The sequence below is a fragment of the Cajanus cajan genome, chromosome 2 (assembly GCF_000230855.2).
Source record: "Cajanus cajan strain Asha chromosome 2, NIPB_CcT2T_4, whole genome shotgun sequence".
Taxonomy (NCBI): Eukaryota; Viridiplantae; Streptophyta; class Magnoliopsida; order Fabales; family Fabaceae; genus Cajanus; species Cajanus cajan.
The window spans coordinates 5,730,308-5,874,486 of NC_138518.1; the positions used below are offsets into that span (position 1 = coordinate 5,730,308).

At 31.9% G+C, this 144,179-nt stretch overlaps 8 protein-coding genes and 2 non-coding genes across 15 annotated transcripts; 7 read left to right on the forward strand and 3 right to left on the reverse strand.

Annotated features, from left to right (window-relative positions):
- The first annotated feature begins 2,346 nt into the window (after positions 1 to 2,346).
- LOC145954653 (uncharacterized) lies at positions 2,347 to 4,616 on the forward strand. The gene is made up of 3 exons (XM_083069339.1): positions 2,347 to 3,896; positions 4,001 to 4,086; positions 4,195 to 4,616. The coding sequence occupies exons 1-3, from the start codon at positions 2,347 to 2,349 to the stop codon at positions 4,614 to 4,616; spliced, it is 2,058 nt and encodes a 685-aa protein (XP_082925465.1).
- A 16,427-nt stretch (positions 4,617 to 21,043) lies between these two features.
- LOC109812334 (thyroid adenoma-associated-like protein) lies at positions 21,044 to 32,158 on the forward strand. Its single transcript, XM_020376276.3, has 4 exons — positions 21,044 to 24,442; positions 25,476 to 25,735; positions 27,390 to 27,980; positions 29,580 to 32,158. Exons 1-4 carry the CDS (start codon positions 21,158 to 21,160, stop codon positions 32,002 to 32,004), a joined length of 6,561 nt encoding a protein of 2,186 aa, XP_020231865.2. The 5' UTR covers positions 21,044 to 21,157; the 3' UTR covers positions 32,005 to 32,158.
- An 883-nt stretch (positions 32,159 to 33,041) lies between these two features.
- Positions 33,042 to 33,389, forward strand: LOC145954654 (uncharacterized). The gene has a single exon (XM_083069340.1). It carries the CDS (start codon positions 33,042 to 33,044, stop codon positions 33,387 to 33,389), a length of 348 nt encoding a protein of 115 aa, XP_082925466.1.
- A 488-nt stretch (positions 33,390 to 33,877) lies between these two features.
- Positions 33,878 to 39,298, reverse strand: LOC109812337 (ATP-dependent RNA helicase). 4 transcript variants are annotated; one of them, XR_003805369.2, is made up of 3 exons: positions 36,600 to 39,298; positions 35,314 to 35,384; positions 33,878 to 34,423 (listed from the first exon to the last, which is right to left on the reverse strand). XR_003805369.2 is itself a non-coding variant. In XM_020376281.3 (3 exons), the coding sequence occupies exons 1-2, from the start codon at positions 39,022 to 39,024 to the stop codon at positions 35,330 to 35,332; spliced, it is 2,466 nt and encodes an 821-aa protein (XP_020231870.2). In that variant the 5' UTR covers positions 39,025 to 39,298; the 3' UTR covers positions 33,878 to 34,423; positions 35,314 to 35,329. The 4 variants fall into 4 exon arrangements, 2 of the variants coding, with proteins under 2 accessions (XP_020231870.2, XP_020231869.2); XR_002240916.3 differs by having other exon boundaries at positions 33,878 to 34,431; XM_020376281.3 differs by having other exon boundaries at positions 36,614 to 39,298.
- Positions 39,299 to 44,271: 4,973 nt separating this feature from the next.
- LOC145954656 (uncharacterized) lies at positions 44,272 to 46,103 on the reverse strand. The gene is made up of 2 exons (XM_083069341.1): positions 45,956 to 46,103; positions 44,272 to 44,819 (listed from the first exon to the last, which is right to left on the reverse strand). Exons 1-2 carry the CDS (start codon positions 46,101 to 46,103, stop codon positions 44,272 to 44,274), a joined length of 696 nt encoding a protein of 231 aa, XP_082925467.1.
- Positions 46,104 to 52,078: 5,975 nt separating this feature from the next.
- On the forward strand, positions 52,079 to 58,231 carry DEG8 (Trypsin family protein with PDZ domain-containing protein). Its single transcript, XM_020346332.3, has 13 exons — positions 52,079 to 52,358; positions 52,579 to 52,715; positions 53,510 to 53,592; positions 53,698 to 53,796; positions 53,975 to 54,041; positions 54,481 to 54,556; positions 54,649 to 54,715; positions 55,280 to 55,497; positions 56,045 to 56,112; positions 56,365 to 56,444; positions 56,822 to 56,908; positions 56,995 to 57,102; positions 57,933 to 58,231. Exons 1-13 carry the CDS (start codon positions 52,186 to 52,188, stop codon positions 58,059 to 58,061), a joined length of 1,392 nt encoding a protein of 463 aa, XP_020201921.2. The 5' UTR covers positions 52,079 to 52,185; the 3' UTR covers positions 58,062 to 58,231.
- A 5,288-nt stretch (positions 58,232 to 63,519) lies between these two features.
- Positions 63,520 to 63,591, forward strand: TRNAQ-UUG (transfer RNA glutamine (anticodon UUG)). The gene has a single exon. It is a non-coding gene; the product is annotated as a tRNA-Gln (tRNA).
- Positions 63,592 to 70,957: 7,366 nt separating this feature from the next.
- NAC094 (NAC domain containing protein 94) lies at positions 70,958 to 74,145 on the forward strand. 2 transcript variants are annotated; one of them, XM_020346339.3, is made up of 4 exons: positions 70,958 to 71,321; positions 71,450 to 71,792; positions 72,305 to 72,603; positions 73,375 to 74,145. In XM_020346339.3, the coding sequence occupies exons 2-4, from the start codon at positions 71,615 to 71,617 to the stop codon at positions 74,014 to 74,016; spliced, it is 1,119 nt and encodes a 372-aa protein (XP_020201928.2). In that variant the 5' UTR covers positions 70,958 to 71,321; positions 71,450 to 71,614; the 3' UTR covers positions 74,017 to 74,145. The 2 variants fall into 2 exon arrangements, with proteins under 2 accessions (XP_020201928.2, XP_020201927.2); XM_020346338.3 differs by having other exon boundaries at positions 71,509 to 71,792.
- Positions 74,146 to 77,108: 2,963 nt separating this feature from the next.
- On the reverse strand, positions 77,109 to 81,451 carry LOC109787764 (uncharacterized). 2 transcript variants are annotated; one of them, XM_020346333.3, is made up of 5 exons: positions 80,854 to 81,441; positions 79,507 to 80,768; positions 78,662 to 79,075; positions 77,635 to 77,870; positions 77,109 to 77,533 (listed from the first exon to the last, which is right to left on the reverse strand). In XM_020346333.3, the coding sequence occupies exons 1-5, from the start codon at positions 80,937 to 80,939 to the stop codon at positions 77,276 to 77,278; spliced, it is 2,256 nt and encodes a 751-aa protein (XP_020201922.2). In that variant the 5' UTR covers positions 80,940 to 81,441; the 3' UTR covers positions 77,109 to 77,275. The 2 variants fall into 2 exon arrangements, with proteins under 2 accessions (XP_020201922.2, XP_082923973.1); XM_083067847.1 differs by lacking the exon at positions 78,662 to 79,075 and having other exon boundaries at positions 80,854 to 81,451.
- Positions 81,452 to 83,328: 1,877 nt separating this feature from the next.
- Positions 83,329 to 83,401, forward strand: TRNAA-UGC (transfer RNA alanine (anticodon UGC)). The gene has a single exon. It is a non-coding gene; the product is annotated as a tRNA-Ala (tRNA).
- The last annotated feature ends 60,778 nt before the right edge of the window (positions 83,402 to 144,179 follow it).

The window sequence follows — 144,179 nt, forward strand, 5'->3', positions numbered from 1 at the left end:
TCTTTGGAGAGCCGAATTCCTTCCTGTGTGTGTGTGTAAAATATATTTATAATAACATAATTGAATAAATAGTATTTTTAGTATGATAATAAAAAACATGTATAATAAAAAAAATAGTTATGTATTTTCTTTATATTGTTTGTATAAGTTAAATATTAGAAGATGAAAAATAATATTTTAATAAGATAAATATAAATAAACAATAATATTATTATGTTTATAAATTTATATTTTTATGTAAATTTATATAAGTTAGAAGATGAAAATTTATGTTTTTTTATGTAAATTTTTATAAGTTAGAAGATGAAAATTTATATTTTTATGTAAATTTTTATAAGTTAGAAGATGAAAAATGTTATTTTTATAAGTTGAATAAAAATGAAAATAATTTTATGTTTATATAATTGATTTTATTAATAGAATTGATAAAATTTAATAAGTTAGTTAGTATTAAATATATTTATTTATTAAAAATTAAAATTATTTTTAATTTAAAATGTATACCTAATGAAAATAATTGAGGAATAGAAAATTTTTTAGAAGTTGCAATGACATTTATAAAATTAAATAATTACGTTTATCAAACTTAAAATCCATTACAACAAAAATCAATGGTGGCAGGAACTAAATGCATTACTAATATTTGGACATGTCTTCCTAATATAACGAGGGGTGTGATAATAAGAATAATTTTTTACACGATTATGTTGTTCTCTAATGTCTATCTCTGTTCTAATCCTGTTGGACATGGACCGACCCTTGGAAGTTCTCTTGAGTTCCAGATTTGGCCACAAGGTTGAGCCAATGTAAATAGGTCAATAATCTTCGTGTTAGAGCTCTCCAAACTGTCTTTCGCATACCTTTGAAACTTATTGTAAGGTATAGATGGGAGATATGTAGCTTTCAAAGTTATAGCGTGCATGTAAGCATGAAGCAAGTACATGCAAGCAAGATATATGAACTTTCTAGAACTTGCCACAATCACACCACATCTCATCTAGCCTTATTGTAAATCTCCCAACGGGTCGAACTTCTCTTGAATGTTGCGCTTCTTCCACTAAAAATCTAGTTCTTGATCTGTCAAAGGTGATGACCTCTGAAGCACGGATACGTGATATTTGATCCTGTATCCGTATCGGATACGTATCTGATACGGATACGTTTTGATACGTGAAAGATACGTATCTCATCCGTATCCAAAGTGATTTTATTAAAAAAAGAAAAAAGAAGAAATATTTTCCAGATTTGTTCCAGGATGAAAATATTATTCGAAAATCATGCATAAAATAGTAAGAAAAACACAAATTTGAGAGGGAGATACTTTGCATTCCGATAGGATTTTGTTACTGCGTTTAGGCACCAGATCGGACTTAGAAGACAACCGCATAACCGCACACCAGTGACCCAGGTAATCTCCTTTTCTCTATTATTCTTCCGGTCATGCACAGAGGATGCTGGTCTCGACTTCTGTTTTGGGGGGGTGTGTGTTTCGGGAAGAAGGGGGGGTGTTGGGTGAAACCGAAGACTACGCTTTTCCTTTTCTACTTTTCAGATTTCTCCTTTCTCCTATTTTGACTTTTTGACTCTATGCATTGCTTTTTAAGTTGCGTGTAAATTCCTTTTCGTGCGATCAGTGACATGCTTTTTATAAAATTATAATATTAAAATAAGTTAAATATTTAAATATTAATTAAAAGGTGCATATAATATTAAAAAATGAAAATGTAAGTAAAATATTTTTGAGTCTCTTGCCATTTCACTTTTTTTTCTTTTTTATATTTTACTGTGCTGTTTGTACCTTTATTTAATTTTATAATTTATTTAAAAATATAAAAGGTGTTAACATAAAATTATTAATTTTATAAATATTAAAAAATGGATAATTATTTTAGTAATTATACACGTTTAGGACAATTATTCATCATTTTTTTATATTTAATTTTATAATTTATTTAAAAAGTTTTTAATTTTATATAAAACTGTAAATTATTAATAATTAGAATTTTTTAAATTCTTTTTTAGCATCTTTAAAATGTATAAAAAGTTGTAACAAATTTTTAATTTCTAGTTTTTAAACTAACAAAATTTCAATTTCACATACATGTTTTTTTTAATTATCTTTCTTAATTTTAATTTTAATTATCTTTCTTAATATTTATTTTATTATTTTAATATTTTCAAGTTATAGTGTCTTTTGTGAAATTACTTAATATTTTATAATTTATATTTTTATGATTCATATTTTAGAGTGATTAAAATTTTTAAGTTGTGTAATTTATTTAACAATTAACAATTTAACATAGATATACTTTTTTTTTGCAGAAGCATAAAAATTATTTATTTATGATGTCAACAGCAAATGCTTCTGGTTTTGATTCTAATAACAATTCTAAAATTCCAAGTAAGTTCGTTTCTGCCGATGTTGTACAAGATGATCATGCTCCTCTTTGGTGTTATGTTAGCATATTAGATAAAAGTTCAGAAGGGGGAGGAAATAAGAGTTGGTCTTGTAATTTTTGTCAAAAGGTTTTTAAAAGTTCTTATTCAAGAGTTAAAACTCATTTGTTGAGGATTTATGGAACTGGAATTTCTGTGTGTGCAAGTGTAAATGATCAATATTTGGTTGAATTGAAATCAATTATTGAATTGGCTGAAAATAATGTGAAACCTAAGCATATCCCATTACCTACAGAGAAAATGCATCAGGATTCTTTATTGAAAAAGAGAAAAGTTGGTCCTTTGGAGAAAGCATTTAATTTAGAAAATAGAGATAATCTCAAAGCTCTCATTGCTAGAATGTTTTATTCTTCTGGATTGCCCTTCAACCTTGCCAGAAATCCCTATTATGTGAATTCTTATTCATTTGCTGCAAATCACATGCTTAATGGTTTTCTCCCTCCTGGATACAATGCCTTGAGGACAACTCTCTTACAACAAGAGAAGGCACATGTTGAGAGGTTACTTAAACCTATTAAATCGACTTGGAATGCAAAAGGTGTTAGCATAGTATCTGATGGATGGACAGATGTCCAAAGAAGACCTTTAATTAATTTTATGGCTATAAGTGAAGGGGGTCCAATATTTTTAAAAGCTATTAATGCTTCTGATGAGATTAAAAACAAACATTATATGGCTGATAGGATGATAGAAGTTATAAAAGAAGTAGGAGAACAAAATGTTGTTCAAATTATAACAGATAATGCTCCTGTATGCAAAGGTGCTGGAATGATTGTTGAAATTTCTTTTCCTAAAATTTTTTGGACTCCTTGTGTTGTTCACACATTGAACCTTGCATTGAAGAATATATGTGCTGCCAAAAACACTGAAAGGAATGAGGTAGCTTATGCTGAATGTAATTGGATTACTCAAGTTGTTGATGATGTTTCTTTTGTTAGGAACTTTATCATGAATCACTCAATGAGATTGGCAATTTTTAATCACTTTTCACCTCTAAAATTGCTTGCTATAGCTGAAACAAGCTTTGCATCTATTCTAGTGATGTTAAAGAGATTTAAACTTTTGAAAGGTTCTTTGCAATCGATGGTTATTAGTGAAGAATGGAACTCTTATAGAGAAGATGATGTGGGTAAGGCCCAAGCTGCAAAAGAATTTATTTTGAATGATGTGTGGTGGGACAAAATTACATATATTCTTAATTTCACCGAGCCTATTTATAGTATGCTTAGAGCTTGTGACACAGATAGTCCCACGCTTCATTTGGTCTATGAGATGTGGGATAGTATGATAGAAAAAGTAAAGACGTCTATATATAGATATGAAGGAAAAGAGTTAAATGATACATCAACATTTTATGAAGTTGTTTATTCTATACTAATTGATAGGTGGGCTAAGAGTTGCACCCCTCTCCACTGCATGGCTCACTCTTTGAATCCTAGGTAAAATTAGCCTATTAAATATTTATTTGTTTTTAGTATTTATTTATAAATAATTTGATAGTTACTAATTTTTTTTATTTATTAATTTTTTTATTTATTCACAGATACTATAGTGATGAATGGCTTCAAGAGGCTCCAAATAGAATTTCCCCACATGAGGATGAAGAAATTTCTATGGAAAGAAATAAATGTTTAAAAAAGCTTTTCACAACAGCTGAAGAAAGAAGAAAGGTTTCTCTTGAATATGCTGATTTTTCATCAAAAGCTCATAATTTTGCTTCTTTTGACTCAATTGAAGATAGATGGACATTAGATGCTAAATCTTGGTGGGTAATGCATGGTTCTTCTGCCCCTCTCCTTCAAAAGCTTTCTTTAAAGCTTCTTGTACAACCTAGTTCTTCATCTTGTTGCGAAAGGAATTGGAGTACTTATTCCTTCATTCACTCCCTGAAAAGAAATAAGTTGAATCCTAAAAGAGCAGAAGACTTGGTTTATGTACATACTAATTTCCGACTCTTGTCTAGGAAAAGTGAAGAATATATGCAAGGGAGTACTAGAATGTGGGACATTGGTGGAGATGCATGGGGTAGCTTTGATGGTGTTGAAAATCTTGAAGTGGCGTCATTATCTCTTGATGAACCAGAAATGGAAGCTGTCTTATTTACAGATGATGGTCAAGGAAGGGATGAAATTGATACTATTCCTATTTCTCGACAATAAAAAAATGATTTATAATTTTTTTAGTAATGTTTACAAATTAAAAAACAAGATATGTATTCTTAATTTTGATTTTTGAATGATATTTATTTGCAATTACTATTTTATATATATTAATTTATTTATTTTTAATACGTATCCTAAACGTATCGTATCCTATATTTTCAAAATTTGACGTATCGTCGTATCGGATACGTATCGTATCTGATACGCGTATCGCATCCGTGCATCATAGGTGATGACTCTATGAGTGTTTGCCTTTGATTGTGCATCTTGAATAGTTTTAACTGCAATCTTCGAGTAAACATGTCCAACATTAATCATTGTATCCACCTCCTTTCCTCTCTCAATGAAGAACTTGTTGCAACAGGTATATATGTTGTCATTATCATGGAACAAATTGGCAGGTTTCTTGTCCCCAACATCGTTCATTATCCCTTGTCAACATCTATTTTTTCCTTGGGACGTTGTCCAACTATTGTGTTGTTTCTACATTATTATCTCTTATTATGTTGTAATAGTAAAAGCATCTAGGTTCAGTCATCCCATATGCTGCAAAAATAATTATAAATTAAATAATGAAAATTAAGTAAGAAAGTTTAAAAAATATTAATGATAATATAGAGTACAAAAAAAAATTACCCATGTTGACGACATACTTCTTTAATGCCGCATTTTTGAATTTTCGCATGAAGTTCTGTGCAATGTGTCTTACGTAATAAACATGGACAAAATTGTTTTTTGTCCAACCACTTCCATTTCTGGAGTATGCACTTCTAATAGCCTCATGAGTATCCGAAATGAGGCACAACCCGTCTTGTGGTGTTACGTACTGTCTTAACTTTTTTAGGAAATAGAATCATGCATCGCTTGTTTCACCTTCAACAATAGCAAATGCAATGAGAATTATGTTGTTGTGTCCGTCTTGCGCAATTGCCACCAATAGCGTCCCTTTATATTTTTCGTATAAAAATGTTTCATCCACTTGAACAATTAGTTTGTAGAAGGCAAAATCTGTGTAACACCCTAGTTTTCAAAAAAGTTATTATTAATATTATTATCATTATTATATGGTATTTGGTCATAATTATTTTAATAATTATAGAGGAATATTATTTTGTACGTTTTAAATAATTATTGTTTTGGACAATTATTTTGTACATATTAAATAAGTATTTTTATTAGTATTTTTAAATAAATATTTATATGTTTTAAGAGAAGGTTGATTTTATATGATATTTTGTTATTGAAATTATATTATTATATTTTGGGTCAGAAATATATTATTATTATAGAGGAAAAATATTTTATAATATACATGTATTTAGTTTATTTAATTGTTTTGAGGAAAAAAAAGTAGTGGGTTAGAAGAGAAGGAAAATGGGTTGGGTTGACCGAGTCCAATGGATTAATTTTAAGAAAGGAGTCAGGTAGCGTTAACCCTATCTGCCTCATTTTGCGTTTTGAGGGTTAGGAAAAAAAAGAGGAGAAACAAAGAGCTCTAAGAGAAGAGTACTCAGGAACGATCTGAGATCACACCAAGACCATTCGTCTTCTGCTCATCCAGGTAAGGGGGGAGTCAGAAACCTTACTTTGGGTGTGGGAATGTATGTTGGGTAGTGGGATTGGCCTCCAATCTTGTGTTTGTTGTATGCTCATGTATGAGGGGTTTTCCCCAATTGTATTTGTTTCATCTATTGTTCCTCTTGTATGTAATTAATTGTATAAATTGCTTGAATGAATGATTAGTTTCAGTTTTAAAATTGTAATTGTATGATTTGAGATTTCTGTGGGTTCCTATAGGAAACCTTATGAGAAAACGGGCAAAATATGAATGTTTTCTATTTTGCCTCCTGATTGCTTTGTTGTGTTCCTTGTTGAATGTGATGCATGAGTATGTGTTTAATTTTGAAAATGAATATGTTTTTATATGAATTAGAGTGCTCTGTGGGTTCCTATGGGAAACCCTATGAGAAAACGGGTAAAATAGGAATGTTTTATGTTTTGCTTTCTGATTCTTTCATTGTGTTCCTTATTGAGTGTGATGTATGAATATGTATTTGATTTCAAAATTAGATAAGTTTTAATATGAATTAGAGTGCTATGTGGGTTCTTGAGAGAACCCTGTGAGAAGCAAGCAAAATATGAACATTTTCTATTTTGATTCCTGATTCTTCTGTTGTATTCCTTGTTGAATAATATGTATAAATATGTGATTAATTTTGAAAACAGATAAGTTTTGATATAAATTAGAGTGCTCTGTAGGTTCTTTTGGGAAACCCTATGAGGTAAAATTAGGAATATGATCTATGGATGATTTGAGAGATTATATGTAATGATGATGATAGCTTCATGTTTTAGATAAGTTGTTGGTATGATTTATGTATTATTTTGATGTATATGATGATGAGAAGTTTCTTCATGAGACTATGGGAATATGATGTGAGAATGTGAAAGGTGAACATGTGATCTGTGATATGACATTATGACATAATGTGACATGAGATATGATGAGATGTGAAATGTGAAGTGTTGAGTCAATGTAATTGTGAATGTGAGACATGCATCATATGCATATATGACTTATGCTAGGTGTGCTGCTTAGGCCGCATATCAGTGATGTAACAGGCAATGTGATGAAATGACTTATGTCAGGTGTGCTGCTTAGGCGGCATACCAGTGATGTAATACGCAATGTGATGAAATGACTTATGTCAGGTGTGCTACTTAGGCCGCATACCAGTGATGTAATAGGCAATGTGATGAAATGACTTATGCCAGGTATGCTGCTTAGGTCGCATACCAGTGATGTAACAGGCAATGTGATGAAATGACTTATGTCAGGTGTGCTGCTTAGGCCGCATACCAGTGATGTAATAGGCAATGTGATGAAATGACTTATGCCAGGTGTGCTGCTTAGGTCGCATACCAGTGATGTAACAGGCAATGTGATGAAATGACTTATGCCAGGTGTGCTGCTTTGGCCGCATACCAGTGATGTAATAGGCAATGTGATGAAATGACTTATGCCAGGTGTGCTGTTTAGGCCGCATACCAGTGATGTAACAAGCAATGTGATGAAATGACTTATGTCAGGTGTGCTGCTTAGGCCGCATACCAGTGATGAAACAGGAAATGTAATGAAATGACTTATTCTAGGTGTTCCGCTTAGGCCGCATACCAGTGATGTAACAGGCAATGTGATGAAATGACTTATTCTAGGTGTTCTGCTTAGGCCGTATACCAGTGATGTAACAAGCTATTCTAGGTGTACCTTGGGTCACCAGTGATGAAAAATGTGAAACTTCCGTATGGCGCCACATGCATGCATTTTTGAGTCGAGTCCATGACATCATTACATGATAAATGAGTGTGTAAGTGATGTTGATTGTGTATGTGTATTGTTTACATGTGAGTTGTACTTGTGACTTATGTTTGTTGTGTGTGTGTGTGCTATCTAACCTTTATTTCTGCACTTGAACCTAAGTGAGATGTTTCTCACTCCCTTGTTGTTCTTTGTATGTGTTTAAATTGTGTTGTAGGTGATCATCAGCATGAGGATGTTGGTGATGAGGCTTAGGCTTCAGTTGGGCATGCTCTGATAAGATATGTGACATCGCGGCTTAGCTCGGTTTAACATAGGAGTTTCATTACTGTTATTGTGTTTTGGAAAGATTGATGTTTTTATTTCCGCATTGGACTACGATTTGCGAAATATGAATGTGAACTCTCTATTTATGTGTTTTGAAACCTTATTTTTTAAGAAAGTTTTATTTACTCAGGAATGTACTTTATATTTATTTATTGTGTATTATGTATGTGGGTAGAGGGTGTCACAATCTGCATGGTTTAAAGGTCCAAAATAACCTTTTGAAGAAAACACTCCCCTCTTCCAATAAGCCACCTTGGTATGCTGATTACGTATTTAATTTCCAGATGAAGCTTAGAACATACATTTGCATTACTTACAACATACCTAGTAACTTGTGGTATGACTCCTCACAATTTCCAAAGATGTTTTCAATGGCATGTTACTTCCCTAGCCATCCCTTTCCGTAGTTGATTGTGTAACCTATCGTGGACTTGATGTGGGCTATGATGGTTGAGATAAGTGTGGATGGATCAGTAGCTACGAACTATCACATCATTTGATATCGATACATCTTTCATACGATCATATCACGAGACTGCATCATTTCCTCCACCAAACATCACGCCTGAAGCAAACATAATTGATAGAAGGCATTTGTTTGCAACTACTTCGGAGGACTTTTTTACAAACTTATTTGGAGTTGATTTTACAACTCCATCTTTAGCACAAAGTTACATACAGACTCTTTATCAACCGGATTTTGCAAATGAACCTGATAGTTCCTCAAATGTTTTCCAATAAATGGCCCTTCAAAATGACACAAATCCTCCACAACTTGACCTTGGATTACAAGAACAAGAACCACAACGAAGAAATCCACCACGTAACAGACCTTACCCTCGTTATGGAATTGGCCACCATTATGGAGATAGTTAATAATTATATGTAAAACATTGTGAAGCTTCCTTGCAAGTTATAATTTAATCAATTCAAAATTTTCAAATAGCAAGTATCCACCTCATTCAAAAATGTTCATATTCGGAACATGTCTATATATACCTTAGCGCAGTTCACTAAAACATCAACTTAGACTTAATTAAATAAATATCTAGATATAATATTACCACCTATTTAAATAAATATCTAAACATAATATTACATATTATAATAATTATAATATATTTAAAATTCATTTCAAATTTACTGTTTTCATTTTTAAAATTTTCAAAAACCTTTAAAAATAAATTACATTTTCTAAAATTATAACTTATTAAAATTATAACTTATTATAAATTATAACTAATTCTAACTTATTAAATTTATAACTTATTAAAATTATAACTTATTTTAAATTATAACTTATTATAAATATAACTTTTTCAAATTATAACTTATTTAAATTTTACTTTATTAAAAAATCAACTTATTCAAATTCTGACTTATTAAAATTTTAAATTATTCAAATTATAACTTATTAAAATTTTAACTTCTTCAAATTATAACTTATTAAAAATATAAACTTTCTAAAACTATAACTTATTAACATTAATATATTTACAAATTATTATATTTATTTAAATTATAAATTATTAAGGTTATTAAAATATAAAAGACATATATATTTTTATAATATATTTTTACACATTTTTAATATTTAATATATATATATAACAAAAAAAATTAAAACGAAAAAAAGGTAAAATCTTGCACGAAATTCAGATCTTGAGGGACTGAATACCGACAGGAAAAATTGAGTTGAGGGGGCACTGTACTCATGCACAGTGAAAGGGTCTAAACTGGTAAACATTTTGGGGGCGATTCTACTTTTGTAATTTTTTTTTAAAAAATTCTACAACAGTAAAAAATTTACATTTTGAAATGAAACTTCATATGAAAATTATTATTATTAAACCAAATTTAAAATAAATATAAAAAATAATATTATAAAAGTTAATTTACCTTTTGGAACTCCAAATAGAAGACCATGAAATGGAAAAATCGTTGCAGATTTGAGTCCTATAATAGAAAAATCACCATATCTTTCATTATAATCAACTAAAAACTCAATTAATTGGTTCGTACATGATCTAGACAACATACACTCAATTTGGACACTACAAAGATGAAATAGTTTTTGCGAGTAATATATATAATTTTAAAACCAACAAATTAACATACATATTTCAAAATCATATCATACCTAGGTTTAGTTAGCTCGATGAAGATAAGAGTTTTAACTCTATCCTCTACTTTGAAAGTTATAAAACCGTATCTTTTTCTTAATAAGCTAACAATATCTATATCAAAATGTACAAATAATGTTAGATAAGTAATGTTACATGAAATACGATTGTATTAAAATGGATGAAAGAGTTTTAATTTTATATGGTACCTAAACATGGTTAATATCATAGATGCATTTAAGTTAAACATGTTAAGTTTAACATACATAGAAGTTGATGAATACAAAAACTTCTAATGTTCATTCTAACTTAATAAACATAATTAACCTAAAAATAAAAATACTTATTAAGTCATCTAGATTAGCATTTAGAGAATAAGAACAAGGTTTATCATACTTAACTCCATTTTGCTTTCTTTGATTTCACTTACATGAGATATAAACATGTTTATTGGTATGATTTTTTTTTTCCAGAAAGACAATGGTAAGTGCATATTATTTACTTCTGCTAGTATCAATCTTGTCAAGCATATTGAATAGTAGACTTGAAGGAACGAAATTTGTGTGTGTATATATTGGATCTGGAATGTTTGAATTGTGTATCTATTAGTTTAATTGATAAATAATAGGGAGTATATGACTTTTTATGGTAGTATCAATATTTTTTGTTTTTTTTTGCTTGTCCTCTACAATCTGTTATAACTTTTTAGAATATCGAAGCTAATTCTGGTAAACATTATTGTTTGTAGTTGTTGATTTTTCCAATCAATCAATTTCTTCTTAGTCATGAAAATCATTACAAAAAAATATTAAATTATAACCAAACTCAATGTAAACTTAAATCAATTATAATTTTGCTAAAAAAAATCATGTAGTGTTTATCAGTTTATACTGCATAAACTATTGTTTTTGCAAAAAAAAGTTAAAATTGGTTTCGATGCATCTTGAATGCCCAATATGAACGTATAGTATATTACATAAACTTGTAGGAAATTTTAGTGAAATGAATTAAAATGTTGGTTGATGTTAACACCACAAGTGCTTTTACATAGATAAATTCAACAAAGTGGTTGTATAGAACCACTAAATGAAGAAAAAACATTTTTTGGTAGTCTTTGGATGTTCCATTTACTCTGTACCAAAACAATTTGGGTACTGCTATAGTTGACTCCATAACGTACTTGTTTTGAGGAATAGTAGCAATTGGTTTGGAAGGTATCATGAATAAACAATATTATAATATAGATTGCATAAAATTCTAACCAATTTTATAGAAATACATCAGAATCTTACAACATGTATACAAAATATTATTATAAGGAACTTCATGAACAACATTAATTTAATCTTAAACACAATGGTGGTATATAAACCATTTAAGACTAGTTTGATGGTAGAAAATTAAAAATAAAAAATGTACCTAGATTAGTGAAATAATTGATTGTATGTAGACCACTTAAATTAAGCCAAAAAATACATTGGGTAGTCTTTGTATTTTCCATGACCTCTGCACGAAGACATTAGAAGTTATATAACTTTAAACATATATGCAACAACTTAAAATAAAGTCATTTTTAGTCAAAATTAAGTTGATATGTTAGAATATACTATAAATTTTCAAATACTTCTTTGTACATCACATTTTTGGTTGATGTGCACACCCTTCCATCATCATCCAAAATTAATATTTTCAAACCTTTTTTTGATTTTACTCGTGATATTGTCACATAAAATTGACCATGAGTAAAAATTGGCCTTGAAAGATATAGTCTCACTTTCGAAAGTAACTATCCTTGACTTTTGTTTATGGTCATGGCAAAATAGAGAGAAATAGGAAATTGTATACATTGGAATTTAAATAGAAACCCTAGCTTAAAAGGGACCAAATTCATCCCAGCAATTACAATTGTATCACTAATATTTTTTCCAGTTATAATTGTAACTATTATAACATTTGTCCCCAAATACTTGACTTATAATCTTGTTCCATTACACAAACCATTTGACTGATCTAAAATTCTTAAAAAAGTGTACCAACCTTCAATCTCAAATGATGATTTGGATTATTAGAATATTTAATATCATTTAAAAACTCAGTTGTAAACCAATGACATTCAATATCATAATTTTCATCTAATTTACAAGGTGTGTCTAAACTAAGATATTTCTTTTCATCTCTGAGAAGCAAAGATAACATGAAATTATTAACCTCTTCAAAAGATTTTATGCTTGGAGCTGAGATTGCTTGCTATTTAAAAAAGTTATAAAGTTTGATATTTTTCAAGATATTAGGATAAATAAATTCTAACAATGAAAGAAGAGGCTTCTTAATGTCTAAAATCAAAAGATCTTTTGGTATATTAATCTTAACTTCACCACTTTCATCTAAATCCATGTTACCATCTCTTATTTATAGTAGCTAGTTAGCATACTCTTCAATCTCATAACATGTTTCATCTGATATAATAGTACTCAACCTCATGTTTTGAGTCAATTTTAACACTTTGCAACATTTTCATAATTTAGATGAATTAATAGTTGTTTTAACAATTTCTTATTGTCTTAATCATTTTCTAACAACTAACAAAATTTGCCTAAAATAACTACAAAAAATAACAATCTTTCCACCAAAAGGTTTGTCTTTGTTGCTTTCATCCTTGATTCTTATGAGATCTCTCATTGGATGATCAAAAGTCTCAAAGAAATATTTATTCATCATTAAAGATTCATCCCATATAATTAATTTTGTTTCAATAAAAAGCTTAGCACATAAACTCCCTTGAGCTATGTTACAAGTAGAATCCTCATTGATTACTAAAGGAATGCAAAGGGTTGAATGTGCAATCTTGCCTCTAGGAAGTAACAACAAAACAATTTCACTTGAAGCCACATTTAGGACAATCAACCCCTTTGACCTAAGACCAACTGACAGTGTTTTCCAAATAAATGTTTTTCCAATTCCACCATAACCATATAAAAAGTAAAACCTTTCTTTTGAAGAAAAAATAACTTCCATGATGACATTATACACAAGTAGTTGTTCATCAATCAAAATTTTCAAAAGATAAGCATGTAATTAAGTTAACTCATCTTTATCAAAGTTAAGCTGATCAATAATGAATTTGTTTTGAAACATATGCAAATTAGAAAATTCTAGAACTTGTAAACCATCAAAATTTTAAAGAGATTTTCCATTAACATTTAACGATTTCTCCAATTCTATGAGACACATATTTTTCAATTTATTTTCTCCAATTTTAAGAACTGTATAAAGAAAATATAGTCAAAACTAAATGAAAGTCATTTGTACAAGTACAATATAATAAATGAACTTTTTTTACTTGGAACATTTAATTACTTCCTTAATTTTTTGGTACAAAATCCCATCAAATAGAAGTTTCAATGTTGCATTCCAATCAACATTTAGTTTGGACATGGTTCTTAAGAATAATAAGGTAGCAAACAAACTTCTCAATTAATTTTCAAAAGAAATTTCACTTGCTTTTTTTTTTTTTTTGCATCAATGTACTCTTTATTATTTGCCAACAAACCTAAAGCATAACATACATTTTCAAAAGTATCATAGGTTTTATCATTCATTATTTTGATATTATCATAATCAACACAAACCCTTTGGATTGTCAACAATATTCTTAGGTAGTACAACTCACTTGTACTAGCTGGAATATAGCTAAGTTTCCTAATTGAATATCCTTGTTTTCTTGGTTGCCACTTTTTCTCTTTAGCCAAAAAAACAAAATTGCTTGGAAATTCAGCATAAGTCAGATGTCTTCCTTCAGAAAATGTTTTATTAGCCTCAAATCAGGCCAAATACATTGTTTGAAGATGCTTGTTGTTGTCAATAACTTTATCAATTATATCATTCTCTTTAAAAAAAATAAATTGTTCATTGATGAAAACTTAAACTTTGAACTATTGGTCATTCATAAATATCAAAAGAAAAAAATTCTCCAAACTACTTCACATGATGATAAATATTTGCAATCATAATATTTTTTTTATCTCATCAATGATCAATTATTTCTTTTGAATCATAAGAAGTTTTTCTTACTTCAATAGTAGCTCTATTAGGACCTTTGTTTACATATTTAAAAAGATATTTTATGGAATTTGATTCTCAATATTGATATGTCCTCGATACCTCATTAAAAGAAGTGAATTATAAGGAATTACACTTTTATTATGGCAAAAATACTAATTTTGTCCCTTATAATATTTTAAAATTTCAATTTAGTCCCACCTTAATTTTTTGTTTCAATCCGGTCCCCAATAAGTTAAATCACTGCAATGTTGGACCTTTTGTCTAAATTTTTTAAACGGAGTTAACTGTTGATCACGTAGATGCCACGTAGATGCATAGGTGGCAAGGTCTCGTGTCCTCCTCCTCCTCCTTCTTTAATGCATCTGGAACGGCCCGTTCTAAAACCAGAACGGCCCGTTCTGCTTGCACTCGTCATGTGTTAATTCTTCATCTGGAATTGGTTGTTTCAGATGCAGTATTTAACACACATTGAGTGCAAGCAGAACAACCCATTCTGAAACCAAAACGGGCCATTCTGGTTCTAGAACGGGCCATTCTGGATTTAGAAAGGGCCGTTCTAGAAAGCCAATGTATGTTCAACAAAATGCAGCAATGTGGTTTAGAAATTGAAAACAAAAATTTATAATATAACATAAATTCAAAGACTAAAATATGATTCTGAGACTAAAAACAAAAATTCATAACATAACATATACTAAGAAAGTTCAAATAAATTAATGAGGAGGGAAATAAAACCATGTCGTTTCATCCTTGACTGTATAGTGTCGATTTAGTAGTAAGTGATTCACTCCAGTTTGACTAACAATGAAATAAAACCTGCCACTATTGTCCTTAGTGAGCCACTGCATTGCATAACAAGTATTATGATTAATACTTCTAGGAGTTCCTATATCCTGCAATTGGTCCAGAAATGGTGTATAACCCAAATGTTTAGCAATTGAAGTTATCAATCCCCCATTGACAATATTACCAAATCCAGTGTTTGAAATGTTTTGTACCTTAGGTTTTTTTCCTTGAACAATTCACAATCGTGATTTAGAATCACGGGCGTGAACTATAATCATTGACCGTTTGTGGTTGACTTTCTGGTTGCACTAGTTGTGTCTTAATTTTGCATCTGGAACAGCCCGTTCCAGATGCAAAATTAACACACAATGAGTGCAATCAGAACGACCCGTTCTAGTTTCAGAACGGGCCGTTCCAGATGCATTAAAGAAGGAGGAGGAGGAAGACATGGGACCTTGCCACCTATGCATCTACGTGGCATCTACATGGCCAATAGTTAACTCCGTTTAAGAAATTTGGATGAAAGGTCCCACATTGCAGTGATTTAACTTATTGGGGACCAAATTGAAACATAACATATTAAGGTGGGACTAAATTGAAATTTTAAAATATTATAAGGGATCAAATTAGTATTTTTTGCCCTTTTATTATCTAGCTTAACACCATTTTTCATAACAAATAAATTTGAATCTCGATGTCAATAACATAGATAAATATCTTCATCAATTGTAGTTGAGTCTTTAAACTTTTTTTGGTAATACTTTAATGCAAGGTGAATTGCAATTTGCAGCCCCACATGGACCATGAATCATGTATGCAACAACTGCATCTGACAATTTAGGATATAAAATAGGATTAAGTAACTCAAGATATGGGCATGTGGAAGTCCTTTTTTTAACTCTATAGTATATATACCTATTTGATGAAATAAAAACCGGTTAATATAACTTTAAAGGTAGGAGATGGTATAATAAATGGTTTAAATTTAAAATTGACATGCATTGACCTTTCCAAAAATTTGATTTTTCTTAAGTCATTCGTTAATTCATCAAGCTTCAACTTAAAAACTTTGCACATAATATTTGGTCTATTAGATGTTGTTAAACCCCTTTCATACACAAAGCTTCTTATCTCACTCCAACTTGTGTTACATGTAATGGTGATAAATAGATTTGAATATCCATATTTCTTACATATTGTCATTGCATCTTGGAAATTTTTAAACATATATATCATCCCACCAATAAAAGATGTTGGTAAAATAACACGTTTGTCAATTAAAGAAGAATTTGTTTCTCCCTTTACATCAACTTCTTGTAAACCACTAAAAACATCAGACCTTATTGATTTTTTATTATGTATTATAAAAGACAATCTTTGTGACTCAACAATAGTATATGAATCAACAAAAAACTATTGAAACAATGTTCATTGACTATGTTACCAATTTCAGTTTGTCTTTTTTGAATTCTCAATGCAATCCATTCCTTTAAAGTAATGTATAATCTATAACAATTTTTAGAAGCATTACCCAATTCTTGATATGGAATATATTCTTTGAATTCATCTTCTCCAAAAGGGAAAATCAATGGATATTGACGTGAATAAAGTATTTATTTCATGAAGCCTTTGTAGTTCACCCGACCTTTTTAACAATGTTCTTCCTAACATCTATCATTTCCAGGTCACCTATGATCAATGTTGCAACCTCATTTGCATTATGTTGTACACCTTTGATCTTTACTTCGAAGTCCAAATAATCTTAAACAAAATTAGTTGTAAAATTTTTTGCTACAAAATCTCTAACCATTTTGAATCTTTTTGCTAGATAGTTGAACTCATCAATCATTTTTGTAAGATCTTCAATAAAAGATATATCAAACATATAATCATTTTTCTTCTTCGTGTAAAAAATAAGTATATGTAACAAAATTAATTGCTAATGAAATCTCAAGAAGAGTGAAAAGCTGAAAAAGGTTGAATACATACCCAAAATGAGTCATTTTATTATGTGCTTCATTTTGTGTATCATATATATATAAGTGCAAATTTTGGTTTACATCCAATTTAAGGCAATAAAGTTTCAATTAAATGGTAATATTGACTATTTAATATATTTGGGGCAAACATTTTCCATCATTTACTATAAGATGCTACCTTTCCACCAATTGAAGTAAATGAAAATATGTTATTGTATGCTCTAATATTTTCCTTAAAATGAGTGTTTCTTATATCTTTGTCCTATAAAATGTGTTAAATACATAAAATTATGTATTTTTTAATCATTATAAATAAATATGATAAGTATATATTTTATACATAATTTTTTATGATCTAATCTTCATTTTCAGGTTTTGCATATAGTTGACCTACTAAATTGCATGCTTTTTTAATTTTATTTTGTGAAGTAGTTCTTGAAACACAACGTTGTCTTTGTTTTGAATATAATCTCCAATATATCAACATGTATTTTGTGTGATAAACAATTGTGTAGCAACATATTATGAATTGAAAGTATTTATAAATTAGTAAAAAAAAATCACCTAAAGGACAACAATTATTCTAATTATGTTGATCTGCAAGTTGAATTTCAAAATCCAACTATTGTTTGCCAACAAATTCCAACATATGTTCAGATTGTGTAATATATTTGTCATGAAAAATGCCAAATGATAAAATCATAGTTTCTAAATTTGGAGCAAATCAACCTGCATTGGAAAGAAAAAATATAAGGTCACATATTTTGTTTTGGACGGAAAAAAAAATCTTTTTATTAGTTAAGTGAGTTACTAACTTGAAATAGATGATGAACATGAGTTGAAGTTCTTGGTTTGGCCACCATTTGTCCCTATATCATTAAGAAATAATGATACTAGAGATGGAACATTTACATTGTAGACTTTTTTTTTCTTTTTAAAATGTTGCAACTTGAAACACTATAGCTGTAATTCAAAGAACCTAATATTTTGGTAAAATATCATAACCTAAAAAAATTAATAGATTGTGAAATCAATTGAAATAAATATGTTTTAATGATGTTGGTGACAGAAAAACCTTTACTAAAAGACAGTGTTGGCAATGGTGTCTTGTTTGCATGTTTCATTCTAAAGAGATGGAAACATTTCTTTTGGAATGATATTTTCATCTATAGGTAAAATAAAACCAACACAAAACTATATTATGAAAAAAAAAAAACATTGTAAAAGAAAAAAAGTGCTCAACATTGTGGTCATACCTATTATCACAAAAACTTGTTGTTAAGTTAAAAGACAATTTTGGATCCCTCAAGCTCTCAAGTTTTAATGATAATAAAAAAAATATTTTCTTTCATAAAAAATGTTTTTATGAAATACTTATTAGACAAAATATAAGAGGCAATCCATTAGTGAGATGATGTGTAATCAGACGAAGCATACAATTTGTCTTTATAAAGTCTTTTTATAATGACTAACGACTAGGTTTTGCATGTCCGAGTGATGCTTTAATAGAACAAACTAAGAAAACTTTTTAGAATTCACAAATCTTTTAAAGAGAATGAAGTTATTCTTTGCACTAGAACCAAGGAAAACATATTCTTAAAATCACAAAGAAAGTCAACAAAAGTTGATATAGAACTTGTTCTTGACTAACACACATTATAGAGAGTCCTTTTGGTATCCTAAAGATGATAAGTAACTTTCTTGATCAAATAAGAAGTGACCATTTGGTGAAACGCATTTAATGTATCAACGAACATTTCTCACCTCTAGAAACTTGTAATGAAGATAAATGCCGAAGCCTAAAGAGGTTTTATGTGAAAATAATAGATTGTAAAGAGAAAGTATTTAGCACTGTTAATTATTAGCATTACTACTTTTGAAAAGTGAGTTTTTGATTGACACTATTCTATTCCCTTCTAATGTGTATCTTTTTTCCACACTTGTTTTGCATGTTTGTTTTTCATGATCATTTTCCTCTTCATTCTAGCTTCCTAGGATGAGCTAAAATCCATTTGGGTCTTGTTAGTGATATGGTGTTTGTTTCATTGCCACAATGTTACTATTATAGGAGAGGAATAACATCCATCTTTTCATAAAAAGTGAAACTTTTCTTTTTGATATTTTGGGTTGATAAAGCTTAGGTTGAAACCATGATGTAATTATATGTATCTTTTATTTATTTTAATTTATACATTATGTAATATAAATGTCCTACGAGTAAAAACACTTTTTTTATTATTTGGTAATATAAAGACACTTACCTTTTATGTTTGTAATAGGTTGAATTTTCCTTCTTTTTTTTTTTTTTTTTTTTCTATTTTAGTAGTTCTTGATTTTAGGAGTAAAAAAAGTTAAATTGACTATTTATTTTTGTTTGGGATTCAAATCTTTTAATATTGTTTCAATATTATAACAAAATTTGGCAAATTTTTTGGGACATTTTTTTTATAACAACATTCTTTTTGGGTTGAAATTTTGCTAACCATTTTATTCAATTTTTATTTACTATTTATAATTTTATTTTATGTTAAAATTAAAGTCCCAAAAAAAGATGAAAGGGAAAAAATAATTTTTTTACAAACATTTTTTTTATAAATATTTTGTTGTATATGTAGACATTTTCATGTGCCGAAAAATTACATACTTATATCTCATGATTACAAAAGAAATTTAAAAAAGTTTAATTTTACTTGTAAGATTCACATAAAAGAAAAAAATAATGACTAATTCAATTGACCATTATTATAATTGTTTATTATATTTAAAATAACAATGATATGATAAAATAATATATATTTTAAAAATTTTAATGATCCCTTCAAAAAAAAAATTTAATGATAAACTTTATTATTAATAATGATAATTTTTTAATATTGTGTAATTATTTTTTATCTTTACTTTTTAGCGAATCAATATAATCATTAAATGTAAAGAGAAAAATTTCGCGCATTCTATCTAAATAACAGCCTACAACCTTCTATTTTATCATTTTATATTTTATCTTTAACTTTTAAAAAGTTAAGAGGTCTCTTTTTCCTATATGTATAATAATAACAATTGAACATAAAAATATATAAAAAAATTACAAACAAATAAAGATACTCATTACATGAAATCAAGTTTAGACTTGTTACATTACCATTAGTAGTCAAAAACAAATGGGGCAATGTTGTACATCCATTTTCAATACAAAGTCAAAAATGAATTGTAAACAAGGGAACAAACAAAGTCCATGTTTCAATACAAAATACTCACGTTTCCATACAAATTCTGGTATTTTATTCCAACCCAAAAAACTTAATTTAACAAAACTAACTTGAACAACCTATTTCTTGTTAATAATACCACATATTTTACGAATCTCAACCAAATTGATTTGTTCATTGGCAAAATCAAAAATCAAAAATAAATTTTTAAAAAAAATAAATAACCAAAAATATAATTTAACGTTTTTTAACTAACACACCATGTTTACTTAAATTTATCAATTATCATCTAATTAATTTTGTTAAATAGTAAATAAAACTAAATAAAAAAACCTGATTGTAAATCAGAAAAAAAAAAAAAAAAAAAACCTTCACTAGCTAAGAAGACTATCCCAGAATGAAAAAGTTGCGGAGTAAAAACACAATTAAAAAAAAATAAATTAATCACTTATATATAGTTAATGTAAAAAAATTTTATACCAATAACCAATCATATCTTTTAATAATATCATGATAATTACTTATTTAATAAAATAAAAATAAAATAAAATAATTTAAAAAATTTGATTGATTATATAAAAAATTAACTCATATAAAAAACCATCATTAAAAGTTAAAACCAAATAAACCCTTTCCCTCCTTCTCCTCCGTACCCTACTGCGGCGCCTCCTTCATTCCTCTTTCTTCAAACGCTCACTCACACACACACAGTGTTGAGTGAGGCATTTCATCAAACATGTCGTCGGCGAAGTGGCGCGCCCTCCAGCACCGCCACCGCTACACCTACACCGCCGTGGCCTTCCCGCCGGCGTTCCTCTCCTCCCTCCCTCTCCTCCTCTCCGAGCCCGCCCTCGCCGCCTTCCACTCCTCCCTCCTCCACTTCACCTCCCTCTCCTCCACCCTCTCCCAGCTCTCCCACGCCAAGCCCCTCGCCGCCACCTTCCTCCGCCTCCTCCAATCCGAACCAAACTCCGAACCTCCTCTTCTCCTACCCTCCGAACTCTACCTCCACCTCCTCTTCCTCGAAAACTCCCACCCTCTCCACAAAACCCTCCTCTCCCCCCTCGCCAAGACCACGCCCTTCCACTCCACCCTCGCCGCCGCCTTCCGCTCCCTCCACCGCCGCCGCGCCGCCTTCCCGCGCTTCGCCCTCTCCCGCGCCGCGCTCTCCGTCCTCGGCATGCCCAAGCTCGGCTACCTCGCCGCCGTGGTCGAGGACTGCGCTCTCCTCGTCGCCGCCGACGCCGTCCACGGCCTCCACGACGTCGTTTCGGAGACCAGAGCCTCGCGCCCTTCGCCCGTCGTCATGGAGCAGTGCCAGGAGGCGCTGTCTTGCTTGTATTACTTGCTGCAGAAGTTTCCTTCCAAGTTTAGGGAAAATGAAGGTTCCAATGTTGATGATGTTGTTGGAGGGACTGTGAGTGCTGTGTTGAGTGTGCTGAGTTCCCAATCGTTTTCCAGGGATTGTTTTGTAGCGGCTGGTGTGGCTCTCTGTGCCGCTTTTCAAGTTTGTGTTAGTAAACAGGAGCTTGGTTTGGTGTTGATTCGAGGCGTGTTTAATAATTTAAACGGTTTGGATTTGAGTGGTGATAGGGAATTTAGGGATGCGATTGGGAAGATTCCTTGTAAGGGGGATTTGTATTCAGGGATTTGTGGTCTTTCTGTGTTGAGTAGGCTTTGTCTAATAAGAGGGGTTCTCACTGCGGTTTCTAGGGACTTGCTTAATGCTCATTTTGGTGATTTGGGTGGTGTTAAGACTGTCTTGTATGATGGGGTTTTGCCTGAGCTGTGTAGGTACTGTGAGAATCCTGTTGATAGTCACTTCAACTTTCATGCGCTGACCGTGATGCAGATTTGTTTGCAGCAGATAAAGGCGTCGTTGTTGGCGAATTTGACTGACTTGTCTGGGGAGTATGTGCCGATTCCGGAGGAAATGGGAATGCGGGTGCTTAGGATTATTTGGAATAACTTGGAGGATCCTTTGAGTCAGACGGTGAAGCAGGTGCATCTCATTTTTGACCTTTTCTTGGACATTCAGTCTTCCCTCTGTGAGGGTGGGGAGAGGATAAAGGAGTTTTTGATGAAGATTGGGTCGGATCTTCTTTCACTGGGGTCGCGGTGTAAGGGGAGGTATGTTCCCTTGGCGCTGCTGACGAAGAGATTGGGTGCAAGGAAGATGTTGGATATGTGTCCGGACCTGCTGTTTGAGACAATGCAGGCATATGTTGATGATGATGTCTGCTGTGCTGCCACTTCGTTTCTGAAGTGTTTCCTTGAGTGTTTGCGTGATGAGTTATGGGAAACTGAGGGGATTGAAGGGGGGTATGTTCTCTATAGAGGGCATTGTCTTCCGCCAATTCTTTATGGGCTAGGTTCTGGATTCTCTAAGCTTCGCACCAATTTAAATACTTATGCCCTGCCGGTTTTACTAGAAGTGGATGTGGATGGTATATTTCCCATGCTTGGTTTCATCTCGGTTGGGCCGAATCGTGATGAGAACAGACTGCAATATCCAGAGCTTGGTTGTGCGAACAAGGAAGTGAATCTTGAACAGAGAATTGCAATTCTAGTTTCATTGCTCAAGGTATCTCGGTCACTTGCATTGGTTGAAGGGGACATTGATTGGGCTGAAAATCCTTCAGCAAACGAAAAGGAGCCTGGGCTGGGAACAGAAAGCCATGCTATTGTTTGCATAAAGGGAGTAAATGTTAAGGTCCATGTTCAGTGGCTAGTAAATGCATTGACTCATGTGGACGAGTCACTCCGTGTAGATGCTGCTGAGACTCTTTTCTTAAACCCCAAGACATCTAGTCTGCCTTCTCACTTAGAGCTTACTCTAATGAAGGTAGCTGTGCCTTTAAATATGAGGTGTTGCTTCTCAGCTTTTCAGATGAAGTGGAGCAGCTTGTTTCGTAAGTTCTTTGCTAGGGTTCGAACAGCCCTCGAGAGGCAATTCAAGCAAGGAGGCTGGAACCCTCTTGAGCATGATAAAGGTAATGAAGTCTATCCTTCAAAAGGGAATAATGAATCAACAATTAAAAGAGCAGATGATCTTTTTCACTTTATGAGGTGGTTGAGTGGCTTCTTATTTTTCTCATGCTATCCTTCTGCTCCTTACAAGAGAAAAATAATGGCAATGGATCTCATCTTGATTATGATAAATGTTTGGTCAATTAAGTCTTCAAGTAGTGAGGACGTTAATAGTTCTTTGTCAGGAAGTCACATCTATCCTTACAGCAAGGGAATGATTTCATCCGACTCAACTCTATTGTTAGTTGGCTCAATTGTTGATAGTTGGGACAGGTTGAGAGAGAATTCATTTCACATATTACTCCATTTTCCTAGCCCACTACCTGGAATTTCTAATGAAGATATGCTGAAGAAGCTAATTGCTTCATCTATGAAATTAGTTTGCAGCCCACGTGTAAGGGAAAGTGATGCTGGAGCTCTAACTTTACGGCTTATATTTAAGAAATATGTGTTGGGGCTAGGCTGGTTGATTGAAGATTCATTGAATGCTGTCCATTTAAGCTCAAAGTCTGAATTGGTAAACGAAATTAACCAGTCCGGTAAATTCAGGAATCCTGTAATACTGTATTTGAAATCAATGATTGATTGGCTGGATGCTGCTGTAAGAGATGGAGAACAAGATCTTTCTAAAGCATGTAAGAACAGCTTTGTCCATGGTGTATTGCTTGCTTTACGTTATACTTTTGAGGAATTGGACTGGAATTCTGATGTCGTAACATCTGGCATCTCGGAGCTGAGACATTTGTTGGAAAGGCTTCTAGCTCTTGTAGTGAGGATAACTTCACTGGCACTATGGGTGGTTTCTGCAGATGCTTGGTATCTGCCTGAAGACATGGATGAGATGCTTGATGAGGATAATCTTTTGATGGAGATACCATATCACGAGGATATGCCTTCATCTGAAAATGAGAATAATAATTCAAAGCCTTCTCATGATGGCCGAACATCGGAACAGATAGTCATGGTTGGTTGCTGGCTGGCTATGAAAGAGGTACTTAATTTGAACAGTGTCTAAGAACTTTTAAACATCAGAATATAATAGGGTATTATCTCTTCAAAAGGGTAGATTAGATAGAATAAAATTTTCAATTTATCATCAATTTTTTCTTGACCGTAGATTTGCATGTTTATAATTGTAGAAATTATGCCAAAAAAACATTTACAAATTATAGCATATTGTTTCAATCATGGATTGAGTGAAAGTTGTTCGGCATTTGAAGTATGTTGGATGGTCTGACACACTTGCCTCAATTCTTGGGATGTGGCTTGTATATACTATATTTGTTGGGTAACTTCACATAATGTCAATTTATTCTAAGATGAAATTTAACATGATATGAGAGTCTATTCCCCATCTTGGTAAATCACTAAATCACTAATTCTGGCATACATCTGTGGAGGGGAGGGTGTTGGAAGGATCCACATCATTTGTCTCAATTCTTGAGGTGCAACTTATATATCTGTTATGCAACTTCACTTAATGCCAATTATTTGTTTTAAGGTGAAATCTAACATGTATTAATATGGCTACATATTTTTTGGCTTAAATTTTTTTTAATCTTTATATTTTTTAATCCTTCCAAAATTTGAATCGTTATCTTTGGTCCTTATAAAATGCACAAATTTTGGTCTTAGTCGTTGTACATTATTTTTCTATTATTTTCATCCTTCCAGAACATAAAATCATAATTTTGACCTCTATTGTTCATTTTAAGGTAAATAAACAATACTATTTATTTTAAGGATGTAGAATTTTTTTTTTTTGAAGCTGCACTTCTTGACATGGTATCACAAACACTAGTAGATGTTACTAAGATGGTGACTTGACCTTTCAATAAACACAAGCAACATACAACTGTCACATAACAGCGATTAAAAACAATGATTTTGAATTTTTGTGGGATGAAAATTAAAGGAGATATACAAGGATTAAAATTAAAATCCGCCCATTTCATAGAGACTAAAAGTACAGTTTAAGTATTTTTTTTCTGGTTCCTAATATTTCACTGTGTTTTCTACTTCAGGTCAGCCTTCTTTTGGGGACTATTATAAGAAAGGTGCCATTGCCGAGTAATACTTTTTCAGATATATCCGAGTTAAAGGGGCCATCTGTTGACACTGCTGGCTTTTCATCTGATTCTGTGCTTGACTTGGAACAACTTAAAACAATTGGGAATCACTTTTTAGAAGTCCTCTTGAAGATGAAGCATAATGGTGCAATTGATAAGACAAGGGCTGGGTTCACAGCTCTTTGCAATCGATTACTTTGCTCAAATGACCCGAGGTATGGATTTTGTACTCTATTTTTCTGTTCTATGAAATACATAACTGATTTTGCATATTAAGAAAGTTCTTTTATTGTTAAAAATTATTGGGTTTAAATAGAGAAGGATTAAGAGAGAAGAAATGAATACTCAATAAGAAGACTACGTTTATGTAGTGTGTAACTTGTGTGATACAGTTAGTCAATTACAAAATGCACTGATGCCTATTTATACCAGCATTGCAGTTATTCGTCCTTGATAGGGTGATTAGTAATTGATCCCGAAAATGATATAATGGGATGATAACTATATAGCAGGACAACAAGAATCCCAAAAACAGATTATAGATACAGGATAAATAATTTATACTCTACAGTATTACATCTAAATGCTTAAGAATAACAAGAATTACCCAAATTAAGACATTTTCATATATCAGAAACTATGGTGTAAGGAACACACTACAGAGGGCAATTAGATTCAGAATACAGGAAGGGAAATTATGTTTTGATAAAAGCTTTTATTTATTTTACATTTTGATGGAAAAAGAAATTTTATTAAGGTGTAAAGAACAAACTACATAGGGCAATTGGATTCAGAACACAGGAAGATAAATTATGTGTTGATGAAAGCTGTTATTTATTTTACATTATGATGGAAAATAAATTTTATTGGAGAAAAATTGGAATAGTTCAATTAGGTGGAGGATAAGATATCCTTTGATAGAAAATATTTGACTAAGGATCATGATTAACTAAAGAATGCAACTCTGAAATGAATCCTTAAACATAAACCTTATCTTATGACAAGTTTAGAGGCAATGTGATGCTCTTAATGAAAGCTTTTACATGTCATTATTTCCTTCGCAATTGAGTTATTCCAAAATTATGCAAGGTACTGAGCTTGGAATTGAATCCTGGAAGTGGACCCTGCAACTTTACATATCATGTTTGGTACACTACACTTTCTAGAATTAGAATTCTAATTCCCAATGGCAATTGTAAGCAATTGAAAAATAATTGAATAAAGAATTCTCAAATCTTCATCTAGACGATTATAATTCTTAATAAAATAAATCTCTGCAAATCTAAATATTATGTTTGGCATTCTTTTTAAATTAGAATTAGAATTTCCAATAAGTAATGGAAATTGCAAGAAACCATTAAATAATCAAATAAAGTATTCTCAATTTTTAATCCAGACCCTTATAATTCTAACTCCAATAACTAACAATTAATATGGTGCTCTGTATATTTTTGTGGTCATGTTCTATCTATATGCTATATACTTTGGTGCATTTGGTTGGAGTATAACTCTTGTAGAGAGAAGATTTCATTGGATCCACTCTTGACTGTTCACTTGGTCTAAGTGAATGGATTTTTTTGTTATCATGCTTTGATTGCTTTCAAATAATGAATGCATCAGGTTCAAATGATATTAACACTGATGAAAATGTGTGATAAATAAGATGTAAATTTTTTATCTATTATCTTGTCATGAACAAAGCTCTTAAGATGAAATGAAGATTCTTAGGCTATGTCATGTACCCTCATATATAAAGAGAATTATGTTTGTCTGGTTTAAATAAGGAAGCCTTCGTCATTATGACCTAATCAGTACATCAGAAATATAATTTTTTTTTTCCATTTCTTTGATTTGTATCTTCCTTTCCAGACTTCATACATTGACAGAGTCTTGGATGGAACAACTTATGCAAAGAACTGTGGCCAAAGGACAAGTAGTGGATGACTTGCTGAGAAGAAGCGCTGGAATACCTGCTGCATTTATTGCTCTGTTTCTCTCGGAGCCAGAAGGCACCCCAAAGAAGCTCCTTCCACGGGCGCTACGGTGGCTTATAGATGTAGGTAATGGGTCTATGCTGAATCAGATTGAAAGCAATAACTTGAATGGTGATCCATGCAAGTCAAATGATTCAGCAAAAGGAAATAATTCTACACAGCCAACTGAAAGAAATGTGGGACAGATGTCATCAAAGGTCAGAGATGAAGGTGTCATTCCTACAGTACATGCATTTAATGTTCTAAGAGCTGCATTCAATGACTCTAACTTGGCCACTGATACGTCCGGTTTCTCTGCTGAGGCTTTGATTTTGTCTATTCGCTCTTTCTCATCGCCATACTGGGAGATCAGGAACAGTGCTTGTCTGGCTTATACTGCTTTGGTTCGTCGCATGATTGGATTCCTCAATGTTCATAAGCGGGAATCAGCACGACGAGCACTAACTGGGCTTGAATTTTTTCATAGGTATGTTATGACTATCAGATCTGATTACCTTAGCTATTTGAAGCATTATATATGTAAAGAATGTGTTCATCTTTTTAATCCAAGAAATTTATCTGTAAAAAATGGTTTATTGTTCCACATATCTATACCTGAGGCTTTTATGGTCTTCTAATGTTGGTGCTACTTGCAGTACCCATGAGTAATGTTTCGAGGTAGGTGCCTTCCAATGATAGATTTTAATAGTGTGCTATTGCAGAGTAGTGGTGTGGCCTTTGGTTGCTATTCTGCACTTTGTAGCAGTGTTTCTCTTGCGTTTGGTTGGAGAATTTTTTTGCAATGTTTGTACAAAATTTTGAAAATAGGAAACAAAGTGAAAATAAGATGACATTTAACTCTAAAAGTGAATACAAGAAATGTTTTATCAAATTAAACAGCCCCTTAGCCTAGTGGCTATCATGTGGCTAAATAGTGAATCCCGTGTGTTGGATTTTCTTGAGTTATTGTTTAGGAAGTTGAAATACATTGGCTGCAAATAATGACACTAAAGAGTGTTCTGTTTATTCTCCAATTTTTAACATTTAACACAAAGGTGAACTTGTTTAGACTTCAACACCTAAAATGGTGCTTAAAATTTCTTATTTAGACAAGTCTTTTAAGCTCCAGTTATTGAAGTGGCTTTCATACATACTTGGTTAGATTATCCTCATGATAAGGTCTTTTAAATCAAACATATGTACTTGTTTGGTCTACAGTGATGTTGCCATAGGTGAAACATATGCAGTTTTGTGCTTTACACGTTATTTTACATCAGTGAGTAAACTGACTTTGTTACTTTGTTAAATGCATATAAAAGTTTGAATATTGATCTTACATACTTGGGATTGAAATGAAACGACCAATGGAATAGAATGAAAGGTAGATAAGTATATGGAATGGAATCAGGTTTTATTACTTCAAAATCATAGGATCATAAAGAATTTCTATAGAAAGATGCTTACCATTTAATCTTAGAAACCTGATCCTAATCATTTTATGATAAGTGCTAGAGGTATAAAACCATTCCTGGGCTTTCACCTAGTATTCCATGATTTTGAGAGAGTTGATATTTGGCAATAATCAACGCATTGAAATGGTATGCTTACTGGTAACTGGATATAGGCTTAATGATCAGAACATTTCCGTACTGTAGAGATGATATGACTGGCATAATCGCAAATTTAGTACTATATCACCTTTTTTCCTGAAGATGTCAAGTAACTTCACTGGTTTCTGACTGTGCTAGAATCTGCATATTGCCTGTTGTTAAGTGTAGATATGGTCGGATCAGATCATTTTTAGAAATAGTTCACTTGGCATTTTTTTCCATCATTTTTTTATATTGCGGAGAGAAGTAAAATGTATCTACATAACATCCTGCAATTGGAAATTTGGAATGTTGTAGCATGGTCTTCCTTCTTAGTGTCCAGTCCACTAAAGATGTTTGCTCCATTTCAAAGTTGAGGCTGGTTTTGGTAATATTTTCATGAAATCATGAGTTGTCTGTCTGTTATGAGTTTGTAAGGTCAGAGATAGTGTGAAAAGTTAACAACTATTGCCTTTTAAATTTTTTTTTGAACCCAGGTATCCATCACTGCATTCATTTCTATTCAATGAACTTGAAGTTGCAACAGAATTTCTCGGTTGTGCATCCTCAGGAGATTCAGAATCCATCCGTGGAAATAATCTGCATCCGAGCTTGTGCCCAATTCTGATTCTTTTATCTAGGCTCAAGCCTTCATCAATAGCTGGTGAAACAGGAGATGAACTAGACCCTTTCCTTTTCATGCCTTGGATTAGAAGGTGCTCAACCCAAAGTAATTTACGAGTTCGTGTTCTTGCATCTAGAGCTCTAACAAGTATAGTATCAAATGAGAAATTGTCATCAGTCCTTCTTAATATTGCATCCCAGTTGCCCTGTGTCGATAAACTGGTTAAATCAACTACTTTTCCAATTGTTGCATGTACAACTAATGGTTCCTACAGTATTTCCTTCAACTTCATTCATGGAATTCTCTTGCAGTTGAGTTCTTTGCTAGATATAAATTGTAGAAATCTTGCTGATAATTCAAAGAAAGATCATACAATCGGTGAGTTGATCCAAATTCTTCTACTTCGGTCATGGATTGCAAGGCCGTCTCATTGCCCATGCCCCATCCTCAATGAAACATTCTTAAGAGTTCTGGATCAAATGCTAAATATTGCAAGAACATGCCGGATCACCAAACATTTCTATTCCATTTCCAAGCTACTTTTGGAGTTGTCAACAGAATGCTTAGATTTAGAATCATATGTGTTGTCATATTATGATCCAACCATTGCTGAACTTCGTGAGCAAGCAGCCAGATCCTATTTTGGCTGTTTCTTCCAAGCATCTATAGATGAGGGAGAGATAATCCATTTGCCACTGAGACATTCTCTTCCCACTTCAGAATTGTTGCCTGAACATCGAATGGAGAGTACATCTTTTGGTCTTTTGAATAGGTTAATTCACTGCTTGTCAGATTCATCATATGAAGTTAGACATGCAACACTGAAGTGGTTGTTGAAATTCCTGAAAGCAGCTGAACCTTGTGATAAGGTCTATGATCTTTTCCTTAATGACATCAGGGTTGTTGAACTCTGGGCAAAAACTAACCTTCATGGAACCTTGGTGAAGATTTTGGCATCAGAGACGAACCACAAATGTAAATATTACATTCTGAGGGTCCTTGTAGCTTGGAATTTGCTGCAGTTTGAAAAGGCTAGCCATGACAAGTGCATTGGTACAAGTTATGTAGGTGAAATGGGCTTCGACTCTCTGTCGCAATTTTGGAATGAATTAGTTTCCTTGTACAAGCAAACAAAACATGCAAAAACCCAAGAGACCCTTGTTCACTGTCTTGGGGTATGCACCAAGAGAATTACAATGTTGTTTGCAAGTTCTATTCTGTCAAATGAAAGAGAAGAGTTTTCAGTATGTGGTGAAATTAATCAGGAGGAAATGTTAGGTTCGTTGTTTGACTGCATTGTTTTTTTCTGTGACACAATTAAACAATGTAGTTCATCATCTGAACCGGCAAGTATGCGCCTGGCAGCAGCTGAATCTCTAATAGCATCTGGTTTGCTTGAGCAGGCTAGGCCACTTGGCTCCTTTGTTTTGAATAACCGGATTCCCTTGGGCACTTCATCTTCTTTTGTGAAAAATGAAGCTGTGAATTCGTATGCTCATCAGGTACTTGATGTGTGGTTTGCATGCATCAAACTTTTGGAAGATGAAGATGACCTAGTTCGATTGAGGCTTTCCTCAGATGTTCAGAAGTGTTTTACTATAGAAAAAACTAGAAGCGATCTAACTTCTGGATCGGCTCCAATCCAAGTAGATAGAGTGATAAGACTCAGTTTTAACCATCTCTCTTCCATTTTTGGTCACTGGATTGATTACTTCGATTATCTTTGTCAGTGGGTATTACGTGCTGAAAGCTGTGTAGCACCTCAAGGAGATCTTGTGAGACGGGTTTTTGACAAGGAGATTGACAATCATTATGAAGAGAAGTTGTTGATCAGCCAAATTTGTTGCTCAAATATGGAAAAGCTACCTATTTTGAAGTCCTGGGCTGATAAAGAACTCAGGAGCTATTTACATGGATGGAGAGCTAGATTTTCGCATCAATTGGTATCATTTGCTGAAGACCATATTAGGAAACAGGAAGGGAATGATTGGATAGGAGGCGTGGGTAACCACAAAGATGCATTTTTACCCTTATATGCGAATTTACTTGGTTTTTATGCTCTTTCGAACTGCATTTTCGATGTATCTGGAAATAATGATGCCAAACTACTATCTGATGTAGTTGTTCTTGGAAGAACCATCAATCCATTCCTTAGAAACCCTTTAATTTCTAACCTATTTAAGTTAGTCCTAAGATCACATGAGAAAATGGCCGATGATGTTGCTAACGGCTTGTTCCCCGAGATGGGAAATTGCAGTATCTGGGATAGTTTTAATCCTTATTTTCTTCTTGGCTAGGATTTGTATACTAGTTGTAGTTTCACATGAAAGTTGTTTATGGGAGGTTTAAGCAAATTTTGAAATTGCTTTAAATTTTTCCCAAAGTGATGTTTATGCAAAGCAGTTGTAGCTAAAAGGAAATTTTGTAATGGATATTTTTTTGCGAAGCTCATTCCCCGGCTATTTAACTTTTTTTTTTAATAACTTACTGTCTTGCTACTTGCTATTTATCCTGTTGCCTAAATTATAAAAAAAAAAAAAAAAAACGTCACAAATAATTTTGGATAAAAATTGACAACCTCACTAAATTTTGTAGAATAATGCGTCATCTATCAACTACATACCAACAATAATAGGTTAAATAAAACTCTTTTACTCACTTTAAAATACGCCTCACGGTAGCAGGTAGCACCCCCATTTCTTCTCAACCTCTTATAATGAGATCTACAATGCAGTCATATATCATATGGTTCATGGGTGGATCAATAAAACAGTATGTTTTTCATGTTGTTTATTGGTGGTGAAGTTAAAAAGACCATTAGATATATAAATAATTAAATTAAGCGATTTAAATTTATTTGATGATATATTTTTTTATTAATGTATTAATTTTATTTTTTGACGGTAAATGACCATTTTGTCTAAAAAAAATCCTTTATCTCCCCTACCATTAACTCTAATCTTCTTCTTCGACACCTCCACCATCGTCTTTGTCAACCCCAACTTCCTTCAACTCCATCAACTCCAATTTCCTTCAACTATGTCAACCTTAACAACGAACCCCTCAAGACTGATGACAAGACCATCTTCGCCTACGAGGAACTCTACGACCATGCTTATAATAGTGTCTTCATCCTTGACAACAACGTATTCGTGATAGATGCCAAGGAGAAGGAAATGGAGTTTGGATTTTAGGCAAAGAAGGAGAAGGTGCATGACAAAGAGGGAGAAAGGGCAAGCTACAAACCCCGCAAGCCCCAAACCCCTAACATTTCTTCCCATTAAGCACTTACTCCAACAATAATAGTTGACCTTGACTCCAACGAGGAAGTTGAATGAGCAAGATCCCTTTGACTTCCTCTTTCTTTGTTGAAACCCTACCAAACTTCGCCATTGAAATTGTCCATGCCTATCACGAGAACCTCGTGCCGTCGCCCTCCCCTACAATTTGGCTCCTTGTATCGCCTATGCCAAGCCCACCATTGTCAGCAACCACCACCACCTTATGCGATGCTTGTGCCAGACTTGCTATCGTTTGCAACCACCACCACCTTGTCATCTACAATGCCTATGAGTACAACTTCCACCTCACCTATGTTCACCATGACAACCAACAAGTAGTTGTCCTCAACGAGTGGGTTCATGACGAGTGCATTGCCACCAGAGTGAAGAACAAGCAATAGTCACTGAAATTAAGTCTAAGCAGCTTATAAAAAAAGATTTTTTAGTAATTTTAAATTATTTAAATAAAAATAAAAATAATTATTATTCATTTGTCTACCGATGAACAATATGATAAACTTGTCCACCGTAATTTTTACCCTATTTTATATCTTACAAAAATTTTCTTGAAACACATTTGGTAAAACTTACATGCGATGAAAGCATAACTACAGGCATAAAGAGATTAGTTAACGGATCATAAGCTTTTCCATATCAACCCCTTCACTGAAATGGTGATTGACCTATTTGCTCATTGTTAAGCTGCACAAATCAGAACTTCACTCCACTTTTACACCTCGTTATCACAAAATCTACAAATCTATATCATGTATAATCTCTTCGTTTTCAAATCCATCTCAAACAATACTCACTGGCACCTTCATTATTTCTAATAGCAGTAAAATAAATCGTTACAGGGAACAAGTGTGACACAATTTAATATCTAAAATTGTAAAACATGATTTTAATAATTTAAAAAAAAAATGCTAAGGTCAGTGCAACAGCCTTAACTATTCCTTGACATAAGCTTGTTCAAACAAGTGCATTCGGCACAAAAGAGGATATTCAAGGAGTTAAACTAAATTACATCCTAGGTCCTAGTCATGCCCCTTTCACACCCTCAACCAAAGCATAATAAGAATGATGGCCTAAAACATTCAACCCTCTATTCAGATGTATCAGTATATAAAGAATTCAACTAAAATTCTAGGCTACATTGGATTTGAGTATAAAACAGAACACTTACAGCATCACACCAACACCCAAATTTGTTTTATCTACATAAACAAACAGGATACACAACGCTGGCCCCTGGTTGATTCTCAGATGTCACTATCCTTCATTCCTAACGAGGTCTTTTATTTTTTTTCTTTCTTTTTGGGTCTGATGCAGCTTCGCGCCAACAAGGTCTAACCACAGCTTTGGCTAATAAAATTGAATTAATTTATTCAAATGCGTATGAGTTGTTATGTTGCAGTGATCGTTGATAAATTACCTGCACACCTAAGATGAAACCCCAAAAACGTTATGGTTCTTAGAGGGAACTAATTTACAGATTACAGGAACTACAGCAGAAAACATTTATTGAATCAAGTGGAACTTCATATGCAACAATGGAAAAAAATATTTAAATATATCTTTAGTCCCTAAAGTAAATTTGTTTTTGGCCTCTTAAATTTAAATTTGATGATTTTATCCCCCGTAATTTGAAAAAACTTGTTTTAACCTTCCAGGACCACAAGTAGATAGATTTAATAACAAATTTAATATGATATTTTTAATAACAAAGACTTTAGTAGATAGATTTTGAGAGACAAATTTAGTAATAAGTTTTTCTTTTATAGTTTCACTAACATTTGGGCTAAGGGGCTAAAATAAACTTTTTTTCAAATTTCAGGACAAAGAATCAATATTTAATTTGAGTGACCAAAAACAAATTTACTTTATATTTGAGGGATATAACATATTTAAGCCAAAAAAAGAGACTAAACCATCACATGGAATTCATTTATTATCCGATTTTTCTACAAAACTCAATAAGGTAGTGCACAGAACCTTCCTGATGAGGCATCTATTCATGCATCATGGGAAATGATAAAAATAAAAACAAAATCCTTAGTTGTCTTCATGTTCCTACTGGTTTTACTATTAGTTGTCCTCGTGGCTTTGGTTAATACTGTTGAAAATCCCAATCATATAAAATTATTTAAAAATGGGAAGAAGGTGCCATTGAAGTAAAAAGTAAGTGCTACTATTGATATTCATTTCAGGAAATTCCTATATGATCAAACTTAGGTCTATATTGATTTGGCAGGGTAATTATCACACCGAAAATAAATTCCAAGTCTATGTCCCTATCATAAGAGAGAGTATTAGCAGAACTACCTCCAAAGTCATCACATCATGTAGCTACTTTTTTTGAATGATCAAGCTGTAAGGATTTTTCATGCCGTTTCCTGAATAACAAAAAATAAAATAGTCAGGTAACAAAGATCTAGGGATAGAATAGATAAACAGAATACAGAAAAAAGGAATATTAGGCCACATAAAAAACTATGAATCTTGAACACATGTACAATTCAAAAAAGTAGAGGTCAAGTGACGAAACAAAGAGCCAGTTGGTTTTATTTATTTTTCTGTATAGCACTTGCAAGTACTAGTGACTGATTAATCTTATAATTATGAATGATGGTCCTAGCTGTCCCAACTACAAGCATTGTAAATAATTACATTGGTACATGAATTTATAATTATGTGTTAAATATTAAAATACTTCATCATTGTTATAATTATGATTTATCAGTTAAATAATAGTAGAATAATATAGAGGTACCTAAAACCATTGAACATTAAAACAGGCACCTACTTTATTTATCTTGAAGTCAATCGCAAATCACAATGTTAGAGCACAATTCGTATGCAGAACGTTGATTCTATTCCACCTCTATTATGTAGGAATAGAGATTTCTTAGTTTTTTTTTTTATATAAGTAGGAATTACAATGACAACAACAAAACTCGAATCTAAGATCTTGTACATATTACTCCAATCCCCACCCTTAAGCCTACTCTATTGGTTGATTTCTTAGTTTGATATGTAAAGAAGATAGAGAATGATGATTAAATTTCAGCCCTTGAATCCATAGAGCAAGAGCCACCGAGCATTGAAAACATCTAACTTAATTGTAGATTTCTGAATCATTCTTCACTAATATCAGATAAATCAGAAACTTTCTGACTTCCAAAGTAATTATTTCTTTATCCATGGGCCATTCTTATTTCCTATTTCAGAAATAAAGGTTCAACCTCCAATTGTATCACTTGTATAACAACCTCGCATTAACAACAGTGTTCTCACCAACTCCATAATTAGACAAATGCTAGCAATATACTCTTTGATACATTTTCATTATTGGTCCATTCCTTAAAAAGTTATTACTTGCTTAAAAAAGTGATCCATTGACAATATATGTAACTAATTTGACTTTTAGAAAATAAACCAATGAGAATGTGTTGAACTGTTGCTAATATTTCTCCCTGCAAGATATTGAACCTCTCCACCAAACAACCACCCAACCCCAGCCGAAAATCCAAAAGCTAGAAAAGGAGAGATGTTTGCATTCAACATTTAGAGAAATTAAAGAAACACTTAGATAAAGAAGGTAGATATACCAAGGAATTCTTACTTCTCGTATAATTTTAAAAGTGACTGGGGCCTTGAATAGCCCATTTCCCTTTTCTCAGTCTGTAATTCAACTGCACTCCTTGTTTCTGGTTGCACTTCACTTTTTTCAGCTTTGGGTTTCCCTTTATTCCTTGATTCAGGTTTCCAATTAGCTTTGACAAGTGATTGCCCCAGTAAGTCAGCAATACATGACGCCATTGCCTCAACTTTCTTCACATATGGAAACGTCTCCTCATCAAAGTGGTTTGATAACCACAAATACATAGATAATACCTGATGCCTAGTCTCAAGGTCTAGAAGTTCTGCATCATTCCGCGCAGAACTTTTTGGCATGCCCATAGCAACATTTACAGGGAGCTTCTGACCAAATGATGTGGCATATCTAAGTAAATGGTACATAGCTTTTGGGTCTCTGACATTAACAGGAGCAAAACAAAAGTTAAAACGATCCTCCAGTGATAATCCCTGGACCTTCTCTAACATATTAGCAATTTTCTTGATATGATCATGTTGACACAAAAAGTATGACCCATCCAAACGGCAATTTTCACCAAATTTATCTAAAATCTGCTTGAATGACAAATCAGGAAGTTGCCCAGCAAACAATTCAACCTGCTCATAAAATGGAAAAAGGCCTACCCTTTTTACATTATCAAAAGGTTGTTTCAAACACTCAATCATGTATTCCAAATCATCTAAATGCAAGGTTGTGGCAAGTCCATCAGGATAAAGGCATCCTCTCCGACCAGCTCTTCCCGCAATTTGCTTAACCTGTGATGCTGGAACTGGAACCATTTTGTCACCATTGTACTTTGAAAGGCCATTAAAAATCACCCTTCTAATGTTAAGGTTCAGGCCCATTCCCACTGCATCACTAGCCACCAAAACGTCATATTCATTACTTTGATTGTTGAACAAACTAGCCTGCAGTCTACGAGTTTCAGGTGGCAGAGCACCATATATCACACAACAACGGTGTTTAGTCTGTTTCTCAATGGCCAATTTAACCTCAAATATCTCTCTCCTTGAGAACGCAACTACACAATCCCCAGACCGAATATTTTCAAGATTTCCAAGCAGGGTCTTTGCTTCGACCACCAACGGTTTGAACCTCTCATAGTGCTGCTCACACAACTCATCTCCCGTGTCTTGACAAATCCTTTTGACAATATCCAAAACACTAGGATCACCGCACAAATGTATCTCATCAGCCTTCAATCCAAGGAGAGCCCTTGTCCATGCATACCCCCTGTGCGGATCTGCCATCATCTGAATCTCATCAATAACAGCCACTTCATACAATTCCTGAGTCGATGCCATTTCCACAGTACACGCAACATGATTTGAGAACGGCACACGCTTCTTTTCTTGTCCAGTTAGCAGGCTGCAATAAATCCCCTTGGCATTAACCTTGTCAAAAACTTCCATAGCCAACAACCTAAGCGGACTACAATAAACACCACTCTTCGCCTCCATAAACCGCTGCAAAGCATTATACGTCTTGCCACTATTTGTCGGCCCACAATGATAAATTATCTTCCGTTTCATTGCCCTCGCAAATGGAAACCAAGTGTGAGGCTTCGTGAGGTCGGCCGACTCAACCATATCCCTGAACCTCTTGATTTCATCAGGAAAATTCTCCAAACAAAACTCCACAAATATTGGAAACAAAAACCTCACAGCCTCGTCGCTGGGCCCAAGTGACACCAAGTACTTGGCAACATCAGAAGGGCACTTCCTTTTCAGAAAGTTCTGGAACTTGTGAGCTGCAGTGGGGAAAAATGACAAACCAATGTAAATGGCAAGGGCCTGATTGGATGCCCAACCTGATTTGGCAAACCAATGGCACACTTCTTGCAACACTTCCACCTCTGACCTATCCAACCATGCAGCTCTTTCCACACTCCGAATTTCGTGGTACAATTCGACAGGGTCACGTGATGCCACGTGCAAAAATTCCTCACTCTTCTTCCCTAACTCATTGATATCGTTACCACTACCATTACTACTAGTACTACATTCCACAGAATCAACAATCTCTAAATTGCATTCATTACTACCATCATTTTCAACAACCCCATGTTCAGAAAAACCACGGACACTATCAAAAACCTCATTTCCAAGCTCAAAATCAATGCCCTTACCAGAATCTGCGTCGAGCTCGCCTTCCGGCGTCTCAGCGGCGCCGCCCCCGTCGCCGGCGGCAGAAAACGGTCTGATGGGGCGGAATCTTTCATCGGAAAGCCTCGAACTTTGGGAGAATCTGTGGTGGAACAGCGGGCTCGGGAAACGGGTCGAAATAGGGGAAACCCGGTTTTGAAAAGTGTGGAATTGGGAGTGGTTGAAGAGAAGAGCTTGAAGCTTTGAGAGGGTTCTCTTGCGTGTGCACAAGTGGAAGAGGCCTCTAGCCATTGGAATGGGTGATGAGGAAAAAAGAAAGGGTTCAATTGGGAGAAGGAAAGAGGACACAAAAGGGGAGCATTTGTATTAGGGTTTTTGGTTTTGTTTAGTACGAGGAATTATATAAATTAGTGGGAGAAATGAAAATGGGTTTGGTGAATTTCTGAATTGAATTTGTTGATAATTTGGGTGACTGTTTTTTCGAGAGAAGGAGAGTAAATGGAGGGAAAGGTCTGGTTAGGGATTTAGATGGTTGAAGACAAACTTAGCCAGGGGTTTGCAATCCATAGGGTTGATGGTTAAAATTTTTGTTAATAGTAACATGTTGCTTATTTAATTAAATAAAAATAAAATAAAATAATTTAAAAAATATAATTAATTATTAGTATAAAAAATTTTATATTGATAATATATAAATAATTAATTCTTTATTTATTTTTTTCTTCATAATTTCATATAAAGTAATACTAACGCCCTTTTTTTAAGATAATTGTTTAAGGTTATTTTATATAAATTAAAAAATATAATATTGTTTTATAAAATAATTTTAATATTTTTTATTTTTGTTTCATAATAAATCTATATTAGTTATCATGTATAAATTAATTAAAAATTATGTGAGATATAAATATATTATTGATAATATAAGAATGAATGTTGTCTTAAAATTTAAAATAATAAGTTAATAGAAACAAAACTTTACTAAAAATTCAATAAATAAATTTTTTTTTGAAAGGAGTAACAAATAAATGACTATTATTGAAATTATATCTAATAAAAATCAACATTAGGTTTCAATTTTGGGTAAAATACATTTGCAACACGACTCTTTATTTCAAGTTAAAAATCAAAAAGGATTTTCAACTTGGAATGCTATTCTTAGAGCTTTTCTTGTGTTGGAAGATGGTTTACGCATTAAGCCGAGGGATGGAGAGTTGAGTGTTTGGTTTAATCTGTGGGTGGTGAAAGTTAAGGATATTTGGGATGGTCATGAAAGAAATAATATTCTAAAGATCTAAACATGGCAAAATCAAAAGCAAACACATTCAGATCATTCTCATAATTGCGGAAATTAAAGGACCAACCTCCAGCTATTGTTGTTCGTTTGCTCCTTCAGGTTTCTGAACCCTTGCTCTCTATACGCGATGGTGTAGTATACTGAAGAGGAGAGTAGGCTCAGGGACCCAAACATAGATACGCGTTCAATTTTTATAGAACTCTAATCCATCGTAGAGCGTCTTTGAACGTTGGAGAAAATGTGCGGGAATCACGGTACCATATCCGCAAGTTATTTGATAATGGTTGAAAAATGGACCACATTCATGATATGTTAACCGCAACAAGTAGAAGAATCAGGAAAGCAACGTGAAAATCGGAAGCACGTTGTTTCCTTTTACGTGGCTGTTGCAAACGTGTTACTGTTGCAAAAACGGTTTTTCAAAATGACGTATATGCCAACATTCTCCCACTTGGTCCATTTATCCAATTATCAATCAAATAGGAAACCAAATATATGAATCATGGTGATAGGTCCTCTTGATAATGAGTATTATCTCCCATGTATCACAATATATTAAGTCTCTCATTCTAATCTCTTAGCTCTAATGAATAAACCATACGTTTATTCCAGGTCGCAATTAATGAGTTTTCTCAAAGTAAATAGGTATGTGCACAAGATAAATGAGAAAACATCAAACTAAATAAATAAGAGTTTTAACAAGTAATTACAATGATTGTCACATCATGGAACCAAGTCCCATTCGAGTTACATGATCCTTAAAATTCTTTGGTGGCATGCCTTTAGTTAAAGGATCAGCAATCATTAACTCAGTGCTAACGTGCTCAATGACAACTTTCTTTTCCTTAACACGTTCTCTTATGGCTAGATATTTAATGTCGATATGCTTACTTCGACTTCCACTTTTATTATTCTTAGCCATGAAAACAGCAACGGAGTTATCACAATACAACTTCAATGGCTTAGCAATTGAGTCCACAACTCTAAGCCCAGATATAAAACTCTTCAATCATACAACATGTGAGGTAGCCTCAAAACAAGAAACGAACTCAGCCTCCATAGTAGAAGTAGCAGTCAAGGTCTGCTTTCTGCTGCTCCAAGATACAGCTCCACAAGCCAGCATAAAAACATAGCCAGATGTAGATTTTCTGGTATCAATGCAACCAGCGAAGTCTGAATCAGAGTAGCCTATCACCTCCAAACTATCAGTCCGTCTATATATGAACATGAAATCTTTTGTTCCTTGAAGGTATCTCATTACCTTCTTTGCAGTTTTCCAATGGTCAACACCAGGATTACTTTGATATCTTCCTAAAACTCCAACTGCAAATGCAATGTCAGGTCTAGTACAAACCTGAGCATACATAAGACTTCCAACAGCTGAAGCATATGGAATATTTTTCATGTGTTCCCGCTCAAGATTATTTTTCGGACACTGACTCAACTCAAGTTTGTCACCCTTCACAATGGGAGCTACACTTGGTGAACAATCTTTCATGTTAAACCTCTCTAAAACCTTGTTGATATAGGTTTCTTGAGATAAACCCAAAATACCTCGAGATCTTTCTCTATGGATCTTAATGCCTATAACATAAGATGCCTCACCCATATCCTTCATATCAAAGTTCTTTGAGAGAAATTGTTTCACCTCGTACAACATACCCTTGTCATTAGTTGCAAGCAAAATGTCATCCACATATAAAACAAGAAAGCAAATCTTGCTCCCACTAACCTTCTGGTATACACATTGATCCATGATGTTTTCTTCAAAACCAAATGAAGATACAACTTCATGAAATTTTAAATACCATTGGCATGAGGCTTGTTTTAATCCATAGATGGATTTGTTAAGCTTACATACTAAGTGCTCACCATCACTAGAGAAAAATTCTTCAGGTTGTTTCATGTAAACCTCTTCCTCTAGATTACCATTAAGGAATGATGTTTTCACATCCATTTGATGTAGTTCGAAATCAAAATGAGCTACTAATGCCATGATTATTCGTAGAGAATCCTTCTTAGATACAGGAGAAAATGCCTCACTATAATCAATTCCTTCTCTCTGAGTGAATCCTTTGGCAACAAGTCTTGCTTTATGTCTTTCAATGTTACCTTGTGAGTCCTTTTTAGTTTTAAAGACCCATCTACATCCAATGGATTTTACACCATGAGGCAACTCAACAAGATCCCAAACTTGATTAGACGTCATAGAATTCATCTCTTCTTTCATAGCATTATACCACAAATTTGATTCCTTAGAATTCATGGCTTGTGAAAACGTTTCAGGATCATTTTCGGCTCCAATGTTATATCTGATTCTTGTAAATACACTACATAATCACTAGAAATTGCTGATCTTTTGATTCTAGTAGATTTTCTTAATGTTGTCTCATCACCTTGGTCAGGAACTTGTTGTTCAACCGATTGCTCAATAGGTTGTTCAACATTTACTTGTTGCTCCTAGTCAACAACTTGATCTACATTATAATCTTCAGCAACTTGTGGAACTTGAATCACTGGTTGTCTAACACACTTTTGAACTGAAGGAGCGTGATTGACTAACAGTCTGTCATTTGATTGAGAGGGTTGAACTTCATAGTGATCCTTTTCAAAATTAATATCTTGAATTAAATTATTCCCACTAATCAAGTCATTTTCAAGAAACTTTGCATTTCTTGATTCCAAAATTCTAGTGTTATGAGATGGGCAATAGAATCTATACCCTTTGGACTTTTCAGCATATCCAATGAAATACCCACTAATAGTCCTCGGGTCTAGTTTCTTCTCTTGTGGGTTATAAATCCTTACTTCAGACGGACATCCCCAAACGCGTACATGTCGTAAATTGGGTTTCCAACCTTTGAATAACTCAAAAGGTGTCTTTGAAACAGCCTTGGTTGGAACTCGGTTTACTATATACACAGCCGTTTTAAGTGCTTCAGCCCACAAGAATTGAGGAAGTTTTGCATTACTCCTCATACTTCTCACCATATCCATTAATGTTCGATTTCTTCTTTCTGCCACACCATTTTGATCTGGAGAACCAGGTATAGTGTATTGGGCAACAATCCCATGTTCTTGAAGAAATCTCGCAAATGGACCAGGTGCTTATCCATTCTCTGTGTATTTACCATAGTACTCTCCACCTCTATCTAATCTCACAATCTTAATTTGCTTTCCGCATTGTAGCTCTACTTCAGCCTTAAAAACTTTAAAGGCATCCAAGGCTTCATCCTTAGAACGAAGTAAGTAAAGGTACATATATCGTGAGTAATCATCAATAAAGGTGATGAAGTATCTTGGACTATTTGCATCCATATCCGGACAACAAATATCTGTACGAATGATTTCTAGTATGTTTGAACTCCTCTTGGCACCCTTCTTGGACTTGTTAGTTTTCTTACCCTTGATGCAATCCACACAAGTCTCAAAATCAGCAAAATCTAAAGTACTAAGTACTCCATCATTTACTAATCGTTTTATTCTATCAATGGAGATATATCCTAATCTCCGTTGCCACAACATAGAAGAATCCTCATTCATAACACAACGTTTTAACCCAGAAGAAACATGCATAGAATTATAAGCAGCGTCATTATTTTGCAAATTAATAGAGTAAAGACCATCACGTAATTCACCAAAACCAATAACTTTGGATTTATTCAACAAAGTAAAACCAGAATCCATAAATTTAAAAGAAAAACCCAAAGGTGCAAGTTGCGAAATTGAAATAAAGTTTTTACTAAAACTAGGAACATAAAAAGTCTTTCTAAATTTAAAATAAAACCACTGCTCAAAACTAAATTGCATGTCCCAACGGCCTCCACATGTGAACTCATCTTGCTTCCTAAATAGATGCATTGCTCACTTCCCATCGGTTTCCTTAGGTTTTGCATACCCTGTAAGGTATTAGAAACATGGATTGTAGATCCAGAATCAATCTACCATGTGTTATGATCAGTACTAGTCATATTAGATTCATAACAAACAAAAGCAAATAAATTACCTTTCTTTTCCAGCCAATTCTTAAACTTCAAACAATCCTTCTTCATCTGTCCTTTCTTTTTACAAAAGAAGCACTTGGATTCTTTCTTAATAATTGGTTGAGCTGGAATCTTTCCCTTCTTATTATCTTGATTCTTCTTTTTCTTAAAAGAACCAGTTAAGAGCACCTGCTCTCCTTCTTCCATCATTAACCTTTCCTCTTCTTGAACACACATGGTCAACAATTCATTAATAGATCACTTATCCTTATGTGTGTTGTAAGAGATTTTAAAGGGGGCATAATGGTGAGGCAAGGTGCACAAAATATAGTGCACTAGGAAAGAATCAGACATGGTAACCTCTAAAGCTTTCAGTTGAGCCACAATATCCCTTATGCGCATGATATGATCACGCACTCCTTTAATCCCAGTGAGCTTTAAGGATGAAAACTGCATTATAAGGGTGCTGGCAAGAGATTTATCAGATGTGGTAAATTGTTCATCAATAGCCTTTAGTAAATCCTTGACATTGTCATGATAGTCAACAGAACCCCGAATTCCAGCAGAAATGTTGGTCTTTATGAACGTCACAGAGAGACGATTTGACCTCTCCCATTTTTCATAAAGATCAACTGCATCTGGAGTGTTGGTCTCAGTAATACCCGGTGGTGCTGGTTTCCTAATAGCATAGTTAATGTCCATCCAGCCTAAATGAAGAAGAACTCTCTCCTTCCAAACCTTATAATTGTCACCCTTTAATTCGGGAATGCCACACTTGATATCAGAAATATTCATAGATTGAGAAACTGCAAATGTCAAAAACATGTTCATCATCATAACTTGAGACTAAAATAAATGTCATGTTTTACTAATGCAAACATGTCTCTTTTAACGAATCTAGTGACATAAAACTTGCTTGTGGGCTAAAGTCATACTCAATTAGACTCATGTAACCTTATGATAAAACTATCAAATTATGTTCTCTTTCTTAATTCCTGTGGGTAAATTAAGAAATATAATATAATATTTTATCCTAATCAATCATACAAATGTAAGAAATTTCCTGTGGGTATATTTCATCACATCACATATAATTAATTACAATTAATGTTTTTCTTAATGTGATCTTTAAAAATATATAATTTTAATTAATTAAAGATGTTGTGGCTATTCTCTAACTTATTAAAATTTTATGTATCACTAAACATTAATATAAAATAAATAAATCTTATTTTTATTTTAATATCAAATAAAATAAATATAAGAAAACATTACGTATTGCAGTCAAGAATAACACCTATTAAATTTACTATGTAGGTGACGTGTCTCTTTACGTAATTTGTGATATTATGTAGGTAACGTGTGTCAGTATGCAAGAAATCATATGACTATAATTACGAAACATTCCAGCATGCAAGAAATCAGAAATCATTTGATCACGTACGAAGCATGCAACCACGTAATTACGAAAATTAATTACGTAACTTGTGATATGACGTGTCTCCAGCATCATTTGACCGTGGGTGACTTCAACATATAGAGACATGTGCATGACTCATCATATAAAAAGGGAAATCAAAACATGCAAGACACCAACAGGATTCGAACCCATGCCATGACAGCTATATCACAAGTGAACATACCACTGCACCAAGCGCTTTATCTCAGAAGTATGATATTTAAAAATAAAACATATGCATGTCAATAGCAAACAAATAAACAAAACGCGAAAACACATTGCGTTTCACTCGTCTTCAACCTTGAGACGGGTCAGTTCAACCCATTTATGACCCGCGGACCCGAAACGAAAACCCGACCATTTCTCCACGTTTTGAACATCGAAAAACACCATTTTAATTACAGAAACGGTAGAAAAATCATCCTCTACTCCCTCTCCAGTTTTAGAAACAATTATGGGGTTGAAAAGAGATACCCAAAATACCCGATACAAAACAAGGCAGAGGATTAACATGCTCTAATACCAAATGAAAGAAATAATATTCTAAAGATCTAAACATGGCAAAATCAAAAGCAAACACGTTCAGATCATTCTCATAATTGCGGAAATTAAAGGACCAACCTCCAGCCATTGTTGTTCGCTTGCTCCTTCAGATTTCTGAACCCTTGCTCTCTATACGCGATGGTGTAGTATACTGAAGAGGAGAGTAGGCTCAGGGACCCAAACAGAGATACGCGTTCAATTTTTATAGAACTCTAATCCATCGTAGAGCGTCTTTGAACGTTGGAGAAAACATGTAGGAATCACGGTACCATATCCGCAAGTTATTTGATAATGGGTTGAAAAATGGACCACATTCATGATGTGTTAACCGCAGCAAGTAGAAGAATCAAGAAAGCAACGTGAAAATCGGAAGCATGTTGTTTCCTTTTACGTGGCTGTTGCAAACGTGTTACTGTTGCAAAAACGGTTTTTCAAAATGACGTATATGCCAACAGGTCAAGCTTGGAGATTGGATAAGTTGTACATGTTTCCTTTGGAGGAAGTGATTCAACTAGTGCTTTGTTTGCATCCTTGCATGGCAGAAGGAGTTGTGGATTTATGGGTCTAGCATCATGATTTATCAGGGAGGTACACAATAAAGTCGATATATAAGTGGTTGATTAGTACATCGAAGGATTCGAATGGAAATCAGTGGAGATGGATCTAGCGACTTCCCTTACCAATTCATATTTGTTTTTTTTTATCTGGTAGGTCTGTCATATTCTCATAGGGGAATAACATTGCTTGGCTGGATCAAGCTCATTATTATAGGGGCATGTTTACCATTATCATATGGCTCATTTAGTATGGTCGAAACAAACTTGTCTTTGAACACATTGATATGCAAGCGTAGGTAGTGCAAGCTCATGCATAGTCCTTATCAAACTTTGCTACTTCGACTTTTCAAATGGTAAGGTGTGCTTTTAATGCTCCTCCTTGTCAAGTGAAGAGGTTGTATCCCCCTTCTTAACACTATGACTTAGAATGTGGCCGGTAGCATGATGGACAACATGAGTAGGGCTGGGTTTGGCAAATTGTGTAAGGATCATGCAAGAGAGTTTTTGTTTGGTTATAATGGACACATTGAGACAACCTCTATTCTATTAATAGAGCTACTCACAATTTTGCATGGACTTCAAGCATGTTGGGAGAAAGGTTTCCAACATGTAATCTGTTATTATGACTTTAAGCTGGTTGTGGATTTGTTGCATGGTATTATTCCTTTGTTTCATAAGTTTGGAAATGAACTCATAGGGATTCATTTGCTTCCAAAAAGAGATTGGTCGTGGAGTTGATTCATACATTTTGCGAAGGGAATAAGTGCACAAATGCTTTTGCATGAATAGGAGCCCAATGGGAAGGAAGATTGGTTTGGTTTCAACAGTTTCCTATGGAGTTTCAGGGGCTTTTGTTAGTTGATGCACTAGATGTGGTGTATCAAAGGGATTAGTGTTTTAGTTTTGGGTGTTTCTGTTTATTTTTTTTGTTTGTTTCTTTTCTCTAATGTACAAAAAGAAACTCTTATCAACCATTACACATATCAATAACTTTTAATTCGATGATGTAACGTAGTAAGTATTTTAGAAGGCCATGAGTGATTTAGTAGCCCAGAACGGGCCATTCCCAAACTGGAACGGGCCGTTTCAAACTACTAAATAGGCTTATGAATCTTGGACTGGAACGGGCCGTTCCAAAATGGTCATTGTGAATTAAATTCAACTCCAGAACAGGCCATTCTGATTTTAGAACGGGTCGTTCTAGACGTGCCAGAACGGGCCGTTCTGGTTTCAGAACAAGGCGTTCTGCATGTGAATTTTACACATGATGAAGGAGCCCAGAACGGGCTGTTCCAGATTTGAAACTGGCCATTCTGGTCACTTCAGACTTCTATAAATAGAGGTTGTGCAGTTGAGGAGAAAGAGAGGTTTTTAGAGATAAGTTTTAGAGATAAGGACTCTGGACTAGGAAGCTTGCTTTGGGTGGATTGAAGTTCCGGGTTGAGCTTCGAAAAGGAAATTCTACTTCTTCTCAGTTCTTGGATATTTTAAGCCAATCTATCTTCAGGTAAGGGAAGCTAGATTGTATATTGTTTGGTCATATGTGAGTTTAGGAACTCATATGGAGTAAGAATATTGTGAATCATTGATTGATTCGAGGACTTTCTCATTTTTTTGGGATTTTGGGAAAAATGAGGTTTTTGGATGATTTTGATGCATGGTTGATTTCATGTTGAATTTGAGGTTATTTTTTAGTTGTATGGAATTGTAAAATTACATTGAGATGATATAGTTGAAAGTTGTGAAGTGCATGTTGATAATATTGTGAGTTGTGAGAAGCATGATGTGAAGTGTGTAGATGTGTGTGATTTATATAGATGTTATTAGTAGACTGTGTTATTAAGTCGTTAGAGAAGAGTTGTATATTGCTATAAAGTTGTATGTTGTGCCATGTGTTGAAAAGATATTATTTTATGATTATTGAGTTGTAAATTATGAGTTGAGCTAATAAGCTGTTGAGTTGATTGTGTTGTTTAAAGTTGAAATGAGATGCTGTGTTGTTAAAATGTGTTGTTAAACAACGTTGATGAGTTGTTGTGCTGATATACCATGTTTAAGTTGAAAGTTGATTGAAATGATGAGTTGAAAAGTTGTACGTTGTTTAAGTTGTTAAGTTGAGCTGTGTTGTTGAGTTGTAAGCTAATTAAGCTGTGATGATGAGTTATTGATCACTAGGACTAGGGGAGATGTTTTCTAAGTTTCTCATCCCATTGTGTGGATTGAGATAGTTGTGGTGCTCTAAGAGCCCAATTTGTTGAAAACCCCCCTTGGGAAGTTGTCCCTTGGAATGGACGTTGTGTTGTTCTCCTCTAGGACTTAGTTGATCCCGTATGTGGGCAAGGTCGAGGCACACGTGTACAAAGCAACCACGGTATAGGGGCAAGGTCGAGCTCCGATTACAAAGCGACCACGGTATAGGGGCAAGGTCGAGCTCCGATTACAAAGCGACCACGGTATAGGGGCAAGGTCGAGCTATATCGATTACAAAGCCACCACGGTATAGGGGCTAGGTCGAGCTATACCGATTACAAACGGCCAATTTGAGTAAAGTACGAAGTCAGGAACTTAATTCCTAACTGAGTACTATACTTCCTTGTTTAAGTGACAAAGTCTGAGAAACCGTTATCGTGTTGTGGATTGATATCCAAATTTTCTGTTTACCTAGCAAGCCCAAAAAGGTTCTGTGTTGTCGGTTCGGTAGGACCTAGCCACTTAGACTACTCACCACGTTGTAAGAGATCTCCGAGTTGAAATGCGTGACGACGCATAAGTTGTTGATGAGTTGATTTGTTGGTTGAGGATGATAATAGTGCTGTTATGTTGTAAGTTGCTTAATTGTATACAAGTTGATGATGATGCTAGTGTCGCTAGATACCTGTGTTGTAAGTTGTTTTAAACATGTGTTGTTGAGAGATGTGTAATACATGTGTTGGTTGTTGTTATGATGAATATGATAACTATTCTAATGGTTTGTACAGTAGTTGCGTTGAAGTGTTGATACAACGTTGTTATGTGGAATCAAGTTGAAATGATGTTAAGATGTATAATATATATGTTGTTTGTCTTATGTGTTGGATGCGAAGATGATTATATAGTTGTTGTATTGCATATTAAATTATTATGAGTTATTTATTGTCTCTAGCTTACCCTTGCATGTTTCCATGTGGTTTGGACTACGATGATCATACGTTGTATGAGAGCAGAGCAGGGATATGCTGAGAGATAGCTACTAGAGGCCACAGGAGGTGCTTGGAGATGTATATTTTTTTGTAGGCTACCTTATAGTAGCATATTTTGTTATACATAACTAGTTGATGTTGGTTGCTTGATTAGCAACTTGTGTTGTAAATATTTTATTATACTATTCTAGTATATATATTCTAGTAGTATGTAGTGTTGTTTCGTAGTATGACGGTCACAGCGAGTCGTTACAGATGATGTTTTCTCAAAACTCATTAGATTGAAATCTTGTATTACTTTAAACATGTATGTCAAATTTTGTTAAAATTGAACAATAATAAAAAAAATAATCAAATTATTTATATTTTAATATATTTTCAAAAGACATATGTTAATTTTGATTTATATGGATAAGGTATCTAATAATTTTTTATTAATACGAAATTTTGTGTATGTATGATCTAAATGGAAAGAAGCTTCAATCTAATGATAAATATTAAAAAGCATTATTGAATTGAAAGCTATTGAACTATCACACACATAAATATACATATATATATATATATATATATATTTAGTTAATTTGTATAATTATATTATTTGTATGATATACTCGAATTTAATCTTATTTATAAGAAACAATCATTATTTTTATGTTTCTGTTTTTAATCATGTTTTCCTTGTCAACAAAACTTAAACTCATGACTTTGTTTAGAAGAATCAATTTTATTTTCACTTGACTAACAATTTGTTGGTATTTTTATTACTTTTAGAAAATTAAAATATGTTATATGATAAAACTAATATTCATATTCGATGAAGTTGACATGAACACTATCATGTTACACATGTTAAAAGTATGTTACAAGGAGAACCCTTTCAAAAGTGGGGAAAACAAAATTATATCACTATGATAATAAAATTAGTAAACCAAATGATTTAGCAAGCAAACATACATATTAAATAAAATTTATAAACAACATGGTTGAAGTTAATAATTTTTCTTGAATGTCCTCCAACCATGAGAGATTGTCAATGTTGTTTTCAAGGTTTAGGGTGATAATTGAAATTTTTATTTTTAATGAATCAGAGTAATAATTCTACTCCAAAAATTTTAATTTATTGTTATTTATTTTGTTAACCGATTTCATTGTGTACCTTAAACATCATATAACAAAATAATTATTGTTAAAAACATCATAATTATAATATAATATCATGTATATACTATTTCAATATTTACTATTAGGCCAATTTCAATAATTTAGCTTGTAAATTATGCTAATCAACCTTTTTTTCAAATTTCTAGCATTTATTTTGCTTTTTTATTATTATTTATAAATATTTAAAAATAAATATTAAAGAAAAAAAATATTAATTTCAAATTTTGGATAAATCAATTCTAATATAACAAATGTGAAATTATTTTGCACATAAGTGTTTTTAAGGTTATTCTTCAATTGAAATATTTTCAAGGGTTTTTATAACTTTTTTATTTAATTCAATTTACTTATGAATTAAATTTAATATTTAAAATAAATTATTAAAAATTAAAAATAATTTTATGCCACAAAATATATTATTTATCTTAAATTTAAAATATAATATATATTTTTAAAAAAATTATTTATATAAATTTAAATGTAATTTATATATTAAAATATAATATTTATTTATATAAAATTTATTTTAAAATTTAATTATACATATTAAATATTTATCTTGTAAAATGTACAAATTAAAATGCTGATAAAAATAAAAAATATTTTATAAGAGCTAATTTTTTTTTTCATTTAATTTATAAGATAAAAACAATTATTTCAAAGTTTAGAAAAATAAAAAAATAAATATTTTTATACTAAAATCAAAATTTATTTATTTTATAGGATTAAAAATATATTTAAATTATTTTTTATACATATTTATCTATATGAAATTATTCTTTATTCGCAACATAGTTTATCTTGAAGCTAAGAAAAAATTATTATTGCAAAGCTTGGTAAAATATTTTGATAGAGTTAATACTTTGTTACAGTATTCAATCAATAATAAAATTATTTTTAAAGTTATATTTTAGATAATTTTTTAGTTTGTTATCAAAATTAAAATCTAATTTCAAAAGACAATAATGTAAAAAACTTTTACAAGCTATTATGACTAATTTTATAAAAATAAAAAATGAATTAAATTATTTAATGAAAATTACTGATATCACGCTCATAATTTTTTAAACCTTTATAAATTTTATTTTATAAAGTACTTCAGAAAAAAGAAAAAAATTAAACTCTAATTTTATTTTATTAACTCGAACTTGAACTGATTCCATTTGGTTGACATGATAATATCTGAAACTCAAAGATGATGGCACCCTTAACCCCTTATCTCTCTCATCACTCTTTGTCCCCAAATTAACACTTTCCAACTCCACCCACCATGCAAGTAATATCTTCAGCATGCAATTTGTGGTCATTGGGAGTGCCAACCCACACAACAACAACAACAACAACAACTTCTCTCCTCAGCCGCCGTGAGATCTGCTTTGATGGAATGTCCTCTGTCTGCTCTCACTCCCCAAACCACGTCCTTCCACCCATCTCCATTTCAAGGTGCCCCCATTCTTCTTCCAAACTTATGTGCTTGCATTTTCAGTAACAAAGTTTTAGTCTTTGTGCATTTTCATTTTGTGGGTGTGTGTCTTTTGTGGTTGCATCTTTAAAGTTTGAGTCTTTGTGCACGTAAGAGTGCGTTTTCATTGTTGGGGTTGCTTGTTTTTATGCGGGGTTGTGACTTTTGTTGTTGTGTGTGTGTTTGATTGATTACACACAGATGTAGCAGCACTGTTCAAGATGAAACATTGGATTTTGGTGCAATGCTGAGGAAGGCTGTTCTGTCCCCAACACGACGTGCGTTAATGGCGAGTTTGACTATGTACCCTTGTTTCTGTTCTTCAAGGTACTTGTCAGGTTCGCACGGTTCAGCTTTTGTGTTCAACCTGTTTGATTGGTTGTATGTTGGGAAGTTTGTTATTTTTTGATCCGTAGTTTAATTGCCAATGTTATCTTTTTTTTTTTTTTTTTTGGGGGGGGGGGGGGTTAAGATGTTTTAGTCTCTAAATTACAATTTTTTTTTTGGTTTTAGTGCTCCAAAATTTATTTTTGATGGATTTAGTTTTTATAAATTTCAGATGATTTGAAAATGGTTCATGTTGCATTTACTATTGGCTTGATATGTATCTAGATATGCCAATTCACGTCATCTCAGAAGAATGATCCCTGATACAGAATGTAGAGTCAGGCTGCATCATCACTAAATGGTGATAGAGATCAAATAAAAATTTAAATTAATGAGAGTTAAAGCCAACGAAAAAAATTTAGCCTAAAACTAACAAATCAAGATTTTACATGGACTAAATATATTTAGCTGCTTGAATCATTTGCGGGTATAGGTAAAAAATGTGTTTTTTGTTTTGTAAATACTGACGAGGTGGATTACCTTAAGTTTGGTGTATTTGACCCTGATTATTAGTGTTTGTTATATGGAGCCATGAGTAGCCAATGGTGAGTTTGAGTTCTTAGTTTTAACTTGTAATATGACACCAATTGTAAATATGAAATTGGTGGAGTGCAGTAATAGAATTCTAGCAGTAGTGTTCTAATTTTCTATGTTCTTTGATGATAAACATGTATTCTTTTATTCTAGTGTGTATTAGTATTTGCTAGCAAAGTTTATCATCTTGCAATAAATTATAAATGTACAGCCCTAGCATTGGGAGATCCATCAGTGACACTTGAAGAAGTAACCCCTCCTGTGTTTTCTCCTGGGCCACTGTTTCCCATAGAGGTCAACTTTCAACTATAGCCCCTCTTTTGTCTGTTGTGATTGTATGGCACATTTTTTTAAACCCTTATCTAGCAGTATTTAATTCTAATTTGTTGTTATTGGCAGGATCGAATTGTCCAACTATTTGAAAGGAACACATACTCTGTTGTTAACATATTCGATGTGACATTACGTCCTCAGCTTAATGTAACTGGTGTGGTTGAGGTAACTTGGTACTTAAACTATAATATCTGATGTTAAATCATTTTAAGGTGTATCAAGGACTACTTATTTTTTAATTATTATATTGTGTCTAGCTTATTAGTATGACGAATTTTTTATTGTCCTATATGTGAGTAAAATATCAAACAATGTAATTTACTTTTTGTATCTATGCTTGCAGATTCCTGAAGGAAATGGTTCTGGAGTAGTTTGGGATGAGGATGGCCACATTGTGACAAATTATCACGGTGAGCATAAATGGAGAAAATAGAGTGTTTCTGTTATGTCTGAATCCAATCTCCAAAACAATACACAATCATCACACACATTTAGCTTTGGTTCTCTTGAGTAAAATTTTATTGAGCTATGAGTTAATGTGCATAAGTATTCTTGAGTTAATGTGCATAATGCATAAGTAAAATTTTATCCTTTATTGATCAAACTTAGTTGGACTTTCTTGACTTGGGCATGTATTCTCAAAGTAATAATAAGTATTTGTTAATTTATTTTGTGCTTTTAAATATCTTTTGGTTTTTCTCCCCTTTGTCTCCATTCTTTGAAAATTTTGGCCTCATTTTGCTGCTTGCCTAATGTACTTGCTGTGCTCTGCTTTATGCACTTGTTAATTTGTATACGTATTTTCCAAATCTTGCTGACTTCTGATTGTTATATTCTTGTATTATTCAGTAATTGGCAATGCCCTTTCAAGAAATCCAAATGCTGGTGAGATTGTTGCTCGAGTTAATATTCTAGCATCAGAAGGGTGAGACTCATGGAGAATTTATTTCTTTGCATATGTTGCTGTTGCAAACTTAATAATTAATATATGTAATTTTGACACTTTCTATTTTAAAGGCTACAAAAGAATTTTGAAGGTAGACTCGTTGGAGCTGACCGGTTAAAGGATCTTGCTGTCTTGAAGGCATGGTTTCTTTTTTACTTTCAGAATTTATTTCTTTAGATCAACTATTGGCTTTACATAAGCAGTCTACTTAACATCTATGTTTCACATTACAACATTTTTGCTTCCAAGTTGGATTTCGTTTTTCTGTTGTGGTTCCTAGTTGCATATCAGGCTTTCTATTTATTTGTTTTTTCTTTACTTGTATAATCTTTTCCACTTAATGATTTATTCATTATTCAAAATCTACATGTCTTTTTTTTTGTTTTTTGTCTTTTTAGAGTTCATTCATGTTACTTGTGCATTAAAATAATGATGGTTAAAAGTTGCTTGCTTTGTTAATTAAATACTCATGATGAGTTTGTCCATATGCATTTTTTTCAATCTTAATCAAATGGAGCATTTAGTATTAGGACAAATCAAACAATGTCATATGCAATTTACCTCCTCATATTCACATTGAAGCAATTAAGCCTCGAAACTAATGATCCTGTAAATAACATTTTATTATTATCTTGTTTAGATAGTTAATAAATGAGCATGTTTCAGACACATGATTAGATATTAATAACTTTACAAATACAGGTAGAAGCCCCTAAAGATATTTTAAGGCCTATGAAGGTGGGGCAATCATCTTCTCTAAAAGTTGGGCAGCAATGTTTGGCGATTGGAAATCCATTTGGCTTTGATCACACCCTCACGGTTGGGGTTATTAGCGGACTTAACCGAGACATCTCTAGTCAAACTGGGGTAACAATTGGTGGTGGTATTCAAACAGATGCAGCCATAAATCCCGGGAACAGGTTATATTAGGCTCCCTTCCATATATGAACTAAGGATAGTCCCCTTCCATTTTTCTTTATCCAATTTATCCTTTTAGTTTGTTGCAATTCTCTTTCTTAAAAAAGAGTTCTTTTCATTATTGGTATTAAGTTATTAACTACGCCCCCTCCCATCTTTATTATAAGACACTTGTAATAGAATCATATATACCAATATAAATAGTTATTTTTATTGTTTTTCTTAAAAAATTTTGAGATATACCAATTTTACCTTTATTATTTATCATTAAATTCTTATAGGAGAAGTGAAGATATTACTTATGCATCAGTACCAATAATAATTGACTTATAGATATTCTCTTCTCGTTATTCAATAACAAGAAGCACAAATATTCACAATCTTTAGTAGGGGTAAATAATGAAAACAAAAAGTAATGCTTTTATAGAAATTGTAAATATCTGCAAAAGGTAAACTGTGCCTCATAATAATAAAGACTAAAGGAAGTATTAAGTGTTAACTGGCTGTCATATCTCATGCTGCATTTCTTACTTTTCCTGTGACTCATAGCGGAGGACCCCTTCTGGATTCAAAAGGAGGCTTAATTGGGATCAATACTGCAATATTTACTCAGACAGGCAAGTTATGTTACCTTCACAATTAGAAGGAATTGAACTATGTTACCGAACATCGATGTATATCTGAATATGATAGCTGAGGAAACTTTTTCGGTCCACCTGTCTTAGTGTTTTAACCACTTCACTTCATTACATTGTTGATCTATTCACTTTCCTTTGCATGAGGAAATGACTGTTTAAGCTTGCAAGTTCTAGTTGCTCTTGTTACTTTTGTATGCTTCACGTTTGTTGCCTTTTTTCTTGCTATTGCAGGAACATCAGCTGGTGTAGGATTTGCCATCCCATCTTCAACTGTCTTGCGAATTGTTCCACAGCTGATACGATTTGGAAAAGTAAGTGCTTCATGGAATCACACATACAAAGAAACAATCTAGGCAAATATTTAGCTCTGTGTGAAAATTGTATTGTGCAATATGTGTTTCTTGCTTCTTTATTTTAGATATCAACTCTATGTACATCTTGACAAAGTTTTCTGGTTGATTGTTCTTTTTATGTTTTATAAAATCGAAGTACATTAATTTTCTAGATTTTAAAGAGAAAAAAGGCTTAATTGTTGGTCTCTGAAGGAAACACGAAAAAAATAACTGTTTTTGTGCTTATCTTTATTTATGTTTCTATATAATATATATAATCTTTGCTTTCAGCAGCATGCTTTTTAAGATTTATGTACCCTATGGCTATATTTGATTACATGATTTGGCAATTTAAGGTTGTTAGAGCTGGTTTAAACGTGGAAATTGCGCCGGACTTAATTGCAAACCAACTTAATGTTCGAAATGGAGCACTTGTTCTTCTGGTAAATCCACAAGATCCTCTTTTTATACTGTAATTAAACTTTGCTTCCAAACCATTCTTTAACTCCCTAGAACTTATGTTCCTTAGGTTCCTGCAAATAGTGTTGCTGCCAAAGCTGGCCTAAATCCCACCACAAGGGGCTTTGCTGGAAATATAGTCCTTGGAGACATCATTGTTGCAGTTGACAATAAGCCTGTGAGCATTATTTTGTATAAATTGTTTAAATCATGCACTTTTAAAAGCCAAAATATTCATTCTATATTGTTAACCTTTATTTTCACTTTTTCTTGTGCCTTTTATATGTTTGATCTATAAAATACAAATACTACTCCTACACAACCGCCACACTACTTGTTTAAGGTCATGTTTAGATGAATTTCTTCATAAATACTTGTTGGTGAAGAAAATAAGAAGTTAAGATGCATTGAACTTCTTCATAAGCTAAATTCAACATATGCACCTTATCTCAAAAGAAATTAAATGAAAAGAGCTTTTTTATAAAAGTTAAGTACATGAGTTGATTTTAGCTTACATGGGAAGTTCAATTTATTTTACTTCCGTATTTTCTTCACTTGTGAGGGAGTATTTGGTATGCAAAATATTTTAATTTTTTCATGAATCTAAAGTTGAGAATGTTAGTTTTTCATATTTGTTTTATTATTTAAAAAAAATATTCTTAAGAAACATTATTTCTCGAGAATATTTTTTATATAGGTTTCTTACAAAATTGTTCCCATGAGCAGAGGTGAGAATCTAATATTCTCGAGATAAAAGGAAAATTTTATTACAATAAAAATATCATGTTAACTTTATTTGTTTATTTAATGTAATAAAAAATTTAATTTCCGAATCATATATAAATATTCTCAGAGATATTTATGACCAACTAATATTTAATCATTCTTAAAAATTATGATTCTCGAGATTTATGATGCTTATGAATCTTAATTTTTGATCATGAAAATTTTTTCCTCCTACATGTTTATGGCAAACTTTATCCAAATACTTTGGTGCATCCTTGCCAGGTCAAGAGCAAGGCTGAGTTGTTGAAAGCATTGGATGAGTATAACGTAGGAGATAAAGTAGTATTGATGGTTCAGAGGGGCAGTGAAAAGTTGGAGCTGCCTGTGGTGCTTGAGGAACAGAGTTCTTGAGATGGTTTATATGCATTCATGTGTTGTAACCCACTAATTTATTATATTGGCAGACATGTATTATTATTTTGTTCAATAAACCAAAAAGACAAGTAGAAAGAATTTTGTTTATGTAATCAGGGTGTCGTGTAGAGTTCAAATATGATATTTCAAAATACTTTACTCTTGAATTTGATCACTTGCATAAGTTTCACAAACATGTTATGTGTTTGAACTAGTTGGAAGTCCAGGTAACAAAGCCAATAATATGCTGTACACTTACAAGTCATCTTTTTTAATATTATTATTATTTTTTATCAAAAATGATTTATAAATTAGGTTTCTTGTGAAATTCAATACTTGTAAGTTTTACAATATATATAAAAGTAAATTACTAATGCTTAAGAATGAGTTGAGACTGCTAGCTTTGATTGAACTTTAGTAACTTGATAAAAGTGCACTTTATATGAACTGAAGTCCTCAAGGAGTTATAATAGACACTTTAACACTCAAATTGATACTAGAATTTTTCTTATTACATGTGATTTTTTATGCAAATTTGTATTAAAATTCGTAACAAACATTTTTCTTAAGAATTTTTCTATGAATTTTTATTTACAGGTAATATTTTCATGAATAATATATTTTTGCGAATTTTAATATAAAAGTAAATTACTAATGCTTAAGAATGAGTTGAGACTCCTAGCTTTGATTGAATTTTAGTAACTTGATAAAAGTGCACTTTATGTGAACTGATGTCCTCAAGGAGTTATAATAGACACTTTAACACTCAAATTGATACTACTAGAATTTTTCTTATTACATGTGATTTTTCATGCGAATTTGTATTAAAATTCGTTGCAAACATTTTTCTTAAGAATTTTTCTGCGAAATTTTATTTACAAGTAATATTTTTGTGGATAATATGTTTTTGCGAATTTTAAAATTCGCAAGAAATTTTGCAAGAAACTTTCTTGCGGAAAAAATTCGCAAGAAAGTTTCCAGCGAAAAAAATATGTAGGAAAGTTTCTTGTGATTTTTTTTGCAAGAAATTTTGCAAGAATATTTTTTACAAAAAAATTAAAGAAATTATTACAAATTCTATCAATAATTCTTCAACTTTCAAATGCTCGCAATGAATTCATCCGAAACATTTGTTTTCACGCCTCCTACATGTGATACATAATCTTTTAAATTTTAAGATTGTAGATTATAAGTCTAACACTCAACCATACAAATCAACTTATAAGGTAAGTATTGTCTCAACTTATATACTTTTTAATTATTTTATTTTCAATCGACGTGGGACTTGAAGGATTTTTAAAATATTAAACTTATAAATTTAAATATTTTTTTTCATTTTTCTTGCGGATTAAAATTGGCAAGAAAAGTTACCTGCAAAATTTTTCTATCATTTAGTAAACATTACTTGCGAATTTATTTTTGCAAGAAAATCTGCAAGAAACAAAATAAAATTCTTACAATAATACTTTTTGCAAATTTTTACTATGGAAAAAAATTGTAGCAAAATTTGCAAAAATTTCTTGCAGATTATTTTTCATAAAAATTTTTGTAAGAAATATTTGTAAATTATTTTTCGCAAATAAATTCGTAATTTTTTTTGTGAAATTATTATTGCAAGAAAATTCGTAAAAAAATTATACGAATATTTTTTTGTAAAAAAATTCGCAAAAAAATGACATTTTTCTAGTAACGTGAGTTTTAGTGTGTAATAAATACTTATTACAATGACAATGTATTTATAGAAGCACAAATATGCTGAGTTCGTGAGCATGAAGAAAAATATAAGTAACAAATTAGTTTTTTTTTTTTTGGTTTTAAGTAATAATTACTACTTTCGATTTAATATATTGCAAATTATTAAGATTAAAAAAATTAATTAATATAATTATTTTTAATTAATTTTATAATAGTTTCAAGTTTTATTTCACATGTATTTTTTATTTAAGTAATTATTATATTTAATGTTAGTTATAAGTGAATGTATTAGTATAACAAAAATTTAAACATGAAATAACTTTAAAATTTAATGATTGTTACTTATATTTAAGATAAATAAAAAATTCAATTTGTTATTTATAATTAGAATTAGGGGTAATATTAATTTTTAAAGTTACTCATGGTTAGATTTTTTTTAATTCCTTTAGTTTATTGTTAATTCTATTTTCTTATATATTCTCTTATAACAAGTATTAAATATAATAATTACTTAAACGTAAATAATATATTTGAATATAATTTGAATTTATGAAACAATTAATTATATGTAACCAAATTAATTACTTTTCTTGATGATTTGTCTTATGTTATTTATAATTAAGATTGTGAGCATTCTATTTTTTATTAAAAAAAATATTTTTTTATAAATATAAAAAAATCTTAACTACTTTTAGTTCATTTAATGATACTCTTCCTTAAATATATATATTTTTTTTAATGTATGATCTTTTAGTTATATTACTTTTTTTTTGACATTTATAATAAGGATAATTTTAAAAAATATTATGAGATTAGTAAAATTTAATATAAATAACTAATTTTCTTATAATATGCATAAAATCACTTTTTTTTATGTAACAAAGAAATAATTTAAGAATAAAACTTAAATACAAATTTTTAAGTATGGTTTATACTGTTTTTTTTTATTAAAATTTAGTTTTACTCCAAAAATTTATGTAAATATATATTATTAAGGTTTACATTAAATATAAATACATATTATATTAAATATAAATGAATATTATTAAAATAAAACTTCAATTCTAATATATTAGTAAACTTACCTAAGAAACTACATATAAATTTTGTCCTTAGTTCTTGATAAAGGTAGTTCATTGTTCATCGACATATTTCAGAGCATATGCATTTTGGGTTTGAGTTGATTTGAGTTAGGTTGATGCAGCATTTTGGACTGAGATAACCTACTACATGATTGGGCCTCAAGTCTAGTGTAGGATAACTTTCTTTACTCTTAATAAAAAAAAGTAGAATTTAAACAATGAAGTTCGAAACAAAGAATGCATGAGCAAGTTAAAAAAAGACTAAATTATGAAGTGAAAAAAAAGAAGTTAAAAGACTAAATTCAATCGTTTGAACTTTCAAGTCTTGTTTCATATATTGCTGCGCAAGCAATAATGGAAACTACACAAGAAAGTGATGTAATTTGCATTTTTCAACTAGTTCACATACACATGAAATAAAACTACATAAGAAATAGATGATAATGCATACGTGCATGGTTTAACATAATATTCTAAGATATATTCTTGGCATTTAATTCATTCTTTTCCTCGTTTGTGTGTGATTGTTTAAAAAAAAAGAAAGATATACGGTAGCAATGGCTGAATTGCCAATGGTATCAAAATGGAATAACATAACATGAGTCATGTTTTGTATTTGATATACATTATATAAATAAAGCAGAATAGAATATAAGATTAAAAAAACAGAAATATGTCTGACTCTACTAGAAAAGGTAAACAAGGAACTAAATTAAGAATTGGGTTTTATTCTTACTTGGATTTGTCATTATAATTGGTGTAAAACCCATTTTAAATTCTTAAAAAGTTACATCATTAGAGTAAACATTTTGTTAAAGTTACATGGCAAGATTCATAGGATAAAAAAATCAAAAACCTCCACAATGTTGACTATTGAAAATGAAAAGATAGAATAGAGTATTTTTTTTTTCTATCTTGTCATGGACATTTTTCAATCTATTAGGTTAAAGATTAATTTTACTTCCAGTATTGAGAATGTTGTTGATTCGATGAATTATTGCACACGATTAAGAATAATTATGTCATGGATTCTCTAATGACTAAATTGTTTCCACAATATGTGAGCATATATTATCTAACTACACCAACACATTGAATTATAGTCCATAATCACATGTACAAAGGAAGTAAATAGAATTTGATATGTTTTATTTATCGTACCATATTATATTAAAAAAAATGTATAAAGAAGTCTTCGTCACTAATTAATCGGATAATTTTATTGGACAGCAAATTTTTCATTTAAATGAGTCAATGTGAAATGTGAACATGGAATTTAGGGACAAATATTATGCTTAAGTTCATGGCTTTACGTAATTTTCCTTATTATAATATACTCCTTAATATATATATATATATATATATATATATGTGTGTTTCTTCAGTGTTTTTGCCTATTATTGACAAAATGTAATCATAAAATATACATAAAAAATAGTGTTTAAATTTAAATATATTTTAAGCATTTTTTTTATTAATAAGGAGGCTTAAAAGCCCAACTATAAACTAGAATTTACAAGGAAAAAAAAATAGTAAACCTATTAGTTAGTAATAAAAAATGCGTCTAACTTGACGGAGAGTTAAAATAATGCATTTCCTCGGGAAGAATTAATCTTAACTTAACAAAACTATCAACTACTTGATTTGTTTCTCAGAAGACATGAACACAATCTAATTCAAAAGAATCTCCTGACATCTTGACAATCTGGTTGAGAAGAGAGTAACATGGATGTATTTGGGAACACCCATCATTCAAGAATTGAACAACAATAGAGGAGTTATATTCTATTATAATGTGAGAATATCATTGATAATCCATAATCTATGAAAAATACCTCAAAGCTCAGCTTGTACAACAGAACAACTCTCAATCATTCCAGAAAATGCTAGTATGAAGATTTCATTATTGTCTCTCAATACACCACCATAAGAAGTCAAAGAGTTATTAAAAACTGCTCCATCACAATTAAGTTCCAATATATCGGAAGGAAGTGAGACCCATCTGATTACTGCCTTGTATGAGTTGTTCTGAGATGAAATATTAGGCTGTTTATATAATATTTTTCTTAAAACTTGTATGTGACCATTAATCTCGCAAGCTACTCAAGTAGGATTAACATGTCTGACAAAATGTTAAATTATTAAGCATGTTATTTAGTTCCGTGTGAAATTACTAAATTAATAGTGCATCACATATACTTTTGAGAGCTACTAATTTCGTGTGAATGGATATAGTGGTTGAAACCATGAATATTCCACATTCCAATACACATTATCCTAACACTGATAATTACACACAGTAACTGTTTCTTCTCACTATATTTCAATAAAAAATAATTAATTAATTTTCAGGACAATAAAATTAATAAGAAAAACTATTTTCCAAGATTCTGTACATATCATTTGCGACTTTAATAGGTTAACTATCTTCGAACTAATAAAGACGGGTTAACCAATTAAATTCCTAAACTTATGTATACGATTTGTACATTAAAATATTGACCAACCAATCAGTCAGCCTCATCAGTGGGGCCACAAGTAAACCACATCATCAAGATTCTTCAAATTGATTGATGAAAATCAATAATAGTTCATGCAATTTTCAAATTTCTTTTCATTAAAATTTATATGATCTTTTATTTGAAAAAAGTAGTATAATAAGAAGGTCCTGTTCGTAGGGTTCTATGGTGTAGTGGTTAGCACTCTGGACTTTGAATCCAGCGACCTGGGTTCGACTCCCGGTAGGACCTTTATTATTAGCATGTTTTTAGGTTAAATCAATCCTAAATTTTATTGTATTTATAAACAATTTTATTCGATTACAATTTAAAGGGGATCAACATATTTTTTACACCATACAAGGGGATCAACTAGAATGTTGTTTTCCACCAAGTATAAATTTTTAGCACCCGACATAAATATTACATGTAATAAGTGTTTTATACATAAAGATAAATATTTGTAGATGTAATTATTTAAACAATTAATTAGAAACATATATATTATTATCACTCATCAATTTGTTTGAAAGTCAAATCATTTATTTTAAATGAGGTGATTTTGTATAAGAATAAAATTATTTAGTGAGAAATTTCATGTTCAATCATCATCATATGTTAGAATAATTTGAACAAGCGACAATTATTACAAATGAGTGACAAAGATCCAAGTTGGATGGGTTGACTTTTAAGTTACAACAGAGCAAAATGAGGTTCTCCCGCAAGGTTTGAGGTGTTGGAGATCAAAGATGCTATATGGAAATGTGATGGTGCAAATAGCCTTGATCTGGATGGCTACAATTTCAAGTTCATAAAAACCTTTTGAGATTTAATGAAAAATGATATAATTAGGTTCTTGGAAGAATTTTAAAGAAATGGAAAACTACCAAGAGGCAACAACTCCTCCTTTATTTTATTAATCCCAAAAGTGAATTGACCTACAACTTTTGGAAGAATATAGACCAATCTCACTGGTTGGTTACTTATGTAAGATATTAGCAAAAATACTATCAACGAAAATGAAGAGGGTCTTACCAAGGTTAATTGACTAGTGATAGAGTGCCTTTTTGGAAGACAAAAATCTGATGCATAGTATGATGATAATAAACAAAATAATAGAAGAGACAAATAGGAAAAAAGGAGGTGCATCCTTTTTAAAGTAAATTATGAAAAGGTCTATGACTCAGTTAGCTGAGATTTTTTGATATATATTGCTACAAAGATTGAGTTTTTGAAAAAAGTAGGTTGAGTGGATTAAGGAGTGTCTTGATATAGGACATGTGTCAATATTGTGGTAGAAGGTCTTAGTGGAATGATGAGGGAAATAATGATAAAGAATTTGTATGCAAGTTATTTGGTTGGGAAAAAAGATACAATTTAATTTGTTGCAATATGTCAATGACACGATGTTTATGGGATAAGAAAAGCTCAACAATATCATCACAATTATAAGTATCTTATGGTGCTTTGAGTTGATCTCAGGATTCAAGGTAAATTTCTCTAAGAGCAAGTTTGGTGCAATAGGGATGAAGTCAATAGATTTAGAGAGGTTTGTAATTCTCCTGAATTGCACCTTTCACATATTTAGGTCTCTCGATTAGAGTTAACCTAAGGAAAGAAGTAACTTGGAGGCCTATTATTGACAAATTCAAGAAAAAGCTCTTTTCTTGAAAAAATAAATTTTTATTTATGGTTGGAAGAATTTGTTTTATAAATTCTGTATTTATTGCTCTTCCTCTATATTTCTTGTCTTCTTGCAAGATGCCCAAAGGTGTGGTGAGGAAATTAGTGAGCATCTAAAGGAGTTTTCTGTAGGGAGCAAAGGAAGGAAGGAAAAATAATTACATGGATCAAGTGGGGAAGGATCTGTAGGCCAAAAAGTCAAAGAGATTAGGAATTAAAGAATTAGAAATTTTTAATGACTCACTAATGACCAAATAGAGATGGAATCTATATCATGAAAGGGACAAACTGTGGGGCGAAATCTTGGAATCTAAATATGGAGGATGGAAAAATTTGTTTGGGGGAGATGTGTGTAAATTAGCATCAATATGGTGGAGAGACCTTTGTAAAGTGTGTGAGTGTTAAAACTAACTGAAATGGTTTGACAAAATGATAGAATTGAGAGTAAAGGAGGAGAGCACACAAGATTCTAGTTGGACAATTGGTTGGGGGGAGGATTGTTTGGCAAAGACCCTTACAAGATTATTCTTGAACTTCGAATAACAACAAGAAAAAACCATGAACATGGGTCAATGGGAGGGAGATGTCTAGGTGTGGGATCTCAAATGGAGGAGAGATCGGTTCAAATGGAAAATAGGGCAAATGGAGAATTTTCAACATTTATTGTAGAATGCCAAAATGCAAAAAAAGAAAATAGGACAGATGGCTCTGACATGATGACATTACAAGGACATTTTTAGTTAGCACAACATATACTTCATTACACAAATTAATAATTGAGAGTTAGGTGGATAACACAATGTCTCGGATATGGAATTTGGAAGTTCCCCCAAAGGTATTTATTTTGTTTTTAAGGTTGTTTAACAATGGATTACCAACAATAAATAACCTCCTTAAAAGAAATATTCCATTGGAACTTGAACATTGTTACTGCCTTTTTCTACCACACATATGAAGAAATTGTACATGTTTTTTTTTCTTATGTAGGAAAATAGATACATTGTAGAAGGAGTGCTATAGGTGAGCATCAATATCAACTGTGCTACCACAAGATCCAACACAACATTTTAACCAATTGTCATATAGTTTCTCAAAAGCATCAAGGATAAATGACAGGTTATGTGGTGTGTTATCATCTGGAGCATTTGGGGCTTAAACAATTGTATTTTCAAGGAAACTACTTTTGATAGACAAAAATTGAAGCAAGACATCAAATTATTTTCATAATTGTGGCTTAATTTAAACAAAGGCTTTTTTAATTATTCATTTGAGCAGTGGAGTGCCAAGTGCGTATTTATCTGTGTAGCCAAGATAAGGTGTAAACAATTGTTATACAATAAGGGTATAGAAGAAATCAACATGCAAAGACACCTAAAACATATATAGATTTATTTTGTTATTTACATTAATAGTCGAGGGTTATTTTTATTGGAATGTTCTGTTTCACTTGAAATAGTGTTGCAATGGTTTATTTTATATGAAGGTTGGGAAGGGTCATGTATGGTAATTAGCATAGTTTATGTTCCGGTTCATGTAAGGGATGGACACCCCTTGTATCCTTTATCTTCTTTCTTAATGAATTTTTCTTTATTGGCAAGATTAATTTCTGACTTAAATAACAATAAATTTCAATGATAAAATTAATTTCTTTATTAATTAGGATTATTTTATCACAATATTAACTATTCCTAATTACTTATTTTATTATTGATTTTTAATATCTATTTTTCTTAAAAAAATCATTTGATTGATTATGTATATTTTCACTTGATTTCTTGCATAGTTATATGATGATAATAATTATTATGTTAAATAGTATTTTTAATTTATTTTAATATTCTACGATTTTAATTCTCTAATTTTTAATCTTTTAACATCATAAAATTCACAATTTTATTCAACTGTTTGATGTTAATCTTTTAATTAATAAATTAAAATATTAATTATGACCTAACATTAAATAATATAACAATAAAATATTAATTTATGATGATATTAGTGTTTAAAAGACTAATTTATTTTGAATAATTATATTATTGATACAAAATATTTATTAACTTTATTGATGGCTAATATTATTATTTACAAATTATGCTGCAGCTTCAATATCACTTTCAAATATGAAAATCCATGAAAATTTCTCTAAATAAATTTAATCAACTAAATATCTAAGTGCGAAAAGCTATACAGAAGCTAAAATCAAGTTTTTTTTTTAAGTGGTTGTAAGGTGTATTCTAAAATATAAAGAGTAAATTTGACATTTTTAGATTTGATTTTTGTACGTGTTAAAATAATAATGTTTACTTAACAAAAATCATGTCTTATAAGAGCAGATTAATTTTTAATTATTAATTTTAAAATATTACATGAATTATATAAAAAAATATTGAAGCTCAAAAGCCTCATTTTAATTTTTTTTTATAAATTTTTTATGTTACATTATTTGGGGAAGGCCCACGTACCCCTTTATTTCTTATTTAGAACAAAAAATAATTTTTTATGCATGACGTGTTACTTTTAGCATCACGATAGAAGTTTAATTTAATTATAAAGTTAAATTACATTTTTAGTTTTCTATTTTATTTTTTAGATTTTGTTTGATCTTTTATTTTTTTTAAAAATTTAATAGAGTCCCTTATATTTATAAAGTGACTTAAAATGATTCTTTTTTTTTCTCTAATAATCAATGTTAAATTTTTTAGCATAGTTGTTGATATAACGAAAATTTAAATTGAACCTATTTAAAAATATAAAAGATCAAATCAAACACTTTTGAAAAGATAAAAGACGAAGATATAATTGTATATTAATACAATTTTATAAAGTGATACTAAAATTAAAATAACTTAATAATAATTTATAATGTATTTCAACATAATAATATAACTTTGAACTTTGAATCAATTATGAGTATGAAAATAAGTGTATTTACATGATAAATTTATAAAATTGAAATCTTACATGGCAACAAACATTACAAACATGAAGTTTCATTTGTTTAAAATCACTAAAAAAACAACTAGCTCAAATTAGTCCCAAAAAATCACATATCCTAATGAGTAATTAAAATATGTGTATACAAAAATTGGACAAAGACTTTTACATTTTAATAACTAACTAAAAGTTGTCCAAAAAAATAAAAGATTGAAATTTCCACTTCTTTGTTAGTTTGACTTCCTTCTTGGTTGTTCTTGTAAGCGGTTGTATTTGGTTTGGTGTATGGATTGAATTTGAGTTAATACATATGATCGTATTTAAGTTTAATAATTTGGTTCTTTATATTTTTAAATAAATTCAATTAAGTGCTTTATATTTTTAATAAAATAAAAGATTAAAAATATGATTTATTATTAATTATAATAATACTTTTTATTTTGAATTCCATAATTTATCTAATAAAAAATAGTAGGTGACAGACATCGTTAATGAAACCAAACAAGACACAATCCAACGTTGGCTTTGAATCTTTAATTTGAGTCATAATAATTTAGGGAGTGATGATATGAGACAAAGAGATTTAGGTTGGTGGGGTTTGACCAGTTTTGGAACATGGGTTGTAAACCCTAAGGCACACGAAACAGACAACAAGGGCTTCAAACGAGGCTGGTAAATTCACAATGTTTGGATTTTGTAGTCTCACTCACTGATTTTTTCGAACTTAGTAGAGTCTCCTTCCCATAATGGACATGGTTAGCAAGTTTATGCCATGTGATTTGAGCATGTCGTTAACTTCTCTGTACAATTCATTTGGAATTATCAGAAATAACAACAACAAGAATCTTGCTAAAAGATAAAAAAAAAAAAAAGAGAGAACTAAATAACGTTTAACATACACAATTTTTTTTAGAATATACACAATTATTGTTAGAGTAGTTGCCTAATTTTAGAGGATTAATTAATTAGGAAATATTAATTCTATCTAGCTTGAACAAAGTAAAAGATATTTAAGGTTAGTTAAGAATGACAATTGAATTAAGAACAAATGAATACCTATAAAAGTTACCCATAATACCCATAATAAGTCTTAGTCTAGGAATAAGTAATGGCTTGTAAGTTGTAACTTTATATATATAAACTACAGGTTTGACTACTGATATATTACATCCTTTTTATGTTATGTTCTAATATTAGCATTTTGATAAATTGAGAAGATATCGAAAAATCACAAAGTTAAGAGGATAATTGGTTGCTAATATACTATATTACTTAACTTGTCTCACACCCATACTTATATAATAAATAAAATTATATAATAGAATATTTATCATGTTTTATAGTTTGAATTTAAAAGATGTTTAGACTTTTTTAATTGAGTTTGGTGTTATAATTTTATTTAGTGATTAATGGTATGATAGTTTAAAATAATTTTACATTATCAATTAAATAAATATCACTGTTAGTATGATTTATTTATTGTAAAATTCAACAATAATTAATGATATGTGATTGAATAAAAGTGTAAAATTACTTTATATTATCAGTGGATCACTCATTTTCTTTTTTATTTAATATTTTGTTATCGTTAATTTTTATATTTCATTATAATATTTAAATAATATTTTTATTAATTTATAAAAAAGTAGACATTCAAATATTTCATTTAATTAAATTCTACATAATATAGATCCAAGTTTTTTTTTTTAATAAAAAAAACTCTTATCATTTCATTAATAAAAAAAGTTTCAATACACATAAGAATCAAATGAAAAATATGGTGACTAGCACATAAACTAAATAATTTTGCAATATAAATATTATGAAAAACACGATTAACTTATCTCTCAATGAAGATTAACTTATCTCTTGATGAAATCAATTACACAATTTTGTAAATGGCTTAAGTGTTTTTATTTTTATTTTACGTGGACTAACTACAAATCCAAATTATTTACAATTTTGATGAGATGATTTGAGACTATTAATAACTTATTTATAATCAAGTTAAGTTGCCAAAGTCAATTCGTAGCCTCCATCAAACCCATTCTTCTGCCTTTTAAACCAGTGATAATCCTCGGTAATGAATTGCTTTTGTTGATACTTAGATATATGATAGGATTGAGCATAGATACTAAAATTTATTTTTCACAGGTAAAAGTGTTGGTGGACTACACACCGATATTAATTCCTTCTTCAAAGACACATTCTAGAGTAAGATTTATGATTAAGATTAATTTGGCCTCCAATAAAGTTTAGCAATTTAAAATAAAATCCATCCAATTTTACAACAAACAATTTAAAATAAATCCTATCTAATTTTAAGACAAATAATGATAAGAATATTACCATCACTAAATTAAGACAGACTCATTAAATAAAGTGTAAGATTTATTAAATTTTTATATTTTTAATAAATTTTTGGCTAAAAATTAAGAAGTGCAAGAAAAGTATACAAGAGAATATCGTTATCACTCCAATATCTTTGAATGCCATAGTAAATAAGATTGCTCTAGCACTAAAATTTCATCCATTACCATTCCAAGGTCAACTAGTTGTTTACTCAAACTGTGTTTCCAAGCAGGTTAAATGGGAACGCCCTCTCTATCAAGAGTGTACAAGTGTATCCAATTGGATGAATTATTTTCAAGAGTAATGTTTTTTAAATTACCTAGATTGATGACAGGTCACTTGTTCATATTTATGACGGAACAAGATGAAAAGTTTGGTATATAGAAAAGGGAATGTTGCAATCCAAGAATTAGCACAAAAATGACAAAATTTGTCCCTAAGAAGAATTAGGCAGAGAATTGAAAGCAACATCAATAGTATTATTATATTTTCACACAAGAACAATTCCAAATAGAATTACTTATCTGTAGAAATGAAAAGAATAATCACGTTAGAAGCTTGCCTTGTCATATTGTGCTTGTCTTTGATTTGTTGAAGATAAAAGGAAATGTTTGTGAGCATCATCGATGAAAGTGAAACAATCACACATTCACAATATAAAAACACCCCATAATGCATCTAATTCTGCAGTCTCTTCTGATCCTTAATCTTTGGCCATTCACACAAGTATATTAGGCCAAGTGAGAAGTAAGAAAGATCCATTGCAAACTTGAAAGGGGTTTTACTTTTCTTGACTTTGTGACATCTTTCCTTGGCATGTGTTTCATCATAAGGAGCTTAAATATCTCACAAAGACAACCACTTCTCAACACCAAACTCATCTTGATTTTCATCCAAGTTTTACACTCTCTCTCATTAGAGACATCCTAAAACGGAGGCAGAAGCTTTGGGAACAGAAACCTTCTTGAGAGAGCACACAACATGGCCTTGGACTAAGCAAATTTGCACACACTGTGAGTTAGCATAACTTGAAACTTTTTATTACTCATATTTGAGAACAGCACATTAATAATGGATTTTGTTTTGTTTTCCAAAATTTGCAAACTACAACATCAACATGATTGTGTTTCCATGTGTGCAGATATGATAGCCATGATGGGTATTATAATAGTATCTTATATTGTAATTGTCACTTACTAGGTTGAAGCTTCTTAGAGATATTGGAACAAGTGTTGACATCTTGAGAAGCCTCTCTCTATATATTTGCATTTGGTTCTTGGACAAGAAATTCAGAGAGAGAGAGAACATGGAGGAGAGGAATGAGATGGAAAAGATTGAGGATGTGATGCCAGGCTTTCGTTTTCACCCAACTGATGAAGAGCTTGTTGATTTTTATCTCAAGAGAAAAATTCAGCAGAAGTCTCTTCCTATTGAACTGATCAAGCAAGTGGATATTTACAAATATGATCCATGGGACCTTCCAAGTAAGAACTCTTCTGATTCATACTCATTTTTTTTTCTACCTTTCTCTTCTTTTGCTGTTTTGCTTTATGCCACATAGTCAAATCTTACATATAGGGTCAGACTAATTTTGCAACCAGGTTTCCACTTTTATTTTAGTTCCTACATTTTAAAAAGGGCAGTGTTAATCCTTGTATTTCTGAGATGTGTTAGATTTTGTCTCAGGCCAAGTCAAAATTGAAGTATAGGATCAGAGACAAAACCTATCAGAATTTTTTTTTTATAACTCACACTATTCAACTGAGTTAGACCCTGATAAAATCTATCACAATTTAAGAATACAAGGATCAAAACCTTCATTTTTTAAATAGAGAAACTAAAACTAATTTTGACAAAAGTTAGTGAGAACTTAACAATTTACCATTTTCTTTTACTAGAGTGAGCAATAGCATCAAAGGTTCAAACTGTACAAAACTTGACAATTCTTTTTTCTGATTCTAACTTGGTTTCAAATTTTGTTTTTATGAACGAGAAGAGCTGGCAGGTACTGGGGAAAAAGAGTGGTATTTCTACTGTCCAAGGGACAGAAAGTACAGGAACAGTGCACGTCCAAATAGAGTGACAAGAGCAGGGTTTTGGAAGGCCACTGGAACTGACAGGCCTATATATTCCTCTGAAGGAAAGTGCATTGGTCTGAAGAAGTCTCTTGTGTTTTACAGAGGCAGAGCTGCCAAAGGAATGAAAACTGACTGGATGATGCATGAGTTTAGGCTTCCTTGCATCTCAGACTCAGCCCCTCCCAAAAACCTTTCTGACAAAAGCCTCCCTCCAAGTGTATGTATTGCACCAATTCCTTCTACATACATATGTGTTTACTGTAGGACATTTCAAGTGATAACATGAGAGGTTAGAGGGACTAGTCTTGGCCATTTATTACATGCATGGTCAAAATCACTCTTTTCAACACTATTATTGATCAAAATTTATCCAAAATTACAAAATTTGTTAAGTCTGACATTGCATTTAAAGAGTCTTTCCTTATTTAATAGTAGAATTTATTAAAAGTCTTTCCTTATTTAATAGTAGAATTTATTAAAATTTGTGATTTTCAATTGATAGTAAAAAATGTATTAATAAGAAATATCTTAGTGCATGTTGATAACATTCATCCAAGTTAAGACTAAATACTAAATAGTGCATGTATTGATATTTTTATCCAATCACAGATCACATATTACTATATTAGCAAGTTACTTACTTTATAATAATTACTTTAAAAGTTATATTGACGATGAATTTTGATTAAAAATAATATATTTTTTTACATTGACAGTGTATAAAAATTAAACTCTCAAATTAAACTAATCTTTACGATGAATGAACTATTGAGATAATTTTTCTTATCCTTTCACATTCTCTCACCTAATTGTATATAGGAGAGAGTGTGAGAATATGAAAAGAGTTAATTAATAAACATAATAGATAAATAGAAAAGTAGATAGATAGAAAATTAGACAAACATAGCTTTACCTTAGATATATATAGATAAATAGGTTATATGTATTCCAATTTTGATTATTCATGTAGTGCTTTGTGGATTTTCAGGACTCATGGGCAATCTGTAGGATATTCAAGAAAACCAACTCCCTCTCCATGGCACAGAAAGCCTTATCTCACCCTTGGATCTCTCAGTTACCTGGAAGCATGGTACCTGACATGTTCTCACATGGTGCAAACTTTCCCCAGCTAGGATCACCAGCCATTCAATTTTGTGGTGACAAGCAAGAGTTACACCAAGTCTCCAATGGCACCAACACCAACTTCTCAGCCTCAGACATTAGTCCCACTTACAAACCCATCAACAGCACAGTTTCCAAGCCATCACAAGTTCCTGTTCCAGATGGAGACCTTTCTGACAACTTCATATTCTGCACAGGACCCACCAAGTGCACACTTGATAATGCTACTTCTTCCATGCTTTCTCCCAACAACCCTGACTACATAGCATTTGAAGAGCCAAACCAACACTATAGTGGCTTCTCAATCAGTCTACTACCCCAAGATATGCAACAAAACTTGAGCACAGAAACTAAAGAACAAGAGTGGGAAACTGTTGTAAGAAACACTGGATTTCCCTTCAGTTTGCCTCCATATGATGCTTGGAAGGCTTCTTCTGTGCCATGGGATTCACCTCCTTGCCCCAGTGACATGTCCACTACCTTTTCCACTAATAAATGCTACACATAGTGAGACAAAATAGTTACATTTATTACAAAAATTAGTATATTTACCAATAAAATCAATACCATTAGGTACTGATTTTACTTGTAAATGTACAAGTATTATATTATCATTGTTTCCCTGTTTCCCTGTTCATATTCATATGTACCTGAATGTAACTACCTCCTGGAAGCATAGACACAAGTTTTATAAACCATGTGCTGGGAAATTAAATAGATCTTCTCATGATAGTTTTTGATGTGACAGGGTCATGCGAGGAAAAAAAAAACTAGATACAAAAGATTTTAAGGAGTCCACGTGTCTATCTTTTTTTGTTCATGTGATTTTGTCATTTGAAAAAATCTTAGGAATGATCCATTTTGAAGTGGGGAGTTAAGTTGTAGTTTTGATGAGGTTTGTTTAGTTATTTGCCTATATGTTTCATGTAAATATAGTTTCATATATCCACGTATAGTTTTTTATTTTAATTTTTTTTTATATATTTTTAATCTTTTGGTTTAATGGTTTATTTATCTATTTTTTTCCTTCTTTATTTTGCTTCGTTCTTCCTTAATGGTGTTGATGAGGTCTAAATCTAAAACTCAATGTAAACTACTAGATTCTCTAAGTACCAAGTCCTTAGTGGTTTTGGTTTTGGTTTTGGTTTTTTTTTTTTTACCTTGTTCCAACTTTAGTATCAAACATAAATATTTAAATAGAAAGATTGAGAGGAGAAAAGAAAAGACAAGAAAAGCATAAATTAAGTATCTAAAAATCGGAAAAAAGAGGTTCTTGGAATCTTCTTCCTAATTTGGAGTATAGGTGAAAAGGCTCAAAGTTAAAACAAAGCATAATAAGAAGATTTATGTTAAGAGAATATAGACTTTAACTTTGGCTTATATAATAAAACATTTGGAGTATGTTTGCTAATCGGTTGAACTTAACTGGAATTAAAAAAAAGTTACTCATAATTTTTTTCCTTTTATACATTGGAACGTGTAATTAGGACCGACTCAACATATTAATTATTAACCTTAAAATAAATCTTAAATTTTTTTAAAACTAATATTAATATATTTTGATAAAAATATAAAAATATTTTAGAGATGGATCTTGAAAAAAGTAATTATATTTGTATATATTTTAAAAATAAACATTTTGAAGTGAATTTTTAAAAATGTAAAAAATGATTTTTAAGTTATAAAATCTTGAAAAAATATATAATTTTAATTTTAATTTTTTGAAGGAGACTTAAAGTGAATACTTTGTTTGCTTAATGTTTAGCCTTTGAACTAGTCCTATTTGTATATATATTTTTTTGTTGAATACGATTTTAAATTGGTATTCAAACATATACCTAAATCACTGTATAATAGTAATAAAGAGAAATAGAATACTATAAAAGAAGTCAATAACCATATAAATTCAAAACCTTAATGTGATAAGTGTAAACTTAAAGAAAATAGAATACTTAATGATAAAAATAAAATAGAATTTATTTTTCACTATTTTGGATAAGGAGTACTATTAGCACATGAATTCACATCACCATGAGAGGATATTAGTGGAGGAATGTGGTGTGCAAGAATGAATTTGAGAAGTGAAATGTGACATTTTGTTTGTTAACTTTCTGTGCAAACAAATTCACGTATTACGTAACAGGGCCTAATCATGAATTCAGTGATGATCTTGTGCATGAGGGGACGTGAAAAATTAAAATTAAAACAGTGTTTGATCATTCGAAGAGCCATTGATAAAGCAGATATAACACGTATAGAAAATATATAATATGGTAAATATGTGGATAATTAGATATACTACACACGCTAAACTCTTAATTAACCTTATGAGATATAAATATTGTTATTAAGCAAAGAAGCCAATTTTCTAGTCACCGCGTAGAGTTAATAGAGTTACAAGTTTCTTTACTTTTAACAATGTCAGGATGATGGAGTGTTTGCATGTATATGGATTAAGTGGTGATAATTTTTTTATCACAATTTTTGAGAAGCGGATTAAATTTGGTTGTAGTAATTTAGTGTCATCTTTTGAAATTTGTGATATTAATAATTTCTATTATAGTGATTTATATAAGAATATTGATATAATGGAAAGTTGATTTAACATAGAGTAAATTAGAGCAATAATATAAATACTACTAGAAAAGTTTCATTTTCCTGCAAAAAAGTATTCGTAGAAATATTTTGCGAATTTTCTTGCAATAATAATTTCACAAAAAATTTTACGAATTTATTTGCAAAAAATAATTTACAGATACTTCTTACAAATTTTTTTATGAAAAATAATTTACAAGAAACTGTTGCAAATTTTGCTACAATTTTAATGATCATAGAAATTTTTTCCATGGTAAAAATTTGCAAAAAATATTGTAAGAATCTTATTTTGTTTCTTGCAGATTTTCTTGCAAAAATAAATTTGCAAATAATGTTTACTAAATGGTTGAAAAATTTTGCAGGTAACTAAGGTGTCCTAAGGTGATTTTTATTTTCAATATATATTTTTATTTGTATTCTTTTCCCCTGCTATACTAGAGCCTTAGTTATTTATATTCCCACATTTCCAGTAGTGAAAAATTCAACAAAATGGGCTCACTGTATCAGACTATTTAATGGACTCAATGAATTTAAGTTGAAACCCAAATAAACTTTGTTCAACATTTATATTTAGACTCGGTTATTGAATTTGAGTCTTATACTTTAATGCGCGGCTCATTAGACTACCAAGGTTCCATTAATCACAACATATTTTTCATTTTTATATTTTACATGCATTTTTTATTTTAAAAAATGTTATTATTTTAATTCCCTATTTCTTTTCCCTTAAACAATTACTCCCTTACATTAAAATTTGACGACCTACTATTTCAAAATTTTCCAACTCTTTTCCTTTCTTAATTTATACAAGTTTAATTTAATCAGTAATTTTAATTCATTAAAGTATATTTCTCATGACAAAAATATCCAAACACTGGATCACCAAAATTAGCTTAATAGATAAAATATATTTCTTATGACAAAAATAATAAACTCACAGACCCAAGGATTTGACTTAATAAGCTGCTTATAAACAAAACTCTACACGCATTTTATTAGACTGTCTCAAAACATGAAGATGGTTTCTTTATTTACATAAGAATCATACCTTATTCTGATTCTAATTCATCATAAATTATGCTTAAATAAAACTTTGTCTGCATGCACAATGGCCTTCTATATGTGAAGCAACATATATACAAAAAGAAAAAGAAAAAAAAACTAGCAAATAATTATTGACAAGGAAAAAGTAAGAAAGATGGTTCTATATGTATCCTTCTGTTTACAAAGTTGATATTATTTAGTTTATTACGACACCATGCTAGTTGATCCCTTGTTATTTTCGACATGTTCAACACTCTCCAAATCAATTTCATGTCTCCTCGAGGGAAAAGGTAAAGAAAATGATCTCTACCACCTTCCTCATGCTTTTGGAACTTCTTCAGTATGCTACTTCTGCTCTTCAAGAATTCATTAAGTCTCTTTTCCTTCTGCATATCCAAACATGAAAATAAAATTGTTTAAGAAAAGAAGAAACATTATGAAACCTTTTTCAGATAAGCAATTGTTTTTGAAGCCTTAATTAAATTACCTTTCGAAGTTCTGCTTGAATCTCCATAAGGAATTCTGAATCTGCAGGATCTTGGAGCTTTACTTGAGTTTCTCTAGGACCTTTATGGATCAAGCTAGATGCATCTTTATCAGCTCTAATGAAACGACAAATCATCCTGATTGATTCTTCCAAAATGTCTACTAGCATGTCACTTGTGATATCATCTTTTTCTCCATCTCTTGTTTTGAATTTCTCTTCATCACTGGTGCTGTCCTCTGTAGCCAATTGAGGTTCTATTGTCATGAGATACTGTATGATTTATAGTATATAAATCGATTTTTATATGGTCCTACTCTAGATAGCTCAAAGGGACACTATAAAAGTGAGGCTAATCAAAGTAACCACTAAATTGCATTCAAAAGTAGATGTACCCAAATTTGCAGTATATTGAATAGTACAAAACTTAGGCTTGTTTCTTAAGGTGTTTTTGATGTTTTTCAATTAAAATTTTGTCAACTTTAAACGTCAACCAATATTGTACGGATTATTGAGAAGAAACTCTAATTTTGTTAGAAAACAATATTAAAAACATAGAAGGAACAGTATCTATGTATTGACTACATAAGAAGGTTTAGTACAGCACTCCTAACATATTGTATATTATTGACTAAAATTAATTCAAAACTACAAAATTATGATCGAGATTATTAAATAAAAAGTGAGATGTTGTGCATAACTTATATTTTATGGGTAGACAGATGCTGGAGCAAGGCAATTACACAGTGATATTGTGATCTTGCATTGTTATCTATATATATATATGACATGATATGGTGTAACCTTATTCACAATTCAATAATAGAAACGGTCCACTTTGCTCATGAGAATGTAAGCACATTGCTGAATTTGTTAAATTGTTGTTTGGGTTTGGGTCCAGTTATTGCTAACATGAAACCAACAGAATTGTGATTTCAAATAAGATTTACTCAATAAAAGAAAGTATGATCAAAAGAGTAATAAAGAATACGTTGCTAATATTTCTCTTGTTGATATCGAAAGTTTTAACCTCTTATGACTGGAATTTGAAGAAGATTTTGCACAGCACAACGATTCCTGGCATAGTATTCAACTCGTGGACCTTGGAAAGGTTCATTCTCTATAAATCTTAGCAGAAGCACCTGAAATTGTTGGAACTCTTCTGCTACTTCATTGTAACTTTTCATTCTGTATTGGTCAGATTCCCATAACTCCAAGGCCTTCTCATACTCCCATTGAAGGAATTCCCAAGAGAGGCACAACTGTCCCACATAAGCCATTTCCAAGTCATTGTAGAATTCTCTCATGAACTTCTTCAATGGGTCAGATTCAGATTTTTTACGTCTACTATGGTGAAAGATGTGTGGAAGAAAGGATGTGACAGTTGGAAAAGAGTTCTCACGACTTGAAAATGATAGCATAAGGTCCTTGGTCTTGAGGGAACCTATAAATATAATATTGTCATGAAACTTAGAAAACGAAATTGTGATAGGATTCTTAACCACTAAACTAAGCACAATGTAAGTGTTTTGAAATAATCCACCATATTGTGCCAACAAAGTAAAAATGAAAGCCTATATATTTTTAACCCATAGGAATCAAACTCTGTACGGAAAGAGGTTACAACTTACAACAACTCACGCACCTTGCTCAATCAATTGAGCTAAGATTTCTTTGATATGAAAGTGAAAGCCTCTACATATGATACCATATATTATGGTTTTTGAAAACAAAAAGAAAATTGTATCATAATGCACTCTTCTAGAAAACTGAATGAAACTGTTCATCAATTAACCATAATATCCTTTATCAAAGGAAAGAAAAAAGAAAGAAAAAAATTTGAGTGAAAACAGCAAAAAGGTTAGAACTACTAACCTATGGCATACAGCTTTTGGTAATTCAAGATATCAAATTTTCGCATTCGTTCTAGGTAACTCTTGTGGAATTTTGGAAGCTCATTTATGGTACTACCATACTGAAACTTTTCATCAATTTCCCATGGCTTCAATTCTTTCATTATTCTTTGTGACTCAGAATTCTCTAAGGTGGTAGGCAGACCAGTGGCTCTGATCTTGTTCAGCTCCATCTTGAGCTGTTCTATCAAATCTTGATGTTCCCATTGTGCATCAAACCGGTAGGAATCCTCAATATCGGAACCTGTTGAACTATGCAAATTCATGCCGTGCCTATATTGAAAACAATGATCTTTCAACTTCATGTTCACAATATCTGAATTCTGAATTCTAGTAGTGTCTTCTAATTTTCGTCTTCCACCCATTATATCTCTATCTCCAACATCAAAACTCTCAGATTTTTTCTCACACTCAGAGTCCAAATCTTCTTTTGTTAACACTATATTTTCTTCATCATGGTTTCTTGAAGTGTCAAACTCCATAGAGGTTCCAAAGTCTTTGTCTGACAAAAATCCATCTCCAGTAGAACTGATGGAATCGAATTCAAAGCTAACACATATGGAGTCATCTTCAGAAAGGAAATTGTCATCAGCTGAAGTTTCTTCAACAAACACATTGGTATTCAGATTCTCCACTAGATGTTCATCAGATTGTTCTATGGAAGGCACAGTCTTGAGCCTCACTTCTGCATCAACACACCCTCTTTCACAACTTTCTGGTTCAATGTTTCTTTCAGATTCATTTTCCAAAGGGAAGTATTTTGAAGGAACACATGGTTCATCCGAGAAGGTGCTGAAACTCTTACCTGAGATGAACTCATACTTGTTGGTGCTTCCAGAAGCCTTATCATAACAAGTGTTCAAAAAATGAAAAGTTTCACTACAGTTCCAAGTTTGGTATTGGAATTTAAAAACCAACCTCATTGTCTCCTCTTCTTCAAGGCCAAAATTTCCAGCATAGTTTGTAACTGTTTCTGAACAATCCTCATTGGCCTTTGCTTCTGGTTCCAAACCATTTGAATCATTTTGATGACAAAACTCTCGTTTAAATTGAATAGAATCAGTAGCTTCGTCAAATCTTTCACTTTTCAACTCTGCATCTTTAGAATAATTAGAATTATTTTTAGCCTCAGTTTTTGTCTCAGAATTGTTTTGGCCACTATGATAGTTTTGTTGGCAAAGATTTGAAGAACAAGCTGAATGGATTGCTTCATGACTGAAGTATCTGCAATAAACATGAAAACAAAAGTTGAAGAGATGACGTAAGTGACTAATATCTAAACTAGTGATGAAAAATTCAATTTAAATACCTCTTGAAGATTCTGGTGAAAACCCAGAACAGAGTTTGCACAAGCTGAGAGAGAAAAATCCAAATATACCCAGAAAAAAGATCCATCCTTTGATCCAAAAACTATTTATATATGATCTATTGTCATAGAAAAATAAGAGTTTTTTCAAGGAAATACCATTTATTCATTAATTCTAACAAACAAGCCATGAATCAATTCATTCCTTTTAAGGAAAAACAGAGGAAGTAAAACAGGGGAGGTCATGCAAACTCATGATTTTGTACCTTCAATATTTCATGACCTTGCAACTATAAAGACTAAGATATGTTCATAAAAAAAATTAAAATCTCAAGATTTTATCATGTTAGAATAAATGGAATTTAGACCATATAGGAAGCATGAATTAAAGGAAGATAAGAACATGTCAGCTACTTGACTTTTGATTTTTGAGCATATCTTGGGTTGCTTTAGAGCCATGAGTTGAGGGGGTTCAATCGACCATTATTCTCTTTTGTATACTCCATTGGTACGAGACACACAAAAAGGGGAATTGTGTTAAATCGAAAGTTTTGTCAATTTTTGTTTTGTTCTTGCCCCCAATTTTCCACAGATAGAGACAAATGTTGCAGGTTTCATGCATTTGTAAGGAATGGAAAATTCATACTCTGTGACGGTGAAAACTCAACCATGCATCGATTAAGAAAGGACAAAATAAATGACTTGAATTGTAGTCATGCTACTTGCACTGTGAGTGTGACAATTACGTATAGTACACACATTTATGTAAATTTAGTTTGCATGTATTTTTAATCAACAAAAATTTACACCATTATTCAACAATGTGTTGCGACTTCATCATTTTTTTCTTCTTCTAATTTATTAACGCATGTATTGTTAGATTCATTAAATTATGTGAAACTTTATGGTAGTGCAACTTTTCTAGTAATGGAACTGCATCAAAATTAAACTCGTTTAATATGAAAGTGAACATACAATTTTTTTTTCTAGTACATTTTATCAATTTTAGTATTTGATAGAAATATAATTCTACTTTATGTTTCGTGTGAGATAACGACAACACGCATTGACTAGTGTGGATTCTCTTTATTATGTGAGAGTGGGGTTGGAATATATGCATTTGGTTTTACCTTAGGCCTGCATGCTACAACCATGGGAAGTTTCCAAGGCTTAAAGAAAAAAGAGAATACCTTATTAAAGTTAAAAGGGATACTTGAGTTATTTTTTTTTTCTTTTGATACGAAGTGAATAATATTTTCTAAAATAATTAAGAAAGATTATAACACTTTTTTAAAATTAGAGAAAAAAGTGACTTATCTCAATGACTTCTGGGTTAGGTTAGGATGAGTTGTTTATTTTGAGGTTAAAAAGAATGAAGCCAATTTAGTCTAACTTAATGGATCAAATAAGTTAAGTCGAATAGTAAAAAAGTTGGTAAAAAAGTTATCAAATCTTTTAACTCATTTTTTTTCTTATATAATATATAAATTTATGCAAAATAAAAAATGAATTAATTTAGCCTAACCTATCAAGCTAATTTTTTTTTGTAAACTACATAAAAATTAGTTCGATTTGCTTTTTAAACTTCAGTTTGTCAGACCGTTTTAAGCTAAATATCTCATTTTAACAATACTACTAAAAGATAGTTTCATACTTCAAGGTGTGTTATTTTTTCTTATATTTGAAGGTGTTTTGTTTTTCTTCTTATATATAAGATTTATTTGTTTAAACTTCTTTTCTTATAAAAATGTCTACTTTTAATAAAATAAATACCTTTTTATTTTATTTTATTTTATGTGTTTGTTTAATTTTTTTTTTATTTTTATAAATAAGCAGACTTCTACTTTTTTTTTTTTTATAAAAGAAGTATCTCATGCCTACTTTTTAAATTAATAATTGTTTTATTTAAAACATTTGTTTAGAAACACTTTATTAAGTTTAAACAAATGACTCCATTTCAGAAGAAAAAAAATGGCTCCATAATTTTTCATATACATCATGTGTTATTCTATATGGTGACCCAATAATTTTGTTAAGTTTTAGCATAAAGAGAAACAGGAGCATATTTATAAATGCAGAAATTATAAGAGTTAATCATCCATACACTGCTAGTATAAAGTTTTTTACATTGATTATTGATCATATCTTTTAAATTATTTTATTTTATTTTTATTTCATTAAATAAGTAACTGACATAATACTATTAAAAGATATGATTGGTTGTTAATGTAAAAAAATTTTACATTGACAGTGTTTAAATGATTAACTCAAATTATAATATATGTTTTCTATTACTAGAGATAATATATCATAAGTTGATGAACATTTTGATTTTTTTTTATTATAAAAGATGGACCCTAAATTATAAAAAAAAATTTAATTGAGTCTTTCATCTTTTTCATTTTTTTTAATCAAGTCTTCGAGATATAAAAATGAAATAAAACATTATTAAGGTTAATAGTTAATAATGATTGAAATGGGGATGTAGCTCAAATGGTAGAGCGCTCGCTTTGCATGCGAGAGGCACGGGGTTCGATCCCCCGTATCTCCAGTTTTACAAACAATATTTTTTAAGAAATATTTGTTTTCAAAAATACATTACATTCAGAAATCATTGATGCTTTAGTTAGTAAAGACTTTTCTGGTATGAATACTTCCATATGATTGCTGTGCTTGCTTAATTATGTGCACTACAAAAAATTCTATCTAGAAATGATGTTAAGATTTTAATTTGAAGTTTTTTTTTCTTCTTTTTTTTTCTTTTGTGCATGAGGCGAAATATGTAGGCCATTAATTGTTCAGATAAATCAAATGGGGGGAAAAGATTCAGCTATGATGAGTAAAATTATTCCAATCACTGGTAGTAACTTTAATGATGACTTCTTCTTTCACCTTTTCCCTTTAATTAAAACAAGAATATCTTTTACAGATATATTATTAGAGTGCATAGAGTTGACAAATCAATTATTTTGTGGCAAAAAGTGGGTTCATTACACATCAAGTACAATCCCTTCAAATGATAACAAAAGGAAAGTGCAATCAAGATAAGTGATACATGAACCTCACATCCAACAGGATTCTCTCTAACTAAATTACTGATCTTCTGCACCTTTTCTATAACATCTTAAGCATTTTGTTAGTGCTATGGTAGTTAAAAGAGAGAATGTAATCACTGGCCAATTTTCTGCTTTAAGAAGATCTTGATGAAGAGGTAGCATAGGAGTGAAATTGTATAATGAAATTGCAAGCTGTAGAGGTTATAATATTAAAAATCCATCATCTTTTTTATAAGATTTAAATTCGAAATTTTATTTGATGAGATTTTTCCAGTTTTATTCGAACAAAAATTTGTTGGTAATTTATTATAAAAAAAATATGATATATATATATATATATATATATATATATATATATACATTACTATCTTAAAATAAAATAAAATGTTAATTACTTTATGTTTACATAAGATAACTTTTTATGAGATATAAAAAGAGAAAAAAAAGTTATAAGATCTATTCAATAAATTTTGTAAGATATAATTAGTAGATAAAAATGTCACGTCGACATACTACAATAATATACATATAAATATTTTTACTGCTATTTAAATGAGTAACTTTTATTATTTTAATTGAATTCATGTTACTTAATTTTCACTCCAATATAATTCAAGTGAAAAAAACCAATTATTTTATATGGTCGATTTAATTCGAAATCTATTAGAGATCTTATGTCAACTATTCTAAGACTTCCAATCATCATTCAATGGCTCTAATTGTGTGATTGCTTGATTTGTCGACTGCACCAAATATGAAATATATATGAAAAGAATTGAGAGATATGGGATCATGGCTATACGTACTTCATGAAATTTGAATACACAGAAAATCCAAATTCATCATATATATATATATATATATATATATATATATATATATATGATAGATCTCATTATATATAACTATTAAATAAAGAAATAAACAACTTTGATGAGTATCATAGTTTGAAATGCTCTTAAAAATCACTTTTCTCCTTTGTATAAATGTATTTGTACTTAGTTTCATGATTTCCCATTTTTTCGACGTATTCAAAACGTAAGTTTAAATTTAATTTTATAAAATTGACTTATAAATTAAAATTATCTTAATTTATATATTTTATTTTGATTTTATTATTTAATTATGTGAGACTTAATTTTATTTTAATAAATTTGATCTCACTCAATATTATTAGACATAGTACTTAGATAAATGATAAATAATTACTTTTTAATAAATCTAAAATAAATGTTGATATCATCTTAATATATGAAACCAAATCTATTTAATGTTACAAAATCAAAAACCAAATCTATTTAATGTTACAAAATCAATTTATTTGATGTGAATTACTTTATTTATATATTTTATTTTCACATTATTTTTAATTAATGTGAAATTTAAGTTTTTCAATATCTTTCGTATGGGTGTGAAGAGTATATGCAAGTCAATTATCTATAGATCAACGTAGAAAAACTACTATTGAGTGAAGATATAACCATTATCTTAAAATTATGTGTAAATGATAGTAAGGTTTTGTGTGTAATTTGACTGACAATCTTATGATTTATTTGGTTAGCAAGGAAGGCGACTGTATTCAAAGGAAGACCATTACAAGTGAAGTCAGTGTAACAAGATGTCTTGCAAAAATCTTGGTCATGAGTTCGAGGTCTCTGCAAAAATTTAACTTTCTCTTTCTATGAGTAAATTACGCAATCAAATTATTATATCAAAAGTCTGTCATGGATAAAGGAATTTCAATCTCTAGTGGTTTATCTATTTGCAATGTTTGGGGTGGGGTTCTTTTTCTGTATTACTCATTATACTTTACTTTGTATTATAAGTGCTCTAATCTGTACCGATAATATTGTAAACTCTTTTGATCATTTTTTGTGATTAAAAGAATATTTACTTGTTGAATGAAAATTTTCCTTTTAAAAAAAAAATCTTAAAATCATGTGAAAACATAAACAAGGAGTCACGTGACTATTTGGTGGGATTATTATTCAAATTTTCTGCTTATTAATAAGATTGGTGACAGCTTATTATTCACATCTTCAGTTGACTTATGGAAATTTTTAATGACATTCTATTGAAATTAATTTTATTTAACTTCATAAAAAAAAATGGGTTCTTAGCTTCTGTACTTTATCTCACAGCATGGAAATTATTTTCAATGAATTTGCTATGATTTGAAAAGCTTGATTTTGCACGGGTCAATAGAAAATGGGGAAAACTTAGTGACCACCGGAGGTTTAAACCTACCCGTGAGAGGATGCAACTTGAGCTCACTGTGGCTTAATATTTTAAGGCTAATCATAGCCATAATGATGACACCATGATATTTAACTCAAAAAGGAGGTTCTGTCCGGAAAATTTTATTATCAGCAAGACAACAACTAACAATATAATTCAAAACATTTGTAACTATATATATATATATATATATATATATATATTTTTTTTGAAGAATCTGTTTACTCTAAGAGTAAGTCTACTTAGATTTAATTCGTTCAATAATTTATGTTCTACATTAAATTTCAACGATCCAACCGTTCAATTTAAAGTTCTTAATGCATAAATCAAATTTGCAAATTTTTAGAAAATTTGAAAATCATTTGATACTTCATTTCATTAATTCGAATCAATGTATAAAATGATTTTATGATTATCCGTCAATTTGAATTAATGAAACGAAGTATCAAATGATTTTTAAATTTTCTAAAAATTTACAGATTTGATCTATACATTAAGAACTTTAAATTGAACGGTTGGATCGTTGAAATTTGATATAGAAAATGAGTTATTGAACGGAGTAAGTCTATTTAAACTTACTCGTGTAGTAAACGGATCCCTTTTATATATATATATATATATATATATATATATATATATATATATAATTACACTGAGAAACTAGTGATTTTATGAATGGATAAAGAAAGGCTTAGATCAAGATAAGGTGATTGATGCCTTCTTTGAATTTATAAATAGAAATCACACTTTTAGAGATAAGATTTCTTCAAAGACTTAAAGTTTTGTCTTCAACATTAGCTATCCAACAAGTCTTGATAAAATTAATTTTTTTAATTTTTTTTATAGACTTGTCTTTATTTTTTATGGCAGATAAGTTACTATTTTTGTTCTTTGTATTGACAATTTTAATTGACTTAAGGATGAATTTTTATTGTTGATCTCATTGATTTTTATGTCGACAAAGCAATAGGTGATCAAATACTGAAAATTAATTATTTTCTTTTTATTCTTTGATTTTTTTTGGTTCCTTTATTATTATTAAAGTTTACCTTTTAACTAAATTTTTGACATGTAAAATGAACTTATGATGCAAAGAACAAAACCATACAGCAACATTACTGATAGGACAAAGAACCAATAGCTGCCAATAATTTCTACATTGAGCCAAATTCTACATATGCAATCACTTGGTCAAAATGCAGTGTGCCAAATTCTACATTTTAAAAACTGGTTTTAAAACTTATTTTTAACCCAAAATCTGATTGTATGCATAGTTAATCTTTAATATCATTGCTGCTAAATAATAACTTAACTATGACAAATAATAACTTAACTATGCTAAAATATCATAAAGGATTCCAAAACTATAAAAAAAAATTACTTGCCTATAAGCTTGGTAGGGACTAATTTTGCTAATGAACTCAACTTTTTCACTAGTCTATTCAAAAGCAAATGTGACAGTCAAATACCAAAATATAAGAACCACATATAATAATTATTGATCAATTATCCTACTTCCTCAGTTCTTCTAACTTTAACAAATTAAAACCAGTGGCTTAATTGAAAATTCATAGTTAAATTACAGAGTTGAACTGAGGAACAAAGAGTTTTTAGAAATTTAATAGTATCAGTACTTAATACGCAATGCAACTTATATAGCTCCCTAAAATTAGCTTTTATACCTCTGTCATATAGCCTGTTTCAGCTACTGAAATCTTTCTTGTTGCTATCCAATTTGCTCCAACAAACACAACAACAATAGTAAACAAAATTAAACAATAAAGTTCAAGCGCATCAAAATTCAACCAATAACAACTTATTTTGCCACCAGAAAAATAATAAGTTCACAACATATATAAGGTTTCGGCAATCTGGTTCAACAACTTCAGTGCTTACCTCAATGCTTATCTTAATTCCTTGGGAAGCAACTTCACACATGGTGCAAACTTTGCAATAGAAGGATCAACAATTAGAACCTCAAATAATACTCGACCTTTGAGTTCATTTACTCCTTTCTATTTGGATGTTCAGTACACTCAGTTCAGAGATTTCAAATCGAGAACTCAAATAAAAAGACTTTAAGATGAATAAATTATTTATGTTCATTAGTATCTTAGGAGATTGAATTTTCAATAAAGACACAATTTTCCTTGTCTATTATATTTTATTGGCAGGAGGCACACTTGCAACATTGATGCTTGAAAAAGGATATTTTTCTAAAGCCTTATACCCATTTGACATTGGTTAAAATGACCTTGGTGTTGGCATTTTTACCATGACTATGCAGGAGCTCAAATCTTCTATACCTAATATTATCAACAATTTCTCAAAATATGTCAAGGTTGTTCTATACCCTTGTTAATTAGATATTTCATAACTTGGTCAATTTATTAATATACCATTCTAAATCGATGCACTTGGTGATTAAGAAAATACACAATTTGGTAGCAAGATCATTTTGGATACACAACACAGGATCCATTGGTTATCTCTCATACATTTTGACCAATTTTCTATCAATTGAAAGGGATGGTTATGGTTATGCAAAGCCATTTAATGAAGTAGCTAAATATTTCAACCTAAAGTTAAAGGAAGTTGTGGTTCAACTTCGAAAAGACCAACCTCATGTTGCAATTACATGTGCTGCACCTTTTTTCAATAATCTGGTTCCACAATTTGTTCCATCATGACCACCTTAGCCGGGTTAATGGACTTGGTAGCCGATTCTATTCCTAATATCAAACCACCACCTGCAATTTATGAAGGGAAAGAATATAAGAATAGATGAACTCAAGCCGTGATTGATGAATATTAGAGCTTACGTGACTGATGAAACTTTCTTTGCTTTTTAGTGAGAAGGTTGAGAGATTAGGGGAAGAAATGAACGCAACTTTAGTGAGAACGTTCAGAGCACAACCTAGGTGGTGACACTTCACAAGGACCGTCACTGAGGGCTGTCGATGGGAGAGTGAAGGGCGCACGCATGTGTCGCAACCCGAAAATTTTTTATCTCGCGACCTATGGTTTAAACATCTTTTTAAAGATCTCATCAATTAAGGAATGCCCGGACACCAGACTAATCCTTAATTAATGGTTTTGAAAAATGAGTTCATGGAGTCGCCACCAATGTTTTACTCAAAACATTGAAAAAAGAAAAGGTTTTTAAAAATTCAATAATGGCCTTGATAACCAGAATTAGGTTCAGGGGTCGGTTACATGTAGGGAAGGTATTAAGCACCCGTACAACGCCCTCAATGGGTACTCTATGATAAAGTTAACGTGATAAGAATTAATAAATTAAATATTAAATCCCCTTTATTAAAATTTATTTACATGCTTGAAATTTAAATTATACAATTAACTCTAAAATGTCTACATGATTGCTTTTATTATAATAATAATTATTAAAGATGAGAGATAAAAGTTAGAGAAGAAGATAAAGATGAGAAATAAAAGATAGAGAAGAAGATTGATTGAAATACCTCGTAGCAAGCTTTGTTAGATCTTCAAATATGGAAAATCTAGGTCCTTTGTGGCAATTCACATTACAATTGCCTCACAAAACTCAAGAAATACAATAGGAGGGAGAGAGAAAGAAATTTCGAGCCCTAAGGAGTCTTGGACGAATTGTCACCGCATCTTATTCTACATTGTTTTTTAGAAATCAACTTAGATTGAGTGACTTAGATGGATAAATTTGTAGCAATGCTAATTTTAGCCATTATCCAAAATTTCATTAGAGATACCAATATCTTTAATGAAAGAACCTCAATACTATTGCATAATTTGTGATGCCCTACCCTAGGAGATTTCAAACAGTACATACATAATTTTATGGCCATGGTTCTTACTAGAGAGGACCGTCATGATTATTTTTGAAAATAAAAGTTTATAGCTAGATTACCTCTATTCTTTGCAGAAAGGTTAGAGAAAAACTCTCACAAGAATATCCTAATACCCCATTTTTAGAATTAACCTATGGTAGAGTTATATCAATAGATAAAAACACAAAAATTTCAATTTGTAATAATATGAAAATTGAAAATAGGATTAAGAAAAATCAAGCACAAAGGAATTCGAGAATTAGGAAACTTTTGTGCCTAGTATGAGTGTGAAAAGTCTAATCTTCCCTCAGTTGGTAAAATAAGAAGTATTAAATAAACAAAATTTAAATAAAAAATCTTCAAAATACTATAAAAAATGATACAAAAGACTAATAAAAGCTTATGAAAACCCTAAAAATACCTATAAAAAAACCTTATGAGAAAATAAATAAAACGTTGAACTTAGTTTGTTTTAATTGTTGTCATTTTGGTCACATGAAAAAAGTATATAGAGTTAAAGAAAAGATTAATAAGTTAGATATGAGTGAAGAATTAAAAGAACAAATAACTAAGCTAATGATTGAAGAATCTTCATACTCAGAAAGTGAATTTGAAAAGGATATCAATATTGTGCATCGGGAGTTTGCTCACTTCTTCACATTAGTAAAAATATTGTTCATCATTTTGTTTTGACAATGTGAAAATTTGATTCTATCCCAACAATATCCTCTTCTCAAACAAAAGATTATGGTTTAACCCTTCTTACAATAGAAACTAATCCATTAGTATATCTAATGGAGACCTATAGAGCTCAGTCATGTTTTAAGTACTTGTACCACCGCTCTATCATTAACTTACGATTGCGGGATACACCTCCTAACCTTTCATGTTATTAGGAAGACTCTTTGTCATTCATGAACCTATTGTCAAGAAGACTTTTGATATAAGAGATCTTATGTTTGGATCCACCTGGCAATTCCATCATATATTTCGAGTTGGTCACTTGGTTGACCATTGGCTTTGATACCACTAATTGTATACTAGAGGGTTTACACACATACATGTCTCCATATTGATAAGATATTGTCAGATACAATCAAAGTCCCACATTATTAGAACAAGACGATGAACATGAGTTTAAACACACCGTCTCTATTTATAATAAGTTTTTCAGATGATGACCAAAAGTAAAATCATGAAAGTTTAGGCTTAAATGGACAATATCTTACCAATGTGGAGCACGTGTAAGTGGGGGGAAACCTGTGGTACTTAACACTATCTCTTAGTAATTTTGTTTTTGAAATTGTTAGTGGGATTTTTTTTTCTAGGTTTATGTAGAAGGAGCAACTCACAATACAAATTGAATTTTTTTTCTTTTTTTAAATCTTTGACATGAATTTACATATATTTACCTTCGAGTAAGGATGACAAGTAAATCCGTACCCGTGGGTAATACTCAAGCTTATCTCGACTTTGACAAGGAATATCTGATTTGACTAAGTATAGGTACGAGTAATGCTCGATTTGTTAAATCGGATGCGGGGACAAAGATACATATACACATACTTGTCTTGTACTCATACCTATACTTGTACCCACTTTAAATTTATAGAAACTTTATTTTTTAAAAAAAAAAAAATCACTTGACATTTATGTAATTCTTACTCTAATTTAAATTTATATCAAATGAAACTTAAGTAATGTAATTTTGTAATGGTTACTTTATGTTGAAATTCTTTATTTTTTAAAAAAAGTCTAGTTATAATAATCCAAGTACAAAGCTATCAAAATTGGTAGTTAAGAAGCTAATTAGCAAGATTAAATAACCATATTTTACATTGAATTTGAAATTGTTTATGAGCAATGACGATATTTACTACGTACACATTGAAAGTAGTATATTTGTCTTCACCTGAATGTCACCTTCAACTTCAAGTTTAAATATTTATTGAATATATTATATATAAAACCAAATCAACATCTTGTACGGCCATAAAAATAAGAAAACTATTGAAGCTGGCCCAACTTTCTGTGACTGGGCTGGCTTTACATTTTGATGATCCAACGGAAAAAACATCAGGTCACTTCAAAACCTATTATATAACCCAAGAAGATAATTTGATAAAGTTATATAGCTTTCATAGTTCTATCTATTATCTATTCTAATAAATAAATTATTCGTGGATATATATATATATATATATATATATACACCATTCGGCTCATAAATTAGCCGACATATGATTGTTCAAGTTTTCTCGATGATTTCGAGCATAATTTTAAAAATTCATAGCTGATCGACTCAATTAAAGTATTATTCAGTGAATTACTAATTCAATTAGTTGGTTATTAATTGAATAACATAAATTAATATAATTCAATATAAAAATAAAATTAAATATATACTTAAAATTAGTTATGCCAAAATTCCAATTGTTAGAAATGTTGGTTTAGTGGTAACATTAGTTTTAATTTCACAAGTTCACTCGTGTTCTAGTTCTATCAAAAAAAAAATTTAATATTTTTCTGAAATCTTATATTATTGAATTATATTTGATGATACATGCAGCATCAAACATTACATTGAAAAGATGCAAATTATAGAGCAGCACACATTACATTGGAAGATGTGACATAGTGTAGGAAATTTTAGAAGATCAAGGTGTAGAGTAGTAGAAATAGGACATATGAGAAACTCCAAGGAGGTGTAAGGATGCATGCCTAGTAGAAAAAAGAGATTTTTTTAAAAATAAAAAATGAGGAACCAATCATAGTAGCAACTTATCGATGCATTGGTTAAATCGAAAAAATGGATACTTCATTTTGAGTTGATGCCATGTCTGATCGAATTAGTAGTTCGAATTGGCTAGATCATTGGGTCTTGATTCGACCAGTCAGATTGAATTGATTTTTAAAACTATATTTTTGAAATTTAATTTTGAATATTTAATTATATTAAATATTAAAAATCATTGTTCATAATGATTTTATGATCGACTGAATTATTGTTCTTAACCAAAGAACGTATGTTGATTATCCATTAAGATAAGTATGATAAATCCGACATTAGTTAAAATTGAATTATCTAATATATATGTGATACGACACAGAATAAAAAATATATTCATGATACATCAGTTAAAATTTAATTTAATAATCAATTTTTTTTTTCTTTTTATAACCATCTCTCGAACTTTAGTTTGTTAAATTTTATTATGTAATTCAAATAATTGTTGATGACTTAGTGTTTTTATTTGTTAATTTTTATTATGTAATTCAAATAATTGTTGATGAATTAGTGTTTTTATTTGAGAGAATGTTGTATTTTTCTTGTTAGTGTTGTTTTGGAACATGTATTAAAACATGAACTACTTATATGTATTTTTTGAAAACCCTTTAAAGTATATTAATATTTTAATCGATCAACTTGCTTACCTAACTTAGGATCGCTCATACAATAAATGAGATTTAAAGCAAATTTTGAAATGAAACTTGTTTTTTTTTGTTTTTTTTTTTTTTAATATAGGAATTATAACGGATGGCAACCGACCAAGCCGAACACACAACTCGGCCGATTCGACCGACCATACCGAACACGGTCGAGCTGGTCGACTAGGTTCGGATCGGCTAGCAGGGTCCGTGCACACGAGATTACGGAGTTAAGTCAAGTTAATTAAGGAGAGATTAGTTTACTTAATATACCAGTTTAACCTCCTAATTTCCTAGGGCCCAGTCCGTAATCGCGGCCCAACAACAACCACTATAAATAGGCCCCCAATGAGGTACGTAACTAACTTTCAACTACCGCATTTAATATGCCGATCACTTACTTGAGCATTGGAGTGTCTTTTACAGGCACCTCCCCCCTACCTCGGACTATCTAGAGCGGAATGAGAAGACTTAGACCAAGGACCACGTTCGCGACAGCTCGGATAACCAAAGTGTGTGATGGAACTACTTGGAGAAGATTGATGTTTCTTCAAGTTGAACCATGCTAAGTCCCTTCTTCTCTTGAGGTTCTTCACGTCAATGGGAGATTTGGATGAGTTCAAGCTTCAAAGCTTGAAGATGCTTCCCAAGGTGGTTCGGTTTCTCTTGAAGGAGAGAAACTTGAGGAACCAAACACAAAGGAGAAGTTCCTTTGTGAAGCTTTTAGGAGAAGGAGATTCTCCACGAAATTGGACTCTTGAAAATGAGAGAGAATTCTAAATTATAAATATCATAAATGTCAAAAGTGATTATAAGAGTAGAAATTACAAATATATAGAGGTAGGTAGCTTAAGGAGCAAGCTAACCTTAACCATGGTTCACTAGTAACCATGGTAAGGTTAGTTGACCTTCTAGGTGAGTTTAGAAACTTGTGGAGCAAGCTTCTCACTTAGCTTGCTTGGGAAGCAAGCTAAGGAAAAACTTGTAGCACAAGCTTCTCAACTCCTTGAGAAGTAGAGAAGCAATTTCGGCCAAAGGAGGAGCTAGGCAAGGTGGGGGGCCATGTGTCATTTTGCTCACTTTGATTATTTAAAAAATGTTTGATTTGGCTTAGTTAGGTTCATCCAATGATGATGAAACCTAGCTAAATCAAATCTATGAAAAATTAGGAGCAAAATGAGTCCAATATGTAAAATTTTGCCTAGGCCCAATTACTAGTCACACCCTCAAACATTGCTAAATGCCACCCCTCTTTTCCTACTGGAAAAAATATAAAATGAGTGTATCAACAAAGGAGGTTAAATGGAGTCAAACTCTCCAAGTAACCCACCCTAGAATCAATATACAATGACTAATAAAAGAAACTAAAGTGCCTCACAAATACAAAGGCAAAAATAAGCCTATACAAGAGAACTATGTACAAGATATTTACAACTAGAACTATGCCTTCTCTTCATGATAGAGTGGTCCAAATTGAAGAGTACCTTGGGCTTGGAAAGCCCACTGGTCTTCAAGGTGTCCACTGGTCTTCAAGGTGGCCATAGCTCTAGTGATTGGGCCCTTGGCCCATGGTCCATCATCCCATTCCTCTTGGTTCCTTCAATGTATCACCTTTTGGATTCCTTGGCCTTGGCCATAGTCTATCAATGTGTATCCTAATACAGGAACATTTGGCGCCCACCGGGGGGTCGAAGAGACTTTTTCAGCCCCTTTAGACTTTACTGACTGAGACGAAGACATGGTAGTTACGTGCAAAGGACCGTCGACATCGACCCAACCGCCTCCTAACCCGAACACAATCCTGGTATGACCGAGCAAGAACGATACCCTTACGGGATGCCTCAAATGCAATTGGAGCCTACAACACAAGAGGGCCGACCGAACGTCGAAACCCAGCCTGACCTCCACGATGACTTGCGTTTATTGCACGAGGAGATGGTCGCTATACATAGGCATAGAGAAGCCGATGCCAGGGAGTTGGCTGAGCTTTGTCGGGAGAACACCGAACTCCGAAGTTTGAACAAAACCTATGTACCGTCTACTCCCACGCTTCTGGAAGAGTCCGCCTATCATGCTCCAACTGACTAGGTTGCCCGAACACCAGCTACCTCCTTGATAAGCGGCAAGGTCGACACCGTTGCCAATTTCCTGAGACACCCATTCTCCTGGAGGATAATGGAAGCCACCCTTTTGGACCACTGGAAGAACATGCCAATCAAGAAGTATGACGGGTTGACCGACCCCGAGGAGCATCTGAATGTTTTTCTGACGCAAGTCACCCTCTCAAATCAGGATGACTCCGCGCTATGCCGAATATTCCCCACATCGTTGAAAGGAAGGGCTTTGAGCTGGTTCACGCGATTACTGAGCTCCTCCATCGACTCATTCAGTGAGTTGACATCTCAATTCACCCTGCAATTTGTGACAAGCAAGTCGTACAAGATGACCTCCCTAGCCCTAGCGGGGGTTCGAAAAGAGAAGAAGGAAAGTTTGAGAAGCTTCATGGACCGATTCAACAAAATCGCCATGGAGATTGGCGATCTCAACCCAGCCATGGCGATGGATCGACTAAGCACTGCCCTGAGGGCGGGGCCATTTGTTAACAGCCTGTGCAAGAAACTTCTTGGAGACATGAACGATCTCCAACGCCGAGCAGAAAACTACATGCAAATGGAGGAGTTGGCCAAGACTAGAAATCAGGCTAGGGCTGATGAAGGCTATAACCAAAGGGACCACGACCGAGAGGTAGTGAAAAAGGTGAATACCGAGCAACTGAATACTCGTCCCCCAAGAGAACCACGTTACGCAACATATACGCCCCTCAATGCGAGTAGGGCCAAAGTATTGGAGTAGGCTCTTGTTTCTGAGATCCTCACTATGCCGAAACGAGCGAACACTCCTCCTAGAGCAGACAAAGCCAAGACATGTCGATACCACCGTAATAGGGGGCACTCAACCGAGGAATGCTCAGCCCTCAAAGACAAGTTGGAGGAACTCATCAAGCAAGGTCACCTGAGGAGAGGTCCTACCACCATCGAGAAGCACGACATACAAGGGACTGTCAGGGTCGATCCCATTCAGCCGAGAGGAGGGATCATTCAAGGCACTCTCAGGAAGATAACGACCAATTGAGAAAGGTGATAAACAAAATAGCTGGAGGCTTCGCTGGAGGAGGATCCACCTCCTCGGCACGAAAAAGGCACCTTCGGGCCGTGCGGTCGGTAAACATTCTGGATCAGCCGAAGACACCCTGGATGCCACCGATAAAATTTTTTGATCTAGATTTCTGCAGCGTCGACCCCATCCAGGACGATCCCATGGTGATTTCTATTGAAGTGCACAATTATATTATAAAGAAAACTTTGGTCGATCAAAGAAGCTCGGCAGATATTCTATATTGGAACACCTTCGTGCAAATGGGAATTTTGGAGGAAAGCCTAGAACCGTATCATGAACCCCTGGTAGGGTTTTCGGGAGAAAGAGTAATGACGAGAGGATGTATTGACTTATACACTCTTTTTGGCTTTGATCAAAAGACTTTCCAAGAAGTCAAAATCCGTTACATTGTGGTGCACGCCAACACATCCTACAACATCTTGTTTGGGCGACCTCCATTAATGCCCTTGGAGCCATTGTTTCAACCCCTCACCTATGCATGAAGTTCTTGTTGAGGGATGGGCAAGTGATAACTGTCCACGCCGACTAAAAGACAGTTAGGGAATGCTACCTTTCTAGTATGAAGGTGCGACCCATTGCTGACCCCCCTGCAACAAAAGGTGTCAATGTAGTAAGGCAAGAGATGATGGACGACGTCGACCTCGACCCTCGGGTCGGTGAAGAGGAGAGAGTCGAGCCGGCGGAGGACCTCATTCCCTTCCAGCTCGGACGAGCGCCCGAACAGGTTACACACATGGGATCCCAACTAAGTGAAGCCGAATCAAACTGGGTGAAACACGTTGTTCGCGATAACAAAGACTTGTTTGTGTGGACGGTGTCGGACATGCCCAGAATAGACCCTAAGTTTCTTTTTCATCGATTTGTCGTATGCCGAGACGCATGATCGGCCGCTCAAAAGAAAAGAAAAATGGGCGATGAGAAGAGAAAAGCGGCGAATGCCGAGGTGTAAAAGCTATTGCAAGCCAACTTCATAAGGGAGGTCACCTACACCACATGGTTGGCTAATGTAGTTCTGGTCAAAAAGGCAAATGAGAAGTGGAGGACGTGTACGGATTACACCAACCTCAACAAAGCCTGCCCCAAAGATGCCTACCCACTCCCTTGCATCGACTGACTCGTCGATGGCGCATCCAGACACTCAATCTTCAGCTTCCTAGATGCCTATTCTGGTTACAACCAGATAAAGATGCACCCAAGCGATGAAGAGAAAATGACGTTTATCACTGAGACCGCCAACTTTTGTTACAAAGTCATGCCATTTAGACTGAAGAATGTCCGGGCGACCTACTAGAGACTAATGGACAAGGTGTTTCATAAGCAAATAGGAAGAAACATTAAAATCTATATAGATGACATGGTGGTCAAATCCAATTTAGTGATCGAGCACATAGCCTATCTAGGCAAAATTTTTGGTGAGCTGCGCAAGCATAACATGAGGCTCAACTTTGAGAAGTGCACTTTCGGGGTCAAGGGTGGTAAATTTGTGGGATTCATGCTGTCAGCCTGAGGAATCGAGGCCAACCGAGACAAGTGCAGGGCTATCCTAGACATAAGGAGTCCAAGCAACCTTAAAGTGCAGGGCTCTTTCAGGAGGTTGGTGGCCCTATCCCGATTCCTACCCTGCTTGGCAGACAAGATCAGCTCCATGACGAAACTCTTGCTGAAGAGCTCTACTTTTTTGTGGAGCAAACCATGTGAAGATGCATTTGTAGCGCTGAAAGCGACCTTAGCGTCACCTCAGATCCTTACGAGACCCAAACCCTCGAGCCCGCTTGAATTGTACTTAGCTGTATCCGAGGAGGCGATCAGTTCGGTCTTAGTACAAGAAAGAGAGGGCATCCAAATGCCTATATACTTTGTCAGCCGACTACTACAAGACCCCGAGACCTGATACCAGTTGATAGAAAAGGTTGTGCTCGGCTTGGTAAATACATCTTTGGCACCATTTTCAGAGCCACCGAATCATTGTACATACTGATTGCCCAATTTCTAAAGTCTTGGGAAAGCCCGAACTGGCCGGAAGAATGATGGCTTGGTCAGTTGAATTATCTCAATTCGACATCATCTTTAAGCCGAGTAGGCCGATCAAAGCCCAATGCCTTGTTGACTTTGTGAATGAGCTCCATCCGCACGGCAAGTTTGAAGAACATTGGTGGACCCTCCATGTGGACGGCTCCTCGAACTGTCAAGGGAGTGGAGTAGGAGTAATTTTAGAAGGGATGAGGGGGATAATCTTGGAAAAATCCTTGCAATTTTGGTTCAAGGCTTCGAACAACCAAGCTAAGTATGAAGCCTTGCTGGCAGGATTGATATTAGCCGAGGATATGGGAGCTACGAAGGTTAAATGCTTGACCGACTCCAAAGTAGTGGCCGAACAAGTGGGTGGGTACCTTCCAGGTCAAGGATCACAACATGATGAAATATTACCACGCCTACCAAAGGATGAAAGCGAGCTTCCAAGAGGTATCAGTAGAGCACATCCCGCGTGAGGATAATGCCCGAGCAGATTAATTGGCCAGATTGGCCGCAAGCAAGAAACTGGGCCAACTACGAACTATCATTCAGCAAGACATTGACCACCCCAATGTCGAAGCGGAGATAGTCAGAAACATCGAGGCCGACCACACCGGCCTCACCGACTCCCCAGATTGGCGAACCAAAATTAAGTTGTTTATCACCCACGGGGTCACGTCGGACAACCCGACAGAGGTGAAACGATTGAGAACACAAGCTAGTAGATACGTCATCATCGCCAATCAGCTATACAAACGAGGATTCTCTACCCCACTCCTCAAATGCTTAGACACTACAGAGGCCGATTACTTAATGCGTGAAGTGCACGAGGGTATTTGTGAAATGCACGGATGACCGTCTCCAGACTCTTACACGCCGGGTACTATTGGCCGACCATGAATACCGATTGCTCAACTTTTGTAAGGAAATGTCAGTCGTGTCAGAAGTATGGCAACCTGATTCACCAACCTGCTGAGCAACTGCATTGCATTTCCCCAGCATGGCCTTTTGCCACCTAGGGGGTAGATATACTTGGACCTTTCCCGGTTGCCAAAGGCTAGTGTAAATTTCTCATCGTGGTCGTGGACTTGTTCACTAAATGGATTGAAGCCGAGCCCCTGACGAACATTTCGACCCATCAAGTTCAAAAATTTCTGTAGAAGAATATCATCACCCGATTCGGCATCCCATCAACCTTGGTGACCGACAATGGCCATCGATTCACTAACTGAAAGCTGAATGAGTTCTTAGCTGGCCTAGGAATACAACACAAGGTCACTTCAGTCGAGCACCCACAGACTAACGGTCAAGCCGAGTCGGCCAACAAATTCATTCTAATCGAGTTGAAGAAACGGCTAGGAGAAGCAAAAGGAGCCTGGGCCGAGCAGCTGCCCGAAGTCTCTGGGCCTACAGATGTACACCCTAATCGACCATGCAAGAAACCCCTTTCCGTTTAGTATATGGATCTGATGCAATGCTCCTGGTGGAAATCGAGGAGTCGTCCTTTCGCCGAGCCCACTTCGTCGAGTCCAACAATGAATACGAGCTTCGGGCAAACCTAGATGTCGTGGAAGAGATCCAAGATCGAGCACTCGTGGTAGCCGAGGCATGCAAGCAACGCTACAAGAGGAAGTTCGATACCAAGGTGAGGCCAAGAGAATTTCAGGAAGGCGATCTCGTTTAGAGAGTCACAGGCGAAGCAAGGAAAGACCCGAGACATGGAAAGCTCGCCCGAAACTGGGACGGACCCTTTCGCATACGACACAACTTGAACAACGGAGCGTACAAGTTAGAACACCTATCAGGAGAGCCCATTCCTAGAACTTGGAACTCTACTCACTTAAAGTTGTATTACAGTTGATGTATAAAAGTGCACTCTTTTCCTTGACCAACTCACTTTTCCTTAAGGAAGGTTTTGGATCAGCAAGGTTTTTAACGAGACACTTAATTAATACATAAAGACATCAATTTTAATTTGTGTTGGTGATACCATTAGTAACTCTATCGTACACACACACACACACTCACACACACACACACACACACACACACACACACACACACACACACATATATATATATATATATATATATATATCGCGCTCACGTAGGTCCAATCTCGGACTAAGCATGCACCTACGCCGAGCACTATTCTCGGCCGAGCACTCCGTCACCGAGGACGTATGCCGAGCACTCTCCTCGGTTGCGCACTCGAGCCTATCAGGTTTCCCTCTTGAGTAACCTCCTCAGCTAAGGATGTACCTGGGCTGAGCACTCCAACAGGTTTCCCTCCCAAGTACCCTCCTCGGCTAAGGATGTACCTAAATCACACTCCTCGGCCGAGCACTCCGTCGCCAAGGGCGTATGCCGAGCACTCTCCTCGGTCGCGCACTCGAGCCTAATAGGTTTCCGTCCCGAGTACCCTCCTCGGCTAAGGATGTACCTGGGCTAAGCACTCCAACAGGTTTCCTTCCTGAGTACCCTCCTTGGCTAAGGATGTACCTAAATCGCACTTCTCGGTCGAGCACTCCATAGCTGAGGACGTATGCCGAGCACTCTTCTCGGTCGTGCACTCGAGCCTAACGGGTTTCCCTCCCGAGTACCCTCCTCGGCTAAAGATGTACCAGGGCCAAGCACTCCAACTGGTTTCCCTCTCGAGTACCCTCCTCGGCTAAGGATGTCCCTGGACCGAGCACTAATCCCGATCACGCATCTATCACGACCGAACACTCGCTCATAGCGCATGACGAGCACTCTCCTCGGTCATGAACTCAAGACCATAACAGGGCTTCATCAACCTTCCTCGACCAAAAAACGTACCTGGATCGAACACCCAATCGTGACGACCACTTGCCCAACCGAGAAACAGACCAGGTCGAACACGCAACTCGGCCGACCACTTATGCAAAAAGGGGATCAGCCTTCCTCTGAAATCAAAAGACAACCAATTAAGTTTAAACTATCGAATATTATCAGATCAGTTATACCACCGAGGCTTTCCGACCGAGAAAGAAGCCCGACCATACAACACGGTCACACAATCACACAGTTTAAGCATGGTCAAATATCGCAAGGAAGATTAAAGAAGCAAACATTTAATTCAAATATGGCCGACCACATATGGCTAATTACAAATAAAAAATTAGGTCTTACTGGAACCAATAGCCGAGACAAATTACAAAAGGCACTGATGGCCCGGTTACGATTCCTAAAAATCCTAAGACCTACCCCCACCCCAAGCCACCCATTACACAATGGCCGAGTCATCATCATTCCCATTGCTGGCCACGTCGACATTAGCATCGTCCTCTCCGGTCACTGGGTCCTCGGCGCGGGTCGAGATCCCTCAGGGAGGAGCATTTTCGTCAGGCTTTGCCCCACGAGGGAACTCGGCATAGCTTATGAATTTCCCCCCAAAAAAATCCTGGCCGACGTCGAACTCGAAGTCCGCCGGAACCTCACAGAAATACAGTACCTTTCAGACAGCATGTTGAAAGCCGGCGTCGTGTTGCACAAGAATCTTCTCGGTGGCGTCGACCTTCAACTTAGTAGCAACCTCGTTTAACCAGGCAATCTCACTAGTCGCCGTGGTGGCCTTGGCCTGAAGCTTTTGCACGGTCAGCTTCAGATCGTTTGCTTCCCGTCTATGCGCATCGGTAACCCTTTTAAGCTCTTTAGTCGATGCAGTGATCTTAGCATTGACAGTCAGCGCCTCCTGCAAATTGTTCTCGGCCTCCCTCAGCCAACCCTGAAGCCGACCCTCCTCAATGGTTGATCGCATCATGATATGCTTCGCGACCAAGGAAGTCCGAGCATCGAGCTCACAGAAGAGCTTGTATTCGGCCTTGGAAAACATTCCCTCCAAATATTGAAGTCCGCCACTTGAAGTTAAATCCAGGCCGACCAGGTTCTCGGTCTAGGTGGCAGGCACTAGAAAGTTAGACCCCGCCACGACCGCTGGCACAGGAAAGGCGCCACAACCTGGCTGCTCCAAGGTCTATTGCTTCATGTGCTTCGAGGACGAACTAGGACGGTCTGTCTCTGTATTTTGCTCGGCCAACCTCACTCGACCCGAGCTGGGTTTCTTCTTCTTCAGGTTGGCCAATGGCACGAACGCATCGGTCAGTTTATCCCGTTGTATCTTCAAGGCAGACCGGGGAGGTGGGACTTTCCCACTCGCCTTAGCAGCTTTGTCTTGGTCGGCGAGCATCGCGGTTACATCCATGTCATCCCCGGCACCAGCCATTAATCCTACAACAAAACAAATTTTAACATCAAGTTAAAACACTGCAATATAACCGAGACACGAAAACATACCTAGCAGTGTTAACTCAAAATTGGAAGTTTCAAAAAATATCCAAAAGGCCCCGGACTGGTAATCCCTTCGGCAACTTGTCAAGAAGAGCCACTATCTCTTGATCCTCGGCTGTGAGCTTAGTCATAGACATCGCCTCAAAGCGCGTTGGGTTCTTCATCCAATAGAAGGGGAACAGCTTTGACCCTTCTCGATCGAAGAAGCAACTGGCGATATCTGAGCCCCAACGGATCCTAAAAAAGCCACTTTTAAAGCCTTTGTATGAGGACGTGAATGCCCTTAAAAAACCTAGTTTTAGCACGCGAGCTAGTGAAACCCATTTCGTCGGCCTAGTCGGACAACAAATGTAGTAATACAGGAAAGATAGCGGTCGGGGAACGATGCCTAGACAAAGGCATAGGTTTCGAAAGGCTTGCATTGCCGCCCAAGCATTCGGATGCAGCTTGGTCGGCGCAACGTTTAGGACTCGGAGCACCCCCATCTGGAAATCATCGAAGGGAAACTTTATACCTAGGTCTTGGAACCAGCACATGTACGCGTAGAAGAAGTCATCCTCCTTGGATCTCTGGTCTAGGAATACGAAATCGGTATCCGGGCCATCATCGTTGCACGCCTCGGCGATCAACGGCAACTCTCCTTCCCCACTCCCGAAACACTTCTCCAACTCCACAAACTTGTTTAGTAAACCCTGATCCGAGAAATAGGAGAAATAAATGCCGACTTCTCCATCTACCCTTTCGTACCCGGGCATCTCCACTGTCCCGTAGTCGATCTTGGCCTGAGTACTCACACGACCTATGTCCTCGTCGTGTGCCTCGTCATCCCGACCTGCATCTCCCTCGCTCGCCTCGGCCCGAACGGTTACGTCATCTCCCCGTTTCGAGGTTGCGCCGAGCTCGTCGTGTTGGCTAATCACAACGGCCACAGGCAGAGGCAACACCTCAACTACCTCGTCCCCACTGTCCTCTTGATCGGCGAAGTCCGACGGGAAGACAACGTCGCATTGCAAGGAAGGTAACCTTGACACCTCGCTCGAACCCGATCCCCCTTTTCTCGGTGAATACCCCGATGCCTCAGACGATGTCCAACTCCTAGCTAAGGAATATCCAATCTCCATCTAAGCATTAGAACTCAAATAGTTCAACTTCTCACCTTACTCGGTCATCTCGAACGTTTTTGATGGTTGATGGCTTTCAAAAATTTTACTGCGAGTAAAATCCCAAACACCCACCACCTATTTATAGGCAAGTTAAAAAGGGAAGGTGAAAAGAAGCCTCGAATCTCCAGCCGTTGGATCATAACCATGGAACAACCCAGATCTCACGACCGTTGGGCTTTCAATTGTCATTTCAGGGTCGGTGACACCTCCCACGACCAACGTGGCACCACCAAGTTCATGTTGGCTCGAGGGGTCGGCAACATACCTCCCACAACCAACATGGCACCAACAAGTTCACGTCGGCTCGAGGGGTCAGCAACACCTCCCATGACCAACATGGCACCAAGTTTGCGTCAGCTCGAGGGGTCGACAACACCTCCCATGACCGTGGCACAACCGACATCATTCTAGGCTCGTGGGACCAGTTAGGTCGTCCACAGCGCCCCGCCATCGTGGTCGGCGAGGTCGTCCTCGACCAAAATGACACTATCAAGGTCATGAGTAGTCTACTCCACATCCGTGGTACAACCGACATCAAACCCGGTTCGCGGGGTCAGTGAGGTCGTCCACATTCAGCGTGCCACCATCGTTTATGCCGACCACTCTATGCTTAACATCCCGGCTATGAGTGATCGGCGAGGTTGTAGGTCGTCCACATTCAGCGTGCCACCATTTATGGCTGGTCACTCTACGCCGAGCACATGCGTCAACGATTAGTTAATATAATTCCAGGTTAGAGAGCTTCGGCATGGACAATCAAAGGTGGTCTTTATCGCCTTCGTCCTTCCAATCCTTGACGCTGCGGGGGTTGTATACCGGATGGCAACTGACCAGGCCGAACACACAACTCGGCCGATTTGACCGACCATACTGAACACAGTCGAGCCGGTTGGCTAGGTTAAACTATGGTCCGTCGGATCGACCAGCAGGGTCCGCGCACACGAGATTACGGAGTTAAGTCAAGTCAATTAAGGAGAGATTAATTTACTTAATATACCGGTTTAACCCCCTATACTTTCCCGGGGCCCAGTCCGTAATCGCGGCCCAACAATAACCACTATAAATAGGCCCCAACGAGGTACGTAACTAACTTTCAACTACCTCATTTAATACGTCGATCACTTACTTGAGCGTCAGAGTGTCTTTTGCAGGCACCTCCCCCCTACCTCGGACTATCTAGAGCGGAACGAGAAAACTTAGACCAAAGACCACGTTCGTGACAGCTCGGATAACCAAAGTGTGTATCCTAATAAAGGATCAGGAGTGATATATGTTAGATTTTTTTTTCAACATATGTGAGATCTTTTTGTTAATATATGTGGTTATTTATAAAAATTAATAATTTTTTTTTGTTAGTAGGCCTAAAATTTAACCTTTGGTATGCGTTTGTTTTAATTGAATATCAAATTTTGATATTTGGTTGAACATAAAAGATGTCTCACAAAGTTTTTACATTCAAAGAAAATCAACAATGACATGCTTTTAGTAATCTTCTTCTTGACTCAACTCTTACCTAATCTAATTCAAATCCATTACAATTGAGTTGATTTGATTACTTAAAAAAGTATTAAACCGAGCCACTCAAGTTAATTATCTTTAATTAAATTATGTTCTAAAATAGATCAAATTTGACCAACTTAAATCTAAACATGCTTACACACATAAAAATAAAAATAATTATTAACATATATTTTTTGACCTAAAAGTATGTTTAGAGGATTTAAATGATAACAAAAACATAAGTTTTATTCAGCCGAGTATGATTGCATTTTTTTTCTTATAGAGGATACCTTAATTAATTCTCATGTCAAAATGTCTTATAGCTTTATAGGTCATCCTTTCTCTCCTCAAGCTTAATTTGACTTTGCTATTTACACAAATCTCATATCCATATATATAAACACGAGTTTGTACAACTACTTGACGACTGAAGTTTCAATTCTCTCTCTCTCTTTCTCTCTTTTTCTCCTGTTTTTAGGGCAACTATATATATATATTGCACCAATTAATGCGTAACACCACCATGCATCTCCACCAACTTTGATGGAATTCAAAAGTATATTTCCTAATAGTATGGTTTATCTACATTGCATTTTTGAAGTCAATTGATTAATAATAGTGAGGCATATCAAAATTCACAAGTCTCAGGCTGAAAATAATCTAACAATAACTTTGGTCTTTCAAGTCCAACGTATGAAAGCAAAAGGTGGATATCCTTCACAAGTCATTTAACAAAAGAGAAAAACAAAATCTGATAAATCCTATTCCCATTCTCAGAAGGCAAAAGACTATAAAGTATTCATTATTCACTTGGAAAGTATAGTATTATTCAAGCTATGGATAAGTATAACAATTGTTACTTTAGTGAGTACATACATACTCTACATAACTATATTATGGGTTTAATGGTTATGTACTTAATTACAATGTAAATTTTACACAATTAATTAATCATAAATTAATGTTTATTTAACTTTTAAAATAGTTATCGTAAAAGTTAATGACTTATTATTTATGGTAAATTATGATTAGATAATAGTGTATTATCATTAAATTCTGTGAAGAATATTAAATATTTTGGGTTATATTATTTTACTTATATTTTAAACGTGCAATGCAAAATATTTTGTAATTTTCCATCCTTTTGATATAATGACACATTAACTAATTGCACAATTGGTTTACTTTATATGTTATTTGGGTATGAAAGTTTGAACGTGCACTATATTACTGATATTATTATGTGAAAGTTAAAATAATTTTGGGCAAATATTTTCATGGACTTAGTTTACTTGTAGAAATGGGTTGTAGATGGAAATCTGGAGCCCTCTGAAGTTTGTCAAAGCTATTATGGACAGGGACGGAGCCAGGATTTCAATACTGGGGGGCCGAGAATTGGAATGATCAAATGAGGCGCTACATTTTTTTAAAAAAAAAAAATTCCAAAGTGATACCACATAGCAGGCCGTACCAGAAGTCCAAAAGTTGAATAAAAAAATAAATTTGGGTTATTCATTTAATTATACATATGAGTTTATATTAAAAATAGGGGGTGCCATATAGTAATATATATGTATATAAAAAAAAATTAAAATTGTTGGGGGGGCCGTGGCACCCGTAGGTCCCCCCTTGGCTCCGTCCTTGATTATGGACCTATTTGGCAGCTAATTAGCTCAGTCTAATTTATCATCCAATTAATGTAACTAAAAAAAAGAATTTTTAACCAAACAAACAATTACATGAAAAAATATTCTTTTTAATTATGTGATATCTTTCAATTAAAAAACATGGAAGGGGAAAATGATTTCGTTTTTGGATATCTATCATTAAGAGTTTTAAGCCTATTGTATATGTACAATTTAGGCCTGAAATGAATTATAAATATTATATATTATAAAAATTAAATATTGTTATTTTATTTATTATAAATATCGAATTTTTTAAAATATTTATATTTAAAATAAAAATTATTTAACTTGATTTAAATTTGAAAATGTAATTATAAAAATAATATAATAAATATAACATACTTTTAGAATTTAAAAATTGAAATAATAATTTAATTAAATTAAAGATGATAATATACGCATACTAATAATAATCAATACAATTTAATTTATACCTTAAAATAATAGTAATTGTTATAATTGAAAATACAACATTACTTAAATTAAATTTGAAATATAATATAAAAGTTGATTTATTTTAAATTTATCTTTCCATTTTTTAGGAAATGAAGTTGAGTTTAATTCTTATTCATTATTATAGTACAAAATATTTTCAAATAAAAATCATTGTCAATGTATATATTTTTCCAATAATTATTGTAAAAGACCGTAGGAGAACGCAAACTAAATGGAAGACAACATAAAAATTAAGAATCACTGGAGTTTGTGAGAAAGTTGGAATACTATATATAAAATCCTAATTTTGAACAATATTGTTGTTGTGCCAATCTTTATATTTATAATCTTTTCTAATGATAAAATCTCAATTCTTGTAACTAATAAATAAGAGATTTTTTTTTTTACTTAAGTTCAAAATACTAAAAATATAACATTACTTATTTTTATTTCTTATTTAATAAATATGTTTTCAATTCACATCAACACTTTCAATTATTATCGTTGTCAAAATCCCTATAATTATTATTTTTATTATTGTCAAGACTATCACACTATCATAATTAATGATCATCGTTAATACTAGCTTCACTACTATATATGTGAGTATCAACTATTGATGTTGTCATGCATCTATGTCATAGTTTTCACTATCGCAATTTCCATTGTCTCATAATTATTACTACCTAAGCAACCATTACTGACAATATTGCTACCAACCCAACATATTGTAGTTATCATGAGCATCGTTAATGTCATAGTATCCACACCATCATCTTTATGATCATTATTATTCTCACCACTATTACTAATGTTATAAACATTGTTACTATTATATTATGATTATCACTATTATCATGTTATTATTATTATCATCATTGTCAACATTATCATTATCGTATTATTAGTATTTTTATTATTATTTTCATTGTATTAAAATAATTAATATTTTTAAAAAATTGTATTGTAATTAATAAATTTTACACTATATTCACCACTAAATACACCTGGTAAGTATAAGTAGGGATGACAATACTTGTACCCGCAGGTAATACTCGAACCCGTCTCAAATTTGATGAGGAATACCCGGTTTGACCGGGTACGGGTAAAACCCGATATATTAAATCAGGTATGGGTACGGGTATGTACTTACCCGTTCCGTACCCGTACCCGTCCCCATTTCTATTTTCAATATAATACAAACTTTCAATTTAATTATATTAAAGAATTTTAATATTTTTTTATGTGTGATTATTTATTATAATATGAGATAGAAAAATAACCTAATTATAATTATAATATAATAAAAAACTAATTTAAAAATATCATATTTTTTTTACAAAAAATAAGAAATTAAAAAATTGACGGGTATGGGTACGGGTACGAGTATACCCAATATCCGACAGGGACGGGGATGAGGATAAAAATCACATACCCGACGGGTACGAGTATAGGAACAAAGATGTGTTTGATTCGCGGGAACGGGGACGAGTATCATGAAACCCGTACCCAACCCGCCCCGTGCTATCCCTAAGTGATAAGAAGTTATCTTATACTTTAATTCTTCGTCCTTTGTTGTTTTGACATGGGTTAGTGCATATTTAATGGAACTTTAGTAAGAGGTAATTTTAGTTTAAAACAATCAAATATCATTATTCGCCTGACCACAAAATCTCATGTTTTCTTACCTCAAACGTGAATTTTATAAGTTGTTCAAACATTTTTTTTTTCGAAACAAGTTTGTCCTCTTGTCTTATATATCTCTTTAAGTGTTTTGTATGATTCAAAATATTTGTCGCTCAGGAAAAACTAAAAATGAAAAACCAATAAGTATTTTGTTCTAATTATATATAATCTCAATTATTAGTATTACCCACTCAGAAAAAAAAAACTACATGTTAAAAAAAATAATGCGACTCATATAATTTATGTTAAGTTTAATTATCCTACTAATCAAATTAATTGCTTGACTATAAGAAATTGACAAAATAATAATCAATTATTAAAAGTTATAATTTGCATGTTTTATTGGTTCTTAATGGAGAAACTAGTGAAAATAAAGCAAATAATTTCTAGTCTTATCTATAAAAATGTTTGTGGTATTCTATTGTTTAATAAGCTTAAGGAATAACAAAGACTAGAAAAACTCTCTCTATTTCTCTAAGTATTTAAATATTGTTACATATTTAATAGTTTGATAACAATGACAAGAGATACGTTTCTATATTATAAATTATAATTAAGATTTTAATTTTTCTTACATTTGGTATTAGAGCCTACTTTGTAGTCTTGTTATTCAACTTAATTTTGTTTGCCTATTAATTTTAATTTCAACTATTGAATATAATATGTTTCTTTCCATGAAATCTTTGTTATTCATCAATTGTTATTGATGTAATTGTTGAGTATAATATGATTTTGATCGTAATATGACAACATGACCCAAATGGTTTTAGAGATTTGAGTAAATGATCAAATTCTCTTATTTTATGTTGGTAGTGTTACCTTATTCTGCAATTGGAAAATATTAGTGATGATTAATATTAGCCATTAAAATAATATTTGTGAAACCCTCTACTCTACATACATAATATACAATAAATATAAAGTACATGTCTGAGTAAGCAAAAATTTCTTAATTGAAACAAGGTTTCAAAACACATAGATAGAGAGTTCACATTCATATTTCACAAATCATAGTCTAATGCAAAAATGATGACAAAATAAAACATTAATATTTCCAAAACACAATAACAGTAATGAAACTCCTATGCTAATCCTAACTAAGACCCGATGTCACATGTCTTATCAAAGCATACCCCACAATGAGACTTAAACCTCATCACGAATATGCTCATGTTGATGATCAACTGCAACACAATAAATATACACATAGAACAACATGGAAGTGAGAAACATCTCACTTTGGTTCAGATGTAGAAATAAATGTTAGGCAACACACACAATAATAACAAATACCATACAAATTACATATAACCAAGCTCAACTCTCAAGTTACAAATACATTAGAACACATGCACATTCACTTATCATGCAATGATGTCATGGACTTGACTCATAAATGCATGTATGTGGTGCCATACGGAAGTTGCACATTTCTCATCACTGGTATGTTGCTACAACAACATACCTGGGGCACGTTCATTCATAAATACATCACTGGTGACCCAAGGTACACCTAGAATAACTCAATACATCTCTGGAATGCGGCCTAAGCGGCACACCTGGAATAACTCAATACATCACTAGTGACCCAAGGTACACCTGGAGTAACTCAATACATCACTAGCATGCAACCTAAGCGGCACACCTAGAATAACTCAATACATCACTGGTGACCCAAGGTACACCTGAAATAGCTCAATACATCATTGGTATGCAACCTAAGCGACACACCTGGGGTTAGATATGCACATGATGCATATCACACATTCACTGTTTATTGACTCAACATTTTACTTATCACAGATTCTTATATCTCATATCACGTTATCTCATACTATCATGTCACATGTCACACATTCACTTTTCACATTTTCACATCATATTTACATAGTCTCATACAAGGAACTTCTCATAGCTATATACATCATAATAGCACATAAACCATACCAAGAAATTATCCAACATCATACACATTCAACTTGCAATTCATAACATACGAAGTATAAATGTCCTAGACTCAACTTCATGATTTCACGTATTTTCTACAACCAACCAGTTAATATAATATTTCAATCGGTCAAAACGCTTCAAATATTACCCAAAACACGAATCCATCATCAATTTTACATATAATGCCTCAAAATTTATCCAAAGATCATATCCCTAATTTCACTTCATAGGGTTTCCCACAAGAACCCACAAAAACTCTAATTCATATCAAAACTTGTCTATTTTCAAAATTAATCGCATATTCACATTCAGCAACCATCAAGGAACACAATAGAAAACTCAAACACGAAAATAGAAAACATTCGAAAAGTTTCTGTTTTTAAGAGCATGTATCAGGCAAAGAATTGGGGGCCAATTATGCTATCAAACATATCCAATATCATAATGAAACACACATTCATGCTCAATATTCATCAAGGAATACAACAAAAAACTCAAAAGTCAAAACATAAAGTGTTTCTCGTAAGAACCCACAGAGTACTCAAATTTATATAAAAACTTATCTATTCTTGAAATTAAACACATATTCACACTTAGAATCACACAAGGAACACAATAGAACAATCAGAAAACAAAACAAAAAACTTTTATAAAGTGTCTGTTTGTATACGCATACATGATTGGGGGTCAATCCGACTATTCAATAATTATTCCCACACCTCCAAGTGAGGTTGCTCACTCCCCCCTTACCTTGATGAGTAGAGGATGAGGCACGAGCGGAATCTAGCTAACCTTCTTCTCCGAGGTCTCTTTGTTCTTCAATATGTAAGAGAGAAAAATAAGAGTAAGAAGTGAATACATGAAAAAATGACTTCTAACTTTTGATAACTTCCTTAACCCCTTTTTCTTAATTAATAAAATAAATATTAATAATAATTAATCATTTACCAACACATCCTTCCTTCCCTTTTTTATAAAATAATTAATATAATAGATATAGAATTAAACATATTCCTTTCTTTAATCAAATAACATGAACATAATAACAAAATACACTTTATAAAATAACTCCTACTTCACTAATTAAAATAATAATTATAAATCAAGGTTTATAATAAAATATAGCTCATGTAGATATTTAAATAATATCAAATTCTTGAATAAACACATTTAAAATATTAAAATAATTACTACCATATTATTTACAAAATTTTATAAAAATTGGGGTGTTACAATATTATTTAATTATATGCAGAGTTTGTAGTAATTGTTTTTAACCATATATTTTGAATTTTTATTTTCTAATTGATTCTTACTATTTTATTGGTTATTATATTCAATTAAGAGAGAATCATAGATGTACCACAGATCGTGCAACAATCTTAATTGTATAGTTAATTGTTATTATTAGTAGTAATTTATCCATCATAGGTTAAATTGTTAATTGCATTATGCTACTAGTAATTAACTCTACATAGTTTGCAACTTGAATGAATGCATATTTGTTACCAAATGATGTGCCTCAAATCTTGATGATTGTGAAAATGATGAAGTTTAAAAATTATAGAAGTATCTATTTTTGGGAACTTTAAAACATATTTTGTCTAGTGATGCATATAATTTAAATTAATTATTGATTAGTCATAGCATCTTTAATTAATTGAAATTATATACTTTGTTGCTTAAATCACATAAAGAATTATACATAATATTGTAATTATCGAATTGATTATACTTGAATATAAAAAATCTTATTTTGCATGAATTATTATTATGTGTATAACCAATTAGAATAAAATATTAAATTATAATTCTTAATTTACCCTAGGAATTAAGAAAAGGAACATAATTTGATAGTTTTGTGATAAGATTGTGTGATGAATCAAACTGAGTAACGTTTTACCCTATAGGCAAGTTTTATGTCCTTAGATTCATATATTTATACATAATTTTCATTGATCTCATATTATATAATGAGTGATCATATTTAAACTTTGCAATTATGTAATTCACAATTGTTTCTATTGTAAATTATGATAAAAGATTAATTCATGAATTAATTAATATATATGAATTACATGATTAAGAGTAGCCATAACATCTAGACAATGTAACAAAAGAGTTATTTCATAAGAAAGAAATAATTAATTAAGGTTATGGCCTAAATGTCATGATAAAATATTTCTATATCCATAGGCATGATCTATTTTATTGTGATATTTATTGTCCATATATAAAGTTTGTAAATTATATACATGTTTTGAATCAAAAGGTTTGAATATACTAATTTAAGAAATATCATAACATTAATATTATATTGCAAAAATGATATATATTTTATCACCATATACAGACATTCCAAAAATTTAGTGGGAGTCAAAATTTCCAATAAGTAAAAGTGAATTATCAAAAAGTGAAATTTGAGAAAATAAGTGGGAGCATGTGATACTCTTGAAAATCACTTCAAAGAAAATATTTGTGGGATATTATGAGATTATATCAAACATAATGTTTTTTTTATCTTAAATTTAATTTTATTGAAGATTAATTAAAGACTCTCGACTAAGTATTCTTTTTGAAGAATACTAAAGGTGGAGGCTAAAGCAAGCAAATTGACATAAAGTCGACATAAAAAGAAAGTTTATTTCTATTAAGTATATAGTTGTAGAATCAATGATCCAATAAAAGATTGTTAATTACAGTATTTTAGGATCATATACTTAAGAGCTTGCATTAAAGTTTGTCTTTTTGATTTTATGACTTTGGGCACACTAATATAAGTTTGTCATATAAAGATATGAATCAATATAGTGTGGACCTATTTCAGTTATTAGGAAGTGTTATGCATTGTAATACATAGAAGAAAGTGTTTATCTTAAAACATAACTGTCATGATTCATATATGATAATTTATATTTAGTTTAGAAAAATTTCAAACTTTAAGTTAAATGGTCATATTAGTTGTTGATGATTGGGGTAATTTCTAAAGAATATATGAACTAGGTGGGAAAATGTTGGAAAAAATTAATCATATAATTTATGTTTGATTTAATTACCTTATTAATCTAATTAATTGCTTGATTATAAGGAAGTACTGTTACAAAAAGAGTTATAATTTGCATGTTTTATTGGTTCTTAATGAAGGGATTAATTGAACACTATTATGATAATAAAGTAGAGGATCTATAATCGTGCCTATAAAAGCACCTGTGGGATTCAATTGTCTAATAAACTTAGGGAGGTGTATTGGATTAGGATTTTAAAAGACTTTTTTAGTTAAAAAAAATCCTGCGGATTTTAAAAGACTTTGCAGGATTTTCATGACTTTTAAGATTTTGCAGGATTCTACAAGACTTAAAATCAGGATTTTAATGGATTCTGCAAGACTTTTAAATCAGGATTTTAATGGATTCTGTGGGATTTTGTAAAATTTTCGTGGATTTTTGACATTTGATAAGATTTCAAAAAAAAAATTCATACATTCAAATTTAAAAAGAGTCAAAGACAAAAATAATAAAAATTAATAATGTCTAGATAAATAATAATAATAATAATTTTCCATAATATCTTATCCTCTTAAATAACATTCACCCACATATCCATAACTATACTAGTCCTTCAAGTATTAGCGTCTTTTCACTCTTGCTCCTGGGTTTGAATAATAGGTTCCAAAGTATGATCTTCATTAATTGGTAACGTTGAAGATGAAGGTTCATCCACCGTTTCAATTGAAAATTCATCAGAACGACATTCTTTACATAAAAAGTTATGTAGTGTTGCACATACTAACACAAGTTCTACTTGTGTTTTAAATAAAAATAATACCAAATATTTTCTCGATTACATTTCTTAAAGACACATGACGAAGATTGAACAATTCTTTCTCATTTTCAAGGTCATTATCCTGACCTGCAAAATCTTGTAGATGATATCTTACACCTTGAAATGGAGCTAAAAATTGGCGTCGATTAGGAAATCCACAATCCACCAAAAAAATATTTACCTAATTACATATGCAATATATATAATATTAGTATAATAATAATAATAATAATTATTATTATTATTTAAAGAATAAACATTTAGATATATAGAATATATATATATATATATATATATATTATTTTAGTTATATATTATATGATAATTTTTAACGATATTTATAAATGTAAATTATTCTAACAAATATTTTAACAATATTTCCTCTTTTAAAAAATAAGCTAATGAAGACATAAATCCTAAACCCTAAAAAATTAGATACTACAATGTCTTATGTTAATTTTCTTTTTTTAAAATATAAAAAAGTCCTAATTTCACAATATAAAAATAAAAAGAAAAATTCATATTAAAAAAATAAAATAATTGTTGAGTCGTAAAAGGAGGGGGATAAGAGTAACAAACTTAAGGAAATGAGAGAAATCGCAGTTTTTATGCTGAGAGGGTTCTTCCCCCAACTAAGATCTATTTTCATCTCATTCTACTCACAAAAACCCTAACAAATTCATCTTATATATATATATATTGTAGAGATTAAAATATCAATTATCTTTCACCTTTTTCTTTTCTTGACGTGTGTTATAAAAAAAAATTACCACTTAAAAATTGAGATTTCAAGCATTTTTGTGTGTTATATAAATGAACAAATTCAACTACATAAAATAAAATAAAGCAAGTCAATTAAGGAGAACGAACAGAAAAATAGAGCAAATCAATGACACTATCATTTACACATCGGAGTTTCACAAAATAGGGGAATGAGATGAGAACAGTACTACAATATTATATATGAGAAATGAACAATAGTGTAGTATTATTAGCAGAGAAAAAAATGGAGAAGATAGGAGTATAGAAAAAAAAAGATGAAAAACTCACTTGAAATTCTTGAAAAGTCACTTCAAACAATCCTTCAAAATCCGATGGGTTTGGATGAGATTGTTTTATGAATTTGGTATTTATAAATAACACTAGAAAGTCCTTCAAAATCATTCTCACACAACAATCCTTTAAAATCCTTATATTTTTGAATACCAATGGATTGTTTTTAAGTTGTAAAAAATCTCAAATGAATACCAATGGTTTTTAATGAACTTTTTAAAAAATCTTGAAAATCCAGATTAAATACCACTAGATTGCTTTTAAGTGACATAAAATCCTGATTGAATATCAATGAATTTTTTTACTCAAAAAAAGTCTTTTAAAATCCTAAAAAAATCCTAAACCAATACACCCCCTTAAAGAAGAACAAAAACTAGGAAAATTCTATCTATTCTTCTAAATATCTAAATACTATTACATATTTAATAGTTTGATAATAATTACAAGAATTACGTTTCCGCTAGTATAAATTATATATTGTTTTAATTTTTCTTACACTACATTCTACTTTTTTAATAAATGATTTCGTAGAAAAACATTTTATCATAATAACTTATGTAATTAATGCTTATTTTTGAAGAAAAAGAAATGTAATGATTTTATAGAAAAACATTTTATCACCGCTATTATAAATTATATATTAAGGTTTTAATTTTTCTTACACTACATTCTACTTTTTTAATAAATGATTTTGTAGAATTTTTTTTTATCATAATAACTTATGTAATTAATGCTTATTTTTGAAGAAAAAAGAAATGTATGCTAGATTAAAAAAAAAACATAATGAGATGCAAAGCGTATATAACAAGTTCCAACAGGCTTAATGGCGAGAGTGACAAGGCAGGAGAAAAAAGGGACAACAAATGACTTGAAATATACCAAATTCTGGACCTCAAATTATTACTACCAATTAACTTCTCATCGTTGTTGGTGTGGCAAGAACACTCTTGCCAATTGCCATAGGTTTTCTGTTGCACATGCCATAAGGTCAACTCAACGATGTATTGTATTAGTTAAATTATATATATATATATATATATATATATATATATATATATATAGTTCTTTTTATTAATTTTTAAGATTTAATTTAATTATATTATTTTCAAAAGATTTAATATAGTGCTTTATTTTTTAAAATATGTTCAATAATGTTTTTGATCATCTAAATTAACATCAATGACGTTATTGAAATTAGATAAAAGAATAGCATTAAATATTTTATTTTTAAAAATTAGAGAATCAAATTAAACATAAAGATAATGAGATCAAATTAAAAAAATTAAAAATAGTAAGATTAAATTAAATAAAATTTATTTATTTTTAGATAAATTTGATTTTTTTTTATTTAACTTAACAAAAAATCATGAATGACAACAAATTGAGTACTTAAAATAAAAAAAAATAATCACAAAATGAAAGAGGTATCTAATAAAATAAATTTTTAAATTGATAAAAAAAATTCAAATTAATCTTAAAAAAAATGTTAGACAAATTTTTGTCCAATTTAATCCTTTTATTTAAGGAATGCTCAATTTTATTTTTGGGTAGTACAAACGAAAAACAAAAAACAAAAAACAAAAAGGAAAAAGCCTATACCCTTAGGAACAAAGTCTTGGATTCATCTGCCCTTATAAGAGGGGCTAAACTAACAGACATAACCTCTGTAACAACTAAATGAGACCCACAATTAGGACCCATTTTGGACATAAAATCCGCACATTGATTTCCTTCCCTCAAAGAGTGATAAAGATTAACTTTCCAAGCTCTTTGCATACAATCTTTAATCTTTGCAATAGCCACTGCATACTTATGACAAAACATAGGATCACCTCGCACCAGATTTATAGCATTTAAAGAATCCGAAACACAGATAATGTCATGAAAATTATTTCTCCAAGCCAGTTCCAACCTATATATGAAGTATTGCTAACAACTCATCTATTAGATTATCAATGACTCCAGCATCACCATAGAACCCAACAATCCAATGACCTCTGTTGTCCTTTAAAAGACCACCAAAACCTGCTGGGCTAGGGCAACTATGTGCACTACCATCAACATGAACAACTATTTGATCTTATTGCGCATGTAGACAACTAACCCACCACTCCTCCCCTTGCAGATCCTTAACTGCACATTGCATAATACGCACTATCTAAATGACAATTCCATATGTTCATCACATTAATATAGAGAGGTTTAGCTGACCCCGAGAACAAAGCTGCATTTCTATTAACCCAAATCTCCCACATGATAACCAACAACAAGGTACCCTCGTTTGCTACTCTAAGGGAATGTTCAACTTGATCCCGCTATTTTTAAGTGATTCAATTTTGAATAATATTCAATATTGCCTTTTTATTCAATTTCATTAACATCGTTGGTAAATTTGAATGAAAGGATAACATCGAATATTTTTAAAGAATTAGAGGACTAAATTAAAGTATTTAAAAATAGTGAAAATAAATTGAATCTTAAAAATAAATAAAGGGACTAAAAGTATAATTTAGTCATTAAGAGTGAGTTGAATTAAAATGCACAAAGTTATAGATGTAGTGGTCAATTAATTTGATTACACAATCAAATTAATATAATTTCTAAGATGCATAGTGCACTATCCTAAAATTAAGACTTGTTTGTAAACTTTGATGCAAGTTCTTAATCTTAGTGTGAGCGTTAAGATGTAAAACTAACAAGTTTTCAACATATAAAAAAGACCAAACAAGGACAGAGATAAAAGAGCGGTAGAAGAAACTGTGTTTCTCGGTGTATATGACTTCTTCAAGGTGCATGATATGTATTAGAAAAGAGAATGACTTCTATGGCAGACATTAAGCACGTTGATAAAAACAATTTAATAAAAAATATTGAAAATGATTAAAAATAACAACAGCCATGTAAATAAATCATCGTATATTATTAATAATAAAGCTAACAATGTCTGCATAAATTCTCATGCAATAATTAATCCTTCACCATAACTTTTGTAGGAAATAATTCATACTCATAATCCATACAATAATACATCCATCACCGTAAATTCTGGGTATAATCATTATTCCTCATAAAAATAATATCATTGTAATAATTATTTATGAAATTTAATAATGTCACTTTAAATATGATTAATATTATTTTTCCAGTATTTTACAAAAAAAGATGGGAAGATGACTCTTGAATTAGAGACTGTTTAGTTTATATAATAGTAACATTAATGGATAAACATTAATAAGCAAAGAAACACAAATAGACAAAAAAGTAATAATAACGAGTAAAATGAAGATAAGTTTACAACTTTAAAAATAAAACTAAAAATTTCTAATCTATATCTACAATTATCTATCTAATACATATACTAGATGTGTTATCCATGCGTCATTTGGGATTATTTTTGTAACCCATGGGATACCACATGAACTGTGACACCCTCCATCCCACAAAGCCTATCTAAAAGAGGTATTACATCTGAAAACATAACTAAAACTATGAAGTACTAAATAAGTGACTAAACAAGTTATTATATATAATTGAGAAATTAACATAAGTCGTAAACATGATCAAGACTAAACAAAACATGAAATCTTAACTAAAAACCCAATGTCATATCCTATCGATCAAAGTTCAACTATCATTAGGCATTACTCTAACATCATTATCAAATATTGATTCTTACCTACAAAACACATATAAGAACACAAAAGTAGAAGAAATGAGAGTGAGAAACATCTCACTTTAGCTACTAGTGCGAGATATAGTCAAATAGCTATACAACAAAAACATAGCATATATAAATTACTTGATCATCATAGCATTAGCAACAAATTTAACTTAAGAATAACTCAACATACTAATAAATCATGATTTAGACAAATTCAATGGACATGGACATCACTAGTCTAAATGTATGAGACACACTAGTAAAACATTTTAAAATTGCACAAAGGCACACATAAAGTAACTTAAGAGAACATGTCGCATCAAGTCATCGTAACACTCTACACTAGCAGGAGATACATTAAGATGTATCGGAATAACAATGTCAACCAAGTTTCATCCCGTGAGCACAAAAGGACGAAATTAGGGCTTCCAAACTTGGTTGTCCCAAAGGTCATGAAACCCCTAGATCACACAAAGGGGACCTTTCCCTAGTTATTATATTTAGGGGTTAAAAAATGGGCTAAAGCCTACAGGCCGACCCGCTGGCCCACAAAAAATTGGTGGGATGGGCCAGATATTTTAGCCTGCTAGCTCGTCAAGCCAAATGATAGGTCAGGGAGAGTTGGCCCGCTAACCCATTTTTTTTAATATTTTTTTGTATTTATTATATTATTTTTAATATAATTTTAATTAAGTCATTTCATATTTATTTTATGTATAATCTATGATTTATTATACAATAAATCTGTTGTGTATTTGATTTATTTTATAATATGTAATTTGATATTTGTTGTGCAATAAATTTATTACAAGAGCTATAAATATTATTATAATTAGTTAATTGTATATCTATTTTGTTATACAACGAATTTAAAATTTATTGTGTAGTATATCAAATCAAATTAGATGTAATTTGAGATTTTTTTTATTATTTAGTTACACTGATTTATGTAGGTAATTTAAATATTGAGAAAAATGTTGGAAGAGTAACTCAAAATAAATACACAACTTTTTTTCTTTGTTTTTTTTTGGCGGGCCAACGGGTTAGGGCTTGTTTTTGGCTTTTTTTTTTTTCTAGTAGGTTAGCCCGACTCGATTCATTTTTGGTGGGTCAATGGCAAGCCAAGTCTAAAAGGGTCGAATTGGACCATTTTCCACCCCTAATTGTATTTCATATCGTACCCATCACAAAACATTTATGCTCATGATGCATGTCACATAAGACTCAATGTAGTTGTTGTTGATCAAGCTCAAGATAAAGACATGGTCTTTATTAGTTTTGATGATTACATATAAGCTTCTTGAAAGAGGAGTGTAACTTGTAGTTTTGTTTTGTGTTTTGAGGCTCTTGAAAGAAAAAAGTACAAATTGTATCTTGTTAGCGTGTTTAGAGTTTTGTTGCTTGTGTGTTTTGTGCTTGGTAATTAAGTAGTTTAGCCTTATATCCCTATCTAGATGATGATTGATGATAAAAATAAGTTTAAAAATTGATTTGTAAAGAGAAATTGTATGAAAAATCAAGATATTAAGTTCTCACATAAAATAATAGATTATATATCTTAAGTAATAATCGATTATTTGCTCTGTTTTTAGTATCATGAGGAGCAATTGCTGTAATAATCGATTATTTAGCAAAATAATCAATTATTTTAGAAATTGATATCTAAAATAATTGATTATTGCTCAAAATAATCAATTAAACCGTGCTTGGTTGATTTTCAAATCTTCTAAGAATAAAATAATCGATTATCCATGTAAATAATTGATTATTTCTATTAGAAAACTTATATATATATATATATATATATATCATTTTTCACACTTAGAACAAAGAGACTTGAATCTTTGTAATATATTGTTCGAAAATACTCTTTGGAAAACATTTTTCTTTACAAGAAGAGATTTAGTAACATTTGTAGTAACCTCAAGAAAGACTTCAACATTTGAATTGATCATCATGTTCATGGAGTGATAGGATATACTATTTTTGTTGATTCACCTACTCTAATTTGTTATGTACATCAGGTGAATTTGTTCTTTAACTTCTACGATTTGTTTTCTTAAGTAAGTTTCTTAAGAAGGAAATTCTTGTAGTGGGTTGCTACAAGTAAATGCTTCTTGTGGTTCAAGAACTAGTTTCTTTAATAGTATAGACGTATATTATATGTAGTATTGTGATTGTAAAACTTATAATATTAAAGATTAGCAAAAAATCTCAATCAGGTTGATTAGGTATTGGACGTAGGTCACAAATAGATGTAGTTGAACCAATATAAAATTGTTGTGCATTTTTCTCTATCCCTACACTTGTTTTTACATTATTGCAATCATGATTTTATGCTTGATGTTATGTGGTATGAATCATGAACATTGCATATAGAACTGAGTGAGTTTAAATTTGTATAGAATCTCAACTTGATATCTTATATACAACTACATATTAATATACTTCTTTGGAAAGTAATATATTTCTTTGGAAAGTTTTAGAAAAGTTTTTCAAAATCAAGAAAACTAATAAGTAAGAAATTTTAAAATAACCAATTAAGCCCCTCTTGGTTAAGCCATATTTTCTAACAAATGCTATCTAAAACAAGGTTCTTGAAAATTAATCAAGTTTTTTTTTTAAAATGGCTGGTAATAATCTTCCATATGGTGAGAGAGTTTCAATACATAGACCTCTTATTTTTCAATGGTGAAAATTATGTGTACAAGCAAGTTAGAATGAAAATTTTCATTTAAGCAATTGATATGACTATATGTGATGTTGTTGAGAATGGTCTGTACATTCTTATGAGTGAAGAAATGGTGAGAAGAGAGAAAAATATTGGAGTGAGTGGAGTGATGATGAAAAGAAAATAGCACAATATGATTATAGGGCCAAAAACATCATTACATCTACACTAACTCATGATGAATTCTTTAGAATATCTCAATGAAAATCATCTAAAGAGATGTGAGACACATTACAAGTTACGCATGAGGGAACTAGTGATGTAAAAAGGTCTAGAAAACATACATTAGTTAGAGAATATGAGCTTTTTTAGAATGAAACAAGGTGAAAACATATATGAATTTCAAAAATGATTTTCACATCTTATAAATCATCTTATTGACTTGGTAGGAGATTTTGGAAAGAAGAGATAAATCTCAAAGTATTGCAATGTTTGCATAGATCATGGCAAGCCAAGGTTACAACTATTAAAGAATCAAAGGACTTGACTTCAATGACATTGACTACTCTCTTTGGTAAGTTGAGGGAGCATAAACAAAAGTTGCATATATTTCAAGAAAATGAGTAGTTGGACAAGAAAAGGAAGAGAGGTTTCATTGAAAGCTTCAATCTCTGAAAAAGGAAAAAAGATTGTTGAAGATTTGAGTTTCAAAGGTTCAAATTTGGAACGTTTCAAGATCATGGTGAGGAAATTCAACTAGTTCTTGAGGAGGAAGAAGAAAGAAACTCAGTTTTAAGTGAAACAATAAAAAGGATGAAGGAAATGCAATATAATTCACTTGCTTTGAGCGTGGAAAGAAATGACACATCAAAGTTGATTGTCCAATTTACATAAAGAAATTACAAGAGGAGAGAAAGGACAAAAAACATATCAAGGGAAAGAAAGCTTACATAGCATCGAATGAAAATGACTCAATCTCTTCAAGTGACAGTTTTGAAAATGAAGAAACTAATTTGTGCTTGATGGCTAGAGTAGATCAGTAAAGCATTATAAGTAATTATGATTTGGAATTTATTATGGATTATGATCAAATACAAGAAACCTTCATTCAAATGCACGAAGAAGCACTAAGAGTAGGAGCTTTACATAGTAAGCTAAAAAGAAAACTTAGTTGGTATGAGGACACTTTAATATAAACATGTTATTAGGAAAGCAACTAGATATCTATAATAGAGATGGAATAAGATTTAATTCAAACAAAAATGATTTACAAAAGAAAAACACCAGCTTTGTTAAGAAATACACTAGGCCATCCGTTACATGTTTTTATTATTACAAGAGATGTCATACAACTAAGAATTGTTATACAATAAAATATGGTGTTCCTAGAGGTAAATATGTTTGGAAAGTTAAAAGTCAAGGGCTGAGTACTAACATGTAAGGAACCAACAATGGGTACTTACATTTGGTTTTTAAATGTTGTTGTAGGAATGCTTGAGAGTCAAGAGCTTAATGTGGTACTTGGATAAGGGCTACTCAAAGCATATGACCCGAGATCCTTCTAAGTTCTCAAGCCTCAAGATGAAACATGAAGGCTATGTGACTTATAGAAACAAAAAGAAAAGCAAGATACTTTGGCTATGGAAATATTGGTAACACTTCTCCTATTGTAATTGAAAATGTTTTGCTTGTTGAAGGACTTAAACATAATTTGTTGAGCATAAGTCAGTTATCACAAGTCAGCTATGTGATAAAGATTTTAAGATTGTGTTTGACAATGATTGTTATTTGATACGTGATAAGTCTACAAATGAAATCAAATTCATAGGTAGAAAAATAGAAACATTTATATGCTTGACTTGGATTTTGCATCTAAACACACATACACACTACATGTTTGTTGTCTATGGAAGAAAGTACATGGTTATGGCATATGAAGGTTACACACATACAAATGGATCATTTAAACAAACTTATGAGATAAGAGTTAGTAATAGGAGTTCCTAAACTCAAGTTCTAAAATGCTTCTAACGTGAAGCAGGTGAAAATGTGGTACATCTGTGAGGCATTAAAATGACCAGGAATAAGAGGTTTTTAATCGAAAAATATAAAAAAAAATCACAAAAATATTTGAGAGCCACGATGATGCCACGAGTGCGGTGCGGTGACGGTGACACTACGGGTGCAGTGTGGCGATGATAACGCTATGGGTGACGCTACGGGTGCGACCATGCAACCGACCATGGTGACACTATGAGTGTGGCGATGGTACAGGTGCGGTGTGGCGACAGTGATGCTACAGGTGCGGCCGTGCGTCAGGGTGATGTCGTTGCGCGTGCAGCGATGGTGACGCCACTACGTGTTCGATGGTGATGAGTTTACCGGTTATGTGGGTTGCCTACATTCAATTTCCTTTGATCTCGTGCATTGATTTTTTTATTAATATATCAAATGGCTAAAATTAATGATTCATCCATGAGGCATATTTTTTACTACTTCATGTTAGAATCCATCCAAGTTCTATAAGGACAAACTACGTGATGCTTGCCAAAAAGAAAAACAAGTAAAGGCTAATTTTAAAAGTAAAAATATAGTTTCAACCTCAAGGCATTTGCAACTAATTCACATGGATTTATTTGGACCTTCTAGAACCACATGAGCATAGGTGGTAACTGTTATGATTTGGTAATGGTTGATGATTGCTCTAGATTCACTTGGGCTGTGTTTTTAGCCTCAAAGAGTGATGCATTGAAAGATTTTAAGAAATTTATCAAAGTAGTTCAAAATGAGAAAAACACTAAGGTTGCATCTATAAGAAGTGATCACAGTGGAGAATTTTAAAATGACTTATTTCAAAGGTTTTGTGAAAAGCATAACATAGGTCATAATTTTTCAACTCCAAGAACCCCCCAACAAAATGGAGTAGTTGAGTAGAAAGAAAGATCATTAGAAGAGTTGGCTAGAACAATGTTAAATGAGAATAACTTGTCCAAATATTTTTGGACTGATGCAATAAACATTGCATGTCATGTTTTGAGTAAAGTGTTAATAAGGTCAATTTTGAAAAAGACTCTATATGAATTCTTCAAAGGAATAAAACCTAATATATCTTACTCCAAAGTGTTTGGATGTAAGTGTTTTGTGTCAAATAATGGTAAAAAACAACTTGGTAAATTTGATTCAAAAGTTGATTATGCAATCTTTTTAGGATATGCATTACATAGTAAAGCTTATAGACTCTTTATTAAAAGAACTCTACTTGTTGAAAAATTTGTACATGTTTTATTTGATGAAACTAACCCTTAAGTTCATAAACATGTAACATTAGATGATGTTGGTGAGTTGCTATAAAATACATATCTTGATAATGAACCAATAGAGAAGCAAAAGGTAAATGAACCTAGTGAGACTATAAAGAAAACTAGTGAAAAACTACTTAAGGAGTGGAAAACTACCCATGACCTATCAATAGATAACATTATTGGAGATATAAGGAAGGGTGTAGCCACTAGACATTCTATTAGAAATATTTGTAATTCAATGGCTTTTGTGTCATAAATATAACCCAAAACAATAGAGGAAGCTATTGTAGACGAGCATTGGCTAGTTGCTATACAAGAAAAACTAAATCAATTTAAGAGAAATAAGGTATGAGATTTAGTTTCGTTGCCAAGTGATCATCATATAATAGGTACTAAGTGGGGTTTTAGAAATAAGCTTGATGAATCTAGAATAATTATTAGAAACAAGGATAGGCTAGTTGTTAAGGATTATAATCAAGAAGAAGACATTGATTATGATGAGACTTATGCCCCTATAGCAAGAATATAAGCTATTAGACAGTTATTAGCCTATGCATCAATAATAGATTTTAAGCTTTATCAAATATTGAATGATAAAATTTCTTTCTTAAATGGTTTTATTCAATAAGAAGTATGTGTTCACCAACCCCTTGATTTTGTCGATTATAAATTCCCAAATCATGTCTTTAAGATTAAAAAGCCACTATATAGACTAAAACAAGCCCTTAAGTCTTGGTATGAGTATATTTTTACTTGATAATAACTATGTAAGAGGTAAAGTAGATAACACTTTGTTTATGAAAAAGTTTGGAAATGATACTATGCTTGTTCAAATTTATGTGGATGATATAGTATTTGGAGCTACCACTACAATAAATGAGCTAAACAGTGGAGGTTATTTTTACGTTTAGTGGAGGTTTTTACCCTTCGCAAAATAAATTACAGAGGTTTCTATAAAAACCTCCGCAGTTACATTCGCCGCAAGCAATTAACGGCGTTTTTTTAAAAAACCTCTGGTATTGTGAGTGTTTAGCGGAGGTTTTTTTAACGGAGGTTTTAAACCTACACTAATAGTGGAGGTTTTTTAAAGGAGGTTTTAAAGCTATGCTAACTGTAGAGGTTTTTTAAAGGAGGTTTTAAAGCTATGTTAATTGCAGGGGTTTTTTTACTGGAGGCTTTGAAGTGGAATAATAGTAAAGATTATTTAGTGGAGGTTTTAAAGTAAATTAACTATTACAATCATTAATTAATATATTTTTGTGGAGTTTCTAATCCTCCCTATTTTCCTGTATAATAATTTTTATGCTCATTTCAATTGCATAATCTATATGTATTACAATTTCCCATTTTCACTTTTGATATTTATAAGAAACTTAATGAAAAAAAAATACACATAAAATGGATGAAGAAATTCCACTAATAACCAAAAACACAACATATAGTTCAAAGATTTATAATTCAAACTTCTATTATAAATCCAAGTACAACATAAAATCCATAACAATCATACTAAAAATCCGAATTGATTCTAATTAACAAAATTAGCAAGTACTAATAAATGCATATAAATACAAACAAATATAAACACATATATATTTATAGTTACTGCATTGAAATTCCCTATTCATCACTTCTTTCGTGTGATGTTGCTAAAGGCAATTCCAGACGTGGGTAAAAAATTCCCTATCCTTCCTATCCAATTTGTGAACTTTAGCTTTTTTATGAGTTTAAGGACATTTTGTATATAGCTTCTGGAATGAAATTTTTTCAACATGCTCATAATTTAGTTTTCAAATGTATTAATTTTTTTTAATATTTCTAAAATGTATTAAATATATCCTAAAATCATAATTTTAAAATGAGATTTATTTGAGTTTTAGCATTCATTAAAGCATCCACTTAGTACTAATAGCTAGTTTAAAATATGCAAACAGTTAATTGGTTTGAAATACAAAAATGTGTATTTGTATACTTAGTACTAATTTCTTACTCTTTTTTCCTATGTACTGATGAAACAACTTCGATAAACAACTTCGGTAAGAAAAAATAAATTAACTCTCCAAGTTAAAGTTAAAACAATAAATAATTATTTCTACTTTTTCGCAATATCACCATGATTTTGAGGTAATAAAATCTAAACCAGAAACAGGCCACTGTCAACAATCACTCATGTGGGCCTCTCTTATAAGATCAGGAAATTAGGTAGCCACGAACTGGGTCCACTAATAAAGACATATGCGCAATTAGGGAGAGTGAGAGAGAAATACAAGTCAGGGAATCATCAAAGTATCAATTAGAAGCATGTCACATAGGACATCTATATGAGAATAAAAAGTAACAAGACTCACTCGGTGTAGGATAATAACACATTGTGATTTACAGAGGAGACCATGCTCCTTGAGGAAGCTTAAATCCTGAGGATTCCTTGCACTTACAGTACACCTCGAGAGAGCTAAGAAACTAGAAAAGGAATTGGGTTCCTTGAGGTCCTACATGTGCATTGAGAAAGCCTAGGGAACCTCTTGGGAGTCTAAACCTTTTGTTTTAGGAATAATGCTTTCAGTGGCATGGTAAAATAAATAAAACCCTGTGAAGGAATCTCCAATGGGAATCCCTTGACATGGAATGGTAAAGAAGCACCTCTTCAATCATGTTTGATCCATCAATCTATCAATACCTCTCCTTAAATACTATTTTTCTCGATTAACAAATGTAACCAAAATATTTGATCATTCTCCTTTGACTCATCATTAAGATATGAGGAAGTCGTAGCATGCACCACCTCAGCTAGTGCGCTGCTCCAGGTAAACTATGGAAAAATAGCATGACAAGGCATTTGTAAAATAAAGACAAATTATCTATTCCCTTCATATAAATATTCCCAATCTCCTATAAATCTCACACAACTCAGGCATCCCTCAGGATCTCAGTCAGACCAATCTCATAAATTTCACAGTCATTCCATCATTCACCTTAGCCTTTGCTTATTGTTTACTCTCAGAAACTATTTCTTTGCAAACACTACTCATTTTGTAAATCCTTAAAACAACCCCCTTTAGTTAAATGGTGCTACTTATTGTTCTACTATGAAAGCTATGCAAGCAGCAAGAATAATGTGAGAAGAATTATGACAAATCTGCTAGACATAAAGTTTATATTGTTTTTCTAGGCAAATGACAAGAAATTACCCAAAAAAAATATATATAGTCACCAACCTTGGAGCCAAATAATCTGTCTGCAAGTAGAGATGTTAGGAAAATCAAAAGAACAAGAAACCCAAATCCAAGAACAGATGAAAAAAACCAGCTCCTGTTGCTCAATAATTTGTTCTTTTCGAAGAAATTTGACAACTTGTATTGTGGCTTAGCCGTATACTTCAATAAAAACAGGGCCCCACTAAGCTCAAGAATCTGAATAGTGAGAAATGATAAGGCCTGCATCATTGAATGAATATAGATTGTTCAAATTTCTATTCAAAAGCCAAAACACATATCTGCTTCTACCAGCCATGCCGCATAAGAAAATAAAATATATAAAAAAATAGTCAAAAGCTCCTCATCGCTTATATGAGATTTTGTTATTGTGGTGGTGCGTGATAGGGAACCGAAAAGACAAATCCATCACAGGTTCAAATCCAAAGGAAAAAGCAATCACATTGAATCATTTGACAAATGGGTTTTCATTTACCTTTTGAAAGACAGCAGTGCAACACGATTATATCTACGCAAGGATTATCTGAGAAAGAAACAAATGTTCTTCACACGGATGCCACTCAAACGTGGAACTTCGTTTAGGGTTTTCTATTTCTTTGACAAATACAATTCTAATTTTTTGTAAGAGGGAGGCGCGGGTAGTTTAAGGGGGAAAATATTTTATTTTAGAGAAAAATAAGATTTAAGCGGGAAAATATTATTTAATTAGAAGAGGTTTTAAATATCTGTAAATTAAATAAAAAAAATTGCAGTTTTTTCACTTAATTTAATAATTAGATGAGGTTTTTAAAACCTCCGCAAAATAACCTCTATTATTTAATATTTTTTTTGTAGTGTACTAATCCCTCTTTGTCAAGAATTGGCTAAGATATTGCAAGGTAAGTTTGAGATGTTATGGAAATCTAATCCCCAAGGATCCTTTTGGAAGAGATAAGACCAAGAAGGGTGAAGGTTGATCCATAGGAGAGGTCACAGTTGAAGACCATTGGGCCTTTAACTAGGTCCATGGTTAATAGGCTAAAGGAGGCTCTACAGATGAGGTGCTTCTTAGACCTATGCTCAAAATGAACATTGAGTATGGTTCCTCTTTTTAGTCTCATAGTCGTTATTGTATATAGCTTGTATAGTTTGAGTTCTTCTACCTTGTATATAGTAGATACTTGTATAGGTGTATTTTGCCTTTGTATTTGTAAGGCACCTTTTCCTTTTCTTATAGGTCATCCCTTTAGGATTTAGGGTATGTTGTTTGGAGAATTTTTCTCCATTTGACCTTGTATTAAGGGTAATTGATTTTCATATTTTTAGTAATAAAAGTGAGGTGACAAATAGTAAAGTGTGTAGGTGAAGCTAGCAATTGGGCTTGTAGTGGGCTTAGGCTAATTTTTACATATTGGGCTTGTTTTGCTCTATTTAATCCAAGAAATTGATTTAGCTAGGTCTCACCCTCATTAGGTGAACATGACTAAACCAATTCCAACATTTTTGGATTGGTTTAAGTGAAGGAATACAAGTTTGGCCACCTAGCTCTTCTAGCTTCTCCCACACACTTGGTCAGCTTGTGCTACAAGCTTCTAGCTTGGCTTTCTCCACTAGCTTTAAAGCTTAGCTTGTTCCACAAGCTTTCAAGTAACTAGGACGATTCTCTTAAGTGCAAGAAGGTTAATCATAGTTCTCCTTGAACTATGGTTAGACTAGCTTGCACCATAACCACCTACTCTTTATATAAGTTTTTTCTTTTATTTTGTAAACACTTTTGATGCATTTATGAGAGATTCTTGGTTTGAGTTTTGAACTTTCTCTCTTCCAAAAGTCTTAAACCTCTTTGATATTCATCCAATTCTCTTATCCTCTTCATACAAGAGTGTGGTGAGAATTGAAGTGGCTCATATTCTTCTAAGGAGTGGTGCCTCTTGAAGAGTGTTCTTTACCTTCTTTGGTGAAATCTGAAGTCTCATCCACCATTGGAGTCTTTAGAAAAATTTAAGAAGATCCAAGGAGCCAAAGATCTAGGGAGGAGCTTGGAGAAGAAACCAACCTCAATCCAGTTCTTCAACAAGTTTCCATCAAGATGTCTATGATGGGAGAATTGTCATTTTTTTTGGGATTACAAATAAAGCAACTCAACAATGGAATATTTGTAAGTCAATTTTACGTATTGTACTAAGCTCTTAAAGAAATTCGGTATGGAAAGTCGCAAAGAAGTTACTGATAGAAAAGAATGGCTCAATCCAAGAGGGGGTGAATTGGATTATTGACACTTAAAAATTTATCAGAGTTTAAGGATCTTAATTTCTTGAAAACTTTTCTAAAATCAATTTTCAATGAAGTAAATTGAACCTCTTAGTATACGAGAATGGCTCTATATGATTTCTTGATTAATCTTTATTGAATCATTTAGAAATAAGTTAACATGCAGTGCTTATGTTTAAATTTAAATCATTCTAATCATACAAGAATATTAATCATAAACAACCCTTTTAACATTCAATTCAAGATTGCTTAAAGTAAAAGATAAGGGTGAGAGAAGAATGCAAAGTTATTTATCTCGGTTCAGTCACTCTACATGTGACCTACATCCAGTCCTCAATCATAACCTGATCAAGATTTGTTTCATTATGTCAATGAAGAAGTTTTACAAACACACCATACATGCAAACACTTGAACACACAAGATAGACCCTTTCTTACACCCAAGAAAGTACTTCTTGTAGAAACTCACTACCTTATCACTTGAGAAACTTACTTAATATTTTTACCTAAATACGCAAAAATATTTAAGGAATGAATATTCACTTGAAAGTTTGAACAAACCAGACAATGAATTCTAGACAAATCTTAGTCCTTCTCTCCAAGAATGTATAGTGATGATGATGAATTTTCTCAAAACATTTCACAAAGTATTTTACTTCTTGGTTTCACAAAGAAAAACTCTCTAAGAAGATCACAAAGATAAAAAATATATATCACAAAGTTTGCACAATATCACTTGCTTAAGTTTCTGAATGAGAGAACCCTTTTTATAAAGTTTCCAGACTCAGATAATCGATTTTTTTTAAAGATAATTGATTATTTTAATCTACATGAATTATGAAAATCAATCAAGAACAGAATAATCGATTATTTTGTAGGATAATCTATTATTCCAGAGTGCACATTCTAGGATAATCAATTATTTCACAGATAATCGATTATTACAACAAGGTTTCTTAACTATTGAAAAACATAGTAGAAATAATCGATTATAGTTAGTAATAATTGATTATTTTGAGTTAGTTCTCAAAATTCGATTTCACACATCTAGAAACTCTCCAAGTTATTCTCAATCATCATCATACTCACTCTTAGACAATTAGAATTAAGATTTGACTCATGTACAAAGCATAAACACACATAAACATGCATAGAAACTAAAATTGACTAACAAATCAACTTAACACGTAAAAACACAAACTACTCCTATTACATTTGATATTCATTCATGGTCTTCATGTCTTCTCCTTTGTTCATTCATGACCTTTGTTATCATCAAAACACTTCAGAACTTGATTCACCATCCATGAATCTCAACAGTTACCACACCAATTTCAACTTCAAGTAATTTTGACTTGGATGAGAGAGGCACAACTGTAGACTCATCAAAATATAGAGGTATAATTGGATATCTATTATATCTTACAACTAGTAGATCGGATATAATGTTTGTTGTATGCTTATGTGCTTGATTTCAAGCCAATCCAAAAGATTCACATATATGACTACTATTAAAAGAATTCTAAAATATCTAAGAGGAACTATTGATATTGGATTATGGTTTTCTAAGGGTGTATCTCTAAGTCTAGTAGGATATTTTGATTCTGATTATGCAGGGTATAGATTAGATAGAAAGAGTACTAGTGGTACTTATCATCTTTTAGGAAGTGCATTATGTTTCTTTGTTGCTCTTTTGTGCAAGATTTATGGATGTGGTTCCAAAACATCATTCAACAATCTATTTATTTATCATCCTTTCATAGTGTGTTGCTTTTCTTGGATCAAAAATGGAGTGTTCAAGTTAGGGAGGTGTTGTTGTCAACATTGGTCCATATTATATGGTTAATTTGGTGAGCAGGAATAATGTGCGATTTAGGAATCATGACTTAAATTGGCAACAATCTATTTCTATGATCCTTTTTGTGGTGGCACTATCTAGTTCATCATCAATAGGGAATATCTCTCATGCTTGGGAAGACGTTAGAATATTGAAGAAGGTTTTGGTCATAATTCATCCTCCTAAACCTATTAAAGTAAAACATATTGATTGACATCCCCTCGTCTATGGTTTGTGAAGTGTAACATAGATGGTGGGGCCAAGGGTTCACTTGGCCCAACAACTAGTGGGAGAATTTTCGAATATCATATTGGTGCCTTTATTGGAGGATTTGCAACTTATCTTGGTTCTAAGGATGCATTTCATGCTGAATTGACAACTGTCATATTGGCTATAAAACATGCTCATGATGTAAGATGGTATAACCTTTGGCTTCAATGTGACTCAAAGTTGGTTCTGGCTGCATTTGGAGATGCTCATATTAATCCCTGGACCATACGCAAAAGATTGAAGCAATGTCTACAATTATGTTCATGTATGAGATTTTTTTCTTCTCACATTTATTAGAAGGGCAATGCTTGTACTGATAAGCTTGTGTATTATAGGATAGAACAAATTAAAAGATTAGTTTTGTTTGGTGGGATCTTCTTCCCAACTTCATTAGGGAGGATACTTTTCACATTCATTGTAGATTGGCCTCGTTTCATTTTTGTTTATGTTTTATGGGTTTTGGTCTAGTCCTCCTGTGATTTTTTGTTTTGTTTATATCTTTTATTTTAATTCTAAGTAGGTTGTGCTACAAATGATTGATAGGCCATGAGTTATCAATGTTGTTGGGAAGCCTTATAGTTCTATAGTTATGTTTTGCACTCCTAATTCTTTTATAAAAAAATAATTAAAACATATAATTAAATACAAACTTCTCAATTATTTTTAAAACATTCTTAATTAATTAAAACTCTTTTATTAATTTATTTAGAAAACTTGGGTGTCACATGAAGACGTGTTATGCAAATCCCAAGAGGCAATGTCTCTTCTGGTTCTAAGATTTTCGTTTGAAAAAAGTGTTTTGTTTAGAAAAGTATATATTTAAGGCCTCTACAAATGATGGGCTTCGAGCAATTTCCTTAGTTTACTTGCCTCAATGTTGAGCCTATGTTGAACGATTCAATATATGGTATTTAATATATTGATGTCATTTATCTTATGTCTGCTTGAGTATGAAGAAAAATAGATTGAATTATGCAAGATGACATATATTGTATACCTCGTGTTCAATTATCATATTTGGACAAGGAGATAGGCTAAAAAAAACACGTCACATAAAGGTTATGCCAAATCATGAAATATTCTTATTATTTGAATATATAATAATTATTTGTCGTTATATACAATTCATTATTTATAATATTAAATAAGAATTTAATATTATTATCATTGTAACAAGAACTTATATGATAACACACTACAAATCATTATTTGGATAAACTTTTTTAGAAATACTTCTTTAGAAAAAAAAAAAGAAGGAAGAAAAAATGAAATAAACTTCTCCATAATAACTTAAAATTAGTTTATGTTTAAGTTGAAATTAAATATTTGAAGAAACTAATATGAGAAAGTTTTTACAAATTAATTTATGCATAAGTTAATTTTAGTTTATTGAGATACTTATTTCATTTTTCTTTTATATTTTATTCTCTTAAAAGTACTTTTAGACAAGTTTATCCAAATAGACCTAGAGAAAAAAAAATATATTAAAGTATGTTTGAGCTCATATGAGTCTATTTAAACAAAAGTTAGAATAATAAATTAAAAAAAAAAACATGTGGGTAAGATTCTTAGGAGACATTTGGTATTAGGATTGTTTTTACCTCAGGAATCTCAGGTTGGGAAAATTAGTTTTGTACATTTGGTTTGTTATTTAAAAAATAATATCCTTAGAGAATATTGCTTCTTAAAAATGTTTTTTTTTTTTTTTTTTTTTAACTTATGTTTCACATGAAGTGCATGCTAGGATACCAATTTAAAATTATGTTAAACGGAAAAACATGCGTTCTAATGCAAAAAAGGAAAATCTTATGATTGTAGCTTTATTTTCAATCTCAGTTGAGTTTAACTCAACTGGTTCCCAAATACAACTGAAATCATTCCCATGAGGGTCGGTAGGAATCTTACATCTCCAAGTTAAATAATTTTTTTTTATTCTGGTAAAAATGACATGTTACTTCTATTTGCTTATTTAGTACAATAAAAATCTATAAAAAAAAACATAATGTTACCTTTTATTTGTCTATTTAATACAATAAAAATATTTGCTTCTCAGATAATATTTATAAAAATTTCAAAAATCTTTTTGGACAAACCGAATGAAATTTAATCATTTCCAAGAATCATAATTTTCAGAATTTACAATTTTTAGGAATTATAATTTTCAAACATGGAAAAATTTTCCATAGACCAAACACCTCTAGAGAGTTAGCGCAAGATTTGATGTTGCTAGGATAAGAGGCTGAGGAGCTTCTATATATGAGTTAAAGTCTTAAGAATGTCTTTGACTTGCTAAAATTTATGATATTAACTATTTTTATTTCATGCGTTGATTTAAAAATGCATTGTAGAACAACACAAATATGTTAAAGTCTTAAAAATGCCTTTGAATGCAGTTAGCACTTGAATCGTGAAGAGATCGAGAGTTTATTCACGTGGTCTTCGTACAAGTTCAACAAATGTTGCTAAACTATGTGGTTTGCAGAAAAAGAAAAAGATTGTGATACATGCTAAACCCTTTTTTCACAATATTATGCTCTTTCATATGGATTCGTTCATGGGAAAGGTTTCCACTAAGATTGTTTTAGCTCGCTTTTTCCCAACGATATATGCAATACTTTTCCTTGTATTGCGTGATAAATAGGTGTCAAACTTCTTTGATTTATTCTTATATTTGAGACATCATATCTTAGTCGTGGTGGAAGATGTTTGAACATGATTGAAATATCTAGCTAGGACAAATTTCTTATTGACTTCTATATATATATGATATTATTTCTTGACATTATTTGAAAACCTATATGTACTTAATTTCTTTCAAACTTTTCCAACATCCCATGAAAACCTCCGTCTGATTACTCTTATTTTATTGACAAAAGCATTTATTGAAGAAAACAATAAAAATAAATTTCTCTATTTATAAATTAAAATTAGCTTATGTATGAATTAAAAATGATATTTTAGAGAAATTAATTATAGGTGAAAATTTCTACAAATTAACCTATTTATTAACTAATTCTATTTTATGAAGAAATTTATGCACCCAAATCGACTCATATTAGTTTCTCAATTTGATATTGTCTTGATGATGATTTTCTTAACCTTGGTGAACAACCCTTTGAAGACAGTTTTCCTAAACATCCATGTCTTTAATTGTAAAATTGTTTCATACTTGACCAAAATCATATATAAAATTGCACTGCCATTAGAGACATACGCGTCCATGCAAAAAACACTCAGTTATTTTTTTATTTTATTATATGCATATATCTAATAAATTATAATTTAAATTGTTAAAATTATTTTAAAGATGCCATTTAATAAACAAAATCAATAAATTGTTAAAATTAGAACCACTAAAATCAATATAATGATGAGGAATTAGAGTAGTATGTCAATAATCCTAAATTTGAACCGTAATATTGTTATTGTAATTCAAATGAATAATTTTTTTTAAATTAAATAAAAAATATTTCACACTTTTGAATACTAATATACTTTCACTTATATTTTAGAAAGAGTATTTTTAAAAAATGAAAATTTAAAATTGTTAAAATATTCCCAAAATATAACTTATTAACTAACGTAATGTAAAAAATAAATAGAAGTACATTAACAATTCATACATATTAAAAATTAAAATGACTAATGTGAGGGAATAACAAAACTCAATAAATAACTATAAGATCTAGGATAAATCCCTTTCAAATGTTGCTTAAATATATTTTTCTTTTATGAATTACACATATACTTCTTATTCCCCAAATTCAATTTCTTTCTTTCTTTCTTGTCAGTGAACTTAACTTTGTTTCTTTCGAGTGGCTGAGAAAACTCATCCTTAAAATTTAAGAGTTGCATTATTTTAGACACAAATGTTATTTTTTAATAGGAGATGATCTACCCGAATCAGATAGTAATGTTATGGAAGAATTATCTCTTAAATATTTAAGACAAATTGCATATTCAAAATAAATCATAAGTGAAGTTGAAACATCATATTTTTTAATTTAAATCCGATGGTAAAGTTGGGTTTTTAGCTAATTACTTGTTCCATTTTCCCCTTTTTTTTTGGATCAAATTACTTGTTCCACTTGATGAGAATAATGACAAATATATACTAGTTTTTCGACCATCAATTTTGACATTGAACTCCAACTCAATGACAGGAAATCAAGGATGGAAATACCTCTAAACCAAGAAAATTCAACTTCTTTTCAATCATAGAGGCTGCTAACTAAAATCTTCTCTATCGTTTCATAGGCTAAAAGTAATATCACATTCATAAATTGTTGACCTTTTTCTTTATCTAGTGTTTCAAATTATGTGCTCGTGTCTATAGTTAATTTTCTTTTTTGTCAGCAAAAAAGAAATTCATTAAGAAAGAAGAGGATAAAAGTACAAAGAGAATTCGTTCTAAGAAAAATTAAAAATTCTCGTATGCAACATAGACATACACACTAACTTCAATAATGTATAATTATACACCTTAAAACACAAACAATCAAATATATATATATATATATATATATATATATATATATATATATATATATATTATTGTATAATATATATTACAAAAGGAAAAAATTTCACATAGTCACAGACTTTTATGTCTTTTTAATATTGTTTTGAATAATTTCAAAATTAAGGGACTCTATAAAAGTAACGATTTTAAAAATCTTTTGAAATTGATTACTCATAATATTTTATTTTAATGATTTTTTAATTTTTGATCGTTGAAGTTTTATTATTCATTATTCTTTTTAAATAATTTTTATTTTATTTTTTATCTAAAATAGACATCTCTACTGAAAGGAAAAGACACACTAAATAAAGTTCTCTCTTCTCTCTCGCTCATCTTCACCCTTTTTTTGTTTTAGGTTCTAAATTTTTTCTTGTTAGTTTTGCGACCTCAGATCTATTTTGAGTAGATAAATCCTTTAGAATAATATTCATCACATTTCAAGAGATATATTTGTCAACTAATTTTATTTTATATATATATATATATATATATATATATATATATGTTAATCCTAGCTATTTTATCTGAATATATTTTTTTTATATAAAAAATACATGTGGTTTATAAAAAGAATTATGTCCACATCGTATTTATGATAATGCATCCACGTTTTTGTTGAGCATTGCTCTCAATCTTACTCCACCATAAAAAGAAAATCAAAGGATTTCAAAGCCTTTATGTTTATAGATATTCGTAAAGAATCTTGTTGCCATTGAACATTATTTTTTAACATATAGCTTGGTTGTTGATCTTTCTAAATCAACTAATTAATGCATGTCATGTCCTTAATTACTAATAGACCATTTCCATTTTTCCCGTAGACAGTATACGCAAGTTGTGAAGAGCTACTATTCAACGTTTAACATCATATTTTTAATTACACAACCAATATTAATAACAAAGATTTATGCAAGCTAGTATTATAATACAAAAAAAATAGTATATATCAATTATTGATTAATTATGTTTTGTATTTTAGCTTTTGGTTTCATAACTCTACTAAGTATAGCCCTACGATGTAACTATTGAGAAGACTATATTTGTACAAGAATATCTTAGACAACGTACAACAGGATTTGACTTATATGAAAACTTAAACATGCATATCCATGATATTTTGAGAAGTACCATTTTGTCTTATACCTCGTTTTGTATACCTAAATTTCGATAATTTTGAAATGATGTAGATGAATCAACAGTTTTCTTTTACATACCATAATAATGTTTGATTTTGTAAATAAAATTTTTCTTTCAAATATTTAACATGTTAAATTAAAACATGTACTAGCCGAATCCACTTGTACATCTATACGTATGAATCAATAAGATTATGAAAGCACATTCGAACTAGATTTTTGGTTTAAACATGTTTTAGTCCTTCAAATTTAAGGTAAATTTATTTTTTTTTCTCAAATTTAAAAATATTTTAATCTTTATAATTTTAAAAAATCTTGTTTTAGTTCTTATACTCAAATTTTGTAAGAAAATATATTAAATATTGTCACATAAAATTTACCTATTGATGTTAGTATTAGTAAAAATATCACATTAAACCCAACTAATTAATATCGTATAATAGTCTCAATCTGTTGTCACTTATATTATTGGTGACATGAAAAACTAAAACAAGACTTTTAAAAAATATCATATATATGTTATTACTGGCATAAAAGACTAAAAATAATAATTTTAAATTAAAAAACTAAAAATATATTTAAGTTTATATTTTTTCATTCGTAAAATATATTGTTAAAATTAAAAAATATGTACTCTAGTTAGACTTTAAATTAAATCAATTAGCTATTATTTTGTTTGAATTAGTTTAATTAATTTGAATTTTTAACTTTTTTAATAACTTTTTTAAAATTATCTTTGTAAGAAAATCAGAAACAGATACGCTCTATGTTGAGGAGAAATACTTTATGGGAGAGGACAAATTTTTTATTTATTTTTATTTCTAATAAATACTCTCCAAATTTGATAATAAAATTTTAAAAGTAAAACAATATATTAGAAATACTTTAATGTTCTAATAATATTTATTTCATAAATATCACATAGCTATTTTAATTATAATGAATATATATATATATATATTATAGCATATTTTAATTTTAAAATAATAATGTAATCAAATTTATTATACAACTATATTATTATAATAAAATATTTTTCTAATAATAAAGACATATAACTCTCCTCTATCGGTCAAGTTAGTCCATTTTAAAGTATAAAGTAGTATCTTTAGTGATTTAGTTGCAACTGTATATCTAAAATGGAAGTCAAACCTTGATTTTTGTTTGAAGATTACAAATGTTAAACTATTTGTCTTAACAACTTTTGATCTCGTTTATTTGGAAATTATGTAACACTCCCTTATTTTTTTTAAAAAAAATAAATTAATAAAATTTTTAATTAATTAATTGAGAGGTTTTGTAGATAAAAATATTTCAGATAAGAAAATATAAGATTTCAAAATTATTTAAAGAGATATGTTTATCTTATTTATCAATAAGTTTTAAATAATCAAAAGATAGAGAGAGTAATTGGGGTGAATTGGTTTTTATCGACAGTGTAAACAAAGGTTAGGGATTTTAGACGAGTTCCTTGTATCTAGAATAGTAAGTTAGGGTTTCCTCTCATAAAAAAAATGTGCTTTTGTGATTAGAAGATTAGGGAGAATTAGAGATAGTTGAAGATCTACACCCAACATTTTGCATCCATCAAGGTAAGAAGAGTTAGAATCATGCTCTAGGATGTGGGTTACCTATGGGGTAGCGAGATTAGCTCTAAATCCCATCTTGTTGTACATGATGAATTAAGGACAAACCCGAAACTATAAATATAACCTTTGAATTTGTATTGAGTATGATAAATAAGTAGTCATATTTGTAATCTTTGTTATTGCTTGTGATTGTGAATCTATGATTGCTTGTAAGTTCTCGTGAGCATTCTAGGGAATGGAATAAACCAAATTAATAGGAGTAATGAATATGAGTAGGCAAAATTGATAGATTGGAATTGGTTATTCGTGTTTATGTGTAGCTTCATCGATTGAATTTGTAATTATATGTTGATTGGGATTGTATGAAATTTGCGTTTTATGCATATGCATTTACTGACACAACATCAGGTGCCTTAAGTTGCCATTAGACGTGAATGCAATAGAAAGCATGAGTTGTTCTTTGTGACATTTATGTCGGGCATGAGTAGTGCCACGCTAGACATGGGAGCCCAAAAGGCTCCCTATTGAAAATTTGATGGGCATGGAAGGGTTACACTGAGTGTGACCTTTCTAGAGAGTGAAATGTGTTATCTTCCTAGATCACATTGGGCATAGGGTGCCCCATGTCATGTCTCACCCTGTTCCTTCATGTGTATTGAATATTAATTGTATTACGAATTGTTGAGGGAATGTTTGATCATTGAATAAATGTATTGAGCAATATTACTTGTATGAACCTAGTTGTATAATTGATCTTGCTAATGAGGTGATGGATCATGTGATGTGTTGTGTGAACCATGTTATGGTCATATAAATAGACGTCAAAGTTAAACTTAGTCATATGAAATTCGGGGCGAGTTTACCTAGCCGGTTGTGCTTGATGCAGTGTTAAATTAAATATGTGATACAATTGATGAATATATGTATATAAGCATGAGTTGATGAATTTTGATAAACATGAAATTGCATAAGAGTCTTGTATGACATGCATCATGTGCATCAATTGATTTTTGAATGGTACGATGGGAATATGCCACTAAAGAAGGTCCCCCTCGTGTAAAAACTTGGAGATGCATGACCTTAGGGATAGTTAGATTTAGGAACTTAGTTCCATCCATTGTGTGCATGAGGTGTAACTTATGCAACACCACTATCCTAGTGCCCCCAGGTGTATATCCTCCTAGTGTATAATGTTGTGATGGATTAACCTGAAATGTTCTCCTAAGCTACTCTAATTTGGCCTTTGGGCATCAATTGGTAGTTGACAACTATTTTTACTAATGCCACATTCATATAATTTAGGAATGTCTTTGATCATTGCATTAACATACATAACATACATAACAATCGTATCTTGGTTTGTTGTTGATAATTTCCAAATATGCATCCATATTTTATTCAATTAAGGTAATTATTGATATATATTATGCTTTTAAATCTTATTTTTGGCTACAAAATACATAATCATGGGATAATTTAAATTTTTCTTTAATTTTGTGAGTATTAGGTATTTTTGATATTTTTCTTTGTTGAAGTGAAACACAAAAGAAAATAAAAGGAAAGTATTGCTCCAGGCAATTCGCTCCAAGCTATGGTAATTTACTCTAAGCGAGCCAAGTTAGAGAGCAACACTAGAAGTTTAAGTTAGCTCGCTTAGAGTGCCTACTATAGGCATTTAAAGCAAGTAGAATTCACTTAAAATTCCATAAATTTGCTCCGAACGAGTAAAGACAAAGGACATCCTTGGAAAAATTCACTTGGTCGCTTAGAGTGAGTAACATGAGTGCTCTAACTGACTAAACTCAACCTGAAAAACCCATTAGAATTTATTATAAAATTAGGATTTCTATAGTTCTCTACATCAGTTCTTTTTGTAATACATTTCCTTTAGTACAATTCTAGAGAGATTAGAGAGGTTTCTATGAGATCAATTCAATATCACGAAGTGCTAAAGGATTCATCTAGAGACGTAATCCTTAATCATGAATGACTGAGTTCCCTATTGTTAAGGATTGAGGTAGCTACTAGAACTATGTAAACTCTTCCTATTTTCATTCAATAAGAGTATTATTCAGTTAATTATTTTTCTTCTACTCTTAATGCTTGTTTTGGTTTGATCACCTAATGCATGATTTGTTAGATTAATTAATTGATATTGAAAAACTCTTTTGCAACTACGATATGAAGAAAACACTAGTGATATTTATTACCAAGGAATTGAGATAAACCTTATTAATCAACTTTTAACCCCTAACGTTAATACATGATAGTTTAACAAGAATTACCAAGGAATTGAGATTTTCCTTAAACAACCTAAACTTTCTCAACTAAGGAATTAGAGTTTAAATACACGTGTGAGTTGTTGAATATTTAACTATTTAATTATAAATTGAATGGAAAATTTATAGAATTTTACATAGGGAAAGTTAGTGAATCAATCCCCAACTACTTTTGTTATATATTAATTTTGTAACGACCCATCTAGCTGTCACATAGCAAACAACACCACGCAGAATAGAACATATATATATATATATATATATATATATATATATATATATATAAATAAAGTATATACACATAGGTCTAGCCTGGGGCTCAATATATATATCAATATACAGAATACAACCAAAATAGCTACACTAAGTAGCCAAACAACAAAACATCAAGTCCATCTGCCAGCTGCAGACCTGCTACTATACTCCAACCGATCCCTGCTCTGCTCCCATACACAGTATGATCATTGCAGTCTAATCCACATGGAAATAGACAAGGGTAAGCTAGTGAAAAGAAATCAGCATATAATTCAATTAGAAACAACTTCAACTAATCAGCACATCATCAAATTCAACAAGGTTGACATACAACACATCACAGCATACAGCTACAGCTCAGCTTCACAACATACTACACATATACAACTCACATCATTCAGCAAAATCAACATCAAATAGCTTATGCGTCGTCACGCATTTCAACTCGAAGATCTCCTACAGCTCAGCCTTACGGCCTACAACAGCTCAGCCTTACGACCTACAAAAGCTCAGCCTTACGGCCTACAACAGCTCAGCCATACGGCCTACAACAGTTTAAACAGCATACAACACAGCTCGGCTTAACAACATCAATCAGCATGAACATCTTACAACATAACTCATCATGAATCAGCACAAACAACATACAACACAGCTCAACTTTACATCATACAACATTAATCAACATTAATCAGCATTAATCAGCATAGTTAAAACAAAACATATCCGCGCCCAGCGCAATGGTACTTGCGCTCGGCTTGGACCAACCAGAGAGTTACGCGCCCGACGCAATACCAATTGTGCCCGGCGTGCTAGAAGGCAGAGACTCTCAAGAGTCTCACAAGCCTGGCGTACCAAACCCGCGCTCGGTGCAAGTAAGGCAGAGACTTCCCCAAGGTTACACGCCCAGCGCAATGCCAATTGCACCCGGCGCCACTCCTGGAAGAGACTCCCATGGAGTCTCTACGCCCGGCGAGAACAAATCACGCTCAGTGCCGCA

Excerpts from the sequence above, each read along its gene's own strand:
- LOC145954656 (XM_083069341.1), bottom strand. The coding sequence starts at position 46,103 with ATGGCTGGAGGTTGGTCCTTTAATTTCCGCAATTATGAGAATGATCTG. Across the intron at positions 44,820-45,955 it reads TCTGCCTTGTTTTGTATCGG|TTTCTCAATCTATGAATATT; the intron begins GTATTTTGGGTA and ends TGACATTTGCAG.
- LOC109812334 (XM_020376276.3), top strand. The coding sequence starts at position 21,158 with ATGTCGTCGGCGAAGTGGCGCGCCCTCCAGCACCGCCACCGCTACACC. Across the intron at positions 24,443-25,475 it reads GCTGGCTGGCTATGAAAGAG|GTCAGCCTTCTTTTGGGGAC; the intron begins GTACTTAATTTG and ends TTTCTACTTCAG. Across the intron at positions 25,736-27,389 it reads CTTTGCTCAAATGACCCGAG|ACTTCATACATTGACAGAGT; the intron begins GTATGGATTTTG and ends CTTCCTTTCCAG.
- NAC094 (XM_020346339.3), top strand. The coding sequence starts at position 71,615 with ATGGAGGAGAGGAATGAGATGGAAAAGATTGAGGATGTGATGCCAGGC. Across the intron at positions 71,793-72,304 it reads TGATCCATGGGACCTTCCAA|AGCTGGCAGGTACTGGGGAA; the intron begins GTAAGAACTCTT and ends ATGAACGAGAAG. Across the intron at positions 72,604-73,374 it reads ACAAAAGCCTCCCTCCAAGT|GACTCATGGGCAATCTGTAG; the intron begins GTATGTATTGCA and ends GTGGATTTTCAG.
- LOC109787764 (XM_020346333.3), bottom strand. The coding sequence starts at position 80,939 with ATGGATCTTTTTTCTGGGTATATTTGGATTTTTCTCTCTCAGCTTGTG. Across the intron at positions 79,076-79,506 it reads CCAAAAGCTGTATGCCATAG|GTTCCCTCAAGACCAAGGAC; the intron begins GTTAGTAGTTCT and ends TTATATTTATAG. Across the intron at positions 77,534-77,634 it reads TTCAAGCAGAACTTCGAAAG|AAGGAAAAGAGACTTAATGA; the intron begins GTAATTTAATTA and ends TTGGATATGCAG.
- DEG8 (XM_020346332.3), top strand. The coding sequence starts at position 52,186 with ATGCAAGTAATATCTTCAGCATGCAATTTGTGGTCATTGGGAGTGCCA. Across the intron at positions 54,042-54,480 it reads CATTGTGACAAATTATCACG|TAATTGGCAATGCCCTTTCA; the intron begins GTGAGCATAAAT and ends TGTATTATTCAG. Across the intron at positions 56,445-56,821 it reads AGCTGATACGATTTGGAAAA|GTTGTTAGAGCTGGTTTAAA; the intron begins GTAAGTGCTTCA and ends TGGCAATTTAAG.
- LOC109812337 (XM_020376281.3), bottom strand. The coding sequence starts at position 39,024 with ATGGCTAGAGGCCTCTTCCACTTGTGCACACGCAAGAGAACCCTCTCA. Across the intron at positions 35,385-36,613 it reads CTTTTAAAATTATACGAGAA|GAAACGGCATGAAAAATCCT; the intron begins GTAAGAATTCCT and ends TTTGTTATTCAG.
- LOC145954653 (XM_083069339.1), top strand. The coding sequence starts at position 2,347 with ATGTCAACAGCAAATGCTTCTGGTTTTGATTCTAATAACAATTCTAAA. Across the intron at positions 3,897-4,000 it reads GCTCACTCTTTGAATCCTAG|ATACTATAGTGATGAATGGC; the intron begins GTAAAATTAGCC and ends ATTTATTCACAG. Across the intron at positions 4,087-4,194 it reads TTCTATGGAAAGAAATAAAT|ATAGATGGACATTAGATGCT; the intron begins GTTTAAAAAAGC and ends ACTCAATTGAAG.
- LOC145954654 (XM_083069340.1), top strand. The coding sequence starts at position 33,042 with ATGAGCAAGATCCCTTTGACTTCCTCTTTCTTTGTTGAAACCCTACCA.